Here is a 144,179-nt window from a genome sequence, read left to right as displayed (position 1 = left end):
TTCACTAATATACTTTTATGGATGAATTTATAATAAAATTGGCAAACTTAGTATAGTGTGAAATTAATTTACATCTTATTTCAAAAATATTTGTAACTGCAACAAAACTACTCACAATCTGGTCTATAAGTGGATTCATGCTTCCTTTTCACAAGCAAACTGAAATAAAAATTCACAGTTTAATGTTGGTAAACATCTTCTGAACTATCACGTTTAAACTGTTGGTTAAAAACATACACACGAAACCATATACTTTGCTATATGTTTTCCTGCAAAAGAGGAAGATAATAATGTGCATTTACACTGCTTGGAAAGAAGCCAACAGACATCATAATGTGGTGTCCTTTATACAAACAGCCATGGTGCCTACCTTAATAAGATGTAGGAGCTCCTTTCACTGCAATGAGTGCAGCAATCCTATGGGGCATACTTTCCACAAGCATATGATAACGAACAATGAGAATTTTGGACCATGCATGTAATGAGGTCTCAGACTGATGCTCCAGTTCATCCCACAGATGTTCAATAGGATTGAGATCAGGGCTCTGTGGAGGCTAATCAAGTGAGGTGATGTTTGTGTCTGCAAATGACACAGCAGCAGCAGCCTTATGGCAAGATACATTGTCTAGCTGAAAGAGACAATCATCACTGCCATAGAAATGCCACAAAGTAGGAAGCATTGCATTGTCCAAAATGTTCAGATACCTCTCGGAGTCCAATGTTCATGGTACCACAAACAGAGGTCCGTGGGCAAACCAGGAAAACTAAGACCATACCATCACATCACCACCACCACCTCCAAATTTCATTGCTGGGGTTACACACTCTAGTAAGAGACGTTCACCAGGTATCCATCACACTCACATCAGTCCATCTGCTCAGTTAAGAATGTAGCATGATTTGTCACTCCATAACACTGCTTTCCAAGTTTCCATGTCCCATTGTACATGCTCTTTGCACCACTGAAGATGACACTGCATTTGGTTCAGGTAATGTGAGGCTTGCATATTGTGATCCTACCATTGAAACCCATATTATGAGCCCCAAAACTCTGCATTCAATGTGTCTGCTGACAAATAGTGGTTTTATTACATATTATTCTTCATAGCATCCTACATCATGTTTGGTGAGTGTGGCAGGTCATCCACTGCAGGTAACATTTGCAGTTGACTCCTTGCACTTTCATCTCAGTATGGTGTCAACGATTTGACATGGGACAGCCCAACCTATGTCTCAATCATGCCCCCCCACTTCCTCCTTCCATCCACAAGACTGTGGTTTGCATTCCCTCAATCTGTTCTCATATTCAATATTTTCCAAACAGCATGCCTATTATAGTTGTAATAGGCCTGCAACATGGAATCCTATTACAACAACTGTTTCAAACTCTGTCAGTTCCTTTTTTGCAACCAGGAAACCAAAAAAAGTCTGAATGAAATGCCGATGTTATGGGATGCTACGTTTGAAATAGATTTCATTCCATCACGTAAGGATTTCATCTTACACATCTGGATGCATCATATTCCTCCAATTTACACCAACTACAAACACATGAGTCATGACATGGCACAATGTGCTTTGCCCATGGGGGGTGTTCATTGAATTCTTTCCAAGATGTGTATATGTTTACCCAAATCATTTATTCTCTACAAATTATTTTTCCTAATTAATGAACACTAGCCCAAAAAATATAAATAAATAAAATACAATAAAATAAAGCTTCTTTGTTTTTTTGTAACTGAAATCAGTTTGTGATTTTATAGCTACAAGGTGCTAAATTCAAATCTTCAATTAAACAAAAAGAAATAAAAAGAAATTCCATCATGTAAGGATTTCATCTTACACATCTGTATGCTTTTTATAATATTTTATTATGAATTAACAATAATAATCAGTAATAATACTAAATAAAATAAAAATACTAAGACAAGATAGATTTACTAAAATTTCAGACATTTTCAAACCATGGAGCCATGGTTTTAGAACATCTAAGACACTCATACATGAAGGAATTAGCTACTGGAATTCTCACTTATCCTCAGCTAACTTGGTATTCATTTCTTTAATTTTTTCATCATCAGACCCCCATTGAGTCAAGACTAATCATAGGAGGTCCCATTCTCTCTCTCACACACACATCTCATCATACCGTTACTTAAATGCATTCACTGTCTCTGCACTCATCACACTTTTAGGCAATGCATTCCACTCCCTAGCACACTCTCCATGCAGAAACCCTACTCTCATCCCTTGCTCATCCTCCTTATACAACTTACAGTGATGATCTCTTATTCTTCCTCTGTCTCCACTCATGCTATGAAAAATCTCATCCATATTAATCCAGTAATTATCCCTTACCAACTTATATGTCTCAATCATGTCCCCCCCCCACCTTCTCTTTCCATCCACAAGACTGCAGTTTGCATTCCCTCAATCTGTTCTCATACTCAATATTCCAGAAACCAAAAACCACCTTATTCAATGATCTCGGAACACTTTCCCAACATCTTGTTTTCCATATTTTTGAAAACCAGGTAATCAAATTTGTGCACAGTAATACATATGCAGATCATAACATCCTTACTTCTACAAGTCAGCATTCTGTACATCATTGCTATAATCTGCTGTGCTGCCCTCACAATTATAGTAATATGTCCTGAAATTCCAGGTCCCTATCCACTATCACACCTAGACCTTTTCATCTTCTCTAAGACGAAAAGGTCTAGGTGTGAAAAGGTCCATCTTTGCTTCCCAAATTTTAAAACCTTACACTTTATAACATTGAATTGGGTAACCCACTCATTTGCCCATTCATTGACTGTTTCCTCTTGCAAGGAAACTACCCTCTTCATCGCTCTCCCCAATTTTGCATCATCTGCAAAGAGAAGTGCATCTCCAGTTAAGCCTGCTCCAATATCATTAACATACAAGTTAAACAGCAATGGCCCTAAAACAGATCCTCGAGGTACACCAGTAGTGACTTTCCTCTTCTGGGACATCAAACCCTGATTATACAATTTGCTGATACCTATTCCAGTGCATTAATCTACTCTCCAACTCCATCTGTTCTAATTTAATTACCATATTTTCATGTGGCAATCTCTCAAAGGCTTTTGCAGAATCTAAATATATCACTGTGTATGCATCCCTTGTCCAATGCATTTTATAACCTCGTTATAATAAATAAACAGACTGCTAAAACAAAAATCTTTCTTTAGAAAACCCTATCAAAATCCTGTCTATCAAAGAGAATGTTACTGTTGCCAACCCATTTTTGAATCTTTGTCCTCACTAACCTTTCTAACACTCTAACCACAACTCCGGACAAACAGACGTGGCCCTAAAATTCAAAGTCTTGTCCTCTTTCTACTCCTTTGTAACTTGGCCTAGTTTAACACTCATATTAAAAAGGTACAGCAAAGCTGTGCCTTTTTAATATAAGTTAAACTCCTGGAACATTCCGTCAAGAAATGTGGTGATATACTATAAAGTCCTACAGTATTGTTGACATCATGTTTACTTAATTTCTCATACATGTACTAGTCTCTCACTATCAGTGGCTCCTCCCTTCTTACTGCTCTCAAGTTAACCCAATCATATAATCTATTCAAGTTCTCTTGTAAGGCCACAATATCTGGTAGATTCCTCATCACTTCTCCAGTTTTGCATCATCTGCAACAATTGTCTATATATCACCAATTAAACCCATCCCAATATCATTAATATATAAATTAATTGCTCACCAAAAAGTCTACAAAAAGTTAGATAGGGGTAAAATGGTCTAACCTACTCCCTATAAGGGGATAAAAGGTATTTATTAGCTGATTAAAAAAATAAATAAATAACAATGGCCTCAAAACAGACTCTGTGGCATACCACTAGTAACTTTCCTCTTTCAAGATAGTGCTCCCCATACAAAACTTAATGGTAGCTATCTAATATCCAGTCACTTATCCAGTTACCTAGTCTATCATCCAAACCCATCTATTTACCATAGTTATCAACTTGTGGTGTTGCAATCTATCAAAAGTCTTTGCAAAATCTAAGTATACCATTGTATATGCATCTCTCTTGTCCAATACATTTTTGTTTGTTATAGTACATAAACAAGTTGGTAAAACATGACCTCCCTTTAACAAACCCATGCTGAAAGCATAAAGAATACCACTGTTATCAACCCACTTTTGTATCCCCCCCATCTCTCACTAACCTCTCCAATACCTTAACTATAACTCCAGATATGCAGATTGGCATATAATTTGTTGCCTTAGCTTTATCACCACCTTTGTGAAGTTGAACAATTTTGCCTTCTTTCTAGTCCTTTGGGACTTGTACTGTTGCAAGACTCTTGTTAAACAGGTAGGCCAAGGCCGATGCTAACTCCTTGAAACATTCCCTTAAAAAAGTGTGGTGTTATGTCATCCAGTCCTATTGCCTTATTGACATTAAGCTTACTTAACTCCTCATATATTTTTTGCTTGCTCACCATCAAGTCTTCTTTCATTTCATTCTCTACAATTGAGCTTCTGATTTCACACTGAGGATGAAACAACCTGATGAACTGCTCAGTGAATTCCTCAACTATGTCCTCTGAAGCAGTTGCCAATTTCCCACCTTCATCCATTAACATCATCTTACCATAATCATTCTTCATTCTACTTGCCACATATTGAAGCTCATGGGGATTTTACTTGGCCTGATTTGATAATTTCTGCTCATGATGCACTTTTTTTGTCCTTACCTTACCAACTGAATCACTCTCCTGGCCTGCTCTTTATACTCTTTGTGCAACTGATTATTATCATTATTCATCTTGTGTCATCTCCAAAGTGCCTTCTTCTTCTTCCAGATTTCATGCTTAATACTCTCATTCATTTTCCATCTACCTTATTCAGCCTTTTGACCTGTGGAATACATTCACACATTGATACTGTTATGTATTTCTTTGTCACTTCCCAGGCAACAGTTATTTCCTTACCACTCGACTCCTCGTTCCATGCTATAGCTCCAAGCTGTCTCCTAAGCTTGTCATAATCACCAGCCTTGTACTTTCATATATATCCTTTTCTCACAGACATCTTCATATGGCTAGCCACAACCCAGGTGATCACTTCATGATCACTCTCGCCAACTGGAGAGAAGTGGGAAACCCAACTCACAATTACATCCTCCAATGAAATCAGATCCAAAATTCTCAATCCTTGCATGTCCTCCTTTACTTACTGCCTGAGATAGTTGTCTCTCAAGAATTCGAGAAACTAATTTTCTTTATTCCCAAATGCTATCTCTTCATTCTAATCTGTACTGACATAATTAAATCGTCCTTCCCTTGTTCACTAACCCAAGTTGCTTATACATTTCTTCATCACCACACCGCCACATTCCCTGGCCTATATCAACATCTCCACATTCCCTGGCCTATATCAACATCTAACTAAATATCTCTTTCTGTCAACCTCCACCTCACATCACACTGCCTCAAAATCTCTGTCAGTATTTCTCTTTTTCATGTCTACCTTATGTGGATATAATTCCCTAATTGCTATCATCAATGGCACTCCCCCCACCCACCTTCATTTTTGTCCTTTCTACCCACATAGAAAACACTGTACTATTCCAATTCTAATCCAGTTAGGATATCATCATTCAGTTATGTTTCACTTATTCCAATGATTTTGGGACAAATAAATTCAATTAGTGAAACCATTTCATCTCCCTTATTTTTAATACTCCTGGCATTTGTAAATAAATACAGCAGTTTTATTTTTACATCCACAACCAACCCAAGTCACTTGTTGGTTGTGATTCCCCCCCCCCACCTACCCTTGCCCAATAACCTTGATCACTGCTTACCATATATATTTGCTCGGTCTCAACTACCGTACTCACATCCCAACTGAGAAAGAATGGACAAGTCAAAATATGGACAAAATATGGGCTACTGTGCATAGTTCAATCACCTAATCTGTGTTTAGTGTTCCTTAATAATAATAGAAGTAGAATTACCCACCTTGCAACCTTTACAGATTTGGGGTTGTACTGCTCTAACATTTTCAGAAGGTTCTGAATAGTACATCCAGTATCTATAAGATCTTCTACTATAAGCACATTCTAAAAATTGATAATAAATATGTGTGAGCAAGAATGTCATAATAAATCAATACCTAAAACTAATAGGGAAAAAACACACACACACACATATATAGGGTCACCCATAAGTCACAAAGGGGTTTAAACGTTTAATCTTTTTTTTTCGAATATAACTTGCTCCCACGTATATCTTGCACCCCTGATTTTACTTTATGAAAAAATAAATTTTAATTTCTTTTTTCATAAAGTAAAAAAGTTTCGCATATAGTTCACACACGAAAAAACTTTAAGAAATAGATAGTGAATGCTGTTAGGGCAGTTTCCGATATTTTGGAATTCAGCTGAAGATTATCAGCATTTGACCTCAACAATCATCAGTTTGCCTTATTCTTTGAGTTGTGTGATCTTTTGTTATTACCATACCAATCATATTCATAGAGATGGAAACAACCAGTAGAGGAAATGTGGGAGTGAGAGCATTGACTTCTATTAGATCTTGGATTGCACAGAGGTGGATTAAGATTAAAAGACCATCATTAGAACTATTGTGCAACTGGATTTTGAGAGCTTGAGACATGATTTTGCCAGAAATAATTAATTTAATTGCAGAGGCATTGTTGCTAAAAAATTCAAATATATTATGTGATGAAGGCGAGTGGCTGAAAGCACAAATAATGTTAATTAAAATTTAAATGCATTAATTTTATAAATAATATGATTACTGAGAATTTAATGATAAATGTCAATTTCGTTTTTTCCTGAAAAACTTTAGATCCCTGCATATATCTTGCGCAATAATTTCTTAACTTTAATTTAGGGAAAAAAGTATGAGTTATATTCAAGTAAATATGGTAATGAAATACAGAACCTGGAGATTTTTTTTTATTAGTTATGAAAAACCATATCACATAAATGCCATCCATATTCTTGTTCACAAAGACGAGCGCTTTGTATGGCATATTCCATGACAACTGTTAATGTTTCTGGTTGTGGTGCCCTAATTTCTGCACAAATGTTCTCCTTCAGCAGTTGGATTGTCTGCTGCTTGTTCACATACACCTTTTCCTTCAAGTAAAACCATCCAGAAAAGTCAGGAGCCATCAGATCTGGAGAATGCTGAAATCGAATGCTGTTAATCTTCAAAATAAAATTGTATGATTTTGATTTGTTGTTGGGTTGTGAACTTTTCCATGATTAATTTTCCAAATGTTTCTTAGAATATCTGAAAAAAAATAAAATAAAAACTTAATAATCATAATAATTATTCACATTGTAAACCTCTTCACGACTTTTGGGCTGCCCTGTATATATATATATATATATAACTTTAGACACTTTTTGATACTAATAATCAAAATCACTCACCTTGTCATGTATAACAGTGAGACTCTCAAGACCAATGACTTGTACCTGACCTGTTGACTGGTCATCCTTCAACAAAAGAAACTTTTTGATATTAGAATTTTTAAAATTCAAGTTTATATCCAAATTATTTAAGCATTTCATACACTTTTTTTTTATTTGTTAAAAGTTGTTTTACTTGGTTATACTATAAATTAAAGATGCCAAGAAATTATATTCTTAGTTTCGTCCTTTATCCAAGTGTGAGCAAACAAAGTTTGCATGTGAAGTAACTTCACAGCTGGGCTACATGTATATAGAGACTAATGACTTTCACATCAATTGCCTTAGTATCCCATAATGCAATGCCACAATGAAGACCAGTTTTGATCTTTATTGAAGTCTGATTAGTGGAAGCCAAACCCAGAAGTGATACCAAAGTTGATGTAATGCAGAAGTTATATTTCCATATACAAAAAAAAAGTCATAAGGTGTCGCACTTTATTACTAAAATACTCTGGATCAGAGATGTGAAGACATTAGCCTCTTATATACAAGTAGCCCAGTTGTGAAGTTACTTCATGCACAAACTTTGTTTGCTTCCCCTTGGATAAAGAACGAAACCAAGAATTTGATTTTTTTGGCATCTTTAATTTTTTTTTATTTAGCTTCAATTTGTTTAAAAATTTCTCCAGCTACCAAAACAGTATCATGCAATCCAATTAAGCTAATTAAAGATAATTCAACTGATTACAGTAAACACAAAATGTATGAATAACAAATAGTATTACAAGTCAATCTAACGATTTTGTTATCATTATATGCTACGTTGCTTTTTTTTTTTTTTTACATTTTTTTTTATAGAAAGCCAAAGATTATTAGAAGGAACCCATATCAAGCTGAATATGATTGTGGATAGTGTTTCAAATGTATCAGACCTCTAAGGAGTCAAAAGACTCACTGCTGGAGGTTAATACTCACACAAAAAAATCATCATTAAACTGCCTTAAACCCATTCGCAATTTCTTCACTCACTATGCTCTCAGGAAATGCAGACTAGTTTTTTCTTATGGTGAGTGCTTGTGAATGACTGGAATGGGTTAACAGTGGAAGTGTTGAGCACATCAACAGTAACAAATTTAAAGAGTAGAATGACAGGTGCTGTGGAGTGAATGGACCTCTTGCAATGACAGCTACCAGTTTAACAGCAATCATAGATAATCCCAATCCATCCTCCATTAACATGTTAGATCCAAAGACCTGCCATGGACAAATAACCTGACTTGTCGCAAACCAAATTTAAAATTTGGTTCTCACTGTAGAAATCTGGTCATAAACAATGTTTCTACAATGGAAAAAAACAAATTTCACTTATAAAAAGTTACTTTTCTTTTTTTTAATAATTCATTGTTATTATTATATAGGAACCTCCATGGAGTCTGAAGATTCACTGCAGGAGATCAACACTAACCATTATTTGTAAATGCCTATCATATCTCTCCTTAAACTTATTCACTAACAAAGTACTCAACTGATTTTTGAAATCCATTCTACTCATCAAGTAAAAAAATTCAGTCCTCATATCCTTGCTAATCACATTCTTATGCAATTTCCCTTTTCCCTCCCTTCTTATTATGTATTGCAAAATTTCTTCTGCTTCAATCCTGTGAAGTTACTAAACTACTTTGGTAATTTATACGTTTTAACCATATCCCCCCCCCCACATTATGCCATCGAACTTGCACCATATGTGCAGATGAGGTGTCATAATAATATGTATCATATCATTGTTATTAGTAGCCAATTGTAATACATATATCTTTGGAGAGTGTTTAAAAGAGAGAGAGAGAGAGAGGGAATTTGCCTATGAACAGGTAGATTGCTCATAATCAGGTTTAATGGAAAAGAAAACAGCACAAAGAAATAATTAAACAAATATTTATTAATTCCAATATTTCATGTCTGTCCCAAAATCTTCTAGGATACAATATAAAAGTTTCAATAATACACACAAAAACGTGAACAATATTTGGACAAGGCTAGCTACCAGCACCCATAAAGAGGCTTCCCTCTATGGGTGCTGGTAGCTAGCCTTGGCTGCTTGCTGGGCAGGAGGTCTATAAATTAATGTTTTCCAAATTGGGAAGTTTAACACAATCATATTTATTTAGATTAGGTTGGGTTTTAAATTTGCTGCTAATTACAAAAAAAAGGTCTTTCAAGTTTGTATTTTCAGCAGTGAAGTATAGTAGATTTTCTATTTGATTCTGTATTTTCTGCAAACATAATTTCTTGTGTTGTTCAAGGAAGATGTTGGCAGATCTCCTTGAGAGTCCAAAATATTGACAACTTGCAAGAACAAAAAACCTTGTATACACCTTAAACAGAGAGGAGAGAATGTTGATCCTTAGGAAAGCAGATAGGACAACTAGCTTCATATGAGATTTGAAAGCGGTACAGACATATTTCTTTAACATTCTGGTTATTTTTTCAGAGATTCCCCTGATATGGAGACTAGTAATAGCATTAATATAATCTCCATGTTAAGAGGAATGTAAAGTGATGGGAGGATCAATATTCAGTTAATCTTTTTGGTATTGTAATCATTGTGTAGGAAGATATGATGAATAGAGGAGAGTTCAGCTGTAAGGGAAACCTGGTTGGAACAAAGATTGGAGGTACTGTTAACAAAGGTTTCAATGATAACATATTGTTGGTAGGGAAGATGATGGGAAGATTAGTATATGTATCTGCCCTTATGGGTAGGTTTTCTGTAAAGTCAGAAAGAGTGCCTTTGGGAAGATGTATGATCAGAGTGCCTAGAAAAGACATTATTGTTAATTTCTTTTTTTCTACATTGAACTGGATTCTGGGATGTTGGCTGTTGAGGTGGAGGAAGAAAGAATAATGTGTCTGTGTCATATGGCCAAATTATGAACACGTCATCAATGTCTCTTAGCCAGATAGATGGTTTGAGTTTTTTTTTTTTAAATGCTCTATGTAGAAACTGGCTAGAGAAGGAGAGAGCCCATGGCTGTACTCCTCTATTCTGTTTATATAATGCATTCTTCAAATGAAGTAACCAGTATGAATAGCAAAATTTAAGAGATCAACGATGTCAGAAAAGAAAATACTTTTCACTGCTGGCCTGGTTGGCTGAGTGATTAGAGTATCTGCTTTCCAACCAATAGGTTGTGGATTCAAAAACACCCAGTTCATTACACAGAAAAAGAAAATAACAATGTCCTGTCTTTCTATAAAATCTACTTGCATGTCTTCCCAACATCCCACATAGGTAGATACATCCACAAACTTTCCCATCATTCATTCTTCTAAAATTATCATACCATTAAAAGCCTTGTTAACAGAGTGTTCATCCTTTGTTGTAACCAGGCTTCATTCACATATGAAGTCTCCTTTATTTCTGTTCAATGGTTCACATTAAAAAAAAAGGCAGAACATTAAAGAAATATAATCTCTGCACTGCTTCTAAACCTTATACAAAACTTACTGCACTTATCCACTCTGTTATACACAATCTGGGAGATCTGGTAACAGCACCCCCTTGAAAAACACAAGAAATACATCTGCTGTCACAATCATGTTCGGTCAAGGCTAGCTAGCATGCTCTTGGATACCTTGTACAAAATCAAATGGGAGAAAAACTACTCTGCTTCACTGCAGCAAATACAAACGTGAAAGACTGTTTTTTTTTTCTTCTTAAATTTGCTACCAATTCCAAAAAACATCTAATCTAAATAGAATAGATATGATTGTGTTAAGCTTCCCAAGATTTGGGAAACAGCTATAAGTACCCATAGAGGGAACCCCTCTTAAGATTTAGGCTTCTAGTATATTGTTTGTGTCTTATTATAGTTTTCATATTGTATTTCAAAAGATGTCTCTGGCAGAGAAAATTTGGAGAAGATTTATGTTCTCTGAGCAAATGAGAGTGCCGTGTAGAGTTTCCAAGGTAGAAGGGGTAGCCTCATGTGAGTGATGGAAGTTTACATGGAATATCACACAGAGAAGAATCAGGAGTGAGAAGAGAAATTATAGATACTGGAATAATGAGAATACTAACAATTCACTTTTTTTAATATATGGGGAGTGGGCTGAAAAGTTCTGATTAAACACCTAGAACAAAAATGATAGCAACCACAAGAAAGAACATATCTTAAAACCCTTTAATCCCCATGTTTCATCAAATTGTAATCATTTTTTCTTTTAGGATATATAAAAGAAGACATAAATTCCTTCATAGTGATTATCACAGCTTTTCAGCACACTCTCGTGTATATGTATACACATATATATAAAAGCATGTAGACTTTGTCAGTTCCTGAATGTGTAAGTGCAAGTTTATAAGGCAGAACACCAGAATAAGATGATACAATTATTACCATCATTACACTTATTATCAATTATTAATAATTGCTACCATCTTATTCTGGTGTTCTGCCTTATAAACTCTTACTTGTATATACATATCTCAGAGTTGGCTGTCTGGTGTAATTGCAATATGCCCTATTTTGGTCAGATGGAGAAATCCACTGAGTTGCATATAGAAGAGCATGTGAGAGAGACATCTCGTATAGCAGCAATCGAGCCAGCACACTATCTAATCACGTTCTTAATTCTGCTCACCCTAACAGTGAAGATTTTATCACTTATCCAGACCACTGGATAAGTGATAGAAAACATTTTTAGATGCTATGATGAGCTTGAGAATCAATCTTAGAATTGGAATCTTAGAATTCCTGATCCTCAATCTGGTCCATCTTAATACTAACCTTAGCTATAACCTATCTGATTGTCACTCTTTGGTTGTCCAACTTTGACATACATGAGATCATGCCCTCGTGAACATACCCAACAATACTATGGTAACCAGAACATTTTCAAATGTCAGCAATATGTTTGCAAATTAATTTATAGCTGTTGTTCTCTTGTAATGGTTTTTTTTTTTTTTTTTTGCTCTTTACATGTTATGAACCTGATGAATTTTTTATTTTTTTTTATTTTGGTATCTCTCTGCTTCTAGTCATTAAATTTCTTCAATTAATATATATAGTCATTAAATTTCTTCAATTAATATATATATGTATAAATATTAATTTATACATATATATATATTTATACATTAATATATATATATATATATATATATATATATATATAAATGCAAAGAGTATTAGAAATAAGGCAATGAATTTAGGAGATTCAGTCTGTCTCTAAAGATTATTGGTATTAGTGAAATGTGGTTAACCAGATAATATTCTGGAAGGAACTGAAGTTGAAAGGGATAGCATATGACAAAGGAGGAAAGGGGGGGAGGGAATGTGATCCATAATGGAGATGAGTTCAGTCCTCAGGTTAAAAAACCACAAGAGAAATCACACTCATGGTTTTAAGATTGTATGGTATGAGGTAGAGATGATTATTATGATTAACATCAGACCTCCAAAGGTAAAAAGACATTGTAGAAGGTCCACACTCTCACACAGAAAGAGATTATCAAACCATGCCTTAAGTCCAGTCACAGTTTTTTCCACATTCACTACACTCTCAGCAATGCATTGGACTCGCCAACTACTTTCTAAGAAAAGGATATGCTCATAATGCTCTTTCTTACACCACCCTCCTTATACAACTTCTAGGGATGGCCTCTTGTTCTACCCTTATCATCCTCTACTTCATGAAAAATCTTCTCCACATTAATCCCAAAACAATCCCTCACCAACTTATCTGCCTCAATAATATCCTCCTCTTCTTCTGTTCACAAGACTCTGCAAAGTGCATTTCCTCAATCTGTCTTGATATCCTACATTCCATAGACTGGACAGTTCAGAAAGAATCCTATCTCTGAACCCTCTCTAAGAATTCTTATCCCCTTGAAAACCAGAAGACTAGATCACCTCTTTGCTAGTTCCTTCAAGGTTCTCATTACTGACATAATACATTGAGATGTTCTCACAATTTTTTGAATGTGACTCTTAAACTTCTAGTCCCTGTCCATCACTCCCAGATCTTGCATCTCCCTGTTTCAAAATTTGTATACTCTGCATCCCAAACTTGCCTTTAAAGACATTAAAGACATTTTGTAACATTAAATTGATGCTCCACTTACTTGCCCACTCAAACAGTATTGATATCCTCCTGTGAGGTCACAACACCTACTCTGCTTATAGTTCTTCCTAACTTGGCATCATCTACATTACAATTGCATATCTCCAGTTAAGCCTGTCCCAATATAAATAATATACAAATTAAACAATAATCACCCTAAAACACCCCTTCAGCACTTCCAGTAGTGACCTTTCTCTTTTGGGATACCACTTCCCCATACACAACCTGCTGATAGCTATCTGATAACCAATCAGCTATCTAACTCACTCTCTTATTCAATTTCTTATCCACTAGTAGGCCTTTATCCAGTGAATACATCACCTTGCTGCAATGTGTAAGCAGATTGCTAAAACAAGATCTCCCATTAATAAACCCATGCTGACTATCATAAAGAATAGTACTATTATCTACTGAATATCTCCCTTTAAGCCATTTCCTATATTATTTATGTACAAATTAAACAACAATGGCCCACGCACAGAGCCCTGAGGCACACCACTGGTCACCTGCCCCATCCTTTACTCTGCTCCTCCATACACCACTTTCTGGTCCCTGAGCCATTCTCCTATCCATTTTACCAGTTTAGTATCCATCCCCATCTGCTCCAATTTGCACAACAGTATTCCATGTGGTATCCTGTCAAAAGCCTTAACAAAATCCAGAAGTACCATTGTGTAGCCATTTCCTTTGTCCACCTCAGATGTCATCTATTATAAAAAGCTAATAAATTGCTAAGGCAGGATCGACCTTTAACAAAACCATGTTGGCCCCTATAGAGTATCATATCCTGATCCACACATTCTTGAATTTGTGGATCAGGATAAGCACCTCTGATTTCTTAACTTCAATTCTCACATTAGTTATTGCTACAGGTACAGAGATATTCTCACTTGAGTGATAGACTTTTGAAAAGTGATCACTCAATAACTCTACTATTACATATGAATTGGTCACCTTGATACCATCAGCACCCACTAAGGTTATCCTTCCGAAGTCATTCTTCCTTTTACTTGCCACACAGTGGAAAAAACTCTTTGGGATTACCCTTGATCTCTTTGGCTAAGGTCTTCTCATAATCTGATTTAGCTTTTCTTACTATGCTGGTAACCTTCCTAGCTTCAGCCTTGTTCATGGGTGTACTGATCGCCTTTCTCCTTGTAAATTCTCCATAACATTTTCTTTTTTTTGCAGATCAAGCTTGATACTACTACTACTACTTATCCATCTAACACCTACCTTGTGTGTCTTCCTGACCATAGGGACACAATCTGATATTGCCTTCCTCAGATACCCGCTGATTTTATCCCATGCACTACTACCATCTTTCCCCTGCAATATGTTCTGCCATGGGACTGCTGCAAGCTCACTCCGAAGCTTGTTATAATTGCCTAACCTGTAGTTCCATATATACTATCCCTTCTTAAGAGAGAAATCCACAAATTTTGCAACCTCCCAAGTCAATACCACATGATCGCTCTTACCAATTGGAGGTAACGAGGACACCTTACTCATGCATATGTCCTCTGAACCAATGATCAGGTCCAACACTCTCACACCACGTGTCCCTTCAGTTATGTGCTGTTTCAAGTAATTATCTCGTAGAAGATGTAGGAATTCCATTTCCTTTTTGCCATGTGATATTTCCTCCTTCCAACTGATATCATCATAATTATGAGGCTCAGATCTGAAAAACCTTGGAATACTATACTTACATTTGGGGTAGTACACCCAAAACCTTTCTTAGCATTTTTCATAATATACAGAAGAGGGCAATCTGCTAAATAGGCAATCCCTCTCTCAGAGATTCTTTTCAATCACTTTCCCAATAGGCACCTTTTTCACATCATGTCTTTTCTATAAGTACTTTGCACTTTTGTGAGCATTGTGCTGGTCAAGTGGCCACTACCATTCATCCACTTTTTTTCTTATCATGTAAGAATTACAGCAGCCACAGTCCAACATTCCTAACATCCTCAACTCCAAACATACTGAACAAACTTATCATCTTTCTTCATTCCATCCATCTCTGTTCTTCAGAATAATCTCCTCGATACTGTATTTTTCCCAACGAATGCAATTTCAACTCTTCCAAGAAACATTAATAGATTGCTTCTTTCTACTAAATCACTTGCCCATGTATGGCACTGTTGTGTTATATGTTTTGTGACCTTACATCGTCTGTGGGGTGATTATTAAAAAAAAAACATTCATTACTGCTTCTGGAATCCACTCTCCTTTACATTGTATATCCCCCCCCCCACCATTTCCCCATGCAGCTTGCTTTTCTGTTCTTACATTCTCATCTCACAGACTACTCTCCTCTCCATTCACAAACATTTAAGACTCACCTGATCCACTCTTCTGCTTGTTTATATTGCTTCTGTCTTCCTCTGATCTCTTCTTTGCATCATTCATTACCCTTCCTTCTATCAATAGTCTCTCTCTCCAATAGATTCACACCAAATCTAATAACTGCATCAACATCTACAAAAGCATCAACAAACTACATCCTTTTCTCTTCATACTGCTCTGTTAGCATACCATTCTTGATTTTTGTTCATTGTCTCAACTCATCATTGTCCTACCTGGGTAACACACCAACTACACTTCTTACCACAGTGTTATCTTTCACTCTCCTCAATAATCTCCTGATATCCATCCTCACATTCTCCTTAAGTCCAACCAATTCATTTGTTACTACCACCACCATTAACTCCCTTGGTCCATTTTCCTCCTGAAGGGGGTGAAGCAACCTCTCCAAGGTTTCTTCATCCCCTTCATAATCCCAATCACCAGATCTGAGCATAATAATTCTGATGTGATCTGATCAGGACTTTATACAATGGAACCACAATCCCTTTATCTCTTCTGGCCAATGTGCTTCTCAATACTACAGCAAATAATCTGGGTTGTCTTCACAACCTTTGCAATATGTCCTCTAAACTATCATCACCACAAGATTTTTTTGATTCTTTCACTTTTTCCTGTATAACTCCAGCCTACCAAGGAGTATGAAGCATCCTTGCTTCAAACTCGTGACATCCCAATAATGTGCCTACTTTTCTAGCTTATTCAAATCCTCTTGAAGAGCCATAGCACAACACTATTAATAATAATCTTCATCATCTTCATCAAGCAAATGAATCCCTGTAATCCAGTGAACGAAGATTGAACAGGCAGTCTCAATACTGAACTCTGCCTGTAACCTTACTGCTGCCCAATACTGTCACCCCTCACATATACAACTCTCAGATGTCTATCAGAAAGTCCTAGTTTTCAGTCCACTAACCTGATATCTAAATCAGGTTAGTGGACTGAAATTTTATACTTAAATATCAACTTGTCATGTGAAACCCTATCAAATGTCTTTTCAACAAGTTTTCTTTTCTTCTTAACACAGTAATTTTTTGTGGATGTTGCAAAGTAAAAAAAAAAAAGAAACAGCAGAAAAGTCAAGAAATATCTGTTAACACAAGAATATCTGGAGAGAAGTAGGATGATTAATGATCAGTTTATTAGGATATTTTATCCTTGGGAAATACATTTTATCCCTGGTGTGATGAGAAGTATTGAAAAATTTGAAGTCAATGAAATAGATGCATTATTAGTACTTGGAACATCAACAAGAACCAGGAGCAAAATTTGGCTGGATAAGATTTTGCCACATATATTTAATGAAATGTGCTAAGAAACTGCCAATACTATTGATCTGGTTGTTTCATGCAAGTCTTACAAATAGAAGAATCACTAAGGAGTGGATAGAGAATAAGATAGTGTCATTGCATAACAGTGATAAAATGAAGTTACCAAAGTATAAATTTTATTTTTCTCTGGTGGTTTAAGATTTTGAAAAAATTAGTATGAACTCCTATAAGAACTAGAATAATGAAAATACTATTAATGTAAGTCAGTATGGATTTTTTTTTAAGAGAGACTTCTTCCTGCAATCTAGTCACCTTTCATAATAAAGTAACAAGAGAGTCGATAATAAGAATGCATATAATGTAATTTTTATGAAGCACAAGCACTTAATATTTTTTATTATTATTTCATGACACTTCCAAGGAGTCCAAGGACTCATCGAGAGAGGGCACCTACTCTACAACTCTCCATCTCCACCAACTACACCTAACCTTTACTATTATCATCAACATCAATGCCATCTACTGCCCACCACCACAACTAGTATTTTTTTTTCTGTTCGATTCTCGTCACGACAAGAATCAGACTTAAATCAAAGGGCACAATGTAAAGGCGTTCTTCCAATTGCGCTATGGAGGCAGTTATGTATGCTAATATATGGTGCTGCCTGACCAGTTGATATATACAAGGAGGTGCAAAAACTGTTTAGATAAATGACTATTGGATCAGATTGCATTTGCTATCCAATGGATATCAGAGTTGCATATAGGAATCAACTCTGATATCAGGCAAAGAAAGCTTACAAGTATGAGTTCCCAGCACTGGAACCATTACTATTCAGCCTTTGTGTCAACAATATCGTCACTAAGTTGCAGAGAACTGCTCAGCTATATCCATATGATAGTCATGATATTAGTAATAGTACCAAATGTTGGATCTTTTTAGGAGGATTTGAATAAGGCGAAAGGTTAGGTGAGTTAAGATATCAGTTTAACGCAGCATCATTATATGTGTCATTTAATTACATCATCACTATACTGAGTAAGTGGAGATAACAAGGGATCTTGGTGTGATCGTGGATATAAATTTGCATTTTGGGCTGGGGGGGGAAGACATGATGATGATGGGGACAACTCAAAGCACTGAGGATGCTGACCAGCAGAGAGTGCAGTGATTCTGTGATCAGAATACACCTGCATAACTATGCATAGATCTGCTTGCCATGATTTCATGAAGCTTTTAAAAAGAAAATGTAAAAAATAGGTAAAAAAAAATTACACTTGGACTGTAGAATGCTGACTATGATGATAAACTGAGAGCATGTAATCTTCAGAGTTTGTGGATAGAAAGTGGAGGGTTGATATGAACGAGGCATAAAGAGATAGTGAATACATAGATATCATCAGTGATATTTTTTGCATGGAATAAAAACATTTTATATTGTCTGAGAGAATGCAAACAGTGAACATCTTTAAAGAGAAGTATAACATATTGTGATTTTAAAACTCCTGCAAAAGAGTCTCACAACTCCCTAAAACAATAGTCGCCAGATTTGAAATTTGCTGCATATTTTCATTCTCTCATGATTATATTTCATAAAAAATAGCCTCTTGATTTTTTAATTTTTTTTTTAATCTGATCCACACACAAACCCACAAGACCTATAGCCCATTAGTGCATGTATGGACAAGAGTAATCGAAGAGAGGAAGAGTCTGCTCACATTTTGCTTGAACAGCTGAGGATTGTAATCTTTGGGGAAGGCAGAGTGGGGAAGACTGTTCCAAAGGACAGAAGTAGATGGAATGAAAGAGGAGCCAGTGAAGTTGATTCAGTGAGTTTCAAGATGGACTATAAAAGGGTGTTGGTTAGCAGTGGCTCTTGTTTTAATGATTTTGGAGGAGAGTGTGGATGCATAATAATGGTCAATTCAGCTGAGCACTGTCCATGAATGTATCTGTAGAAGAGGCACAAGACAGAAACTGAACATCTATGAGAGAAGGGGATCATTAATTAGCCAGACTGCCCTCTTCTGGATAGAATCGAGCAATCTCTTAGAGAGGATTTTGGTGCACCACCCCAAATATGGGAGCAATATTCCATCGCTGGGCAGATTTGGGCTTTGTGTAGAGTTTTAGCACCTGTGAAGTAGTGGTAGATCTTGAGGATTGTAATACTTGAGCATTACAAGGTTTGTTGAGTGAAAAAGAGCAATGGAATGTCATCAGAAAAGCTACAGATAGCATTGGAAGTCTGTGAGAGCAGGTCATTTATATACAAGAGGAGGAGAGTGGGTGAAAGAACAGAACCCTGGGGGTACTCCTGCATTGGTGTTAGGTTGTTGACCTTTTCCATAATTTTTGAGAGAACAGACATGAGAACCAATGAACTACTATCCAATTGATGACTTTTATCACCTTTCTTTGGGATGGGTTGGATGATGACCTGTTTTCATGTTGTAGGGAAATCTGAGGAGAGTAAACTGTCCACCATTACGTGTAGTGAGTGACTAGTGATAAAGTTGGTGATCCAGTTGCAGAGTGAAGGCTGACAGACTGCCACAGGATGGCAGTTTGGTGAGTAGGCCAAACCTAATCAAATGCCTTTGAAATGTCGAGGACAACCATGTGAGTTTCTTCAAATTTCTCCATGGCCACCTGAGTCCATAGAATGGTGGTGAAAGCAAGATCAGCTGTAGATCGCGAGGGGCAAAATCCATACTGTTGGTCACTGATTAGTTGATATGTCTCTAGGTGTTTCAAGAGAGAGAGAGTTGGTTGTTGACGACCTTCTCCTGAGAAAACCAATGAACTACTATCCAATTGCTGACTTTTATCACCTTTCTTTGAGATGGGCTGGATGTTGACCTGTTTTCATGTTGTAGGGTAGATGCCAGTTAAATAGAATAGATTGAAGAAGAGATACAGGTAGGGGTTAGTTCTGGGGCACTATTTGTTAATAAAATAGGTTGGGATGCCATCAGGACCAGATGCCTTATTTGTGTTCAAGTTATTAAGTCTTCTTCAGATTTCTTTTTGTCAGAAGACTATGGAGACATGAAGGGAGCCATTCTTTATGGAGTGTAGAGAACTTTTCCCAGGTCATCACTGCAGGAATTGGAAGAGAAGAGTGATGCCAGTAAGTTGGCCTTGTCTTTTGGTAAAGTGACTACAATCAGGATGTGAGAGTGGTGGAAACCTTGGTTTGCAGAAGTTGTGTCAAATGGCCTTCCCAAGGGACCAGAAGGAGTGACTGCCATTTGGGCAGGAGAAAGAAACTTTTGAAAGGGAGCAAGATTTTGGGCAGAATTTTGAGCAAAATTTTGGGCAGGAGCAAGAAACTTTTGAAAGGGCCAAATGCTGCAAACTTGCAGCATTTGGCCCTTTCAAAAGTCTGACTTGGTGATGATTCTTTTACAACTGTTGCGAGTTGCAGTATAGGCAGAGAAGCCAGCTGGAGTTTTGGTCTTGAGCTAATTGTTGTAAGCAGAGGTTTTTTCTTTTACAGCATTAGCATACTTTTTTGAGAATCAAGACTTGGATGGTGGCTGAGAATTTGGAGTGAAATAAGGGATGAAAGCATTCGTTCATGTGAGGATGATTTCCATTATTCAGTCTGAGCAGGTGTTTGGATCAGAAGAACTGAAGCAGTAATTGGACAATGGGAAGGAGGAATAGAAGTCATAGAGCCCAGTTGAAAACTCTTGTAGTGCCAAAGGACACAAAACTGTGGACTGGTTGGTGAAAGTTGTTCTATGTGACAAAAAAGACTTGTATGAGGTTGTGGTCTGAGTTTCCAAGAGTAGAACTGACAACCACAGTATACCTGGAAGGGGAGCTTGTTAGGAAGAGGGCAAGTGTGTTGACAGATTGGAGGGGGTGGGGGGTTATCTGATATTCTGGTAGTATTCTTAGCAAAACTTTTATTTTGCTAAGGCTTTTGACAGAATACAGCATGGAAGACTGTTTCATAAATTGGAAAATATTGTATGGATTATAAAATATTAGCAAGGATAACATGATGGCTGACTGACAGATATGAAAAAGATGAATGTGGGGGATGTGGTGTATCACAAGGATCAGTCCTTCATTCATTGTTATTCAATCTATACATTAATGACATTGGGAAGGATTTGACAGGTGAAATATGGTTATTTGTTGATCATGCAAAAACAGATATGGTAATCAGGAATGTGGCTGGTATGCAGTACTTGCAGAATGATTTGAACAGGTTGGAAAAATGACTGTCAGTTCAATATTAATAAATATAAAGTCATGCACTTTGGTGTAATTAGATATCCAATGTCATATTATATTGATGAGATTATGCTAGAAGAAACTGATCAAGCTAGGGATCTTGGAGTTTTATTAGACAGGAAGTTGAAATTCAAGGGCCATATATCAAAGATTGCAAATACAACTCAGAGGATAATTGCAATGCTGAAACAAACCTTGACATGTAATGAGTAAATCATTTTGCCTCTTTACAAGACCTTGATGAGATATCTTTTGGTCTCCTAGTTTCTGTGGTGATTCTGATACAGTGGAGAGAGAGTGTTATAGATGAAAATTTTCATTTTATGGGGAGTGGGGAAAAGGAAAGACATGAAAGGATCCCTAGAAGTTGAGAATGAATGAATGCTATCAAGAAGGGGATGAGAGCTAGATTTTTCCTCTCACAGAGTGGTGCGTGATTGGAATGGCTTGCAATTTGTGGATGTTGTGTGTGTAAGTTGTGTGAATGAATTCAAGAAAAGGTATGGTGCAGGTAGTATGTTGCCTCCTTTAATAAGTCTCTGACTCCTGGGAAGTCTCTCTCTTAATAATAATAATATCTATGATTTCTGGTTGAAAATCATCTACTCCAGCTGCCTTTCCATATTTCAGGTTTTTAATGGCTTTTGTCTACCTCAAGTATTGTTATGTACTTGTGATCACTCCTCCTGAATGTTTCTACTACCATGCTGTCACTGCTGCTTTCATTTAGCAATCTTTCAAAGTAATTATTCCATTCATCTAAAATATCTTCAACTTCAGTTTTCATGTCACCCTCATCATCTCTGATTTCTTTTATAGTACTTTCCTTCATTTCTAGGTTTTTTTGATATCTTCTGGAATATTTTGATGCCTCTCTGATATTTATTTTCTATGTCCTTACCACAGTTCTGCTTATCTACTTTGACACAGTTCTCATTTGTACATTGTCCTCTATATTTTCTCAGAGCATAAGCTGGATCTGCTAAGAAAGTCAGCAGATTTAGCATTATAACAACTTTTATAATTTGTTATAACGCTAAATAAAAGAACATCTTAAATTTATATTTATAATATTTATATCTCTATCACAGTTTAATCATGGTATACCTACACATGCATACCATCAAGATAGTGCACACTATCTTGTCTTTTTATTTTCAGTTTAGTCTGCATCTTTAATTATGTTTCTCATCCATTTCTGATTTGTGACTTTACTTTTTCTATCTTAATTACCATCATGTTCTCATACCAATTCAAAATTTTGAGAAGAAGATTCATATTGAACCTTATCTTAACAAGATAATGTAGTAAGCTATATATACACAGTCTTATGTCATTTTAATGCATATTATTATTATTACTATTATATTATATAGTTATCTCCATGGAGTCAGAAAACTCATTGCAGGAGATCCATTATTCACACGATACCTCTCCTTAAACTCGTTCATGGACAAAGCACTCACAACATCTCTGGCAAACCTATTCCACCCATTCACCACCTTCCAAGCAAAAAAATCTACTCCTAATCTTTACTAACACATTCTTATGCAATTACCATGAGTGATCCCCCTTTCTTTCTCTTCCTGCCATGTACTTAAGTCGTCAGTGTCAGTCCTACAAAATCACCTTAATAACATATACTTCTATCATGTCTCCTATTTTTTGCCTATCAGCTAGTTTTTGAAGCAAACAGACATTCAATTTATTCTCATAGGGAGCATTCCATAGACATGCTACAATCTTCGTCACACCTCTGAACTTTCTTCAACTGCACAGAATCTGGGTGACCAGATCTGCATGTACTTTTTACAAAGTGTGTAGTAGTAGTCTAGATGTTGCCTTATTAAAACCTTAAAAAGGGGAACAATAACTTCTCTATCCCTGCTTTTTAGTGCTTCTTCAACAACCACATAATCTGATATACTGTTTTGGCTACCTTTGAAATATGCTCTCTAAACTTCAACTTGTGATCTCTCTTCCCAAAGTGCATCATTTTACAATTAAATTGGCACCCATTTACCTTTGCTGATACTGGTAGTCTATTTAAGAGCTTAATCTCTACATCACCATCATTATGCATTCTCGAAAGAGGCTGGAGTTTGGATAGATAATGATAGTGGTGGGAGACTGTGCCGAAAGTGTAAGGAAAGTGAAGAATTGAAGTGGGAGTCAGGTTGTGAGATAGTTGTAGAACAAAGTCAGAATGTGAGAGAAAACAGTAGTTTGACAGTAAATTGTGATGTTGTACAAGATAGCAATGAGACCGGTGATGAAAGAGAGAGTGGAAGTAATTATACTGAGAGAGAAAATGGTTTGAATGATGAAAAAAATGAGAAATTAGCTGTAATGAGTGAGATCACATGGTTATGCGGAGTAATACATAGGGCGAAGCGGCAGTTGGAGCGAATGCAAAACTCTTTCCCGAGTGCCCCTCCAAACGGAAATAAACAAGTGTATGAAAGGAATAATAAGCATATGATTGGGAGTGTTTCAGAAATGAAGGAAAGAGTGTTGTATGGTGACTCGTTAGTAAGAGGTGTGGTAGATGAGAATTTGACTAAATCGTACTTACTGGGTGCAAAAATTAAGGATGTAAATGAGAGTGTTAGAGTGCAAAAGCAGAGGGTGAAAGAAATGATAATCATGGCAGGAACGAATGATTTTAAAGGAGATAAATTTGATATGAGAGAGGACTTGAAAGAATTATTAGAGGTAGTGAAAGAAAAGAGTGACAGAGTTAAGATAGTGAGTCTGTTTCCACGGTATGACAGAGATGAGGTTAGAAGGGCCATAATCACAAATTACTTTATGTGCAGGTTATGCAGATAGTGTGATGTGGAGTTTGTGGATGTGTGGAGTGAGGTTGATGGACAAAAGGATATGTACAAGATGGATGTCTTACATTTGAATGGATTTGGTGTGCGAAGACTGGAAAAAGTGTTGCTGAGTGAAGTGAGAGTGGATGTGCAAAATCAGGGAAACCAGAACTATTAAGGAGAGGAGGAAGTGGATATGCAGACATAAGTGAGGCAGTTGAGTGTAAGAATGTTTATAATGTGCCCGAGACAGTACGAAGGACAAGAAATCAGAATGGGATAGTTAGTATAACGCATAAAAATATCACACCAGGGGGTGGGACAAATGGACATCTGCATTTCATGTATACTAATGCCAGGAGTATTAGGAACAAGAAGGAAGAATTTTTGGCCTTGGTTGGCTCTTCCTGGCCACAGGTTATTGGAATTAGTGAAACATGACTGACAGAAGATGATATAGTTAGTGGGATAGCATGTGTATGGTATAGTGTGTTCAGGAGGGACGGAGAGAATAAAATGGAGGGAGGGGGAGGAGTGTTATTTATGACTGATCAACTGCAGCCAAGGAGAATAGAAGTTGTATTGCAGGATAGTGAAAAGAACTCATTTGAGGCTATTTGGTGTCAGATTGAGACTAGCAGAATAAAATATACAGTTGGGTGCTGCTGTAGACCAGGTGATGCAATAGATGATGGAAATAGTATGTATAAACAAATTGATGAAATGAGTGGAAGGAGAGTAATTATTATGGGGGATTTCAACTATAGTAACATTGATTGGAAGGAGGAGAGGACACGTGAGGAAGGAACTGGATTTTATTCAGTTACTGAGGGATGACTATCTGAGACAGCATGTAATGGAAAATACTAGGGGTTCGAGGGTGCTTGACCTAGTAATAGCATCTGAGAATTTGATTGTAATGAATATGACCCCGTGTTGCCACCTATTGGTGAGAGTGATCATAGGGTCTAAACCTGGGAGGTGGCTAAATATGCGAAATTTTCAGTTAAGACAGGGTACATGTGGAATTACCATGCTGGCAAGTATGACAAGCTTAGGAGACTGCTTGGTTCAGTGCCGTGGAATGTAAAACTGCAAGGGTTGGATGTTGATAGGGCATGGGAAGTGGTCAAGGAGCATTTGTAGGAGGTTATGGCAGACTGTATACCTAGAGTCCAAATAGTAAATCAAGTAGGGGTTAAATGGATGAATAACACCATTAAACTTGAGTTGCAAAAAAAGAAACAACTGTGGAAGGAATTTAAGGAGAAAGGTGACCTGCAGGCACACGAACGGTATAAAGCGCAGGCCAGAAGGGTAACGAGTGTGGTGAGAAAGGCAAAAATGGATTATGAAAGGAAATTAGCCATGCAAGCTAAAGAGAATCCCAAACAGTTTCTTCAATATGCTGCTAGTAAAAGAAAAACTGTACATGGCAGAATGATTTTAATGAACGCCGATGCTAGGGAGGTAACTGAATCGGTCGATATAGCAGAATTACTGAGTCAGCACTTTGTAAGAGTATATCATCCAGGTGGTGATGTTGAAGGAACCGTTAGTTTATATGGGAATTGTGGTGTATGAAGTGGAGGTGAATAGTATATTACAGAACCTTAATGTGAATACATCTGTGGGATTGGATGGTATATCAGCACAGGTATTATGTGAATTGGCTAAAGAATTGTCAGTGCCCTCGACCTTATTATTTAATCTGAGTCTCGGGTCCAGTTTAATCCCGAAGGGGTGGAAAGAGGGGAAAATAGTTCCACTGCATAAAGGAGGATCCAAGACTACTGATGCAAATTACCGACCGATCAGCATATCAGGAGTCATTGTCAAGGTCTTGGAGAAAATAGTCAAGGGTAAAATACAGGAATGGATTGATGAAAATGAGATACTATATGGGAGACAGCATGGTTTTGTGAAGGGATAATGCCTCAATAACTTGCTCAGGTTTTATAACACAGTGACGGCACTGGATAAGGGTAATGGGTTTACAGTGATACCACATGGAATTCTAATCCGTAAACTGCAACATATGGGAATGGATATAGCGTTGGTGAGATGGTGGTTGATGGAGAGATACCAGAGAGTAGTTTACTCAGGAGTAGAGTCCAAAAGACGGCCTGTGACTAGTGGTGTGCTGCAGGGTTCTGTTCTTGGACCACTGCTGTTTAATTTGTTCATTAACGATATAGGAAAGGATCTGAGAGGAACGGTTCATTTGTTCCCTGATGATGCAAAGTTGGGTAGGGCAATAGTGAATGCAGAAGATGTCAAAATTTTGCAGGATGATTTGGATAGATTGGAGGTATGATCTGAGGAGAATGGATGTCAATTTTATGTGGCAAAATGGAAGGTTATGCATTTTGGGGTGAAAAGGTTAGCAGCAGTATATCATATTGGTGGAACTGTACTCCAGGAGATTGATGAGGCCAGGGACTTGGGAGTGTTGGTGGATAGGGAGTTGAAGTTTAGGGGTACATTGCAAAAGTGGTTAAATCAGCTCATCAAATCACTTGGATGCTGAAGAATACTTTGACAAGCAGAGATATGCAAGTTATTGTTTATCTCTGCCATCAGTAATCAAGATGGGGTCTTATGAAGGCTCTGTATTGAGCCTTGATAAGACCCCATCTTGATTACTGTGCCCAGATCTGGTCACCTAGGTTTATTCTTGATGGGGAGGAGGTTGAGAGGATCCAGATGCGAGTAACCAAGATGATAGCAGGTCTATGGAATGAACCTTATGAGAACAGGTTAAAGATTTGTGGGTTGCAGAAATTGGTTGATAGGCCAAAAAGGGGAGATATGATTGAGACATTCAAATTGCTGAAAGGTTTCTATAGGATTAATTCAGAGGATATTTTTGAGCACAGGACTGGTGGTGGGATTAGGGGACATCCATGGAAGCTGGGCAAGAGTGTGGTTTAGTAAGGGAGTTAGAGCTGGGTTTTTTACTTTTAGAGTGGTGAATGAGTGGAATAAGCTGCCATAGTCTGTTGTGGGTGCTATGACAGTGAATGAGTTCAAGGCAAAGTATGATAGATACTGCGTGAATATCGAATAGTTGTGATGGACATGATGTTTAGGGCCTCCCTCGATGAGTCTAAGGACTCCTTGGAGTCGCCCGTAATAATTAGAAATTAGAAATTAATAATAATTTTTTTTTTAAACATTTTATTATGTCTCAGATAAATTAAATACATAATACACAAAGCAAACAAAGTTTGCACCTGAAAATATCTTCAGGAATGAGGTAAGGTAGTACAACACCGGGCAACTCGCAGGAAAGGTGGATCAAGCTCTCAACTCCTTATCTCAGTATCTCCCATAATGCACAGCACATCTCCTTGTGGACATGTATACTGCTATGCATTAACGAGGGGGGGGGGCACTACCCATACTGGTTTCGACCTTTATTGAGGTCTTGTCAGTGGGAGCCAGGCCCAGAGTGGAGATACTAAGGCAGAAGCAATAGGAGAGGTCATCCTTACCTATAAGATTTGCCAAAAGGTGTGCCACCTTATTATTAAATTACTCTGGATTTAGAGAAAGATGTTGAAAGTTTATTTTTCACTTGGTTAGACTATAATAAATTTAGTTTAATCCTTTATCCAAGTGTGAGCAACCAAAGTTTGCGCCTGAAAAAACTTTGTTTTCTCACACTTGGATAAAGGATTAAACTAAATTTATTATAGTCTAACCATTGAAAAATAAACTTTCGTTATCTGAGGAAGATAATAGATGGCAGTGGTTTCATGGTGATATTTCTATACTGGTTTCAAGCCAGGTGTTGATTTTACTGTTTGTTGGTATGTGCTTGGAAGACCTCAACTGCTATTACAGTTTAATTTTTTTTTCTTCTTCATTTTTTTGCAAGTAGGGTTGGATTTAGACGTGGTGTGTTTGTGTTCTTGTAGTGATGGTTTTTGAGAGGGGTTTGTCATAGGTTGTGTGTGTGTGAGAGAGAGAGAGAGAGAGAGAGAAACAGGAATTTCTCTAATTTTCATTCTTGCTATAATATTTATATAGCGCCTGTTTCAGCTCTCTGTATGTTCCTAGGTTTCTGTACGTTCCTAGGTTTCTGACATGATAAACAAACTGCCGTTTGTTTATCATGTCAGGTATGTAGAAGTTTCGGGTGGTTTTGCTGTACTTGTATGTTATGTTGTACTTATTTGTTATGTAGTTTGTTGACTGTGGTCTTGTTATGTGATATGTTGTTCTGGTTACTCTATAGGTTGGGCTATAGTAATGTTTCAACATGACTGTGTAGTGGCATGAGTGTTTCACCTTAAATATTATGTGTTGTCTCGGTGCTTCCTGCATAAGTGTGGGTTGTTCCCAGAATATCAGTTTTACCATTTTATCTTGCAACCATTGTAACCTGTTAAGTCTGTAGTCTGCGCAGAATGCATATGATGTGATTGCATATCTTAAAATGTTTTCACATAATGCTTTATAAATTAGTATTTTTATGTGGGTTGGGGCAATGTCTTTTAATCTGTATAGTTTGCTTGCTATTCCAACTTTGATCAGCATCGAAGTGAAGTCTGAGACAGCGTGTTGTTTTCACCTGTGTGATGGTTGTGGTTTTAGGTTCTGCGCTTTGTGTATAGGAGGATGAATGTCTGAGATATTTAGTTTCTGTGGGCAGGGTTTGGGGATTTTTGAATATAATTAGCTTTGTTTTTCCAGGGTTTATATATATATTCCATTTTCAGTTAACCAGTTAGTGATTTGATTGATGTTGTGTTCCATATTTGTGTAAGCGATATTTGCGTTGTTGTGAATGGATACTATGGCCGTGTCGTCTGCGTACTGGAAGATTTTACTTTTTAGGGGAAGGTGGCTTATGTCGTGTGTGTGTGTGTATATGTTAAATAGAATGGGAGATAGGACAGCTCCTTGCGGTCCTCCACAGGTTACCTGTACCTCTTTGCTGTATGCAGATCCTATACGTGTGGAGTGCTTTCTGTTTTTCATGTATGCTTTAAACCACTGGAGTAGACAACCTCCAATTCCGATATGTGTTAGTTTCGTTAACAAGGTTTTGTGTGTTAGTGTGTCAAATGCTTTTGTTAGGTCAATGAATACCACTAATGTTATTCTGTTTTTATCCAATGCAGTGTTTATTAGGTCTGTGAAATCTTCCAGGAGTGTTGCTGTTCCTTTATTTTTTTGAAAGCCATGTTGTGTTTTGGGTATGATTTGAAATTTTTCAACATATGTAGAGAGTTTGTGATGCACGATGCACTCCATGATTTGGTTGATTACAGACAACCTGGCAATGGGTCCGTAATTATATTAATAATAATAATAATAATTTTCATGGCAGTCAGTTTTCCTGCTCAACAGGAGAAAAAATCCTGCCATCAATGTCTAAGAGTAAATAATTTATTCTCATAGGGAGCATTCCATAGATCTAATAAAATTCTTGTCATATGGGAAAAAGCCACTCAACTACAATCAAAAGCAATTAATGAGATAAACTGTGAAATACATTAAATAATTTCAAATATGCATACCTCATAGCTCTTAAGGCGAATAAAATCAACAGAAATGGGAAGAGAGTTTTCTGAAGCAAAACTATGATACAGCTTAACCTTTTCTATAAGTTCTGTAAAAAACTTATAACCTCCTTTAAGAACACAGAGGGCAATTAAGGATTCTTTTCCTAAATCTTTAGCAATATTTATGGCAATTCGATCTACTCTGTAAAAAAAAAAATAATAATAATAATAAATAAATAAAAACTCAATTTAATTTATTCAGTTTAAAGTATTTTTTTTTAAATGCACCTTCATAATTTTACTTTGATTCAATATATAAAGTTTACTCAGTTTTCTGTATCCAATGTAATTATCTTACTCTTTAAAACTATCCTTAGACTATATCTGGACTCCTCTACACAGATTAGGGATTAAATTTATTTTGGGTGCAGTAACTGTTAAGAGGTAATAAAGATGTAGTGTCTTGTGAGTAAGCTTATATGTTGACTGTCAGTCATACTGGAATTTTTAGAAAGGAGATGACTTCATAGAAAGTAATAATTAAATTATTTTAGTTATTATATTTCCTGTAGCTTGACAAAGTCAAATTGACATCGTCAGGGATTGAGACAGTTCTTTAAGGAAGATTCTACAAAGAGTCTTTCATACTTATATTTAATTCCATAAAGTGGATTAATCCAATGGATTCTCTGATGGGTATTCAAAGTGTGAGCAACCACAGTGGTGGAAATAGATGTAGACTTTATAGTGTTTAACAAAGACTACTTCTGGTTCCAACACTGTGGCTACTCAGATCTTTGCTGACCATGCTACAAATACCCAACATAAAAACTATTAAAAAAAAATTACTTTGCAAAGTACTCCTCTTTCAAAGAACTATCCCAACCTATATAGATTTGGATGCATAAAACTAGTACATCTGTCAAACTTCCATCCTTAGATCCTTGGTCCAAAGTCTATTTAAGTGCTTAATCATCACCATCATTTGCTATCTGTGTCTTCATTTATTATCATATTTTCATGGCAGTCAGTTTTCCTGCTCAACAGGAGAAAAAATCCTGCCATCAATGTCTAAGAGTAAATAATTTATTCTCATTGGGAGCATTCCATAGACCTAATAAAGACCATATAGGAAAAAGCCACTCAACTACAATCAAAAGCAATCAATGAGATAAACTGTAAAATACATTAAATAATTTCAAATCTGCATACCTCGTAGATCTTAAGGCAAATAAAATCAACAGAAATGGGAAGAGAGTTTTCTGAAGCAAAACTATGATATAGCTTAGATCCTTGGCCCAAGGATGGTTGTAATGCACATGGCTCATCAAATTGTGCCTTAAACTTAATCACTGTTTCCACATTTACCATACTCTGGCACTTCTACTCACTAATCACTCTCCATGAATAAAACCATTACCTCACTCCTCTTCTCACACCCTCCTCATAGAGCTTCCAGTGATAGCCTTCTACCCCTGTCCACAGTAATCCCGTAACAATTCCTTATCAAATTAATATGTCTCAATCACATCTCTGCTTCCCCACCTCCTCCTATCCATGAAGCTCTACAAACTGCATTCTCTCAATTTTTCTTCATACCCAACATTCCAGAGATGTAAGACTACTTTAGCCAGTTGTCAGTATAAATGATAGGCTTAGATATTGGTTATTCATAACAGTGTTTCATGGTATAAACAAAATCAGAAAAACAAAATAATAAATAATTTATCGAGTTACTAATATTTTAATGGAATTCAAACCACATCCTTCACATCACAAATTACAACTGTGGTAAAAACACACAGCACTCAATTAAACTGTTGCAGAAACAATTCAAAGTGTGACTGAAAAAGAACTGTCCTATCAAGGCACCCTCTAGAGGTCTTAGAGGCTACTTTTAGAATCAGCTGTGAAACACTGCCCTAATCTCAATAAGTATGGCTACATTCAACTGCTAAAGATCTGGGAGACAGTTATTATGAGACTACATTTTGCTTGACCTCTCTGAATTCACTTCGTTTTAATCCAGCCCCCCCCCCCCGAGAGGACACATTAATCATTAACAAAATATTTATAACTTAGTTATTTATGTATTTTGTTCTTTTGGTGATGTTTATGCTGTGAAATACCATTATCAATTAGCCAATCATCTCTGAATCCTTTCCAATATATATATGTATCCTCATACAGTGACATATGAGATTCTGGTGGATGTGCTTGGTAAGGTAATGTTATTAAAAATTCATTAAAAACCATTCTATTTATACATCAGTTTAATCCTTTGTTTCCAAGATGTAAATGCTATGGCAACTTAGAACAGGTGGATGTGGTCTACCATCTTTAAAAATTTTCACTTGATCTCATATTCCTGATTTGAAAAAAGGTGTATACAAAATATCCTCACAGCTGTTTTGCATTGCTGAGAAGGATAAACCTCAGTTAAAAAAATACACAGTTATCTAACAGGAAACCACAAGGAATGTGTCTTCACTTGTCAACTGCAGGTAATCTACCAAGTAGAACTAAGCTACTTGTACTGTTGACAGTCCACACACCTTTAATTTTCACGCAAATTTCATTCAGTGGTAATATGCCAGCATGTGTGCTGCATTATATATATATATATATACTCATGTTTACCCTTTAAAAATTATGTAGATACCTTGTTGCAGACTTTGTGTAGGAAATCACGTTACTCTTTCTTCATATATAACTAGTCAAATGTATGCTTTGATGGCAACATACCTTATCTGATTTATAGTCACACTGAATGTCTTAATATTTACAACACTTCATGACTATTCATTTTAAATAAATAGCTGCTCAAAAATTATTTCTTCATGATATGCCCCTGTCCTTATATGACTTCTAAAAAAACCAGGTAACCAAATCTGATAATCCATATACAGAATGATCAAGGAATATGAAGGAAACCATAACTTCTTCAGTTCTATGTGTCAATATTCTCTACATCATCTTCTTTACATTCAAGTAATTGTTCATCATTATTCCCTGATCCCTTATCTTCTCTGCTTCCTGCAAGATATCCCACCAACTGTACCTTGCATCCTATCATCTTTACTTTCCAAAGTTTAAAACCTTATGCTTTGAAATGCTTAACATAAACTCCAATCACCTGCACCACTAAACCAGTCTATTGAAATCCTTCTGTAAAGTCACAACATTGGCTCCACAACACACAGGTCTCTCCAACTAACACCCATCAATTCCAATTTACTTATCAACCTGTCAGTGGTAATCTATCAAAGGCCTCTGCAAAATCTAAATATAACACTGTCTCCCTTGTCCAACATGTGTGTGTGTGTTACTTCATCGTAATATTGAGTAGACTGTTAAAACATGGTCTCCCTTTAACAAATTCATTCTGACCACACAGAGAATGATGCTATTATTAAACCAATTCTGAATCCTAGTACTCACTAACCTCCCCAACATCTTAACCATAACTACACACACACACACATACACACACACACACAGTCCTATAATTTTGAAGCATTAGTCTTATCAGAGTTGTCTTATCACCACCTTGAAGCATAAAGGAGGTGATAAGACAACTCTCTCTCTGCTAAGACTCTCTCTCGCTCTGCATGATGTTACACTTACAAGAATGAAATACTTTGAACTGTTCATTAAATACCTCAAATATATCCTCCAAGTGCTTATTACTGAATTTTTTTCACCAACTAATATCATCTTTCCATAATCATTCTTTTTCAACTTGGTCACATATCAAGACAGCTCTGGATGCTTCTTGACTGGCTAATGGCTTATCAACTGATATGAAGTCAACAGCCTCTATATACAAGAAGACTAGTTGTGAAGTTACTTCATGGTTAGACTGTCCGTGAGGTTAGACTAGTGGCTGTGCACTTCGCAACCATATGACTGGGGAAGGAGTGTCCCAGGTTCGATTCCTGTCGAAGATTGAGGAATTTGCTTCCTCAGCCATAGGCACGGACAGTAGGGTTTTTTCCGCCAATTTATCTGGGTTTTTCATCCCATACCGGCCCCATGAACACACATGGATCTACAGCCATAAATACTTAACCCCCCATGAGGGAGCTCAACTCACCCCAATAGGGATGGGGGGAAAAAGGGAGGAAACTCCATATGAATAAATAAATGGTTAGACTTGGGTATAGGATTAAAAACAAGAATATAAATCTTGTCAAGCATAATATGCTTTGTAATCAAGCAGAGAATCTTTCCACAACTATCTCTCATCCAGAGCATTTAATAATGTTTAATAATAATAATATTTAATAATTATTTAATATTTAATTATTATTTATTATCAATATTTATTATTTAATTATTTAATAAATATTTAATAATAATATTGATATAACCCTAGTATCTTCTTATGTCTGGCTCCCACTAACGAGACTTCAATAAAGGTTGAAGCCAATCTAGGTAATGATCCCTTCTCATACTGTTTATAGCATACTAAGGTAATTGATGTGAAGTCAACAACCTCTATAAACAAGTAGACTAGTCATGAAGTTACAATAATATAATTGTTATTATTTGGTAATAATAACGCTTATAATAATAATTGTTATTATTTGGTAACCTCCATGGAATCAACAGACTCTTTGTGGGAGTCCCACTCAACCAGCAACATCTATCATAATGAGTTTTGAAGTTATTTACACTACCTGCACTTGGGCAATTCATTCCACTCACAACTCTCCACATAAAACATCTACTCCTCACACCCTTCTTCACCACATTTTTATATAACTTCCAGGGATGACTTCTTGTTCTTCCCATCTTAACATCCACTCTTTTTATAATTTCTTTTGTATTAATCTGATAGAATCCCTTAACTAACTTGAAGGTCTCTATCATATCTCCTCTTTTCCTCCTATCCACCAACCTCTGTAATCTACATTCTCTCAAACGCTCTTCATAACTAACACTCCAGAGTTCTGATATTATTATTTTAATGTTCCATGTTGTTGTAATTTTTTTTTATTATTATTATTATGTAGCACCTCCAGGGAGTCCGAAGCCTTCGAAGGAGGGCACCTACTCTACAACTCTCTGTCTTCACCACTCCAGTAACCCCAACTACCTTCATCATCTACACCAACTCCATCTACTGCCGACCATCACCACTAGTATTTTCACAGACAATCAAAGATTTTCACAGATATCACTTTGGTTATTCATCTCCACTCCAGTGTTTCCACATCACAATGAAAACTAGGTGACCAAATCCGAGCACAATAGTCCATATGTGGTCTGACTAATGCCTTATATAGAGCACCACCACTTCCTTATCCCTACATGTCCATGTGCTTTTTATCATAGCAGTATGATGTGCAGTCTTTGCAACATGCATGTGCCCCTGGAACTTCAGTCCACTGTCTACCATCACTCCAAGATCCCGAATCTCTTCCACTTCCTGAAGTACAACTCCACCAATACAGTATGTAACCTTATATCTCTGTATCCTAAAGTGTAACGCCTTGCATCTATTAATATTAAAACTACAACCTCCATTCATTTGTCCAAGCTAAAAGTCTATTCAAATCTTCCTTAGGAACATTCCCCACTGCAAGAACTTTCATTAAATAACCAGGACAAGGGCATAGCTAACTCTTTTGCATATTCTTTAAAAATACATGGTAATACGTTCCATTCCCACAGCCTTTTAACCCAAGCAACACTTGACACGCCTCTGATTCTTTCATCTTTAATTCTCCTAATTCTTGCCTCCCTTCTACACATAGCACAGTCATTCACACCATTACGATATATACTGATGAAGTGTTCATTAAATAATTCCACTATATCATTTGCTATGGTTACTCTGCTGCCATAACTATCCACATCAATCTGCCATAATTATTTTTTCTCTTGGTTGCCACGTAGCAGAAAAATTCCCTTGGATTAGCTTTGACCTGACTGGCCAATCTACTCTCATATTCTACTTTTTCTTTTTCTTTATATTCTTCATGCATCTGTTCACTATGAACTCTCTTGTACTTCCTCCATAACTTCTTTTGTAGCACTGCTTGCTTTATTTTACCATTCATCCATCTCACTCCTGCTCTATTTATTCGCTTAACTCTTGGTATGCAGTTATGCATTACTTTATTAAATGCTACTTTATCATCTCTCACGCACTGTCAACATCTTTTCTACACAATTCATCAACCTATTGTATTGATGCTAGTTGACCATGGAGCTTCTGATAATCATCCACCTATAAGTTCCATATATAGACCTTGATAGCAACTTTTTCCTTTTTGACTACCTTCCAAACAAATACCTCATGATCACTTTCACCTGTTGGTGAAAGTGATCACAACCACATCCTGAGGATAACACCAATAAACCTTGTGATGCTTCCATCACGTGCTTTTTTAGATAGTTATCCCACAGAAACTTAACAAATTCACTCTCCTTTCCAATCCACATTCCTATAATTAAAATCTTCCATAACATCACCTTCCTTTTACTTGCCCAACTAATTTGTCTAAATGTTTCACAATCAATACTTTTCACATTCCATGGCCTATAACAGCATCCTATTAGATATACTATTCTACTGATCTCAACTTCACGCCAAACAGCTTCAAAATCTTCACACGTACTACTATTTTCCACTTCGACTCTGGAAGGACACAATCCCTCTGCTATCATTAACAATACTCCCCCCCCCCTCTCTTCATCTTCCTATCCTTTCAGAAAATTCTATTTCCTATCATTTCAAGTCCTGACAGTATATCATCCTCAGTCAACCAAGTTTCAGTAATGCCAATTATCTTTGGGCATACTGATTCAATCAATGCTACAAACTTAGCACCTTTATTTCTGATACTCCATACATTAGTATACAACAATTCTTCACTCTTTGAGGCCATCCCATCAACACAATCACTCTTTATTCTCTCTCTCTCTCTCTCTCTCTGCTATAGTGCACCTCTCTCTTCGTTCTGACCATCCCCATTTCCCTGATTCTGACTCTGATTTTTCATTTATATTCTTATCATCCCCACCATTTTGCATTGCATCACTTTTCTTGTTATAATCACTTACTCACCTTTGTATCTATCATCTTCCTGTCATTCCACAACCTGCATCTCAACCTGTCTCAGACTCTTAGTGGTACTAATTCCATGGGAACTCTGTGCACTCTTATTAAACAACAATCACTCCAAATGACCAAGACCAAACCCATTCAAATACATCTCATCAGCTTTGAACCATTCTAACTTCCCTTTGAATTGATTCCATACATTCACAAATTAAACACTCTCCATCTGACTCAATTCAGCCATCTTGTCATTTGGTATCATTGCTCTCCTTCTCAGTTCACTACTGTCATATCTGGGCAAAAAATTAACTACTTTCCCAATGACACTATTATCCTTCACTTCCTGCAACAACTTCTTCAAATCCCTTTCCACATTCTTCGTCAAGTCATTTGTGCCTACCACTATCACTAATTCTGATTCCCATTCCTTCCTTCTATGCAAAGAATCTGATATTCGTTTTATTGTACCACCTGTAAAACATGTCTTATGCACTTAAGTATAAAGAGCCAACAGGCTTCATTTCGGCGATATAAACATTAATTAAATTAAGGGGATATTAGATCCCACATTGTTTTAAAACTGAATAAGAAACTCAAAGATTGGAATCAGAGAGTTTCATGACAAATATAGTATAAAAAAACTATAAAAGTATCGGCGAATACTAGCGTGAGCTGAATGCAAGTAGTCCCAGAACGCAGTACAAACACGGGCAACTCATTGCAAAGGTGGGGAAAGTTCTGATCACTATTCTTTGGTATTTACCATAATGTAAAAACACATTTCCTAGGAAATGTATGCTGTTATTACATTATGGTAGGGAGGTCACTACCCATACCGGTTTCATCCTTTATTGAGGCTTCATCAGTGAGTAGCTAGACCAAATTATTAATACCTCCATGATGCATCTTCTTCTGCTTCCAGACTGCATGCTTAATATCTTCATCCATTTCACACCTACCTTATTTGACCATGGGAATACATTCAGACAGTGTGGCTGTTAAGTAGTTCTTGACTAGTGTCCAACATCGATATCCTTTCTATCCAACTCCTCATGCTATAGTTCCAAGATGTCTACTATTTTTTTCATCATCAGCTTTATAGTCTCTCTCTCTCTCTCACATACACACACACACATTCTTTCCTTTCCTCACAAAATTTCTAGATCATTTACATCATTTATGCAGGTAGATTTGACATCCCCTACAATAATCTTCTCTGATGAAGTGATCATATCCAAGCCTTGATCCTACTGTGCCCTCTATTACATACTGCCTAACATAGTTGTTCTCAAATCTCAAAAAATTCATTCTCTTAGTCCCTAAGATGCCATCTCTTCTTTCCAATCTATATTACCATTATGGGTGATTTCAATGCCAAAGTCACTGACCTTGTTCATGCTGGGTAAAGATAAGGACAGCCAGGCTTGTATACATGACTGGGGAGAACTGACTTTTGAAGTTGTTATGCTTACTGTAACATTGACACTACACAGTTTTTTTGGAGTCAAGCCAGTGACTGTCTGTTTCTTGAAACATCAAAACGGTATAACAGCATCTGAATCTTAACTACTCTGATTGCATGCCAGTTTCAAACTTCGAGAATTATTACTATTCATAATTACAAATAATTATGTATTACATATAACTTTGAATTTGAATTACAAAAGTTACCCACTATTTCCCTTTGAAATCCATTTGTTCCTTCTGATAATGTAGTCACCTGTTAACTCAGATGTGACTGAGACATGACATGATACAAGACTCGATGTTTTGAATTCTGTTAACGATCCTCTCTACTCTCCTGGCGTCCTTGTAAAATAGGAATGAAATATACTTAAGTTAAATAAATTTTAATTTTCTGTAGATGTGTCAGCTGTTATAAAAATATGTCTGCTACACATACAAGGCATGTTCAAAAAAAAAGGCTGAACTTCTGCTATAAAGACTTCATTGCTTATTTTACAACATTTTAAGCACTGTTCCCCCATCAAAGTGGTTCCCCTCTACTGGAGACACACCATTCCCAACATTTCTTCCATTGATGGAATGCTTCCTGGAACGCACTTTCTGTGACGGCATGCAGTTCTCTTATCGCATTTTCCTGAAACTCCTCTATGGCTTGGAAACAATGTCCTTTCAAAGTGGTTTTAAGTTCGGGAAACAGGAAAAAGTCTGCTGGGGCTAAGTCTGGAGAATAGGGTGGATGAGGCACAATGGATGTCTAATGTTTTGCCATACAGATGCCTGCAAATTGTCATGGTGCAACATCCAAGTCTGGATTTCCCACAACTCGGGCATCTTCCTGCACACAGCATCCCTGAAATGCACTAAAACTTTCTGGTACAACTCTTTGTTTACCATCTGACCATGTGGTACAAATTCATAATGGACAATGCCTTTCAAATCAAAAAACACAACCAACATCACCTTGATCCTTGACCAAGTCATCCATCGACGCTTAAACCACTCACAGCACTGTGTTTGGCTCATACACTACTCCCCGTAAGCTTGGTTAAGCAATTTAAATGTCTGTAAAATTTTTACCAAGTTTGCAGCAAAATTTCACACAAACACACATTGTTCTTCAACCTCTTTCATTGTCACTTTGTTACTAATCTGACGAATGGCTTGTGCATGTGCTTACTTTAGCGGATGTAACTCAATGACTAATGCTCATAGCAGAATGGGGCAAATGGCAGTTTGCTGTCAAACCCTGCTGCTAGGTGTGCTCAGTAGCCACAGTGCACTCTCTATGCGATTGGTGCACTATTTAAAAAGTTCGGTCTTTTTTTTTTTTTTTAACATGCCTCGTGTTCCTTAAAAATATATGGCTACAATTGGTATCATCCAGTACAAGCTTATAATTTCTGACCAAATAATTAAAAGGGCATCTGCTAAGCACAACTGCAGCAGGTTTGTGATGTGTTAATACAAAATAGCCTGCACTAGTTAACCACAAAGGCATTATTTTGCAGGTTAACCTGAAGCCTCATTGGCATAAGTGACCTGGGACAAGCACTGCCTTTAAGTAGAGATTTCTATCCCATATTGAGGAGTTATTAATGTAGAAACTGATCTTAATATGGTTGTTATCCCAAAGTAAACAGTCTTACATCTGTTGATCATGAGCCAGTTCATGATCAACAGATGTAAGATATTTTGTGGTCCTCATACAAAAACTAGCTCAAATTGTTTTTGTGGGAGGACCCCCCCTTACACACACACACACACACACACACACACACACACACACACACACACACACACACACACACACACACACACACACACACACATTATTCCTCAACTGGATGCACTGGCACTGCATCCAGTAAGGTATTATTATTATTATTATGGGCGACTCCAAGTAGTCCTTAGACTCATTGAGGGAGGCCCTAAACATCATGTCCATCACAACTATTCGACATTCACACAGTATCTATCATACTAGCATCCAAGTGATTTGATAAATGCCTTGAACTCATTCACTGTCATAGCACCCACAACAGACTCTGGCAGCTTATTCCACTCATTCACCACTCTAAAAGCAAAAACCTAGCTCTAACACTCTTACTAACCACACTCTTCCCCAGCTTTCATGGATGTTCCCCTAGTCCTCCCACCACCAGTCATGTTCTCAAAAATATCCTCTGAATTAATCCTATAGAAACCCTTCAGCAATTTGAATGTCTCAATCAGATCTCCCCTTTTCGGCCTATCAACCAATTTCTACACAACCACAAATCTTCAACCTGTTCTCATAAGGTTCATTCCATAGATATTCTGTATTGAGCCTTGATAAGATGGGGTCTTATCAAGGCTCAATACAGAGGAACAATAACTTGCTTATCTCTGCTCGTCAAAGTATTCTTCAGCATCCAAGTGATTTGATAAGCTGAGTTAGCCAATTTTGTGATGTACCCCCTCAACTTCAACTCCCTATCCACCAATACTCCCAAGTCCCTGGCCTCATCAATCTCCTGGAGTACAGTTCCACCAATATGATATACTGCTGCTAATCTTTTCACCCCAAAATGCATAACCTTCCATTTTGCCACATAAAATTGACATCCATTCTCCTCAGCTCATACCTCCAATCTATCCAAATCATCCTGCAAAATTTTGACATCTTCTGCATTCACTATTGCCCTACCCAACTTTGCATTATCAGGGAACAAATGAACCGTTCCTCTCAGATCCTTCCCTATATTGTTAATGAACAAAATAAACAGCAGTGGTCCAAGAACAGAACCCTGCAGCACACCACTAGTCACAGGCCATCTTTTGGACTCTGCTCCTGAGTAAACTACTCTCTGATATCTCTCCATTAACTACCCTTCTATCTATCTCACCAACCCTATATCCATTTTCATATGTTGCAGTTTACGGATTAGAATTCCATGTGGTATCCTGTGTCAAAGGCCTTAGCCAGGTCCAGCAGTATCACTGTAAACCCATTACCCTTATCCAATTCAACCATCACTGTGTTATAAAACCTGAGCAAGTTACTGAGGCATGATCTACCCTTCACAAAACCATGCTATCTCCATGCAGTATCTCATTTTCATCAATCCATTCCTGTATTTTTCTCTTGACTACTTTCTCCAAGACCTTGACAATGACTCCTGATATGCTGATCGGTCGGTAATTTGCAACAGTAATCTTGGGTCCTCCTTTATGCAGTGGAACTATTTTCCCCTCTTTCCACCCCTTCAGGACTAAACCAGACCCAAGACTCAGATTAAACAATATGGTCAAGGATACTGGCAATTCTTTAGCCGCTTCACATAAGATCCGTGCTGGTATACTATCGAATCCCACAGATGTATTCACATTAAGGTTCTGTAATAGATTATTCACCTCCACTTCATTCAATGCAATTCCTGTATAAACTAATGGTTCCTTCATTCCTTCATTGTCACCACCTGGATGATATACTCTTGCAAAGTGCTCACTCAGTAATTCCACTATATCGACTGATTCAGTGACCTCCCTACCATCGGCATTCCTCAAAATCATTCTGTCGTGTACAGTTTTTCTTTTGATTGCAGCATATTGAAAGAATTGTTTGGGATTCTCTTTAGCTTGCATGGCTAATTTCCTCTCATAATCCATTTTTGCCTTTCTCACCACACTCGTTACCCTTCTGGCCTGCGCTTTATACCGTTCGTGTGCCTGCAGGTCACCTTTCTCCTTAAATTCCCTCCACGGTTGTTTCTTTTTTTGCAACTCAAACTTAATGGTGGTATTCATCCATTTAACCCCTACTTGATTTACTATTCGGACTCTAGGTATACAGTCAGCCATAATCTCCTGCAAATTCTCCTTGACCACTTCCCATGTACTATCAACATCCAGCCCTTGCAGTTTTACATGCCATAGCACTGAACCAAGCAATCTTATAAATAAGCAATCTCCTAAGCTTGTCATACTTGCCAGCACGATAATTCCATATGTACATTGTCTTAATCGAAAATTTCACACATTTAGCCACCTCCCAGGTCATATTCATATTCAACATGGTCGTATTCATTACAGTCAAATTCTCAGATGCTATTACTAGGTCAAGCACCTAGTATTTTCCATTACATGCTACCTCAGATAGTTATCCCTTAATACTGAATAAAATCCAGTTCCTTCCTCACATGTGTCCTCTCCTCCTTCCAATCAATGTTACCATAGTTGAAATCTCCCATAATAATTACTCTCCTTCCACTCATTTCATCAATTTGTTTATGCATACTATTTCCGCCATCTATTGTATCACCTGGTCTATAGCAGCACCCAACTGTATATTTTGTTCTGCTAGTCTCAATCTGACACCAAATAGCCTCAAATGAGCTATTTTCACTATCCTGCAATACAACTTCTATTTTCCTTGGCTGCAGTTGATCAGCAATCATCAATAACACTCCCCCCCCCCATTTTATTCTCTCTATCCCTCCTGAACACACTATACCCTACACATTCTATCCCACTAACTATATCACCTTCTATCAGCCATGTTTCACTAATGCCAATAATCTGTGACCAGGAAGAGCCAACCAAGGCCAAAAATTCTTCCTTCTTGTTCCTAATACTCCTGGCATTAGTATACATGAAATGCAGAGGTCCATTTGTCCCACCCCTGTCTTGATGCATTATACTAACTATTCCATTCTGATTTCTTGTCCTTCGTACTGGCTCGGGCACATTACATACATTCTTACACTCAACTGCCTCACTGATGTCTGCATATCCACTTCCCCCCCCCCTCCTTAATAGTTCTAGTTTCCCTGATTTTGCACATCCACTTTCACTTTATTCAGCAACACTTTTTCCAGTCTTTGCACACCAAATCCATTCAAATGCAAGCCATCCATCTTGTACAAATCCTTTCGCCCATCAAACTCACTCCACATGTCCACAAACTCCACACCACACCGTCTACATAACCTGCGCATAAAGTAATTTGCGATTATGGCCCTCCTTGTAAACTCTTCTCTGTCATACTGCGGCAACAGACTCACTATCCTAACTCTGTCACTCTTTTCTTTTGCTACCTCTAATAATTCCTTCAAGTCCTTTCTCATATCAAATTTATCTCCTTTCAAAACGTTTGTTCCTGCCATGACTATCATTTCTTTCACCCTCTGCTTTTGCACTCTAATACTCTCACTTACATCCTTAATTTTCGCACCCGGTAAGTACGATTAAGTCAAACTCTCATCTATCACACCTCTTACTAATGAGTAACCGTACAACACTCTTTCCATCATTTCTGAAACACTCCCAATCATACACTTATTTTTCCTTTCATACACTTGCTTATTTGCATTAGCCGAGGCGCTCGGGAAAGAGTTTTGCAGTCACTCCAACTGCCGCTTCGCCCTATGTATTACTCCGTGTAACTGTAAGATCTTACTGATTACAACTACTTCCTCATTTTTTTTTCATCATTCAAACCATTTTCTCTCTCTGCATAATTACTTTCACAACCAAAGGTATTACAGGAGACTTCAACAATGGGAACATTAAATAGACAAGGAAAGGACACATGGCAAGATGGAAATGAAATTTAGACAGCTACTAAGGTGAAACCCTTAGCAGTGTATAATGGCATTTGAATGGCTTGCATTTGAATAATACCTACCATGTTAATCACTCTGCCTCCAACCAGGGAAAGTGACAGTGTAGTCTTTGTCGAGAAGGTTGCTAAACATATGGAATTCTCATACAAGTTTATGTGGAATTACAAAGTTGGTGATTACAACAAACTTAGGAGATAAACTGGATCGGTGCCACAATATAAGAAGCTATATGGAAAGAGTGTCATAGTACTACTCCAGACCATGACATTCTTTTCTTTGTGTAAGATAGTGGTAACAATGATGTTAAAAAATTTTAGACGGAATGCTATTTAATGCTGAAATTTTACACTTACAAAAGGCAGTTTTCCAGGAACAAATTCTCTTACCTGTCTTGGACCATGCCACCAGGAATAAGAATGCATTCCAAGGCACCTTCATAATGTTTTGGAACAGAAAAGAAGTCAGTGTTAAATCCTTGATATTCATCTGGAAGCTAAAATAAGAGAAATAAGATGTTGTTTATTACTAGGAGTTACCTTAAAGGAAAACTTTTTTTTTTTTTTTGGTGGGAAAAGAAAGGCCAGATTTACTACCTTCTTAAAGCTATGCTACATTTTTTTAAAAAAAATATGTAGATGTAGTCATTATGATTGGAGTATCAGAGTCAGTGAAGGTTGTGTGCAGAAATGTCTTTGAAGGCAAGAAAAAAATTTTGAAAGGAATTACAGGAACAGAGATAACATGGCTTGCCAGCTAAATTGTGTGAGACGAGGTATGCAATCTGCAAATGTATGAAGTGAATTCAAAGGGAAGTGATGCTATTTTAAAGTAGATGAACTGCATTTGAACCTTTTATCAGAAAGACCTGGGTACAAATCCCATCTTGGATGCAAAGAACCTTTAAGGAGTAAAGGTTCTTTGAACCTTTGGTCAGAAAGACAGATTCTTTGCATCCCATCTAGGATGCAAAGAACCTTTATGAAGTAAACTGAAAGGGAAGTTGGAGTGGTCCAAGTAGATGGATTTCAACTGAATTATTAGCTGGAAAGACTTGGGTTCTTTGTAATTTGGATAGGTTTATTATTATTATGTAACACCTCCAGGGAGTTGTCCAAAGACTCATCGAGGGAGAGTTTGCCAACAGTATCGAACGATTGATCCCCTTCCAACTACTAACCTATCAAGGTTGCAAAGCACTTTTCTAATGTTTTTTTTTTTCAGCTGAAGGTGAGTGGAATATGGAAATGATCGTTTTTCCCAGAAAAACTTGGATTTTTCAGCCTGAAAAAACTCATTCCTCAATTTCAGAAATTTTTCCCCCTGCAAAAGAATGCATGCAACTTATAGATATTATTATTATTATTTATGGCATCTCCATGGAGTCCAGAGACTCATTGCAGGAGATCCAAATTAACCATCATACATACAAATTTTATCATACTTCTCCTTGAATCCATCACCATCAGGGAACTCACAACTAATTCTGCCAACCCATTCCACTCACCCAGCACTCTACACGCAAAATATCTGGACACCCCTACTAACCACATCCTTACACAACTTCCATGGATGGCCGCTAGTTCTCTGACTGTTTGTCATATATTGAAAATTTTCACTTGAATCAATTTTATAAAACCCCTTTAATATCTTAAAAGTTTCTATCATGTCCCCCCCCCCTCTTTTCCACCTGTCAACTAAACTTTGTAACCCACAAACCTATCCTTGTAGGGAGCATTCCACAGACCTGTCACTATCTTGGTCACTCATCTCGAAATCTTTTTGCCCACCTCCTGGTCCACAAGAAACCCAGGTGACCAAATCTGTGCTCAATAGTCAAGATGTTTCCAAATCATAGCCTTATAAAGAGGGATAATAACTTCCTTATCTTTAATAAATACACTAACATTACTTGTTAGTGTATTTTTCAACATTCAAGTAAGTCATTGAACTATTTTACCAACTTTTGCAATATGCCCTCTGAACTTTAACTCTGTCCACCACTATCCCCATATCCCTAGCCTCATCAGTTTGGTATTGATGGTATTGGTTCAATTTCCTGTGAACCAATACCATCAATATGATGCACTATATGCAACCTTTTCAACCCAAGTGCATAACCTTACATTTTATAACATTAAATTGACAATCATTAACCTTTGTCCATAATGCCAATTTATGCAGGATATATACATCATCACCTTTTATCAACTATTGCTCTTCCTAGTTTTGGATCATCAACAAACAACTGAATATTTGGCAGTAGTACCAAACCCTGAGGTACTCCACTAGTCACCATCATTCTCCTAGACTCTGCTCCACTATACTACTCTCTGGTGTCTGTCTGCCAGCCATCCTCCTATCCATGCAGGCTACTAGCCTCATATCAATACCCATCCTATCCAGTTTTTTTTTTTTTTTTTTGTAATAGTTTTCCATGTGGTATTCTGGCAAAAGCCTTTGCAAAGTCGAGCAGTATCAGTATATAGCCATTACCTTTATCCATTTCTGCTGTCACTTTATTATAAAATGTGAATAAGTTACTAAGACAGGATCTACCCTTTAAAAAACCATGCTGCCCACTATAGAACATCGGATCCCTATCAACACTGATGTATTTTACATTTCACCAACTTTTCCAATATTTTAACAACCACTCCCGATATATTAATTGGTTTGTAGTTTGCAATCTCTGTCTCAGAGCTACCTTCAGGAACCCTGCCAGTGCTGAGACTTAGATTGAACTTAGATGAGGGAAAGGCATATACTGCCATTTTCTTGGACTTGGCGAAGGCATTTGACAGGGTGCCACATGATAAACTGGTATTTAAGTTGCAGCACATGGTTCTGGATGTCAGATTGGTCAACTGGATTCAGGATTGGCTGTCCGATAGGTATCAGAGAGTTGTATATGGTGCGACAGTTTCAGGGAAGCAGAGGGTTTCAAGTGGGGTCCCACAGGGCTCTGTGGGACCCCACTTGAAACCCTCTGGGACCTATATGAAACCCTCTGGGACCTATATTGTTTAACCTTTATATCAATGACATTGTCAGTGGATTGCAAGGGGATATTCAGTTGTTTGCAGATGATCCGAAGCTGGGAAGGATTATTAGTAATAGTGCAGATGCGGCAGCCCTGCAAGAGGATTTGAATAAGCTAGATAGATGGGCAAATGAATGGGGGTTCGGTTTGGTGCAGCAAAATGTAGGGTCTTGAGGTTTGGGAAACATCGATGGGACACTGCATACTCTGTGGGAGGAGTTATACTGGAGGAAGTAGGGGAGACAAGGGATCTGGGGTTGATGGTTGGTGGAGGCTTGGGGTTTGGGGGACATATTGCAAAGGTGGTGAAGGTAACGCAGAGGATTGTTGCAATAATGAGAAGGACGCTGACCTGAAGAGATAAAACAGCTATCATTCCGTTGTATAAGACCTTGATCAGACCACACTTGGACTACTGTTCTCAGATTTGGTCTCCAGGATTTGAAGGGGATAAATTAACTGTGGAAAGGGTACAAAAGGCAGATAACAAAGATGGTTTCAGGACTGTACAATGATAGTTATGAGGATCAGCTGAGGGAATGTAGGCTGCAGAGTTTGGTGGATAGAAGGAGAGGTGATATGATCGAGACTTTTAAACTGTTGAGAGGTGGTTACAGGGTTGACACTGTGGAGTTCTTTCACTTGGTTGAACAGCGGGAAGGAGTGATGACAAGAGGCCATCCCTGGAAGTTTCACTTATTCCAATGATTTTAGGACGAATAAACTCAATCACTGAAACCATTTCATCCCCTTTATTTCTGATACTTCTGGTATTTGTAAACAAACACAATAGTTCATTTTTAGGTCTATAGCCAGTCCTATCCAAGCCATATGTTGGTTGCGATTTCCCCACTACACCTGCCAAATCACCTTTATCACTGCTTACCACATATACCTCCTCAGTCTCCACTTCTCCACTCACATTGCAATATACTCCATCTTCATATACACACATTCACTGCCACTTTCAATATTCACTCTCTCTCTCTATGCCACGTCTCCCTGTACATCCAAGCTCCTCCCCCCCCCCCATTTCCCTGTTCCTCTTGTATTCCTGTTCTCTCTTCCTCTCTCACACCACTACTGTTTCCACTGCCAAGCACTGCTGTCTCTTCAGTACCACTCTCCTGATTTTTCTCTTCATCTCTTCCTTCTTGCCACATATCTAAAAAACTCTGTAGTGTTTTACTTAGCCTGATTTGCCAATTTCTGCTCATACTCTACTTCTGTTTTCCTTACTAACTAAGTCACTCTCCTGGCTTGTTCTTATACAACAAAACATCTGCATTATATGCAAAACATCTTTTCACAATTCATTATTTTATGAAAATTATAATTATTAACAATCATTAGGTAGCTAGGTTAGTCAAGTAGTTAGCATATCTGCTTGCCAATCAACAGGCTGTGGGTATGAATCCTGCTGTAGGCATGTTTGTGATTGTCTTTAGGTAGGCAGCAAATTTCATCAGCCAGCATGAGACCACCATCCTGCTTAGTGGAGGCTTGAAGTGGCAGAAAAAGTTCCATATTTGGTTTCAGATTATGTGAAAAAAATATTTTTAAAACTACAAAAATAAACAAATAAATAATAGTAAAAATAATAAAATAGAAAAAAATTATTCGCCCACCCACAATATGAATGTATTATGGGTTTACATTTAAAAAAAAAAAAATTGTGGGAACCACATGAAAGGTTATGTACTTTAATTAGTCACTGCTCTAATAAAATCCTTTTGATTAGAGTGCTGATTTCATTAATAACAATAATAGAAGTTCTGCCTACAGTCATGTATTATTTAAATAAAATGTACATATGTATATGTAAATTTAAATAATATATCTGGTAATGGGTAAAAATGGGACTTTATCAAATCAAAGGTCTCAGTTAATGGTGCATTATTTCGAAGTAATAGTCAAGTTAATCATTATGTCTGAACTCTTTAGAATATGGTTTTTTAGTATACATTTTAAGTGAGTGGAATTTTTTTTTACAAAGGAGGAAGAATTACCTGTGAGAAGCAATGTAGGTCTGTTTATACTATCAAGAATTTGGCATTCCACATATTCCGGTGTGGCTTTACATGAAAAGACGAGTTTGTTAGTGCATTTTTCAGTAAGTTTCGAACTTTATTCTTTTGTGTATTAGTACGATCGTGATATATGATTTTGTATGTAGAATGATATCTTATAGAAGATTTGTGCATTTTGTTATCCTATTCTATTTGTTTTTACGACAAAGCGTGACCTCCTTGACGACTTCTTCCATTAGGACTACGGATAATAATTTTACAAAGATGTGATCCTGATGTAACGGTGGTCGCACCGTTGCAATACGAAGCTGGAGAATTTCAAATTTCTTCTAGTACAGGCTTTTGAAATTCCTTGTCTAATTTCGGAGATGTTGAGAAGGACTTCCACAGTTTGGGGTTTAAAATATAACACAGGTCGTCGCGTAGAGCGTTGATAGCTATGTTTATTTTTGACAGCACCACACGAGTAACGCTAATTTGTTCACGTATGCAGTGCTAGACTAGCTCATTTGTAAATACGTTGAGCCTTGGTCGAATGAAACTTAGTTTTAATTTTGACACAGTTCGGGATGGTATTAGTGTTTTGGCAGCTTTTTAAAAAGGTTAACCTGTTTAGCTGCCGTGCCAATTTCAACTTCCACTTGCTGAATTGTCAGTGGCGCACCCAGAGGGAGGGGCCCTGTCTCCACCCCCAAAGAAAAAGGAAAAAAAAAACACTAGAAAAATTTCCAAAAATCTTTCTCTAATTAAAATTCTTTTTTTTTTTAATTTATTTGTGTCGTGTCTTCTATTTCTATATTACTTATGAATTAGCGATCATTGCAGATGCTTAGTCATAGGTCGTATGCGATGCGTAGTGTGTATTCTCAAATCGTCTACTCAACTCGCCTCCCCTCCCCCCTCAAGATTAAATCCTGAGTGCGCTACTGGCCGTTGTTGTGTTTTACGTACAATATCATCTCCGTATAGAATCCTCAATCGAGTGGCAATTCATGTTGGCAGTTCGGTAGTCAGTAGACTATCAATCAGAGCATTCACCACTGAAGAGGTTTATATCAAACTGTACATACCCCATAGTCTCATTTTCCAAGGAGGGGCTTTAGCATACCAGAGTATGGCAACCACTGACTGTAATGCCAGTGAAAATGAACATGAGAACGCTATACTGGCATTCAGGAAAATTTCGTGTTGCCTCTGCTTTGGTGGCTCTACGAAAATAATCCAAGTGAGTATCAGCATGTTATTGCACAAATGTCTGCGCGGTTAGCCTAGTGGCTATGCGCTTCGCAACCATATGCCTGGGGAAGGAGTGTCCTGGGTTCGATTCCCGTCGCCGACGTGAGGAGCTTAAGGATCTTCCTCAGCCATAGCCAAGTTAGCTGGTCTTGAGAGCAGGGTTTTTCCCCAGTTTATCTGGGGTTTTTCATCCCGCAAGCAGGCAAACGGGCCCCGTGAAGACATGGATCTACAGCCATAAATACTTAACCCCCAGGAGGGAGTTCTACTTACCCCAATAGGGACGGGGGAGAAAAGGGAAGAAATTCCATATGAATAAATTGCACAAATCATACTGTTATGGTTTGAAGAAGTAGGAATATAAAAGATGAGATAGGCCACAGAGTGCTAAACTGAACATCCTATAAATCACCTTTAGGAGGAGTTAAAGAGTGAGCCGAACATGTCTTACTTCTCTGGAAAGCGGCGATTTTGGTTTAAGATGAGGAAATTCTATCCAGAAGAGTGGTGAGCTTGGCCAATGGTAGCTAAGCTCCCTAGTGACTTTGAAACAGATTGGTTTTGCAGAAGTTGTCTGTGAAACATTCAGGTGTCTATATATATTTTTTGTATGTGGGAAAATATTATTATTACATGATACCCCCAGGGAGTCCAAGGACTCATCGTGGGAGGGCACACCACTCTACTTCGCTAAATACATCTCATCCTCTTCACTACTACTTAATCCTCCAACTACGACACTATCGCCAATCACCACCAACAACAGTATTTTTTGTCTGTAAATTGCGTGTGTTCTGAATGCTAATTTGTCTGTAAGCGGGATGAAAAGCCCGAGTTTCCGGGAGAAAAACCTGCTACTACCGTATGAGATCGGCTAACTCACCTTCAACTGAGAAGCCCATATAAGGATTCCACTTGTCACGACGAGAATCGAACTCAGGTCTTTTCCAATCGAAGGGCACAATTGTTCCGCTATTCCTCCCATTGCGCTACAGCGGCTATAAATTAAATATTTAATCTATTTCTCTCGATCAAGAATTCAGAAAAATCCATTACAACAAAAACTTCACCTGACATGTCTCCTGAACTATTTTCTCATCAAAGAATCAGGAAAGTTCTCAACAGCTTGATTATTAACAATCCTTTAGTCCTAACCATAAAGCATCTAAGTTAAATAATCTCACTGCCAACCTACTGTCTTTAGCTCTGTCCTTTCCAAGATAATGGAAAAATACATCAACCATCAACTTTTTCACGAACAGAATCTTCCTACCAAAACAGCAATTGCTAATATGAATTCCACCAGAGCAAATCTCGGCTCTATCACCCACTTTGTGACATTGAACTAATGCTATGCAGAGATTTGAAATACAGGTATCTATATATCCAGAGTAGTATGGTATCATGTTTGACACAAAAGCCACTTGAGTAACCGACCGTTATATGGTCGTCTGAATATTAACTACACATAACTACTGCATTAGAAACGTTTATTTAAAACCATGTTGGACCTCTGTTAACTTGAATTACAGCACATATGTGATTTGAAATAGATTCCACAAAGTGTTGGATTGCATCTATCTATCTACAACATACCAAGCGTTCACCAGAAAGTTCTTTAACTGACTTAGATTTGACAGAAGAGGACTTTGCTTGCTGATCAGTTTTTCTGACATGTCCCATACATTCTCAGTGGGGTTTAGATCTGGGTTTTGTAGTTGCCACGGAAGATAGTGAAAGTCGTTGTCATGCTCACTGAACCACTGCTGGACAATTCTTGCGCGATGGACAGTACCATTATCGTCCATGAAATAACCGCCACCTGCTGTATAAAAAGTCAACATTCCGGGATGAACTTGATAGGCAACAATGTTCAGATATTCATTCCTTGGAGGATACCTGACCTTCCAGTAATATCAAGGAACCTGTTCCGTACTAGGAGAATATGCCCTACACCACCTTGAGTTGTATTTACAAGGCAAACTGGGTTCGTTGCTTCATGGATCTTCCAAACTCTCCACCTACCGTCGGTACAGAACAAAGTATATTGTGACTCGTCGGACCACATGACTTTTTTCCAATGTCTAGTCACAATGTTCCTGCCATCACTCTAGCTGAACTTTCGGTTCTTCGCCGAAATCAGTGGTTTCCGTATAGGCACTGTTTCTAATACTGATCCTCTTCAATTCCCTGCCTACAGATCGGCGAGATATGGATCGGGAATAGTCTTCATTCAATGCTTCGGTCAATTGCTGCATACAGGAAGTTCTGTTTGTCCGTATAAGTCCTCTCAGACGACAACGATCTCGTTCCCTGCAGGCTGTGTTATGGCCACAAAGTTACACCTCTTAGAGAAGCAATGTGGGTTATTTTACTTCTGATTAAACACCTGGGGTATCTTATCTTTTGAGAAACCAGTCAGCTCTGCTGTTTTCAAAATCGTGGCTCTGCCAGATAGGCACCCACAATTAGCCCTTTATCGAACTGTGAAAGCATCCTTTGTTTTTCCCATTGTGATCAACACTATTGACAATTACTGACCAGCAGTATTCTTAAATAATTGTCTAGAACACGTGCTGACGCACTTGACCAAGTATTTTGCATATACGGTGAGTAAGTGACGTTTACGTACATCTGGATGAAGGTTTCTAATTCAGTGGTCGGCACAATGCCGAGAAATACTGTCAGTGGGAGAAATGAGAGATGGCTAATGGGGATCTATAAAATTCTGGAGATCCATCTAAAGTTGTCAATGATTTCTTCAAATTTACATGGGACGAAAAATCAACATCGCTGGGTCTTTCTCCTTCAACTAAGTAGGTTGTTGATTGTGTGCAAGACTTTTTTTTTTATTTTTTATTTTCTGTGTTCTCTAGCAGTATCCTAAGATACTCGCTAATACTCTTCTATACTACAACTCTATCGACGTCATTCTAAATTTTTTTTTTTCCAGAAACTATACCGCGTGTAAATAAGCAATGTCTCAATAATATCTAACAACAAATTTTGTAAATATTTCTTTCTGATAGAAAAAAAAAAAAATCTAGTATAATTCAACTAGTTCAAACTCAGTCTCCTATTTTCCACTAAAAGAATGCAATCCATCTTATCTTACTACTTTTGATATAATCTCAGTCAAGAAAAATTTACATTTTTTGAAACCTCTCATGGATATGGATAAACGTATAATAGCTACAGTTGTCTGAACATCTGAACTTTTCTTGAGTTTACCTGTTCTAAATCCTCACTCATAGTATGAATTACTAATCTCTTGTTTATGGAGACCCCCCCCCTCGTAACTTTTTAAAAATTTCATATTTTTTTCAAAAATGCAGCCAAACAGATTATTAACCCCTTCCTCACTCTCCCGAGTACACAAATTCTCACTGTCTGTCTGGCCTGAACTTCTTCCTGATATCTTTAACAACAAAGTAGTATTTATTCAAGACTGTCTCTATAATTTCACTGTTCCTCAAAACATTTAATATTTAGTAATAGCTCAGTATCAATTTTCACTGATCCTCTTTATTTATCATTACAACTTATGTGCAATGCCAATGCATTTCCAAGAAGCTATATCTACAGACATTAAAATAAAATAAAATAAGGTCAGATAACCTTTCTATGAGGCCATTCAAAGCATGGTGCGTGCATAGTCACTGAAACATTGGTTTATTTATTTATTATTATTGCTGAAATATAACTGCTTGCTTTCCAAATTATGAAAGGCACCCAATATCTGTTTTTTTTTAACATAACGTTCTATTTTAAAATTTTTCGTTTAATATAATTTTCATTTGTGTTAATAATATTAGGCTGCCTGAAGAAAGACTGAAGAAGAAAGAGGGAATTTTTCTAATCCTTTATTCTACCGTTCCTGAGTTAATTATCTTTGGCATGGCTAGTAGAATCGTTTTTCTTCTCTCCAAGGTACTCCAGTTTTTTTTTAATTCCCAATCTAAAATCGACTGTAGAACTCACTCTTATAAACAATAACATGAATGTTATTTTTTGTTACTCTCTCTCTCTCTCTTTTAAAAGGCTTTGATATTTTTGGAATATCAAAGTACACATTCAAGGATGTGTACTGGCTGCCCTTCTGTCTTCATGGGTGAAATGGTTGCAGAGTTTGAAAGAGAAATTGTTAAACAATGTCATTGTGCAGGCGTGTCTGTTTGGCAAAGTGTGCACAAATTTGGCCATCCCAGGTCAATAATCAGTAATACAATACTGAGATGGAAGCGCAGGGACTCACCTGCAGATGACCACCACACTCATAAACGTGACCGTAGCGTGCTACGAAAGATACTATGTAAAACCACAGCCGATACGTTGAATGCGGAGTTCTGGGCATCGACTGGAACACGAATCTGCACAAAAACATTTAGAACCGAGGCTCACAACATGGGTTTCCATGGTGGAACCGCAATATGCAAGCCCTACATTACACGAACCAACATGCATTGTTGTCATTGCAAAGAGCGTGTGCAGCGGAACGGTGAATCTTTAAAAAGCTGTTATGGACAGACGAATGACGCTAGACCCTCTACTGAGCAGGTGTGAGTGTGGCAGATGCCCGGTGAACATCTCCTATCAGAGTGCGTAACTCCAATTTTGAAATTAGGAGGTGGCAGTGTGATGGTATGGTCCTATTTTTCCTGGTTTGGCCTCGGATCTCTGTTTGTGGTGCGATCAGGGACGGCGTTACCATTTAGGCAAACTTGGCAACCGCCTAGGGCGCAAGCCATGAAGGGGCGCAAAACTTTCAACATTTTGCAATGTTGAAGGCAAGAAAAATTAAAATTTGACTTTCATATATTATACATATTGTATATTATTTTGTATATTATTAATAAAGCATGCCAAAATAATTTTTATTTTTTTTATATTTAAAATTTCATTTTAAAAAATATCCAACTTGTGAAATAAGGGGCGCACTTGTAAACTTTGCCTAGGGCGCAGAATAACCTGGCACCGACAGTGGGTGCGACGAACATTCTGGACAATGCAATGCTTCCTACTTGTGGCGTTTCTTCGGGATTAACCATTGTCTCTTTCAGCAAGACAATGTACCGTGTCATAAGTCTACTGCTGTAACTGCGGGTTTTGTGGACATGCACGTCACCATACTTGACTGGCTTCCATAAAACCCTAATCTCAACCCTATTGAACATCTGTGGAATGAACTGGAAAGATGAATCACGCTACACCTTCTACCTTCCTACGTCGGGTGGGGTCAAGGAACGTCTACCTCTCAACAGTTCAGGACATCATTACATGCTTATAGAAAGAAATTGTCCAAATATCCCATTGATCGTTATCGTACGCTTGTGGAAAGTATGCCCCATAGGATTGCTACAATCATTGCAGCAAAAGGATGTCCTGCATCTTATTAAGGTGGGCGCAGTGGCTGTTTGTTCCTATGGTATCTGTTGATTTCTTTCCAAGCAGTGTACTAAAAATGTGTTAAAAAAGTTTTTCTACATGTATGTGAGCAATGTGGCACTTCGCGGTCTAGTCAGCCTAAGTATTGCTACGGATGTGGCTTACTATTGATGACCCTTGAATTAACGTCAAAACAGTTACCCAATATCCAGGGCAACTTCTTGTAAAGTCAACTGCCCTTGTTATTCGAATAGTGAGCCATGAAGTTGTCCGACCACAGATTCGAGACCTTCAGCTGGCAATGTGCCAAGAAGAGGCAATGCATGTTGAAGAGGAGAAAGTAATAAGGCGATGTACGAATTCGTTACCAACACGTGAAATCATGTGCATAAACGTACAATTTTCCAACTGTTATACAAGCAAAATAGTTACCACTTTAAAAAAACTTAAATGTTCATAAAAGAAAGGTTAATTGTTCCACGTGTATAATAAACAACTCATCCCATAAGATGGATTGATTACCCGATTATCGGAATGGATTCTCCTTCTTCTGACATGCCAGAAGTGTCGAAGGGTCTCGCATCTGTGTGCGTACCATGAACTTTTTCTTCATTTATTCTTGGGTAAAATATGGATAAAAATAATAATATAATTTCTTTCAAGTATAATATTCTGGCCTGGTTGTTTGTCCGTGTGTCCTACTCCTGTAGACAATTGTTTTAATTATCCCATACAGACTCAGCACATTGTTCTGTTATTGCAAAACTGTTGTCATGTTCAACAAAAGTATGATTTCGAATATGCTTACAACATGCTATATTATATCCTACTTCTTGAACAGTCTTCGTATCATTTCACCCTCAGTTCACCCATAGTAAGGTAATTTCCATACGAAGGTGAAGATTTTTCCTTCCCAGAAACTTCAGTATTTCATTCCACTAAACAGGCCATAACAACACACGCAGTTTATAGATAAAACACGCATTGCCTAGTTATTTCTTACACAAATCGAAATAACATCGCCCAAAGTACTCTATGTATGTATGTGCTACTGAACTTCTTTGATATACAATATATGCAAGATGGTAAATCGAAATGTCTTAGCCAATATTTTTATTTCACACAAGCTTAATGTTATAAACAAACATTTTAAAACATGCACACACAATCTTTAATGAGTGTTTAATTTCTCCGACAGGTAGCGATACTGCACTGGCTGTTATGGCATTCCTAACATGCCGTAGCTCATGTTCCATGCCAGAGAACAACGAGGTGTCCAACGCTTTTTTTTTTTTTTTTTTTTTTGGTTTTAGAATGCCGCATCAAGCAGCATTTATCAGCAGATCACCTTGTGTAAAAAAAAAAAAAAAAAAAAAAAATACAATACTGTATATATTTTTCACTCAAGTGATCAGCATTGAAGCTTTTCTCTTCTCACCAAGGCATGCTACGGAACTGTGATTTTCATCTAATAATGCCGATCGTTTAACTGCTATCCCTCCCTGAATATATCATACATAGTTTCGTCACTCATGTCTCTTACATAAGCTTTCATCCATCGTTCATAAAGAAATTAATTAAACCTTATAATTAAACTTATTAAAAACTTCAGCTGTGTTGCAGATATATAAAAACTGTTAAAATATTTGAAAAGAAATTATTTATGGGTAAAGGTCTGTATAATAATTTCTTAAGTGACACAATAACTGATTACCTTATAATAACCTTATAATAAATAATAACAACTCCTCCTCCAATCCAAAATTAACTGTCTAGAACCCTACCAACATTTAATTCATTCTTTAAATTATGTACAAGTTGCATTAACACTGAATTAGCCAATACTGCAATATTGACTTACCACAATGTACTGCGGAATATTAGATATTTCATTCATCGTCACTGGTTTCATACGAAGAGAAAATAAGGAAGTAGACTAGCATCACGTACGGTGGACATGAAATTCAGATTACGCCGCCTATCACGTGCTTATCGAATGTAATGCTGCCTTGCTATTCGTGTTTAATTAGCTATATTTCTTAGTACACGCATTATCCAGAATAATTTCGCTTTAGAAAATGAATAAAAATGATTGTAAGCAATTAAAGTATGTTACAATGGTTCGCTTATGTAATAAATAATATGAGTACGTTAATTTGCCCTTCTATAAACGAATAAACTGTTGCGCCATTATCAAAGGCAACTTAACAGTTGAAAGCGCCTCCGTAGCGCAATTGGAAGAACGACAGTACATTGCGCTCTTCGATTGGAATAGGCCTAAGTTCGATTCTCGTCGCAAGGGAGGAATCTTTATCTAGACGATTTCAATCGAGGGTGAGTTAGCCGATCTCATGCGGAGGGCGCAGGGTGTTTTCTCCCGGAAACTCGGGTTTTTCATCCCGCATACAGACAAATAGGCCCTTCAGAACACACGCAATTTACAGACAAAAATACTAGTTGTTGTTGTGGTGGAGGTGGGCGGTAGATGGCGTTGATGGAGATGATTCGTAGTAGAGGTTCGGTGTAGTGGTTGAGACAGTTGTAAGTGTCCTACCGCGATGAGTCTTCGGACTCCTTGGAGGTATCAGGAATAATAATAATAATAATAAAAGCGCCAAACCATTATGTCTCCTCTGCTTTACCACTACAGAAAGAATTCGAAAGTATCACCTTCAGATTCTTTAATTTTTTTTTGATTTTATATATATATATATATATATATATTTAAATTTATGTATTTAAATGTATGTATTGGCTGTGTTAGCTCTGATATATCAATATGTGAACTCAAAGTTGTATGTGAAAAATATATATGTTTAATTAAGAAGAAAAGCCAAACAGCTATTTTTTTCTGGCGAAGTTGATAAATCACGCTTGGATTCGCCGATAGTTCGTCGGCATGAAACGCTTAGATCGTAGTTTTCGATCTTAGAGTTTCGCATACTGGCTGAAAAACAATAAGGGATTTTTATCCCCTTAATTAATTTAATATATATGTTTGTTAATTTATCTTAAATATATTTGATAACTAGTGTTAAGTAAGCTGCATTTTGTCACGATTTAATTATCGAATATAAGCAGCGTAACAAGCGCTGTTGATTATCTTGGTAAATGGTGTCGTTAATTATTATTAATCTACAGTATAGCATAGTGCAATACAGTCTCAGTTTTATAGTGCCGCTAGCATCTTCTTTATCAGAGACATAATGACTAAAACTCAACGGCCCTTGTGGGAACCAACCCTGACAATAATCTCACACAGTGATATTTTATGTCTATAGGAGACACACAAAGGACCTCAACAAGTCAGACCTAAAATTGCTGGAATGAAGCTCATAAAAGGAATACCACATGAAAAGTATGGAAGTGCTATCTTCACTCGGTAGGAACTCCAGGATGCAGGATGCTAATCACAAACCGAAATAACATAGAAATCCTTGGAATATATTTGGATAACATCATTGTTTTCTCAGTATATAAACCACCTAGTATAACCTTTGCTTTTGAAATGTCCCAGTACTTGACACAAAGGAAATCTGCTATTGTTATAGGTGACTTTAACAGTCATAGCACACAGTGGGGTTATAGTGAAACAAATGAGGATGGAGAGTTAGTTGAACAGTGGGCTGAAAGTAATCAAATGAATCTTATACACGATCCTAAACAGCCATCATCATTTAACAGTGGAAGATGGAAAAGAGATTATAACCCAGACCTTGGATTTGCTAGTAATAGAATATCTAATCTGTGCACTAAACAGGTACTTGCACCAATCCCAAGTTCACAACATAGACCAATAATACTGCAAACAACATAGACCAATAATACTGCAAATTTTCCCACCAGTCCGACTTAAGGAGATCCTACTTAGAAGACGCTTTAATTTAAAAAAAAAAGCTAACTGGGACAGTTCTCAATAGAATTAGACATAAACTTGACCAACATTTCACCCAGACCAGAAAATTATGGAAAGCTCATCAAAGTTATTAGACGGTCTGCTACCAGGCACATCCGAAGAGGTTGTAGAATATGTCACATTCCAGGTTTTACAGAGCACAACGTGGAAATATATGAAAGATATTGTGACCTATATGATAAAGATTCATTTTCACCAGAAAGAATTGATGCAGGAGAGGAACTTATAGCAGCATTGTCTGAAAAAAAGAAGTCAACAATGGTCAGAGAAAATCAAAAGCTTAGATATGAAGCACAGTAACAGGAAAGTCTGGCTTTTACTCAAAACATTATCTGGTGACTCCCACAACAGCAGCATCCGAAGTTAATAGGAATGCAAACCAAATTGCAGCTCAGCGATCTCTGAATGGCAAACCAAGTACCCAAGGAAAAATATCTAAAGATTATATTTAAAAAGTTAGAGATTCAGAAAATAATCTCTTCAAAGCACCATTTACTAAAGAGGAACTAGAAAATGCCCTAAAAGCTTTAAAACCAAGAAAAGCTGCCGGTATAGATGATGTCAAAAATGAGATACTAAGGAATCTGGGAGAAAAGGCAACAGAGTGGGTGTTAGATTTTTTTCAACTTTTGTTGGAAATTTGCTAAAATACCCAGCATATGGATGCAAACGAAAGTAATACCTATCCTGAAATCTGCTGAGGATCCAAAGAGCTACAGGCTTATAGCTCTTCTATGCACAATACTGAAGTTGTATGAGAGGTTAATCTTAAACAGACTAAGTCCAGAAATAGATAAAGTGCTGATAAAAGAACAGGCAGGATTTAGACCAAGAAGATCATGCACTGGACAAGTATTAAACTTAATACAGTTTATTGAGGATGGCTTTGAAAGGGGGGGGGGGTAGCAACAGGAGCTGTATTTATAGATCTGACAGCAGCATATGACACACTAAATCTTAGAAAGCTTATACAAAATTTATATCAAAATTTACAGCATGACAAACAGCTATCGGTTAGTGGAGTTATTTAGGTCGCTGCTGTTCAGCAGGAGATTCTTTGTTGATTTTCAAGGAAAAACAAGCAGATGTCGTATCCAGAAAAATGGTCTACCTCGGGGAAGTGTGCTATCTCCCCTTCTCTTCAATATATATACTAATGACCAACCTATAAACCCTCGTCAAGAGCCTTCTTATATGCAGATGACCGGCCAATAGCTTATCAAGCAAAATCCTTTGATGACATTGAGAAGCAGCTCACACAAGAGCTAGAAACCCTTACAGTTTACTATAAGGAAAACCAACTGAAACCAAATCCCAGTGAAACCCAAATGTGTCTTTTCCATCTCAGTAATAGGGAGACGAGGAGAGAGTTGAATATAGAATGGAATGGTGTGAAACTGGTTAATTATCCAAATCCAACTTACCTAGGTGTTACACTAGATAGGACCCTAAATTATAAGCGACACATAGAGAACACAGTAGCTGAAACTCAAACACGTAATAATATTCTGCGCCGATGTTAATCGGAGCAGAATATTATTACGTGGGGTGCAAATCCACAAGTACTGCACGCCTCTGCACTTGTACTCTGCTTTTCGACAGCCGAGTATGCTAACTCTGTTTGGTAAAGATCATCACATGTAAAAATTATTGATAAGGTGTCAAAATTATAATCTTAATGAAACATGTCGGCACATTACCGGCTGCCTTAAGCCTACAAAAAATGACCGTCTATACCAGTGATGGCGAATCTTTTTACCCAGGTGTGTCAAACTTTTTTTTTTTAAATATTGACGTTGTTGTGTTGATGTGCCACTTGCATACATGCATTATAAATGTAACTACATAATCATAGATGGTGACTTATACATATCGTATTAGGCTATTTATTTAATAGGACATTGATATCAAATCTATGAATTCATATTATACAATTAATTTAATAAACTGAAATTACAAACTTACGTTACATTTAATGACTTTTCTGTTGCTGCCTACTGGTAGAAAGTTCTTTCAATGAACAAACCTACCTTCATCTTAACTAAGAGCGATCTTACACGATTTATCGCAGTTTTTTCATCAGAATACCAATGTTTTTCAACATCCAAGGTGTGTCACCTGAAACCCTCAAGTGCGTCAGTGCTGACACGCGTGTCATAGGTTCGCCATCACTGATCTATACTCACCGATCTGGTATTGCACCTCCTCATATCAGAAGGACTACACAGAGTAGATATGAAAACAACTAAATGATAAACGGCATCCTTTGTATGGACATGTTGCAATACATAATAGGCTAAGATCAATGAAAAGTTTTATTCACTCAGTGGAACCGTTGGTTGATTCCATAAAAGCTACAAGGTTAACAATGTGGAAAGAACAATCTCCAGAGGCTCTGAACTTAAACGAATCTCTTCCTTCCGGCTTACATCTTGACTGGCAAAGGTGGAAGACATTGAATAGACTTCGTTTTGGAATGGGCGGATCAAAGCAGAATATGGCCAGATGGGGCTACACAGACAATGACAGCTGCTCATGTGGTGAAACACAAACCATGGATCATCTTCTGCAATGCTGCTTAATAGACATTAATTGTATATGTATCCGAGAAGATTTAATGCAGTGTAATGAAACAGCTTTAAAGTATGTAGTCACTGGAGTGAAATTTGAAAATTTATGTTTTTACTTAATATTTCATGCAAGTGGCATTTTTGTCTGCATTAATGTATGCGTTTAATCATTTCTATGTATAATCTTACATTTTCTGTAGTTCGCATACGAAATGAATAAATAAATTATTTATTGGTATTTAATTCAGTGTTTCTCAACGTGGGGCGTACGCCCCACAGGGGGAAATTTGAATATTTTGGGGGCAATTAGAAAATATACAATAAGGAATCTGGGATTTATATTATGCTTTTTCCGAACTTGGCTGACTATTATGCTAAAGGGGGGGGGGGCATCAAAATCTTTGAGACATTGAGGTGGGGAATTAAGATCTTTGAGACGTTGAGGTGGGGGTATGTTCCAAAAAAGGTTGAGAAACACCTCGACGTCTCAAATATCTTGATGCCCCACCTTAACGTCTCAAAGATTTTGATGCCCCCTCTAGCATAATAGTCAGCCAAGTTCGGAAAAAGTATAATATAAATATGTACATGTACATTCTCTAATTTCCCCCTGTGGGGCGTACGCCCCACGTTGAGAAACACTGTATTAAATGCCAATAAATAATTTATTTATTTATTTCGTATGCGAACTACAGAAAATGTAAGATTATACATATAAATGATTAAACGCATACATTAAAAGACAAAAATGCCATTTGCATTTTTGCCTTTTAATGGACATTAATAATATATATTAAATTATTAATATAATTTAATAATTATATTAAATTTTAATATAATTATTTTATATTAAAAGATTTGTTAGTTTGATATATAATTACTACTGTTGAGCTTGCTATTGTTGTTTTAGTACATAAATTAAAATACAGAAAAAAGTTTTGAGAGTTAAGCAAACCGACATGAACTGGTCAAGTGAAGAGACAGAAATTCGTAGTAGGTATCGGTTTTTATGTAGCACGGTAGTTACAACCAGTACATGACTCACCTGCTGCTGCAGATATTTTTTTATATCTGCAGCACCGAGGTAATCGATTTCAAACTACATACATTGGCTTTACTCCTGCTTTTGTTTCTCCTCAAAAACATAAAACCTCTCTCTCTCTCCACACACAGGGTGATTAAAGTATCCCTGTTTAAGGTCTTGTGGAGGGCCATCCAGTGATCCAAATGCTGCGGAACTTTACAGGAATACACTGTGCGTCATGTGGAAGCGACATCTGAGAGAAAAAAATAAAAGTAGTTCCAAAATTCACCACCAGAGCACGTTGTAAACACTAAATACATGGAATTTCTATATCAGGCAACTCAGCAGGTGACAGGAGGGTTTAAAAAGATGGACACGGGATTTCTCCCTTCAAAGTCACAGAGTGACCTTGCCCCAACGTGCGTTGCTCGTGAAGCTGTATTTCCTAAACAATTGCAATGCTATTGCTGCACTCCGCGAATTTCGTCCCCTGAATAAATGTTGAGGAGGTCAACTATCTCCATGTGTTCTGCGACGAATGATTAGTCGTTTGGAAGAAACGACTTACACAACTGTCTGGAAGATTCTTTATTTCTACCCATTCAATATAACCGTGACACAGGAGTAGCGCCTGCAGGACTTTGAAAGACGACTGACAATCGCTTTAATATTCCTTACTCGAGTGGAGTTGGACGCTGCGTAGCCGTGGATGATTTTATAGGGAGATAAGCCTGGTGCGGGTTTACAGCTTTGTTTATCATTGGACCATTCTTCTTTGGGGATATTCGCCAGTCGGGTCCAGTGAACTACTCAGTTACTTCCGAGAGATATCATGATATGATAAACAGTTTTGTTGTGCCGCAGCTACAGCAGTGCCTATGCATGGATTCAGTCATTTTCATGCAGGATGGGGCCGTCCATACATAGTCGATCCGTACAGGAGGAGGTTCGAGAAATTTCACGGAAGTCACAGAGTGATCAGCCTTGCGTTCCCCGTTGCATGGCTGCCTGGTTCATCTGATCTGACCTCCTGTGACTTCTGGTTCTGTGGATTTCTCAAAGATATGGTTTATCGGGATCATCCTCATAACTTGCCAGCTCTTAAAGACAGCATAACGCAGCATGTGCGCAACATCGGTCCCGACCAGCTGCGTTCTGCCGCTGAATACACTGTGCAAAGGATTCAGTTTGTGGCATTCCGGGAAAGCAGCACATTGATTAGTACGGCCTAATGCATGATAGAAGTGAATAAACATGTGTTATTTATGCTTGCGTTGTTTTTCTTATTTTTAAAGAAGTCAGCGAACACCTCTCATGTGCAATTGCATCGTGTAACGAATCTTGTATTTGTAGCCAGTGTAAATTGGAGGAATATGATGCTCCCAAGGCAGTACAATTGTGTGCGGGTCTGGTGGCTTGGACAATTTCATGCTTCCGACGCTGTGGAAGTATTCGTCAGTGACCCTTGCATGTTTCAGCAGTACAATGCTTCATGTCATGCTGCACAGCATGTTTGACACTTGTTTCCACAAAACAACGTTGAGGTGTTGGACTGGCTGGCTCGGAGTCCAGATCTCAACCCCATCGAACATCTTTGAGACGAATTAGAACGCCGAATTCGCTCTAGACCACAACGGGCGTTATCAGCATCAGATCAACAATGCGGTTTAGCTTTTCCCGAGGAATGGAGGAATATTCTTGTTGCTACGTATCAGAAATTGGTTAAAATCACATCCCGAAGTCTAGTTGCTGTCATTCAGACCAATGGTGGTCCCACTCGGCACTAGAAATGTAATTAGAATGCATTATTTTTTCCACAACTAGATACTTTTGTCAACATAGTGATGCCATCTCTGCTATTAAACTACTTAAGTAAAGCGAAAATTTTCCAATAAATAGAGAAATAAGAAATAAGACCATGCCTTACTTCATGTAATATATATCTGTTATATTATTCTGTAGACTGGTCCCTCCTCTTCTTTCTTTGCTTCTTTCTCCTCTCCTTGCTCCTTCCCCCTGATGCTATTAGAGTATTCGAGGGCTAGGGGTGAGTCTTTCCTATCTTGCTAAGTCATTTCGTCTTATGCAGCCACCGAAGGAGGCAAGCTAGCCTCAATAGGTGCCGGTCCCAAGCCCGGATAAATGCGAGGGTTGATGATCAGGAAGGGCATCCGGTCGGAAAACTTCAGTGCCAACTCAAACTATGATTATGAGTCGAAGAGAAAATGATATAAGGGCTAGGGCGTACCCCTTAAGCGACGCGCAGCCACATCGCCCTACAGCTGTGAGAAGTGGACGAGGGCTACCGCATCAAGGGCGGGTGCGGTTAAAGAAGCGAGCCCAGCAGGTGGAGAGGATGTTGCGAGTGGGAACACTGAATGTTGGAAGCATGACTGGAAGGGAAAGAGAGGTGGCAGACATGATGAGGAAGAGGAAGTTGGACATTTTATGTGTGCAGGAGACAAGGTGGAAAGGGGGAAAGGCAAAGGAACTGGGAGATGGATATAAATTGTTCTACTCTGGAGCGAATAACGAGGGAAGAAATGGTGTAGGAATTGTGGTGTGTGGCAGAATGAAGGGTGAAGTACTGGACGTGGGTAGAAGGAACGAAAGGATCATGCGAATGAAATTGGGTCTTGGAGAAGAGCGGGTGGTCGTATTATGTGTATATGCCCCGCAAGTTAGTTGTACAGCAGAGGAAAAAGATGAGTTCTGGAACGCGTTAGATGAAGAAATGAGGGAATTGGAAGAAAATGAGATGGGGATTGTCGGAGGAGACTTGAACGGGCACATAGGAAGACAGAATAGAGACTGTGAAAGAGTGCATGGTGGCCATGGAGTGGGAATGATGAACCAGGAAGGAGAGAGGGTTGTGGACTTTGCAGTAGCGTTTGATCTGGCAATTGTGAACTCGTTTTTCTTCAAGAGGGAAGAACATTTGATAACATTTAGAAGTGGTAACAACAGCTCACAAATTGACTACATTTTGACTAGAAGAAAACATCTTGAGGTTGTGACAAATTGTAAAGTAATTCCAACAGATCAAGTAGCACAACAACACCGACTGCTATGCGCAGACGTTAAAATAAGATCGAAGATAAGAACTTCTGGTTGCCATGGGATGAAGACAGTTAAGTGGTTTCGCTTAAAAGAGGAGAGTGTGAGGAATCGTTTTAGGGAGAGAGTGTTAGAGAGGATTTCGGATGGACTGGAAAGTGTACAAGATTGGTGGAAACATAATTCAAAAGTAATCCTGAGCTGTGTAATCGAGGTGCTTGGTGAGACATCTGGAAAGATTAGAGAGCAGAAGGAGGGTTGGTGGTGGAATAATAATGTACAAGTGGCAGTGACAGCTAAGAGGAAGGCAAAGCAGAAGTGGGATGAGTCAAGAGTGGAAGAGGACAGAGAGGTGTACAAAGAGAGAAAGCAAGAAGCCAAGAGAGTTGTGGCACAGGCGAAGGCCATGACATATCAAGATCTGTATGATCAATTAGAAACAAAGGAAGGACAGAGGAAAATTTACCAACTAGCGAAATGTAGAAATAAAGCAGCTAAGGACATCTTACATGTGAGGCAGATCAAAGATGCTGAAGGAAGAGTATTATGGAGGGATGTGGACATAAGAAACAGATGGAAAATATACTTTGAGGGACTTTTGAATGAGGAAAATGCAAGGACTCACAGAGGAGATGGGCAGCCTTCTGAGGGGATGGTGCAGAACATCAGTAGAATGGAAGTGACGGAGGCCATGAAGAGGATGAGGAATGGAAAAGCGGTGGGCCCCGACAGAATTCGAGTGGAGGCATGGAAGGCACTGGGGGAAGAGGGAATTGACCTGCTGTGGGACCTGTTCATGAAAGTTTGCCAACAGGAAAATATACCCGAGGAATGGAGGGAGAGTACTCTTGTTCCCATCTACAAGGGTAAATGGGATGCACAAGACTGTAAAAATTACAGAGGAATAAAGTTGATGTCCCACACAATGAAGATCCTAGAAAGGGTTCTTGATGGTAGATTGAGGGAGGAGGAGGTGGAGATTGCAAAGGAACAATTTGGCTTCATGCCTAGTAGATCAACAACAGATGCTATCTTTGGGTTACGACAGATGATGGAAAAATATCGAGAGAAACAAAGGGAGCTACATCTGGTATTTATTGATCTGGAGAAAGCATACGATAGAGTGCCAAGGCAAAAAGTCTGGAGGTGTTTGAGGGAGAAGAAGGTGCCGGAGAAATATGTCAGGTTGGTGCTGGAAATGTACAGAAATGTGAAGACAAGTGTTCGGACCTGTTTGGGACAGACAGAAAGTTTTCAACTAACAGTTGGCTTGCATCAAGGGTCAGCATTAAGTCCATTTCTGTTTAATATTGTGATGGAGGTGGTAACAGAGGAGGTGAGAGAAGATGCACCTTGGACAATGTTGTATGCAGATGACATCTTGCTGTGTGTAGATTCAAGAGAAGAAGCGGAAACTAAACTGGAAAGATGGAGAAAAGTACTGGAAGAGAGAGGTATGAGACTGAGCAGAAGTAAGACAGAGTATATGTGTTGCGCAGTGGGCGGTGGCCAGGAGACAGATCTGGAGCTGGAAGGAAATGTCATCAGGAAGGTGAGAGACTTTAGATACTTAGGTTCAACAGTGGAAGAAGATGGAGGAGCTGAGAAGGAAGTGGGATGCAGGATACAAGCGGGTTGGAGGAACTGGAGGGAGATAGCTGGAGTGTTATGCGATAAGAGGGTGCCGATCAATCTGAAAGGCAAAATTTATAGGACAGTAGTGAGGCCAGCTATGACATATGCTATAGAAACTGTGGCCCTGAGGAAAAATAACATCAGCAGGATGGAAGTAGCAGAGATGAGAATGCTTAGGTGGATGTGCGGTGTGACCAGAAAGGATCATCTGAGAAATGACTATGTCAGGGGAACAGTGAAAGTTACGAACTTAGGAGCGAAAATACAGGAGGCAAGGTTGAGATGGTTTGGTCATGTGATGAGGAGGGAGGACGAATATGTGGGAAGAAGGGTCATGCAGATGGATGTGCAAGGAAGGCGGAAGCATGGGCGGCCAAAGAAGAGATGGAGGGAACTGGTAGAAGAGGACTTGAAGATGAAGAACTTGGATGTGGTGACAGCCCAAGACAGGAAGGTGTGGAGGAGACTCATAACAAACAGTGACCCCACTTAAGTGGGAGAAGCTGTAGAAGGAGAAGAAGAAGAGAAATAAGATAGGGAGATATACTCTCTCAAAAACTCTTTACATCCAGAAGCATTTCATGAACTGAACTGGAAGAATGGAAGAATTAAAACAAAATTAAATTATTACTATCAGCATATTATTAATATATTATTATTATACGGGCTATTCTAGGAAATCAAGGACTCATCGAAGGGGGGTCGCTTTGTAATCACACAGTGCCTGAATACCAATTATATCTCTTTTTGAAACATTTACTGAAGATGTAGTGACAACATCCATTGATGATCCATTCCACACATACACACTCACCAAAAGCCATGAGGAGAATCTAGATCGCACATGGTTCCTAACACAATTACGTAGTTTCCAGAAATTGAACTGGAATGTTATCATTGATTTCACAAATTTTGTTTATTTCTAATTGCTGCAACGAAACAAAAAAAGATTCACGTGTCTGTTTAAAAATATTTCTTCGTGTGTAATCATGTCTGTTTAAAAATGAAGGACGCAATACACTAATATACATTTCATCAGCTATAAGGTCCTTTTACCAACTTACATGCTTCTATCATGTCTTCCTCTCTTCCTTTTATGACCTCAAACTTTTGAGGTTTTTTTCAGTTTTTCATATACACAGTTGCATAGTCCTAATATCATTTCCGTTACCTGCTGCTGAATTTTTATCAAATGTCTCCTAGTTTCATCTAATCCCAGATGACTATATCTGAGACTCATAGTGGAGATCTATTTTACCAAAACGTCAATACCTCATCTAACTCCGTTAGAAGATGTGGTCTTATCAAATATCTTCTTACTGCATCACTCTATTAGAAATCCAGTTTGAGGTTCTCACTATTGAAGTTGTCAAGAAAGATGACCACTATTTGAGTAGTTGGATAGAAATCAAGCTTCAAGTCGAAGAAGTCATAGTGATTTTCAAAATTTGTGCAGCAATAGAGATAGGGACAAGGAAACATTAAGACAGAGAAGGTCGAAAAGAAGGTATTCGCGATTTGGTATTATTCTCCGGTATCAGGGGCGAATTCTCCATGCCTGCTATGCTTGCTGCGCAAGCTCATTAATTGAGAAAGAAGTAATATTTATTTGTTAATAAATGTATGCATTTATAAGCATTCCATTTAGGCTTTTATTTTAGACAGAAGGCGTCTTAAGCTTGCGCGGCAATAATTGAGCTTTGCGTTGTGTATCGAAGTTGTGTACCGATGCTTGGTCTAGTCAAAGCTACCTTGGCTTGCTCGGTTGTAGGAGCTTCCAGGTCCTCGCAGCAGCACTGTGATTTCATGCGCGCGCATAGCCATTTCACGTCGTCTAACTCTGTTGCTTAAACACAGGCCATACGCAGTCAAAGTTGCTCTAGCCAGTGAGCTTCAGCCAGCCTTTACAAGTGTGCGTGTTGCTTGGGAAAATTAAGTTACAACCAACTTTTTATGACGATGTTATTGACCAGTTCATAAAGAAGAACCGTAGGGTAGAATTTGTATTCAAGTGGCTAAATTGAAAAAGATAGAATATCATTTGTAAAATAAATGTTGTATTTGTATGATTAAATGTACATAAATGGTCAGTAATTTATTATTCTGCCACTCAGACTTCAGATACCTCTCACTCCTTGAATGATAACAAGAGCAAGCGTGAATTTCAAGATCAGCATTCGCCCCTGTCCGGTATTGATACCAGATAATAATAGACCAAAGGAAGAATACGAAATGTGATTTGGACAATCATCTCCACAAACGTTGTTTTGACTGCTATTTGAGACTCAGTGATAAATAGGATTTCAGAGTACATATCTTTTATGTTCGGAGATGGATTTTGTTGACAGAGTGAATGAAAGCAGATTTTTCCCTCACTTGATCAGAGAGCTCTCTGAGTTGTTTCTTAACTAGAGAAAAACCTTCAAAATTCTTCCAAAATTGTGGTACTTGAACATTATTTTAAAATCCCTACTGCAAGAAACTATAATAATAGTAATAAAGTATAAGGAATCATATCATATCATATTCAGGGACCCCAAGGAAAGATAGATATACTTGAAATTGATTTATAATGTTAACATAATGGAACAAATACGATAGTGACAACAGGGTTTTTAAAGATAATAGGGCAAAAAATTGATATCGAAAGGTGCTTCAAGTAATGACGGAAATACAATGACAACATTCAGAAATCGTTTGTTTTAAGGAGTTGAACTCTTAAAACAGTTTGGTTATCACCTTTTGATTCTCGGTAATTCCTGATAAGACTTCGTATATGTACAGCATATTCGAAAGAAATCATATGTTTGAAATTCGAAAACAGAATTGTGTGTATGCATGTGATGAGTCTGGACAGAACATATAATTCAATATAAATATTTTAAAAAATTAAGCTTAGGCGTTATTAAATAGATCAACTATGTATTCAAAATTTTTTTTTTTTTTTAAATTTCGCTTGCGTTGAAAAGTGGAGTGTGTAATGCTTCTTTGTGTTTGTTTGGGTTATCGTACTAATGAGATAGAGAATATCAGTTTATTTACAAAGTAGTACTGTAACTGGCAAGGCCATACTTTATCACAAATAAATCGTGAAGATGTCATGTGAGTAAAAAGAAAATCATCCAAGAGAGAGAGAGAGTGACAGAGATTTGTTGGTTGTATATTAAACCTGGAACTAAGGTTAGAAATGAAATTTATTAGGTTCGTAATTGCGCGGGTTCTTCGACCTGTTTTTGTGAGAAAAATAGCTTAGAGTTTCAGGTTTTAAAGAAGGCAAACCCACTCATCTCTGAACATATTTAAGTGTTGTAAACGGTAAAAATATGTTCAGAGTTAACAGTTAAATATGTAACCTCATGGTACCGATTCCATAGTGGTGTCAACCAGAAGAAAGATCATTACAAGTTCGATTATAGTCACCGCCTATATGAACTTTTCTTTAAATCCTTTTTTCGAGTAAGGTGATTTTTGGTATAGTAAGTAGATTCCCCCACCCCTTCCCTGGAAATTGAAGATTTAAAGCTACGACTTAGAATAACAGTAGAATTCACACTATTTCAAATAGAGAGAGGACTACTGTTTTTCTAAAATGCAAAACACTCAAAGAATCAGCACACGAAAATGTGTTATTCATGAAACAGTTATGGGAAATAATCAGTGCCGACCCTAGGAATTTTGTCGCCCCGTGCAATAGCATATTTTGTCGTCCCTTTCCCCTAAAAAAACTATTTTAATTACGTCTTAAAAGCCACGATGTTAAGCTAGACTTCAACATGTCTGATCATAAATTCTAAATAGTAACATTAGCTAATGAAAATTCTTAAGTTAATGAAAAATAATCATAAACTATATTTCTTTACAGAAAGAGAGAGAGATAATTAACCCTTTAACGGTGGAATTTTGTTCTGAAAATGTGCGTCTGCATGGATAATTAAAATCGATTGCTACTAATATCGACATTACTGAGATGATAAGTACTTGCCATGAGCTCAGAATTTTTGGTTTCGGTCCTTTCGCTTATTTTCTCTTGTACTACATTAGCTGTTTCAGTTTTGTTTTTAGATATTTATGCAAAGCCCCGCTTTGTTTCTGAATATCGCGTTCTTTTTCCGATTTTCGTTTGCGATATTCTGCGCCTGATAGTTTTTTTTTTTTTAAATCAAAGGATCTCTTCAGTATGATTTTAAAAAGTTTATACCGAATTTTATCAGACATATTGGAATGTTAAAATTATTTTCAAAGCCAAATCCTAATAACTATATCAAAAAGTATTATTAACAATCACTGCACAACTGTATTATCAAAATACATAAATACAGTCTGCATTTATGTGTATTGATTCTATTTCTTTAACTGGTTTACTCTTAACCAATTATCTCAATATGATCGTTTGGTCTCATTGGTTAAATGAGATTTACCCTCAGTCAAGGTCAACTCACGGCCAACAATGGAATCGGAAATAAATGCAAAATAGGTGTTCTGCTATAGTCACGTCGTCTGATATTAACACCGACAGTGCGATATTAAACGCAACATAATACTACATTATTATGATTATGATTTTTTTAAAAAAAAATATGCAGTACAATGAAGTTTTATTATATAAAAATTTAACTAACGACTTCCTGAAGTCTGGTTTCAACAGAGAAGGAATAAATGACTTTTTTTTATGATTTAATTTTCGTATACTTTAAGCCGATTCTGCCGCTCCCAAAAACGTGTCGTCCTGTGCAAATGCACGTGTTGCACCGTCGGTAGAGTCGGCCCTGGAAATGATGCGATGTTATTTTCAACAAAAACTGATTTACATCGATGTTGTCCTCGATGAATTGGTTGTCACGCTTAAAATAGCGAAGATTAGTAACAATTAATTTATATGTTCAATAAAAAATGATAATATAAGTAATATAAGTTAACTCGAGCCTCCATAGCTCAGTCGATATAGACGAAACCCTTTGGCCGGAAAGACCTGCGTTCGTTTCCCGTCAGTGACTTGAGGAGCCTTTATCTGGTCTCCTTCGACGAAAGGTGAGTTACCCGCTCTCATACGAATATAGGGTAGGGGATTTTTTTCACCCGGAAACGCGAGTTTTTCGTCCCCCCAGAACAGACAAACCGGCCCAGTGAATACAGGCATAGGGCTAACCACCTTATCCTCGGGAAAGGTACGGTTTGGAAAGGATAAAGACAGCTCACTAAGCCAAATACGTAAAAAAGGAAGAAGTTAACTCACGAAATATCGATCTTTATTTAGCGTCAGGTTTAATATGACTAGTACTTCTTGTTAAATATGTAATTAACGTTTTCGGTTATACAGATAACAAGTAAATTTTAAGACATTTCTGAAAATATATATCCCCATATTTTAATATGAGGACAACTGTGTTAACGACCCATATACATTAATATGTACTTACTTGTTTATTCTTTATGTTCATTATATATCGCCGGCATGGATGTTTGTGATTGTCCTACAAACTTTGTTTGGAAAGGGACTCTGCGCTCCTACCACTTATTCTAGCAGAAGGCATCATTGCCAAAACCATTTTCAGCAGCTGTTCAACATTCAATCTTGCACTACCAATTCGTATTTATTGCATATTGTAAGATAATCCAAGACGTTTTGCACTCATACCTGCACTTATCAAGAGAGAGAGAGAGAGAGTATCCAGAAAACTAGGTATCTCCATCCACTAGAATTTCTGATATCAAAATTGAACAAGTTAAAATACTTTTATGTTACACGCCCATACAGCAGAAAGTGTAAATAAATAAAATAAATTCTATAATTTCTTTAATCCCCAATGAGAGTAGACGGAGCTCTTTAGTTTTAACTAACTTTTGAAAATCGTGAAGTGGCCGGTCTCCTCCCTTAGTTGTCAACTAAAGCTGACTATGGCTATTGATGATTTTAGAGGCATTGAGAGAGATCACGGTAGACAACTGCCGCCATAGCGTGATTATATATATTAGAATTCGTACTGTTGATGTAATAGTGTGAATTCTTCGGTTGATTTTTCTCAGCTACAGGGTTTTAAAAAAAGACCTAGAAACGGCCTCTAGTCAGAAATTAGAATAGAACTTATAATGGTCTTTTTTCTGGCAATCTAGCATTATGGTAGAATAAACGTTGCCACAAGGATATTCTGGTACCTCACTGACATTATTTGCGTCAATTTGTTTTTAGCAGAGAAATAAAAGAGAAAATAATACATGTTTAGCTGTTCATTTCTCTATAGAACGTCTGTAAAGAATGCAAAAAAAAAAAGAAAGATTATAAGTAAAATTTCTGATAGAAGAGAAGGAGGTAATGGTTTAGAATTACTCTTTTCTGTTTAATAATTTATTTATGGCTTGAGCACTTTTGATGTAATAAGTAGCTCTACCAGACTAGTAATGAAGGACTCTCCCCCCCCCCCACGAAACATACACGAAAATGGTATTACCTTATCATTTCACCGTCCTATTATTTATTTTCGTTGGTTATTAATCTATATATGAAATAATTTCAGCTGATATACTAACATTAAAATGAATTACACCTGATTTGTCCTCGCTAATTTCAACTGTAAATCACAGCTAATGTCAGTGGGATATCTTAATTGGATTCTTGAATGGTGCTGATAATGACCAAAGATTATTGAAACCATCACGTTCAACGAAAATAGGTTGTAATTTATGTACCTGTATTCAAGTTTTTGTAACCTTCTTCAGTTTGAGATTATATAATAAAATTACTGTCACATTTTACAGTAATAGTCTCAGCAGAAAAATAGACTGGCAGTACCGTTGAATAATTTCTTTCGAGAAAGTATCTTAAAAATATTTAGGGAAGATGCTTTTTAAGCAAAGTAAACTACTAATCTAAGGAAAAGAAAGTTTCTCAAATCTATAGTACTGGTAGTTTACGGGACTTGGTAGGGTTGTTTCGGTATTGTTCTATTTAAGAGAGAGAGAGAGAAAGAGAGAATTTGAACCATCTTCTCCTTTTCTAGACTTGGCAAATATATAACACGCTTTGTCTTTGAAACAGTATAGGCGAACTTAGTTATTATCGGACATTTTGTGGTTGAATAGTATGTTAATTAGTGATTTATTATAATGTTTCGTGGTGTGGCTTATGATGTCTTAGTTTTGTTTCATAGTGTCTGATGCCTTGGTCTTGTTTTTAGTACCATCTGGTTTAGTTTTGTTTCTTGTGTACCATGGTGATGTCAAACGAAATCATTGACAAAATACGTCGATATCTTTCTTTTCATTATTATTTAAAGAAATATATGCCAGCATAAACAATATAATAGTGTGTTTCCTATGATTTGCTAGATCTTTCTATTCATTTTCCTTACAGATTATATCACTAAGAATTTTAAAGCCTAGTTATGTTTTAAATTTGTTATTTTTAGTAAGCATATCTTTAAAATCCATAGAGATGTTTCATGATAATCATCGTGATGATTATAATCTTAGATAACGTCTTTTCAACAATAAGTGTAATCTTACGGACTTTTTTTTTATTTGTGTGTGGTCTGTGGGTCCTGTTTCTAATCTTAATGTAATTTCAGACTGCAACTGGAAACTCAATGTCATAGATGGAGACTGGCTGCCCACCAATTTTCAAAACGTTTGGAATAAAAGACTAGCTCCCTTGTAGGATTGAACAGTCATTACAAAATTTATTTGTCTATTTATGAGGCACTCAGTATATTAAAAAAATATATCAGTGTGAATACAGCAGTGGCCCTAAACGGTATGCCTGCTCGTGTGCTACGAGAATGTGCAAGTAAACGGACAGTGCTCTGACGAAGTTGTTTAATCTAAGTCTCAGCTCTGGCAAGATTCCAAGGGACTGGAAAGAGGGTAAGATAGTTCCATTACATAACGATGGTGGTTCCAAAACAGAAGTAGAAAATTACAGACCAATCAGTATCTCTGGAGTAATGATTCAAGTATTGGAAAAGTGGGTTAAAAGTAAAATTCAGGAATGGGCGGATAGGAATATGATACTTTATAGGGGCAGTATGGATTGGTAAAAGGTAGTTCCTGCCTCACTGATTTATTCCATTTTATAATAAGGTGACAGCAGAATTAGATAAAGGAAATGGATACACCTCGATACTGCTGAACTTTGCAAAGGCATTTAACAGAATATCGCATGGAAAACTATTACATCAGTTGGATCAAATGGAAATGGAAATGAGACTAGTGGCACGGATGGAATGTGGCTAAGAGACATCAGAGGGTGGTGTATGGTCGAATGGAATCGAGGGGGAATGAGGATGACTAGTGGAGTGTACAAGGATCTGTACTAGAATCACTACTCTTTAATTTGTATATTAATGATATAACATAATATTGGAAGGGGCACATTCAGTTGTTTGCTGATGACGCAGAACTAGGGAGGACAATAGTTGATAATATAATTTAAATAAATTGGCAGTGGGGACAAAGGATGATGGTTGTCAATTCAATGTTGTAAAATATAAGGTAATGCACTTCGGAATGACGCACTTCATATTGTATTGATGGTACTAGTTTACAGGAAATTGATGAGGCTAAGGATCTGGGGGGGTGATGGCGGATAGAGATTTGAAATTGTAGAGCACATTGACAAGAAAAAATAGGGAGGTTATTATCCCTCTTTATAAGGTTATAATTTGGTCATATGATATGTTGACTACTTTGCACAGATTTAGTCACCTGCGTTTCTTGTGGGGGATCGGGATGTGGTGTAGAGGATTCAGAGACGCGTGACCAAGCTGGTAACAAGTCTATGGAATGTTCCTTATGAAGATAGATTGATGGTAGCAATTTAAAACTTATAAGTTACTAAAGGGATACTATAAGATTGACACAGAAGAAATTTTTCAATACGGGGAAGCAAGAGGAAAACAATAGGTCACACTTGGAAGTTGTTTAAGAGTGTGGTCGGTAAGAGTGTGCGGACTAGGTTCTTTTCTTGGAGAGTGGTGAATAAGTGGAATGAATTGCTAGAGGTGGTTGTGAGCGCCCCGACAGTGAATAGGTTTAAGGAGATGTATGTATGTGTTAATGGATAGAGTGGGACTCGCGCGATGATTCTTTTGACTCCATGGAGTGCCAGTATAAATAATAATAAGAATAAGAATTTATAAAATAAATTTTAAAATACACATCAATAAAATAAAATAAATCATGTAACGTGTTTGGTTCTCCAAAGGAAGTAAATAGAACCTCCATTAATCAAAAATAACTTTTGGAAATTCGTTAGCAGCCCAGGCACTCTATCTTGGACACCGATAGTTGAGTTCATGACTAATAATGATTTTAGATGAATAGGAATGAAAGTACAGCAGACAACTGTCATCTTGTGCTCTTAAACTAATACTAGTATTATTGTCTGATATAGTATATGTTCCACAGTCATTTTTGAGTTGCGTGTTTAAAAATCCGAGTTTATGGGAGAAAAGTTCAACTTGCTTACGCCAAAGATTGACTGATTCGAGAAGTGACTGAAAAAAATATCCTAGTAAGAGTTCCTCTAGGATCGAAATTATAACCTTATCGAAGTGGCAGTTCGATTATGGAACCAGTTACATTGACATAGGGTTATACGGAACCTATGAAATTTGTTGTCTATGTAATTTGTGGCAACGCTTATGATTCCATAATGCTAGAGTGAAGAAAGCCTGTTATAAGTTCGATTCAGATCGCTTTATAAACTTTTTTATAAGTTTATAAATCCTGTAACAAATTGCATTCCGCAAATGGGAGAAGGCAGAGCTCGTTTAGGGCTAACGTTTTGAAAGCAGGTGTGCAGCCAGTCTCCACTCGTCTTCACTGATAGCGAGTCCAAGCCATCAATTATATTAATTCCTGCAGAGAGAGAGAGAGAGAGAATGATAGACAGCTGAAGTCAATTTTAGATGTGAGGGCAAAACCGAAGTAAAAGCCATTTTTTTGCTAGTTAGTTAATCTCTGACACAAGGAAGTGTTTTTTTTTTCTGTTAGAAACACAGGTTCTCAATCCTACAACTTAAAAAAATGACCTTAGAACTCGCACTGTTTCTAAGGTCATTTTTTTTTAAGTTGTAGGATTGAGAACCTGTGTTTCTAGCAGAAAAAAAAAATCTTGTTTTTTGTTTTTAATGAGATAATAACTGCCACCATTTTGTCATCCTAAAAGTTCGGATTTAGGATGACAAAATGGTGACAAAATTTAGTGAAGGCTAAACGAGATTCGCTTAATGCTTTCGGGGGGGGGGAAAAAAAGGTTTAGAGGAGTTAATGTTTTTTTTTTAATTTATTATAACATTTATTTCGTAATGATATTTTAATGCGTCTTAATTATAATCATTTCAAAGATAAAATAATAGTAATAATAATGATAAATAATAATAACTTACCAAAGAATTTAACTATTTTCATTATCTCTAAATATTGATGTAAATTTCAGTTTCTTATTTATAGGTGGTGTAAAGGTTCCTAACTCTTTAAGTTGTGTCACCGTAGCTGTGTGCAGTCGTCTGCTTATTTCTTTAGTTAGTTTTCTCTTGAATCTTTTATACAGTGAACTTTTTTTCTTCGGTTGTAGTGAGTCGTTTTGTATTTTCCGGTTGAGTTTAAACGGTATTTGAGTATATTTTAAGTTGTTCATTAATTTAGTTAATGTGTTTGGTATTCTGATATGATATTTGATATATAATGACGTTTGGTTTAATGAAATATAGGATATTCAAGATTAATTATCTTACGCATACACACACACACACACATATATATATATATATATATATATATATATATATATATATATATATATATATATATATATATATATCCCACATAGCACAGCAGTATCGTATGTAAGCACTGAAGTATGTATACGTTTCAAATTAAAAAATAACATCATACTTCAGGGGAGGATAGGTAGCGTTAGAATGATGTGACGCCATTAAAAACTCCAATAATGTTGAAGTTGGAAACACAGCAGTGTAATATCTTTTAAACATTTAATATATTTTAAAAATGACTAAAAAACTGGAGTTTTATTTGGTTCGTTAATGTACAAAAGATATAAAATAAATAAACTAGTTTCACCACAAACTTCGCGTGCATCTTCCGGTGGGGAGGGGGGGAAGGAATAAATGTATGGCTAGCAAATGTAAAATATAAATTACCAGCTTTTCTTGTTGATGGTTCTAAAAGCTTTGCTTCTTAACTTATATTTTACATTTGCTAGCCATACAAGCAAAGCTTTCAGACCCGTTAACAAGAAAAGCTGATTATATTTTACATTTGCTAGCTTTTATATTTTTTTTTCATCCTGAAGAAGCCACACGTAGTTTTTGGCGAAAAAAGTTGATTTATTTTATATCTTTTGTATATTAACCACCAAATAAAATCACAAATTTTTAACCATTAAGTGGCTGAAAGTTCACCTTCAAACATATTTTAAAAACAATTTAAAATAATCAAAAAAAATTTTTTTTGGTTCTCATGCTCATTGAAATGCAACTAGATTTCAATTGTTGATTTATTTCATGCTTTCAAAATATGCTAATGTCGTTATTATTATTATTACATAATCGATATAAATATAAATCAATTAAACAAAATAATAATAATCGATAAGAAATATTATTTAAGAATAAATATGAATCCCTTTAAATAAATTATTGTGATAGTATTGCTGCTATGATAACAAGGTATTTAAGTTATTTTCTCAAACAAGGAAAACAAAGTCTGGGAATCTGAACCGATGTGTGTGTGTGTATATATATCTATACACACACACACACAATATATATATATATATATATATAGATATAGATTTAGGGAGATGGGAGATAAAAATGATATCGGGAACCCTGAAAACTTACTGTGAACGCAGTATTGGTGTAATGCATGGCCTTGTGTAGTGGCAATAATGCCATATTGACGAAAATAGATGTATATATCAGACATGGATTAATAAAAGCGATCTGGGCTATAAGATAAATAATAAATACAAGAGAAAACGAAATCATCAATGAAAGTTGCGTTTATATATATACTAGGGGGCTCTTCTCCCCCCCCCCTGGCGCCTACGGCGCCCAATCCCCCGAGTTCCGGGCTGGTAAGCCAGTAAACCGGAGACAAAAAACGTGACATAAAAACGTTTCAAATTTCTGCTTATCTTTGAGTGGATTGAGAGCTGTAGAGTAGGTGTTCTACTGCCCTCTACCGCCACTAGTATTTTCACAGACAATCACAAACATCCATGTCCACGGCGATTCGAACCCGCAGCCTTTTGGCTGGAGAGCGGGTACGCTAACCACCGGCCAACCAGGCCTGCGATATCGTCAGGGAGCACAAAATGAGACTTGTAACACACATACAAAGGCAGCACAAAACTAACTGAAACTCGTTGATGAAAGACTAGAATCATAATTAAGAAGGCGGAGGCGCCCTCTATGAACACCTGAGGTAAACTGGGATCTCGAAGTACTAGTGTTTCCTATATATATATATACACACACACTGGGAAGTTTTATACAACTGTATTTATTTAAATTAGGCTGATTTTTTAAGTATTTTTCTTCTAAATTTACTTGATAGAGCATGATGGTCTTTTTCCAGTGGATTCTGTGAACTTCATCCAAAGCATGGTCTGCAAGGCCAGATTGACCGTAGTCATGACTGAGTGCAGATGTATTTTTGTATGTTCTTCCATTCGGATGGTAGCTGATTTTCCTGTTTTTCCATAGTAGGCCAATTTGCAGGAACAAGGAACTCTGTATACACCCGAACTGAGAGGGGAGGGTATTTGTCTTTAGTGGAGCAGATAAGGGTAGCTAGTTTTAAGTGGGGCTTGAAATTGGTGCAATGATTATTTCTTCAAGGTTCTGGATATTTTTTCTGATGTGCCTCAGACATAGGTGATGATGATAGCATTACTGAAATTAAAATCTTTCTAAAGAGAAAGTTGTGAATTGGAGGAGTGATTGATTTTATATATATATATAATCAATTTTTTTTGTGTGATATGGGAACTGTAACCATTAGATAGAAAAGTGTAGTGCATATGATTGAGTTCTGTTGCAAGAGAGGGCTCATTGAAACATAGGTTGTGAGCTCTATGGGCAAGTGTTTTTATGAACCATATTGTCGAGAGGGGTGATGGGAAAGTTTGTGAATGGATTTCCTATATACTCAAAAGGACAAGTTATCATTGAGTAGGAGGGTGACCAAAGTGTCTAGAGAGGCCTGATTTCACTAAGGGATCTACCTTTTTTTTAAAAAAACAATTTTTCCACTATATTAATGCGAATCCAAGCGGCTGGAACGAGGTTCCTTCGAGGGGTTGTGGGCTGGTAAGACTCGACAGAATCAGAAGCTCTGCAATTCGGGAAACCCTCAATACTCAACCGAGGATCGTGACCATTGGAAGTTCCTCTTGCAGCTGCTGCCCCCCCACCACCACCCAGTTAGGAAAGGTGGGCTTTGAAGATGAATGAATAAATGATTAATACGCTATTAACTGTTTTCAAAAATTCATCAGACTAATGAAAGTATTTAAATTGGCTGTAAAATCAATATGTTGATGTACTTTCTTCGACAGGGATTAAGGAAAATGTATAAGCATCGAACTCATGCGTACGTGGAAAAACTATTCTTATGTTTTTGTATCCGCCATCTCATATTTTTCGTACAAAGTATTAATTCCATTCATATATTTCAATCTTGTTGCAGCTAGATAATCATCTGAAATTTTTCAGTTCAAAATACCTGATACTCTAATAACATCATAATTTTTATAGATTTTATAAATTTGCCATTTGCTCATGAAAACGTATATTAGTTTAAGCATGATACATTATTAGTGTGAGTGCTATTAGTGTGTTTGTAAAATAAACAAATACAGGTAATGGGAGTAAAAAAACATGACGTCATAATATTTTTTCCTGCTTAGCTTTGGCTAATTTACAGTGCGCCAAGAGTTGGATAAGCAGGAAGAAAAAAACTACGGAAGTTCTTTCCTCTTGCAGATTGTAATTGCTGAGAAAACTAATGCGATAAACCACAAAATAAAGATAGTAAGGATGTTCTTTTACAGCGCAATTAAAAGGGATATGTCTTATGGGTGGAAAAGAACCAAGTTGGATTTTGAACCGAAGCCTTAATCTCAGACTGAAGCGGATTTTTTTTTTTAGAAAAACTAGAATTTTTGGCTTACATGAGATCATGACTACACTCCATTAACAACAAAAAATAAAAAATAGGGGAGGATGGTTGTTGCTCAAGGTTTTAAGAGTGGAAGTATAGATGAAGAGATGAATAGATCCAGATAAACGATGCCAAAACGTGATTTCATAAAAAAGCAAAGTTAAGTTGGATTGATTGAAATTACGGACGAAACAACCAAGGCTATGAGGCCAGGATATTATGTCTGTTAATTGTGTATATTCGCCTACCTGTTTTGTAAGATAAAAACCAGAGTTTTCGGGAAAGAAAACCTTGTTACCTCCATTTGCAGAATCCTTATAAAGATTCCTCGTGTCCTAGACAAGACAGGCCTTTTTAACCGAATGAGAACGCAGTACGGAGACACTGCAGAAAGAAGGGACTGACATGAGCATTTTTTTCGAAGTATGATAAGCCCCCATCTCAAATTTTTCTCAGTTATAAAGCAGAGCAAGTATGCATGCAGACATTTAGCTGATACCAACTGCAGTTATCCGGAAGGGAGAAAAAAAACAAAGTGTGAATTTCTGTGTGACATATTTTCCATGTGCACAATAAAAAAACTTTAGTCGTTAGATGATGGATTCCTTGATTAGTGGTTGGATACGTACGTATTCAACAAATTAATCGACGACAAAAATATCTGAGTTCTAACGAAGGACAATATTTAAAATTCTGTTATAAATTTTTTTCAAGAATCCTATCAGGTGTGCGTTGCATGCTCCACTAACATTAATTGTTCGTATACATTTTATTATAATAAACGATTGCATCTTCATCATTATTACAGTTCTATTTAGAGAGATAACAAATAGAACAACCTTTATTCGATGTTCGGTTGTCAACGTTTCACAAATGGAGTTAATGCATCGTAATTTTGTAAATAGTATATGGACCTAAATAGAACAGTAAAAATATTGCTAACTGTATATGTCATTTTATTGTGGTACATTTATCTGGAATATTTTTAACTTCATGTTGATACTTCTAGACAGTTAAAGAAAATATAATTCCATAGCTGTAAACTTTACATCCGAAGATGCTGCAGTTCAATAAGTATATCAGTACACCGCTAAAGCTGCATGTTAAAGTTGCCTTTCCACGACGTTTTCCAGAGTAATTTTAGCATACAATTTCAAAATTCATCCTCAGCAGAAATTCAGTTTGGCATTTTTTGCAGATATCTACAGTCTGCATTCCCAAAATTTTCTATGCAAATAATACTTAATTCAGTAACTGACCAAATTTTGGATGATATTTAGTCTCCATCTCTCAATTGAGTCTTCAATCTGAGATAAAACAATATTGAAGATATCTTTGGAGTGACTGTGTGTAAAGAGTAGTCAGTAGAAGACGAAAACATTATTCAGGTGAGGTCTAGTTGTGAATTAAAGTTGGTTTGAATTACATACAAGACAAATACGGTCAAAGAACGAATGTATTATGTTTGCTCATTTATTAACCCCATGTTAAATGGCCGGTCTGTTTGTTTATTGATAGGAGAAAAAAAAACTACATTTCCTTGAAGAAAATCATTGTCACTCCATACGAGACCTATTAACTCATCACCAGTTGAAAAGCTCTTATAAATGTTCTTCCTTGCAGTTTAGACGGATTTCGAGCCGACGTTGGTCTTTGCAACGAAACAATACAATCCTGTTACATTATGAAGAGGGTATATAATATCTGAAAGAGAAGAGAAATTCCAGTTGTTTGAAATGCTGAAGCAAATATAGATGTGTTTGTTATGAGAAAATTGCCTTTATTATACTGTTCCAAGAAAGGAAATCTCTTCTTAAGGATGTGGACAGTATCAAAAGTTTAATCAAATGGAGTGGATTACATTTTTGTGTGAAAATTAAGCTGGAGTTTTGGTGGGGTTAATGTTCGTAGATTATCTTGTTACCATTGGAAAATGATATAAAAATTGGCATTTAGCAGTCGAAAGCTATAACTTACGTTTCAAAGACCGAAGTCGTTTTTGAAACGCAGACCGCAAGAAATCCAGAAACTAACAAGAAAACTACCTATTCAAATCGTTAGTATCAATACGGATCTTGGAATCTAGGCATTGTTTTAACAATATCATTTGAAGGCGAAGTGTTCATATAACACGAGTTTTAGTCAATTCAGAAGAGAGAACTCCACACCAGCCTAACTATAGAAGAGGCCACTTAAAATTAATTTTTACACAGTTGTTTTCGCATCTCCTCACTAGTTTTCAAATTAGACATACTTACTCAATACGAACAATACAATCATTTGCCCACTGGAACTAAAGCATCGCTCATTGAAGTATACTAAATGTATACAGCATTCTCTATTCAAAATGGACAATTCAGTTTGTCCTAAATAAGAAGAGAGGACTAAACATAAGAAAGATATAGAATATGAAAGAATGAATGCTATCATACTCTCCAAACACATACTGCCTTTCTCAGAGAATAATTATACAATACAGAAACGAGAACGTCGGAGATATTAAGACGCATTTTGAACAAACATATCCAAAGAAATTCTGAAAAGTACTCGTACAAAGAATATAATCATTAGCCATAGTTTACTCTCCCAAAAGGTTAATCAAACAACAATTGGAGAACAACAGTTATGACCGGTAGAAAAACTTAACATCCAGTTATAAAATGCAGCAGGAAGACTAACTTACAAAAATTTGTCGAGATAACTTAATGTTTGTTTCAGTGAGTGCAACATTTGGTAAAATGTTTCGAATAGCAATAACTCTGGCTAAAAAGGTGCCAATTCAACTCAATTTAGTTTGAGAGTAGAGAGAGAGAGAGAGAGATCGGCATACTCGCGTGCAATTGAAGGTGAGTATGCCGATCTTATACTGCCTGTCGGGTTTTTCATACCCCAAACAAACAAACTAGGAGTGCGCGCGGTTTACATACAAAAATATATTTAGGCATAAGACTAAACCCCTTATCCAGTCACTACGATTACGACAACCCAAGTACATGGAAAGTCACGGGCTATAAGGACTTGTGATTTTATTATTATTTATTACTGCATTTCATAGCATATAATAAAAACCAGATCCGAGTAGTTAATGTACCCGCTCTTAAGGTGTTAGATGATTTTCATCGCCTGGTAGGAAACCTCCATCCCGCTTATTTGAAGCATGAAGTGGCTTTAAAAAAAAAAGTTCCATATTTTGTCTCAAGAACAGGATTCTTAGCTCGCCCACGATACTAATGTACTGAAGATTTACAGTCTTTCATGGGTAGCAGTCATATGAAAAAAAGTGTTTCATTGTAAACCAATCTTCACGGTTACTTTTTAAAATCGCTTTTTTGTGATACAATTAGCTGATATCACCACATACTAAAACATATAGATCTGAATGTTTTCACTTTGACTCCTTCACATCCTTCCTAGTGTAGTCACGAATACCTCTTGTCTTTTGCCTTTCAGTTAGAAACATCTGAATTCAAATCTCCTTATAGGACACTGAGAATTTTGTTTAAAATTGTAAGATAATTTGGCTGGTCTGGTGCGAATAAAGTATGGTTTTTCATCTCCAAAACAAGACAACTAGCAAGAAACTACAAGTAATTAAAATACATAATGACCTTAGAGCCTTAATTGCTGTAATTCAAATGAAACCTCCTTACCTCTTTCCATGTGATTGTCAAATATCTTAGAGTACGACATCATGAATTTTAATACTCACCAGAGTGTGTACTAATAGTTTCAACCTTTTTTTTGGGGGGGCATGAATACTATGAAATTTCAAGCAACTGAGTAATCCAGGGCTGTATTTTTGTATTCAAAATTGAGGCAGGGGGGGGGGCGCATATTCAAAGAAAACTGGCAATAAAATGCTAATGCACACAGATATAGAAAAATACTTTTTTTTTTTACTGAAAGATGTCATTTTAAATGTCAGAATTACGCATTGCTACTGTGTTACAAAAAATATGCATATTGATGAGTTGCTCAAAACTTGGGCAATTCATATTAATTAGTGGAGTTTAGTGTTTGATATATTTCTAGTTTTAGACTTTTTCAATTTATATGAGAGAAAAGCTTCCTCCTAAATATAAGATTACGATGCAATAAAAATAAAGGTGAAGTCAGATGTAACATTTTGGCATCTGCCCAATGATCATGTTTATCACTCTTGTGATAATGTTAATTATATTTATTCATGCAAGTACACTCATGGTATGATTGTATAAACAATTATTTCTCTCTATATTCTCGTGGACTGCATTAAAATTGTTAGTGAGCTATAGGATGTACATCCTTGCCCCAAAGAAACAAAGTCAAATTCTCATCCCCTTTATATACATATTCAAATTTTCGAACTAAATATACTTTTGAGTTATAGCGTTCGCTCACCAATGAATTTCGTTCTTCTCGCCAGAATTAAAATTTCCGTTTTGCTTCGGGTGCTGAGAAAAACCTTGAGGTGAAGATCAGGGTTCCTCTTTCTGAACCTTTTGACAATACTTAGCTCAAGTCTCTCTCTCTCTCTCTCTCTTTTTCTCTCCGACATTTATCTCATTTCTTGGCACAAACACATCACTTCTACGATCCTCAGCCTTAAAAAAAATATATATATAATAAAAAGCATCACTTTTCGTTCAAACTTTTATACATGTCTAATTTAAATATGTGCAACTCCTAAATCCGACCGATCTTCCAATACAGTAATCCCTCGATTAATGCGCCCCCGATTAGTGCGTCATTTTTTTTCGATACCCAAATTCGATTAGTGCGCCTATATACATCTTAAAAAATAAATGTTACAGATTTTAAAAATTTTCTATCTATACATTTTTATGGCTAACTATTTTAAAAAATCACTCACCAGAATGAAATAATTTAGTTACCGATTTAAAATATTTTACAAAGTTATTTTTAATGGCATACTACACTACTTCCATGTACACTATGTATATTATGTTCCAAATTTTTACCGCCAAAATTTATATCGTCTGCTATAGTACACCCACAGATTCGAGACTCTTCGACACTTCTGCGCATGTCATAAAAAGGAGAATCCATTCCGATAATAAGGTAATCAATCCGTCTTCTGGGATGAGTTGTTTATTATTACACGTCGGAAAATTAACTTCTCTTTTATGATCATTGTAGTTTTTAAAGTGGTAACTATTTTACTTGTATAACAGTTGGGAAATGTTATTTATAAAGCACGTGATTTAGCTTGTTGGCGACCAATTCGTACGTCCTTCATTTCTTTCTCCCCCTCAATGATAACGTCCAAGAGTTAATTAAATCTCATTCTGAAGAATTAAGTGATTCCGACCTGCTAAATTTAGATGCACAGCGGGAAGATCCCGAAGAATATGAATAAAATTGAACCACTGATAGTCAGCCAGAAGAGATTTCACTGAAACAATTTGAAAATATTTTTCGTACAATCGAAGGTTTTAAGCAGCAATGCTTAGAGACTGACCCTGATGAAGAGAGAAGCAGTAAAATTTTCAGAAGAGTAGAAGAGGCAATAGGGCCATACCGTCGGTTGTATGAAAAAAAGAAACAAAATGCCCGTGCGAAACTACGTTAGCTCAATTCTTCGTTAAGAAGTAGAATAATAAATTTATATTCTGAATATCTTTTATTGTCTTTCAGCTTCATGGTTTTCCTTTAACTAGACCCAGAGACATACCTTAATTCTTTTATAAAAAAAAATTAAGGGTCAAAAAAGAAATCTGAGGAACGAATTATACATTTTCCCATATAATATTCGATTAGTGCGTTTTCGATTAATGCGCCTGTTTTAAAGAGCGTATTAATCGAGGGATTACTGTACTGCTCTAACATTTGGGTTGGTTCACCGCCATCTTCTCTGAAAATTCTTGCTGCTGTCCAAAAACTGGCAGTTCGACTAATTGATGATCCTTCTCTCACAAATTCTCTCCAATTACTGTCTCACAGATGATCAGTTTCTTCTTTGTCTTTTCTACAGATATTTCCTTGGATGCTTCTCCGTTTTACTGGCATCTATCATCACTTTCCAATTTTTTTCTAACTGCTAAGCCATTGAATATACTATTCCCATTCATCTTTCGTTCTATCTCTTTCTCTCTGTAACTTTATTCTGAAATATTCTCCAAGAACTCCAATATCCAACTCTTCATAAAAACATCAAACATATGGGTTCTGCAACCTCGTGTGTGGGGAGGAGTGATATAAAAATAAGAAATTAACCACTACCCAAAGTTATTATATAAAATACTAATATCGTCGTTATGCAAGAAACAGAAGCGATGCTATTTCCATTATATATGATATTTCATAGCCAATTATGAACGATAAAATACAAAACAATTAACAGTGATCATATTAGTTTATATTATTATCCTCGGTGCTGTGAGCACTACACGCATTGGATCAAAGAAAGCTATGTTAAGTGGGTCACATGATTAGCAGCGAAAGATTGTTTGATTTTACAAAAAGTAAACCAAATATCAGATACCTCCAAATGAAAAATAATCCATTCTCATAAGATTTATGCGAGTTAAGTTTATTTCTGTTTATGGTTAGTTTACAAAATTAATGCCATTTTATTAGGCAATGTATATTAACCCTTTTCATATAATATGCATTGTCAGCTAATGATGAGAGTTCATTAGCTATATATATTTTAGCAGCTATCATTTTAATAAGTTCACAGATAAAGACAACTATGAAAATGAATTATGTTCATCTAAATATAAGCATAAAATTACTGAAAAATTGTTCCATTAATATGATTACCTCTCCTCAGAGTTCATTTCTCAGAGAGAGAGAGAGAGACCGGTTAAATTTATTAGAAAATGTGGTCTGTTTTGTGAAAATCATCATCCCATTCCAATCATCCTGTTTTTTGCTTTCAAATGAAAAGAGGTACTGCATTCTCGATCTGTCTCTCCACTTTATTCTACACTACAGAAATAATTCTCATTCCTTAAACTCACGGTAATTAGAAGCCAATTATTTACACAGTTTACGGATGTTATATAATATTCGCTTCATAACTTTATCAGCGAGGTAATCTAACCAGTAATCTCTCTTATGTGTGTGATCAAATAACAATTGAAGTTAAGAATCATCCGAACTTCGTCGGCTGAAACTGCGATTTGATCGGTATTCTCGTTTCGAAGACGGCCGAGTAGATACTGTAAATCTTCTGGTGAGTGTGTGAGTAAGAAAGAGATCCGAATAAATGCCTTTTGTATAAAATTTTGGACCTTAATGGAAGGGAATTGTTCATGATGAGTTGCTAATCATCAGAAGTGACCATTAAATCGAAATTTTTATGCCGAGGTTCTATAATTTATGCTCCTCAGTATCAGACCACAGTACTCCCATTTTGCGAATTGTTTGCATGACGTTCCCGTCTTTCCTCGCTGTGGCCTCTATTGATTTTCTAAAATCAAATATATATAAAATACTGTTTTATTATAGATATTAAAAGCAGTAACAGACATTTAAAGTGTAAAAATTGCTTTAAAAGATTACGGACTAAATGAAAGAAATATATCCTTAACATTAGGTTAGTTTTTATTAATTTCATCCACAAATGAGATTCAAATACAAATGATTTTTTCGAATCACATTAGAGTCGTGAGTGAGGGATGAATAATTGAACCCTACAAGTTGTAGGTTGGAAAGCGGAGATGTTATGTTATCCACTCGGCTAAGCAAATGATGGTTGAAGACTTCTCTGATTACTGTCTGTTTTTTTTTTTAAGTAATGGACACGGTGTTTGACCGCATTCAATTTATTTGAACTATTCATCTAGTTTCGCAGATATTATTCATCTTCTTAGGAATCGACACAAAATTAAGTTTAATAACAGATATAAAAATACCTACGTTAGAATTTGGTTACGGATAAACATAAAGAATACTCTTTTACGGTTTTAGCTGTTTTCTGCTTCCAACGTATATTACATACGCTATTTAAAGTACCATTTTTGTTGGGTTGGGTTGAGTATATATCATCACTTCTGCTTCTCTGAGTTTAGAACGTAGCAGCTAGGATATATGGAAGTTTTTGTCTCAGTACAAATTTTAAAATTAAAAAATTTAAATTTCCAATTTTTGTAATTTTGAAAATTACAAAAATTGGACTCTTCAATATATAAAATGTGTTATAGACGGAATATAACACAGTATCAAAGCACTTTTAGTCCACTCATCGAAAAACTGAGCCTGTACAAAATATGATGTGCACGTGGTTCGCTATACACGTCACACAAGCCAGTCGAGAGAAATCAGAAATTAAAAGATGACGAAACACGGATGAGTGCGTAAGTCTGGCTTAACCTCCCATGCTACGAAAGAAAACCATCATATTATTTGGACCGAGACAAGACTGCTATACATCAACATTTTAGAGAAGCCACATAGATTATATGCATTACATCCCAATGCAATAAAAACCAAGGCGCGATTCTCGACCACATGTGGTCAACTGTGAAAAAATTCTTCGATAAAAACGCCAAGTCAATTATGCTACATGGACAATATCTGTAGAGCAATTGAACCAGAGAACTGTAACTAATATTCAGTGGTGGATTACCCATTAAGGCAATGAGGCACGTGCCTAGGGGCCTCTAGCTTTGGGGGCCCCAAGCCAAGACATTTTCCTATAGTGTTTTAAAACAGATTAATGTTTTCAGTAAACATCATAAAAATCTTGATTACTTCAAGCGAAAATTTTTTCAAAACAATTATTACGTTTTAATACGTATTTTGAACAGCGCGCTCTATCTACGCTTTAAATAATGCCGCAATACCAATGTTCGGCGCTAGTTGACAAGCTTCGTATTTTGAACAGCGTACGCTATCTACGCTTTAAAGTAAACCGCATTACCAATGTCGGCGCACGGTGCTGTTGACAGCTTCGAGGTCACGAAAACTGATTACATTGTTGAGATAGGAAGTTTCGCCTGGTTGCTCCTTAACTTCGTTTGTTATTGAATCGTGTAAGAGTGAGGTGTTTGTTTCAAAAATAACTTTTTAGTGTGACTTTTCGTGTTTTCATTATTTGAGTGTAGTGGAAGTAAAATAAAAACTTTGTAAAATTGTAAAAAAACTGATTAAAAAATGTTTTTAAAAAAATAAAAGTTTTATTATTTATCATCCTTTAACAGGCAGAAAAATCCAGAAGTTCAAAAAATTCAGAAGTACAAAATTTCATTTATTTGTCACCTAACTTTTTTTATTCTTTTTATTATTATTATTTTTTTTTTTGGTGGACCCAAATATAATTTGCCTAGGGGCCCCAACTATCCTTAATCCACTGCTACTAATATTCTTTATTTTTGTTAACTAACGTTTGTAATTCATGATTAGTGATAATCTAACTCTGTAGATGATTCCTGAAGGTGATTGGTGGATGAGCAAAACTAATGAAATGGTAAAAATAAATTGCATGTGGTCATACATTTTCCTTGGATCTCTGAATAAGATTAAAGGAACAAAAAATATACAAACTAAATGATGCATTGTTATGCGATATATAGATAGTAGTAAACAAAAATTAAATTGATTATTGATGCATGTTGTTGTTGTTGCGTGTGTGAATACAACAGAAATATTTTCTTAATTTTTAATGAACGGCGTTTTTGACATAAATACAATGAACGGATTTACAGCGTTCAGAAGAACGGAAGTACGTTTTTGATGCGTACAATATAGAGAGGGCTGCCGGACACCATCTTGAGCAAAGTGTTATTCGGGTGACGCAGAATTAGAGACTTGGCTAGTCCAGGTCTTACAATGTGAGGAAAGTTGAAAAATAGCAGCTATTACACCAGAAAAGTAGTTAGTTATAAACAACAGTCTGAAGAAAATCTTCTTTCCGCACTTTCTTTGTTAAGGTGTCTTCTTTTCTCTTTCTATCTGATACAGAATTAGACTGGTAATCTCTGCACTAGTTTCCTCATAGCAAAGGAGCTTGATTTTAGAAGCAAAATTTGTGAAATTACTACAATTAATTACGAAAGAATAAAGAAACATTTGTTCGATTTTCAATGTTCAAAAAAGATAAATGACTGAATGTATGAAATTCATAATAACACCCGACTGATTTCGGAGAAATTGAGGATGGAATTGGTAGTTATCTGATTAACCAGCCTTGGAGCTGTTAATTATACCCATGGATAGGATGGTTCGAACCTAAAGGGGGAAAGAGAATGAATTTTATTCTTAAGCTTCTGGAAAATATCATCAAAATACAAAGTAGATTAACTTCAAAAGATTCATGCAAAAATGAAACATGCATAAAATTATTAGTATAGGATTCGTTATTCTTCCTACAATAATTTTTTATTCATTCATTGTTTATTATTAATAAAAAAAGAGTAATAAAAAGATTAGCTTTTTGATTCCTCATCAGTTATTTTATTTTTCAACCAGCTCATTAACTCAAAGTGATATATAGTATACAAAAATTTCAGGAGAATAAATAGTTATTTACTTGTCCATGATTTTGTATTCATTTAGTTTTAACCAAATAAAATTTTTATTTAGTTTATTCGGTTAAATGCAGTGTTTTGAGAATAAACAACACACTTTTGGGGGATCAGGAAAGGTTTAACTTTCATTAAATAACTGAAGTGCACTGTGTGAAAAACGAGAAAGTACTTTTCCATATAGTATATATAAAGATAATTCACAAACTATCACAGACATTTTATATATATTTATAATAAAATTCTTAAAATAGAATCTTTATTTTATTATGGAATTATCTAGCTTGTTTGTGATAAAGAACATTTTAAACTTAACAAAAATTAAAAACTATAAGTAGTATACGTTGTTCTGTTGGAATGCATCATTTCTGTTTTTATTTTGTATATCTAATTTTCACTGATGCATTATACCAGCAAGAATCTGCTTAGTAATTCTGGCAATTTTAGTTATACACGTGGTAAACTGTTCATGAAAATCTGATTGGAAAACATTACAGAATTTTTCATGAAAATAGTAGGGTTTTTCTCCCGGAAACCCGGCTTTTTCATCTCGCATACAGCAAATCGGCCGTGAGAACACACAAATTTAACAGACAAAAATACAGTTGGTGTGGGGGGGAGGGGGGATGGCCTTGTGTGTTGAAGGTAGTAGTGGTGGCGTTGTATAGTTGGAGGGTTAAGTATAGGAGAGGTAAGTTGTGTGCTATTGTGTGCCCTCCCACGATGAATCTTTGGACTCCTAGGTGTCACGTAATAATAATGATAAAAAATTGAAATGTGAAAAATTCTTACAATATTCAGTAACAGGCAGTGTTAACTTTGGCCGGTTATTTCACACGTAATTTCCTAGACAGAACAACGTACTAATAGTTATTCGTACAATACCATGTGCGCGCGCGCGCGCACACACACACACAAAAAAAAAAACTGTGCCAAAGACACGAACAGATAACGCTTAAAACGATTTTGTGCCATGCTGATGCAACCCATCGAGTTTTGTTGTACATAAACAAAGAGCTCTTTCTCTCTGAAGGAGGAGGAAGATGAGTTGACATCCACGCTAACTTTATCAACATATAAAAAGTCGTTGTTTCCTGTTGCGTGGTAAATGCGATACATTTCCCATTTCAGTGAGGAAATGAAATCGGTTTTCTTTTTTTTTCGGAAATCGGAAATCTTTTTTTTTTTTTCTTTCTAACTCTGTTTATGTAGAAACTATCATATAATGCAATCCCTTGATAAATATTGACATAACATGTGTTTTTATGACCTATAATATATTTAAACTAGTGTTAATGTGTTCTATTAGACCTTGTTAACAGCACAACACTATTAAGCCTGCTGGACTGGAAGGAGTTGCCACATGCATTTGATTGAAAACAAATTTAAAATTATCTACGCTATAATAACTCTGTAGACGAATTATTGCTTGCATTAAACAAATTAGTACTGTAGAACAATTTTATAAAATATTTATAGAATTCAGCATTTTTTTTAAATATAAACCTAATTTTAAAAATATGAAAGGTGACTTTGATTTCTGAATATCGTAATGTACGTATCTTCAGTGGTATAGTCTGTGCTACTGCTCAGTATGGCAAAGAACTCCACTTTCAATTTGAATAAATAATTGAAACCTTTCGCAATCTGCTTTGTGATATTCTAAATGAAATTGCGCTGAAAGCTATAGAAAATAACACAGTCCTATAGTGTGTTTGTGCTCCGAAAAGGTTTAGCTGTAATTTAAGCACAAAGTAGGGCTTTAAATTAAAATTACCAATATTTGTTCCTATCAAATACAGATTCTGAACAAGTTTTGTTTAAACTATATTATATATTTGTTGATTTTTATGACGGTCTCATCTAACGAAAATTCGGAACCGTGCCCTAATAATTAAGTAGTTGGAAAGCTATAGAAACCAAACATGATACTGTTCCTTAATAAGCATAGCATTGTGGTGGTCTCGCACGGAAGGATAAAACTCGTCTACCACTCATTATACATTAGAATAAAGTCACAAAAATTATCTTTTTGTGTTAGAAAAGCGTATGTTTGTGATATAAGAACATTTTAGATTTAACCGAAAGGAAAAACGATAGGTGCCCTCAGTCGGAACATACGGGATTTGCCACATAAATTATTATTATGAAGAGAGACCTCCAGGAGAGACTCGTCGAGCGAGGCACATACTACACACACACCAGCTATCGTACTTATTTTGAATTCGTTCACACTGCTTGCACTCACAACATCCAGTGGCAATCTATTCGAATTACGCACTACCCTATGAGAGAAAAATCTACCCCTTGCCCCCTTCTTAGCAGCATTTGTTCTCAGCTTCCAAGGATGTCCTCTTGTCCTTTCCCCACCCTCCATAAATTGAAAAATTCCATCAACTGAAATCCTGTATGATCCTTTCAGAAGTTTGTAAGTCTTTCTCTTGTTTACTAGTGTCTGCAGCCTACAAATTTGCAGTCTCTCTTCATAATCAGTATTCCATAATTCTGATATCATTTTTAACATTCTCCTTTGCGCGCACACTCTTTCTACTATATCAGAATCACAAAGGAGACCAGACCTTCGCACAACAGTCCAAGTGAGGTCCTATCAAGGCCTTCTAAAGAGGCAAAATGTCATCCTTATCTTTATATGTGAACGTTCGTTTCAGCATTGCAATTATATTTTGAGTTGTATCTGCAATCTTTGCTACATGGGCCCTGAACTTCAACTTCCTATCTACTAACACTCCAAGATTCTTAGCCTGATCAGTTTCTTCTAGCATAATCCCACCAATATAATACGACATTGGATATCTAATTACGCCAAAGTGAATGACTTTACATTTACTAACATTGAACTGACATCCATTTTCCCATGCCCACAGTTGCAATCTATTCAAATCATTTTGCAAGTACTGCATATCAGTAGCATTCCCTGATTACCCTCCCTATCTTTGCATAATCAGCAAATAGCTGTATGTCACATGTCAAATCCTTCCCAATATCATTAATGTACAGATTGAATAACAGTAGACCAAGCATTGATCCTTGTGGTACACCACTTTTTACCTTGAATCTTGCAGACTCGCTTCCCCCTTATACCACTTTTTGATATGTCAGTCAGCTGAACATATTTTTTTATATTTATATCATGTACGTAACTGAAAATTAGTCGATTTTCAGTTATACATATCTTTAAGAACTTATGCAAATAGTCTACGTACATTTTGAAAAAGATTGCAATCCTTCAAAAAAAAAAAAAAAGAAAAGAAAAAGAAATGCGTGCGTATTATACATGGAGTTTGTGAAAAGAATTCTTTCGTTGTTTTGTTCCAAAAAAATAGAGATTATGCTTTAAATCAGAGTTGCACATTTTAGACATAGTAATTATTTGAACGTAAATTACTTTCGATAAGTTTCGATTATGAGGCCTCTATAAACGAAGAAATCATTAGCATTAAGATACTTTTTTAAATTATTTTAAGCTTAAAAGTTATGTACAGGTTTTCAACTCCACGTCCTTTTTTATATTTAACAAGGATGTGGAATGAGAACTGACAGTATTTTCAATTGCATAATAGAAAGAAATTTTTAAAAAAATATGTCGCATTTGTAAATGCCTTTTTAAAATATAAGTAGTCCTATATAATGCTTTCAGTATATTTTGTAATAATAATTACAATTGTGTTTGTTTTCCTCGAAACTAATTATTACAGAATGTTATTTTACAATATTAAAAGTACCTTATATACGAAGCTTACATTACTAACAATATAACCTGGTAAGTTAAAGAACATTGGATATTTCTGTATCAGCAGTAACATTTTAACGGGTCTCTCGGATATTGATATCGGCTTCGTGGAAATGCTACCAGCTGTATTTGTAAGTCCATCCTTGTTTAATGTCAGAAAGAAATGAACGCATATTTCTTATTACGCCTGAAGCCCATAATCTCTGTCACACAAACGAATAGTGTGTCGATGGCAATACATTATTTTGAGTTTGAATGATAATAAAAACGGACTACGTATTTTTATATCAGGTAAGTGCAACTAATATTATCTGCAGGCATTTTATAAAAATCAGTCCTCTTTTCTACTACTGTTCATGTGCGATATTTTAACAAAGCAAAACATTTATTAATTTGATATGTTTAATTATTTTTCCTAGGTTAAAGAAGAATTCCATTCATAAAAATTTTATGAAAATACTTTCAATAAAAAATGACAATATTATAAATAAAATTTAAAAGAGTTATATTTCCTGCTAAATGTGAAACGCAGCTGTAGCGCAATTTTATTGGAAATTTATTATAAATATTCCAGAAACGGGACGTTTGTAATGGTTTTTGAAATTCAATCCTGAACGAACACGGTGTCCTTCATTAAATATACGATTTGCAAATATTAAATTTTTCATTTTATGTTTTGGTTTATATATCTGTTTTCTACCTATTTCACCACCTAGATTTTTGCGAAATCGTATTCAAATAAAACTTGTTTCCAGCTATTCTACTAGGATTATTTCCAAGCCATGGTTCCAACAGGGGCCATGGCTGTTTGCTAATACATCATTTCGTGTCGCATTTGTAGTTTCAAGTTTGTAGTTGTGACATGCAGCTTTGCTTACGTCTCGTCGTTTGTTGATTTTGCTTCAGGTTTTGTCAAAGAAACCATGCATATTAAAATAGCTAAAGGTCGATAATTACTCTCGAGTACCGAAGGCTACAAGTTGGTCGTAATAACTGCTAGTGCTCGCTCATATACTGATTTGTTTTCAGATAGAGAAACTGGAATTTTCAAAAATTGTTCATCAGATAGCAAAAACTGAATCTGTGAGAAAGAAATTGTGTGAAATCCTGGTTTTTTTGAAGAGGCACTATTTGTGATATATTTATCGCAAAATGGAATGCCATATTTATATTATTGAAGTAAAAATGTCTGTATTATTGAAGATAAAAAAGGGGAAAGTCATTTCATTTAATACTCTGGAAACAAGTTTGAAGATTTAGTGAAGCCGTTTCTTGGTGTGTTTTTTGTCTAAATTAACTATAAAAAAAATCTCTTACAGAAAAAATTCTTCCGACCTACCTCTGAGGCCAGCTAAATTAGGATTGAATGTTTCAATAATAGGGTGGGGGAGAAGTCCAAAATATGCTTCTAATCAGAATTTCAAATATTTATTCTAGCTTCCGAGAAGCGGAAAACTCTTGGAAAATATTTCATAAGATTACAAGCTATTTTTTTAGAGATCATTTATGAAAGACAGAGCCTAAAATGTAATCTTTTATCATAAAACTGTCGTAAGCTAGACTTTTTTTGTGTGCAGGCCTTCGAAGGTAATCAATTTGAAGAGCCCTTAAAAGTAATATAACGAGAAAAAACTGTGATAACTACAAAATTCGCTCTGATTTTTCATATCCTGGGATCGGCCATTATAACAAGGATGAACTTTAAGGGATTCGCGTGACAGCTTCTCTTTGAAGAAGCGGAATATTCATGAAATTTTAACAGGTTTGTCCGCGCGCGGGTGGGTTGCACATCAAAATACTTAAAAATAAAGTTTTTCTTGAATAAAACTTACCTTTAAAATACAAGAGGAAGACGTGGAAATTGAAGGGAAAATATCTTGAATGATTTTGATATACAAAATTTATTTGGCACATATCGTTGACAGATAATAGGAGTAGTGTTTGCTTCGAAACCGTTGTCATGGAAAATTCTCATGATAACCATTGTCCTTTGGAATTGATCAGTGGCCCACCAAAATATCTTTGCCAGTCAGCATTTGCTGTGCAGTACAAATTTTTGCAATTGCATCATCTTTAATATTCTTTGTCTAACATTAAGCATTCAGAATAAATATGAGCGCTGGTAGAGGCCGTAATGTATGAACGTAATCAAAGACACATTCATCAGTAGTTACTGAAATGAAGGAAATTCAACATGATTCAACATCAAAAAGCCATCTTAACATTTTTTGCGAAAGCCGAGCATATAAATTATCTGTTTCTTGTTTCCCCTTCTTTGGTTGTTACATAGATACACATAACACAATGCTAATCAAGTCTCCAAAGGAAACATCCTCACAAATGCGAAATTAAGAAATATTGCAACTTCTGATGGTTTGGCTACAAAAAAGCGACACCTGATGGGAGAAATTATTGCGTTTATTTTATTTTCGACGAAATCGCTTCAGCAATGATGGAGTACGAAACGGGTATAACCGCACCAAAGAGGACCATGGGCTCACTTTATTTTTTCCACCCTCTTTTGAAGCTAATGGAATACCAATTGGAATGTCATCAGCAGGATTCGATTTCAATTTATATTGAGCAGACTTATCAGCGCAGAGGTGAGGTGAAACTGATCTTACCGACTGTACCAATTCTAATTCTTCCATTTCTGGGATGGGTAAGAGTGGAGTAGTGCGGGAACGGGCCCTAGGACGGCGCCAGTGAGGTGTCTTCAGTATCACTTTGGCACAAGGAAAACCAACCTGTTGGAGATTCTGATCTTCAGCGGTTCCAAGGGTGGCATCTTTCCTCAGAGTAGACAGACATGAAGATGATCCTCTGGCCAAACTTGAAAACACAAGATGTTCAGCAACTACGTGGGGTGGAAGAGATGACCTGCATGATAAAACGGACGGAAAGGAAGCACTCCCTACTGTTTCGGCGGCAGCGTGGGCGGACTGTTTCAGTCGGAGTATCTTGGCGCGGCATATAACACAACGAAGCGGCAGCATCCTTTGGGATACCGCCATCTGGATGGTCTTAACGAAGCATTTCCGACATACGACTTTATGCCCACAGGGAAAGGTCTGCATGGTTGCCTTGGCACTGATGCAAATGGCACACTGGAACAAACAACAACATAAGAACGATGAACTAAAACTATGAATAAACAAAATTAGCAAGTTAATTTTCACATATTCTTCCCGAAATGAAATAATTTAATAAACACAATGTTAATTCTTTTTGGTGATTCGAAGTTCAGTAGTTAGATAAAGTTAATGTGAGACAAAGAAAAGAATGCTCTTTTGCATTTATAGGGTTAAGCCACATTTACTATATTCGGAAAGCAGCAGAGCACAAAATTAATCAGCAAGAAAAATCAACAGTAAAGAAATGTGTAAGTGTAATTTCATAAATAAAATGCTTCGCAAACATAACGTTCAAAACATTTAACCTAAGTTTGATTGAACTTCCCAAATAAGGATATGTTGCATGAGAAATTTGCTAAAAAATCATTGAAACTAATTGTTTATAAAAACGCATTGTGAGGTATGCAGTTGTTCTTTGTATTACTTCTTTCAGAAATAGCAATCTTTACGCAAAAAAAACATTTGAATGTAGCAGTATTATCTCTTTTACCAGTTAAAACTTAATTCTTACATAACCAACTGAACAAACGCTTTCAAAGCCGTCACAGTGTCTTTTATTATTTATAGTTTTTAAATAAAATGCATTCAAATAAACTTTTTACTGCATTTTTAACAAGATGTTTATATTTTTTATTTGAGGATGGTGTCTAATTAAAACTTACAGAAAATAAATCTCGGAAAATCAAATTATTGTTCTCAGTCAGAGTAGGGAGAAACGAAATTACTCCATAGTAGGCCTCTTTTTCATGTGTACTCGTTCCACTCTCTTGTCCCATATGCATTTTCAGTATTGTAGCTAAAAACTATCGTCTCATAGATCTTACTTTTAAGGTTCTCTTTAGACTGAAAAAAAATGAAAGGTCACACGGATCCATATAAATTTTCTCGGTGACAACTGGATGGGTGGAAGAGGGTAAAATCAGTAATTGACCAACAATTGCAGCACAAACTAGGCTGAAAGTGCAGGAGCATCATAATGGTCACGTTTCCGTTCGCGTCGAATATCTACTTTTTGGGAATTGTTTTCAATACTGCATTGATGTACTCAATGGTAATTAATTTACTGTCACTTACTAAACTATTCACTTCAGCTACATTTTTTTCTCATTTCTAGCAGTTGAATGACACTGGACTTGCGTCAGTTTTCAGTTTCGACAAATATCAGAAGCAAAACTGAGTGTGCACCTAATATTACATATGAGAATTTTACTACCGTATCTATAATAAATACGTATTACTGACCTCTTCTTCTTGAGATACTGCCAGTTCGGGTTCATTTTCCTCTAATCTACTCAGCAGTTTATCCTAGAAAAAGTAAAAGGTGGGGGAAAACAATTACTCGTTATATTTTCTATGAGTTTTAAGCATAATATCTGCTATCATTATATTGCTAATATCAATGTATCAGTAATTTTTATTACAGTGTTATCTAATATGTTAGTAATATTTTTTTCAAAATTTAATATAATATCTAATACATAAATCGATACATATTTAACAAATAATAATGTTATTCGATCGCGGTATATGAAGAAGAGAATAAGAAGAAATAGCAACAGTAATATTTATACTCTAAACTACAAACAAACTCTTGTTTCAGCCGCAATCGTCTCATTATTTTTGTATGAAATCCATCACGGATGTAAATCTATAGTAGAATAACACTCTCTGACTACTATGGATTTCTTTGTCAAGTATATTGCCCGCAAGCGTCGTTTTGCAGCCTACTGTTAAGTTTTGAATTTTATTATTATTACTTGGTATCTTCATGAAATCCCAAGACTTACTGTGAGAGGCATCGGCATCAATCCATCACTACTTTGGTAATTATGTATGTATGTTCTCTGGAGAATATTTGCGTCTATTTTTTTTAAGTTAAAATCTTGCTCACTGAGTGCAAATCTAGGTAACTCACCTGTGAATGAAAAGTTCTCATAAAGGTTCCTGAGATTTGAACCCGTGATTTCTACCAAAAGGACGTATGTCGCGCCATCTTTCCGTTTGTATTCTCTTTCTAGCAGAGCTGCGTTACTTTTTAATTCTTCCGTTTTATAAAGATATACGAATGCTGACTCATCTTAACTGGAAAAGTCTAAATCACAAGGGCTCGTTGATGTCCCTAATTAGACTCCATATAAAGCTGAACTGGTGAAACCAACTCAAAAGAACTGCAACTTCCATTCCAACTACATGTCAATCCTAAACTTTTAGACCGGTATCTGTACGTTAATGTGTGATACCGCAACTTAAATTTGGCACTCCCTGCTGTTCTCATGACGTATTCCGAAACGTACCTCAAAAGAAAAAAAAAAAAAACTGCATACTTTCAGTTAAAAGCTACAGAATGCATTATGATAGCTTTTCTTGATATTCGTAAATTTATTACCATCGAATGTGTAATTCCATGGACTACTTTGATACTGATATAAAAGTTATAGTTATTAATGATGCATAACCTATCAGCTCGAAATTAATCTGGTACATTATACTTTACAAATATATCAAATACATTCTGATTTTTAACGATAATAAAACCAATACAACGAAGTATTCCCTTTCAAACAACACTTAAATAAATGAAAGGGTTACTTCAGATCAGTTAGTTATTTTTGATTTTTATGGTGCAAATACATCAAAGGTCATACTGCGCCAGGACACAGGTTACTACAGCACATATGGTAAAGGGGTAGTAGGACAATCACAAACATCCAAGCCCCTGGCGGGATTCGAACCCGCAGCTTCTTGACTGGAAAGCTGATATGCTAACCACTTGGCCAACCAGGCTGTCCTTCACATGTGCTGATGATTTACACATCAGCACATGAGATATTTACTTATAGATGAAGTAAATATGAAGACGATGGTGCACATTTCAAAAGAGAATGTTTGTGATAAATATCTGTATGAAGAAATTTCAATGAAGAAATCGATCTTTCTTTCTTTGTAACTGTAAATTTGTTACAAATCCACATGAAAAGAGCTGATTGCTGTCTTTTGGCTTGAGCAGAATTCAGATTCATAGCTAGGCAAAACTTTGCATCAAGAATAAGTTCCATCTCTCAATATTTCATCCTTCTCTATCACGAGATGAGACTAAGCACAATAATCCGTTCTACATAGGAATATCGCTATTCTTTGAAATATGAGCCGTGACATTTCCCTATTTCCCAGAACGCGAGTATGCAGAATCCATTGCCACAGTTTGTTCGGCGATGGATTCTGCATACTGATGCCAAGAAATTGTCCATCTGGATCTGTTTTTGAAACAGCTCTGTGCTCACTCATCTCTCTATTAATGCAGTCAAACTAAGTTTTGAAATAAAAATTTATTTCGAAGAGGAGTATGAAGTTCAGAAAATGATGTTACTATGTGAATACAGTTGTATATAATCAAACAGTGACACCGCTCATTGATTATAAGGAAGTTTAAATTCCTTCCAGGATACAATGAACCATTATAAGAGCTTTACAATAAATAAGGTGAGAAAAAGCTCACCATCTTATGAGGAGGTTAAGCGGGAGGTGTCCCTTCCGGAAGCTTTATCTCCTCAACCAGAAACTGCTTTCTCATCTAAATGCTCAATGACAATAAACAGCCATCCATCTCACATGATTTGGAGGTCAAGAATAGTCATTTGTTTGTGTCTGTTTATTCATCTATTTCAGCATAACCAAATTATAGTCCATTTTGGCTTATGTATTTCTGTTTACACTGAAATAATATTGACTTATAATCACCTGCCTAAATATCACGGAGATAATTATTCCACTAGATATCAGTGTGGATCAGTAGGCATCATATTTGTAAGACATGGGACAGTCCTTGAACAAAAACATATAGACGCTGTCTATATGTTTCACATCAGGTTTTAGAACATTCCGTATCTGTTTGACTGGTTTGAGATTCTTGGAATTCATCAGCCTTCCAAGATACACAGACGAATACATTCGATCTACGGACAATACACTGGCCCCATAGCCATAGTTGCTTCGGCCATAAATCCAAAACAAAAGCAATCCACCTCCTCTTTGAAAGCGCTAGTTCAGTCGGCTTCTATCCGTTTTGTGTAAGCTTTTGGTATTATTAGCTTTTTTAAGTTTTCACGAATTTTACAAGATATTGAATGAACTCATTTTCACATGTGCTGCAAGTCTGCTGTATTATTATTTATTCTCACAGTATTAATAAGTTACTCGAATCTTTTACCCCCATAACTGAGTAGATATGATACATGCAGCTCGGGTATCCTATACCCAGGATCGATTTCCGTTTTCATTCAGGAAGTATATTAGTCTGTCTTTGAAGAAGTGACAGTTTTCTCCTGCTGAACATTCCGGTTTTGTTCTGTTATACAGATTGTTAATAGAAATAGTTACAATTCTGTCCGAAGATTTTTAACAAATGGTATCGCATCGTTACATTTCAGAATACACGGTAAAATTGTTGATGAAACTGACAAATCCGTTTCTTCCACTTGAATATTATTCATGTGAATGCCATCATTTATGTTTCTCTATCCAACTGGATATAGTTCATATTCACAAAAATAGTTCATAATTCTGTTTGTCAATAAATTTCGTTCTTTCTATTTACTTTTCGCAAACAAATGTGTGTCGCTTTTAGGTTTCTTTCCTTTTTTTAATTACTTGACGTTCACTGCTGAACACTTCTGCTCTACAGTGTTCTCGAATACTAAAGCAAAAAAACCATAAGTCGATTTTGTTATCTACAATATATTATAATGATAAAATATTTAGCAGGTGACCTTTAGATTCATTTAACATATCGTTTAAGTTTAAATTTGTCATTCTGAAATTAGAAAAATACCGATTAATAGTAGTAATAAGAGTTAATTGTGCGCTTTCTGTGTAATTGAGTTTCTATTTCCTCGTTTCAAACACTAGCTAACTGTTATCGGAAAACAGTAAGTTTATAGATAAAGAGAGAAGCATTCAACAATGGGATAAAATTGGTTTTTACCTAAGCAAGCACACTTTAGGAAGACGTCTACATGTAACATACTTGAGGTATAAATAGCAATCCATATATAAGTATCCAAGTTATAAAGCCAGTGTCTGATGTCCCTTGCTTCAAGTTATCTGTTCAGTGATAAGGGGTCTCATTTCTTTACACATGCTTTTTTTCCGGCTCGGATGACGTTAGTCTAGTGACGTCAGACTCTCACCCACGCATTCATTTGCTGTTTAGATAACAGCATTTGTTACTTAGCAACGGGAAACCTGGAGAATTCGTTACCTAGACAACCGCCTCTCGCAATATGTGAAAGCAACTTGGTACGAATACAACTGCTGTTATTTAGAAGCGACTGTGTCTTGCATAGACAGCTAAAGATGAAATCAATGTTTCACAGATTGAAAATATGAGACCCGTGAACCTGCCATGTTGCTATTTGGTAGAAAGATGAAGCATCTCAAAAAAAAAAAAAAAAGAATACTTGCGGATGGCAGATGCAGTCATGAGGATGCACTTCAATTCGATCTCAGCTTCCTGGATTCTGAAATTCACTTAATTTCCTGTTCATATAAAAAGTTTCTCAAAAATATATTCAAATTCTTCATAATGATATCAAATTGAAATTGATTTTACTAATTTCAAACAATTAAGAAGCCGTCTGAAGCAATGCTGTTACAAAAATGGACTTATTCCCCCAAAAAATTGACTTATTCCCCAGAATTAAAGCCAGAAACTGTCGAGAATATATTTGTTCCATTTACATTTCTAGTTACAGTGCTATCAGTCTTTAGCTTACTGGATCATGAAGAAAAAGCGGATCTCATATGCCCAATAAAAATGTCATGCATCGTAGTGGTGAAATTACGAATTTCTATGTAAATGTAGTTAAAATAGCTTTCTCCTCCTCCTTTAAAACAACAACAAATCCTTTCGTGCACTATCCTAAGATAAATTACAACTTCCAAAATTTTATGCATTATAATCTTCTATACCAATACTACACACAAGCGATATGGTCTATTTTTATTATCTCATCTCTGCGACTCTGACAGATGTTTACCAGAACACCATTAGAGAAAGCCAGTTTGCTATATATATATATATATATATATATATATATATATATATATATATATATATATATATATATATATATATATATACAGAGCACCGCTGCAAGTTTATTGCCACCACAGAAAACTTTTTCCGCTATACTGAACATTTCTTAATGAAGAATAAATGGAAGGAGTGCAGCAACTATTTGGACGAGAACCGATAGTGTAATTATCATACGAACCCAACTCAAATGAGAAACAATGCTGTAAGCATAAAGGATATATTGAGAAAATGAGCCAATTAGCTATAAAATCAGCAGAAGGTCCCAGAAGAATGAAACTATGCTTACTTCCTTATTTGCGTCTGAAGTTATAACCAATTAAGTTGGATTTTTAGCAAACTTAAAATAACCGCTGATACGTAGGAACAACTGCGCACAGTCGACAGGTGCCCTCCTTGTGCACTTCACTGCAGAGACCCATAATTAAGTTTATTGATCTGGTTTCCAGTTCTGGGGAGCCGTTGCGTGAAATGTTGCGCGAGCAAATTCCACGAGGCTGATTTCCAATTTATTCAGAAGAGTTTTCTATTTATTACTAGTAAAAAGGAAAGTCAAGAGTTCGAATCCCATTACTGAGCTTGAAAGATTTTTATGGATTCTTCAGTAGGAAACATGGTTTCCAGATGCGTACAGAGTCAAGCTATTGTGTTTCGCCTTTCACAAGATAGACAAAAAAAAAAAAAAAAAAACCTTCGGGATGCATCCATCTTACAGAAAAAAAAAAATCATGCCTCTCTTCTTGAATTTGAGCTTTCCTGGATCTTTTTTGAAATGTAGCTGTTAGCCGATCTCAGATCAGAATAGGAGGATAGACAGATGATCAGAAAACGCTTATTTGATGCACATCTACACCTATTTAATAAAAACAAGATACGGGCATCTCTTGGCCTTAGCTGCATCTACTTTAATTCAGCCACTAGCTAAAACTCTTTCCAAATATATAAATGCAATCAAGGATTTTATAAATCTAATTAAACTTTTAACTGAATTGTTTGTAAATGTTAACAGTATTAATAAACATGTATTATACTTCACAAGAAATTATGTTCTTATTTTAATCCTGTACCCAAGCGAATGCACGAAATAACTTCACTACCAGACTAGTCTACTTGTATATGGGAAGGCGTCTTCCGATGTTGATTTCACATCAGTTGCCTCGGTATCCCATAATACCAAAATATTGTCAGAAGGGTCACTACCCAAACCAATTTCGACCTTTACTGAGTCCTTATCAGTGAAAACCAGATACAAGATTATACTAAGATTAAATTAGTGCAGAAATCATATTTTCCATATACAAATAAAAAAGATGTATAACTGTATTATTACATACTCCGAATGAGAGATAGTTGTGGAAAGTTCCTCTTATCAAGAATATTTAATAATAAGTTGATGCACCTTTTCAGTTTGAAGTAAATTATACTTAGCAATAATCTAATTTCTTGTCAAATATAATACGCATCGTAACCAAGCAAGAAAAATTTTCACAAATATTAATAAACGTTTCGCAAAATTCGTATAAGAGCGATTTTTCAGTTTGTCTGGATACTCAAGCTTTTTGTGATTTTGTTGAAAAATTATATTTCGAATCCTTACTAAAATGTATAGCCATTCCAGCTTTTTTTGTTTCACTCTGATCATTTAGGCATGCAAATGATAAAACGTGAGGAAGTTACATACACCATAAGTCAATATGGCTAAGTGGAATTTAATAAAATATGGATTTTGGCTGTATACATAAAGTTCAATTTTTATTTCCATCGGTGTATTTTACTGACAATATCTATTAAACAAAATCGAACTGATATTGATAATTCCGTACCACTGTTTGGAATGCAATGACATTTGGTATTTAGAATCACTATTAAACCTTAAACTTTAAGGATCAAGGCTGGATAACTGGGAGGAGACTCTATATAGACTTTTGATGAATGCGAAAACCGATCAAGGCTTCTAACCTGATGTCCAGTCATCACCTTCTCGTGGTGCACTCTGTTGGATATCTACCTGGATACTGAACGAATAACTGAACGAATTTGGTTGGCTTTAGCCAACCAAATTGTATTCTTATTGACTTAAACCATAATTCAAAATGGTAGTATAACATGATGGAATTTCGTGACGGCTGGAGCGTCGGCCATTCAAACAAGGGCCCCCACTGTTTTCCTCAGGGAACCAGGGTGAAAAGTCAGCTACTGGAACAAACCCCCAACTCAACATCAGCAGAGATCAAGATTGACACCATCAACATAAGAAGCATCAATGGAAAAGAAATGGAACTAGTAGAAGAATTGAATAAGTACCAGATCGACATAATAGGTGTTACTGAAACAAAGAAGACAAAAACGGGTGATCTTTCTAAGCAACAAATACAAGATGTTATGTATATATACAGGCAATAGCAATCAGGGAAAAGAAGGAGTTGAAGCTATAGTACTAAACACTAAATATGAGGATAATCTTCTTGAATGGCAGGCAATATCAAGTAGAGGAATGTGAGCTAATATCAGAATAGATAACTGGATAGTGAGACTTGTTTGTGCTTATGGTGATCCCACAGAAGGTTTTCTACTAAAGAAGAAGTGGAGGAATTGTTCAAGGCATTAGAGAAGGCAGCTGACAAAACGAAAAAGGAAAAGTTACCCTTGTTGGAGATCTAAACAGCAGAGTAGGAAATGATTACCAGACATGTAAGAATGTTTGAGGAAAATTTGAGAAAAGAACAGAGCTAATAATAATGATAATTACCTGCTAGATTTCTGCTCAGGACATGGAATAGTTATTACTAACACCATATTCGGACATGTAAATGTGCACAAATTCACATGAGAAGATGCAATGCATAAGAAAACTCTCATTGACTATGTTATTGTCAACAGCGATGTTTTTTCACTGGTTTAGGACAAAAGTATACATAGGATTTGAAGTTTTAGCCTAAAATAAGACGTAAAAGGTTGAGAACATGTATATACTGAATGAAAAAAAAAGTGCACTTACATTAAAAGTTTGCATGTGTTTTCATAAATTTATTTACATGAGCCAAAGCATACTGCGGTGATAATACATACTAGTAATGTTTTAGTTGTTTTGATGCGATATTATTTTTAAGTGGGCCTTCGTAGCTAGTTGGTATTGACGAAGCCCTTTGCTCGGAAAGACTTAGGTTCGAATCCCGCTAGAACACGAAGAACGGGACTTTTCAGCTAAAGGTGAGTTAGCTGTCTCATACGGAGGTGAAGGTGTTTTTATTTGGACTTCTAATTTATTCTAACCGAATTTATTCGGTTTCTAGAAATGAATAAAAGGAACCCTTTTATTCTAGAAACTCGCTTCTCCCCCCCCCCTCCGCAAAGCAGGAAACCGTCCCCCATAAAAATACTCTTGGAGAGATATAGAGAGGAATGCCAAGCCCTTTGCATTACATCGCCTAAATACCTACTCAAGATTACTCAGCTTGTCTTGTACGGATGAATAATAATAGATGAATTATTTTTAACTCAGTAGACGTACTTTTTGTGGTGTTTTTTTTTTATTATTCATGAATTTATCTCGCGGACCGCACAGGATTTCCTTCACTGAATAAGCCTCATGCCTTGTAACATGGTGGTGTTTTTTTCCCTTTCAGTTTCCCACCGTAGGTGACTTGGTAGTCATTGCCCACAAAGTGTTCCCGGTGAGATTTTTACAGGGTGGTTAACCATTGCTTCCCCCCACCACCAATTTTATTCGGGATCGGCATATGGCTGGTGAAACCCCCATCACCTCCGTATGAGACCGGCTAACTTACCTTTCGTCGAAAGAGACCAGATAAAGGTTCCTTACGTCACTGACGGGAATCGAACCCACGTCCTTCCGACCAAAGGGCTTCGTCTATACCGACTGAGCTGCGGAAGTTCCTTCTGACATGAGCATTACTAAATAAAATGGCAGTAGACCTTTACTATTTTATTATATTAAGCACATAATCTGATATTGTTTCACTTAAGTGTTTATTTTTTTTTCTCGACGATTGGCTTGAATAATTTCAAAAGGCAAAGAATTACCCATCCCACGAATGTTGCGTCCTAATATCAAAACAATGACCAACAAATTTAAACTATTTTTGCAAATCAAATTAATTTAAGAGATTCTAATGTATCTCGTGGTTCTACAATCCCAAAAAAACGTCCATCACGTAAGGAATTTTTAACTGATGTGCGCTTTAAGATTTTAAAAGATTTTATCATGAATTATTCAAGTGATAATACTCAAACTTTAAATTATTGTCGCTTAATTATCCTTCGGTAGATGAGAACTCTTAAGCAGGTAATTGATAAATGAATAGAGAGATGATTTGAATATGTTACATCAAGTAACTAATACAAATTCAGTCTCTCTGAGTTCTGTTCTCACTTGTGCCCAGATGTATTTGAATTTGATTTATCACAGTCACATTTAAAAGCTGCGCTATGAAACAAGAGCGAACTACTTTTATGTATGGTTCGTTTCAAGTATTAAGTAGCAACAAAACATCACTCATGCAGTAAAGAATGCATCCTTTCATAATTGTGGTCGTGAAATAAGTGAGTAGGATTTTTTTTAAAAAAGTTCTCCTCTTTGCTGATGCCTATTGTGTAAAGTTCATTTTTCTCGGCGAATTAAGGGAAAAAAGTCAGTCTATGATTTCTGTAATACCAATGATTTGAAGAGAATCAAAAATACCACGTAAATGATTATTACCAAAGTATGTGGATTTTCTCGGAAAACAAATATTTGATAAAATTTATCCAATACTTAGAAACTGTGTTAAGACCAATTCCTCACTGTCTAATACCTTCTCCATCATCACAAGATATTTCAGTATTGACGGATAATAAATCTTCTGCTTCTGGCTCAGATAAGGAAGTCATTGTCATCAGATGAAAGCATTTATGAAACTGTTGACGAATGTCATCTGGCTGCCTAAAAGGAATTAAACGTTCTTGTTATAGATTTGAATTTATGTAAGTAGCAATCTAGACTGCATGGATCCCATCTTCAACAACAATAATGAAGGTTGGTTCTCGAAAGGGAAAACTTCTGTTTTCAGAAGTATAAACAATTTTTTTAGATTCGTGATTTTGATCGTAGTTACAAATCTTTAATCAACGTTGCCCAGTTTTTTTAATGTGACTCTTACCCACGAAAGGTTCTTAAATCTCTATTATAGTGTGCTAAAGTTTTTATTCTATTTATTTTTACATAATCTGGAAACACTGTTTTAAAGAACCAAATATGAATTTTTCAAGCCACTTCGGGTTCTCCATAAATCTGGTATGATCTCGCATTAATCTCAAATTAGGTGTGAGAGGAATTTCATCTCACACCTAAAGATAATAATAAACTTCCACGACCATGGCGGGATGTGAACCCGCAGCCTATTGTCAGGAGAGCAAATATACTAACCACTCGGCCAACCAGGCCGCATAGCGTGGATACAAATCGAAGTAAGGACTTTCTATTTTCTTCCACAGCGATGATCGCAAAAATTAGTTTCATTCAATGCAGTATAGCAAATTTGAATACTATGCAGTATTTAAATGAGGTATACTTTGTGTGTGGCAATTTGAATATGTTAAAAAAATGGGGGGGGGTACTCTCAATATATAAAATATTATACACCAATGTTTAACAAACACTTAAAATTTAGAATTTTCTATACTTTCGATCTTTATGATTTCGTTCATTTTTTTCCACTGTATTGCAACACAGTATCTATGTAGATCGAAAGAAATGAATTCTCATTTTTCATGTACTAGAAATGAAATTCCTTTATCTACAAATATCTTCGTGACAGACATACTTTTATAGACCCTGAACGTCAGTGATAAGTAGCTGGCTGAGGCTTAGTTACTCCTGGTAACACAATGTGGTTGGAAAGAGTCGATATTTTGCCAAATCCGTTTTCAGTAGAACGTGGCGTATTCTTCACGGTATTGACAAATGTATCCTCTGCTTTACGCAGTCGTATATACGTGAAACCTGTTCTTTAAAATAAATCGTCAAGAATTTTCATGTCCTTATTATATCTAAAGAGATTTATCTGCAAACTCTGAATATCTTGAGACTAAAAATCAATAGGTCATCTGTCTAATCTCATGGATGAAAAGAAAAAGCACTTTTTGTATTAAATCATATAGTGTCAGTTGTATCAATGGGTCTGTTGGGGCATTTTACTGTTTCTGTAATATCATCTCCTTTTGTATGTGAGTGGAGGAAATAAAATAAAAAAAAAAAGAAAGTACCAGTATAGTAGTCTGTCACCATAGACACGAAAAGTTTTATTTAGTTTTTGTGCTCATGGAAAGGAGTTTTGCAATATAAAAAGAATCGCTAATGCTCTTTCACTGAGTTATTTTACTATATAGAACATTTTCCTGTAATAATAAAATAAAAATTCTCCCTGTAATAATAAAATAGTCTTTATGGAACAAAAATGCAAGAGAAGAGTTTGATTTAGTTTATACAAATGACTGAAGATCTAGGGCATAAAGCTTACTGGATAACGTGTTTTCTAATGTACTTGCTAAGTGAGACAGGCTGCTGAGGTCATCGCCTCTAACATTATTTGCATATCATTCTGTAGTTTTGCCATACACCCTAAGTAAGGTTAGCGACCTGGTAATATGTTGGTAAATCACATAAACATACTGGGAACTCAAACTCAGGTTAAATTACTAACGGAACCGCACACCAGTGTAGCTAGGAAGAAGGAAGGACAATGCACTTTGATTCAAACATGAATATTTTTCTTCGTATAATGAGTGTGTAATAATAGTGCGATTTCAGCTTTTACTGCGTGGTTTGATAGTTTAAAAAAATCGAGCTAAAATTTTATTTTCCAATCGGAAAATGTTTAGGATAGCCATTCTCAAGTTTTCATGAGGGGAAAGGTATCCGGTCACAGATTTTATGTCTTCAAAAAGTCTCCATTGCTGCACAAACTAGCCATTTTTGTTCCAGGTGTTTATCGCAACTTTTCATCTCCCCCCCCCCCCCGTGTGTGTGTAGGACTCATTTTTCAGACTGAAGGTGTTGTCTCCATAAAGTATATTTTAAACCAACTGAATTACTGTCTAATCTTAAGAAAATGAAATAAAGTCTATATACAATGTGAAATGAAAAAATTATTCACTAGTAAATCATTCTGTGTCCAAAAGTTGAGAAAAGTTAGTCTGGTAAATATAAATTTGGGATAATGAGAGAGGATTAATGGGTCTTTTTTTGCCAAGAACTGAGTTTGTTTGTCATAAAGTAATGGACCATGCAAAATACAAGGAACTACGTTTAGAAAACAGTTCTGTAGAGAGTACGCAACTAAATTCTCTTCTCTATAGTCCCTTTTATAAGAAATTATATTTGGTGAATTCAGACATTTTAAAAATAGCGTCTTTTTCACTTTCTAATCCGAATTGAAAAATAATTTTGTTTATAATAAAAGTTTTTTCCCCTCAGTCTTTTTTCACTTTTACAGAGAATTTGATTTTTTTAAATCGACAGCACATAAAAATATTAATAAATATATAAATAAAATCATTGGGTGTGGTTCAGAAAACCAATTTGACTCTTTTCGGAGATTGAATTTTTAGAAAAAATATTTCAAATATTGTTTCCGCTAAATTCAAAAAACGTTCAAATCATTACAAGGAAGCTTGTTGCATTATGTGTATTATCTGTTATCATTAATTAAACTAAATGACAGCGATCTTTGTCATTATTATTTAGTGAGTCAATTAACGTTAACTGTATTAACTTTAGTTAATAGAACAGCTAAATGTTAACTATACTTAAACTTATGTTAATAGAACATAATTAAATTGCAGTTAATTAATGCAGTACTATATTATTTATTAATACGATACTTTTTTATTAATGAGGAGAGACTGACTTTTGACACGATTGTTGCAATATTTATGTTGACATTGGAATTAAATGACGGTTTCGGCTGTACTTTTTTGATGCTTATTAGCCGAAAAAACATGAAATATTTCCTGTGACATTACGGCATTTACTGATATTCAATGCAGTCCTCTTCCAAGCAGATCCCTTGCAACTTAATAAGGCAAATGCTACTTTCGTTTTTTTTTTTGTGAGTTTTAGAAAAATTAAAAAAAAATATCGCAGGGTGCCGATAAATAGTATGTAACAGCATTCATGCAACTTGAACAGAGATTTTGCTCTGCTTTAACTCTGCGGCAAAAGCAAAGCACATCCAGAAAACCAAATCTTTGATTTGGCTGGTATTAGTCTGATCTTTAAATGTATTCCATGACGTTTCAGATGAACAACAATTATTTAATCAGATCATATGATACCTGTACTGTACATAAATATATATAAGATGCAAATGCATGAATTAGATAATTACATCATAAAACTAACAAATGAAATCTCAAATTCAACATATTTTTCCCGACTTATGATTGACGTGCAGGTCTGATGACCTGTTACAGCCAAGTTGCTTGACTTTTTTTTTCATGATTTCAGGGGAATATTCGGTTGTTTGCTAATTATGCAAAACTGGGGAGGCCAATAATTGATAAAGGCGATAGACTGGCAGTATGGGTGAATGGTAGTGGTTGTCAATTTAATGTTGCAAAATGTAAGGTGGTTATGCATTTCCCGATGAAAAGATTGCATGCTGATTACATTGATGGTACTTGATTGCAAGAAATTGAGGCCAGGGACTTCGGGGTAATGATAAACAGAGAGTTGAAGTTCAGGGGATATATTGAAGAAGTTGGGAAAATAGCTCAGTGGGATTACTTGGATGTTGAAGAACATTGACAAGTAAAGATAAGGATATTATTATCCCTATTTATAGGAATACAATTCGGCCACATGTTTACTATTGTGCACATATTTGGTCACTTGGATTACTTGCGAATCAGAAGGTAGTGGAAAGGATCCAAAGATGAGTGACTAAGCAGGTGACCGGACAGGTGTATGGAATACCCCTATGAGAATAGACTGAAGGTGTGTGAGTTGAAAAGTCTAGTTGACAGACGGAAAAAGAGGGGACATGATAGAAAGTTATAAGTTGTTACAAGGAGTTGTATAAGATTGACACTAATGAAAATTTTCACATAGCGAGTAGACAGAGAACCAGGGATCATCCCTGAAAGTTGTGCAAGGGTATGGTTAGTGTTCAGACTAGATTTTTTGCTTAGAGAGTGGTGAATAACTGGAATGAATTGCTAGAGGAGGTTGTGAGTGCTTTGAAATGAATTATGTAAGAGGTATAACAGATATTGTGTGAATAATGGTTAGTATAGGTTTCCCACAAAGTTTTCGGATTCCTTCTAGAGATTCCCGTATAATAATAATAATAAATACTGTTGATAGAAACGTCACAATCTGCTATTCCTGTCAGTGCGCTGACTCGCATAGAAAAAAAATCATACAGAAAACGTCGCACTATATTCGATTATAAGACTGGCGTCACGCTTTCAGTTGGGAAGCTCTTGTAAATGATCCTCGGGTTTTGACAGGATTCGAAGATGGACGTTCCAACCATAGGGCATCATCGGTAGTGAAACAAAGCAATTTTAAACAAACAATTTTTTTAGTTTCTAAGATTCCTGTGTTTATTTTGAAATTCTTGATAATTTCGGTATAAAGACCACATAATTCTACATTTCTCTATTAGTTTCGTATACCTCTTTTTATACACTTTTTCGAACATGTTTGTTCGATATATATCAGTTAAACGACAAGAAACTTCTACCGTATCAAACTGGATTGTCAGTGGTTGAAAACCTTGGTTTGACAATTGGATGCGTAATTGCATAGTACTTTCTGAAATGCTACGAACACCTCGGTGTAGTTAAAACCAAAGCATCATCGTTCATCAAAAACCTCGCACATGAAGGACTTGAGATATAATACACATGATGTTTTGAAACATGATCATTGCAGCTAAGTGCATATACCATCATGCATCCAGTCTTAAACCAGTTTTCAAATTGATTCTATTCAAGCTTCAATACAATGAAGATCTCCTGTCTGACAAACTCTCCAGAAGAAGTGTACAAAAAAAGTATACGAAATGCAGTAAAGAATAAAACTAATAAAGTTTTATCTTAGAATTGTGTGCTCTTTATACCTGAACGCTCAAGAAAGACAAATTTGGTATATGCTCACATCTTGAAGCCTAAGAGAAAAACGAGAGTATTTCTCTTACTAATGTAATGGAACTATGTAAGATTGAGATAAAATTTGACCATTGCCGAAACTGGAAATATTTCACAGCAGCTGGGTTTTGATGTCAGCTTCATAGCGAGGTGTTAAAAACTAATATCTTAACTAATTACATCATAAAACTAACAAATTAAATCCCAAATCATCTTTCATTAACTGTTGGGTTTAGTGGCCTGTCAAGGCAAAGTAACTTGACTTTCTATTCAAGAGCGAACGTTGCAATCCTTCCTTCCGCTTGTAAAGGATATTTTAAACACAAGCTGGCTTACTCACGCTAGGAAATGTTTTTGTTTTGATATTCACAAAGCGCTCTTCAAACTTGAGATTCATTTTGTAAAATGCATATAATGATACGTTGAAACAATATATTTGAATCTCTAATACAAATATTTAAAACTGGAAGTTGAATGGCATTTTAAATAACACTGAATAAATAGCTTTAGGAATAACGCTCCTATTAATTCAAATACTTAAGTTTTCATTCGGTAATGAAACTGAGGCTCTTTCCTGCTGGATATTAATAATAATAACAATTTATTGATTATTAGAAAATTAACTTAACTGAATAACAGAAACACATTAGAAAGGCTCGAGTTATTTCCATAAGATTAAACCCCCAACCTATAGTGCAATTTTGATTAAAATTAGCTGGCCTCAGCCTTCGATATATCTAAATAAAGATTCGCAATTTCTTTTGATTCTCAGTTTTTATGAGACTAAAACAGGGACTCTATTCAGGATAACTGAACACGAAAGATAGCGAAATGTAATTTTTACATAGTACAAACATTTGTAATGCGATGAACATTAAAAAAAAAAAATCGCCAAGTGAGAGTAGCCTTTACCTCTCCGAGCAATTCTAACAATCGTAAACAGCTTTATAAGCCATTTATACCCCTTGAAAGACTCTGCGTATTTTTGAAATCAACATGTAAAATCCTTTAAAGCACATGAGGTCCTGTTCATAAACATGAGTTTGTACATTATATAATGTATAAAATCCCTCCTAGGGTAACCCCCCCCAACATGATTTCTGATTTTTAACTGTTTGGCACTGCAACTGGATAATATATCTGGAATTGGATTCAAACATGTTAAGCAATGTAAACTTTTTTTCTTATTGATTTTTGTTTATCTATTGATATAAAATATATAATTCCTGAAACAGAGTGAGTATAATTCCACTAGTATGTTACTTACGTTCTCTGAACCCCCCCCCCATGTTCTTTAAATATTCACAAGCCATCATTTGCGAACTATCACGTTCTGTTTCTGCAGTTCACAGAAAAGCAGCTTTGAAATAATTTATTCAGAGATGCGGTGTTGTGAAATGGCTTCCACCATAAATTCGAATGTCGTAACCATTTCGTCTCCTCTTGCCATAAGGACCAGGAAGCTAAAAAAAGCAACCAATTTTTCGCGAAGCGAATTCGAGTTGTGTGCACGCTACGATTATAAACTTGCGTGCTAGAGTTTTGTGATGTCATATTTCCTGTAAATTATTGAACCGCTAAGAACGCACAAGCATGTCACGTCTGTATGTTGCAACTGACCACACTGACGTATGATTTGTTGGCGTGTGAAAATCGAGATTAAATTTTGGGGATGAGATGCAGTCCTGCGTAAATATGTACATAAATAAAAATTCATTACATTGGGGATTACTTTCGATATTTTAATTTTTCTTCCTTTATTTACTGCATTTAGATTTTTCTGCCTTGTTAAATATTGCTTTATTTGTTCTCAATATGTACTGTATGTATTATAATGAAACTGAATTCTTGATAGCTGCCGGTTATTATAAAATGGCAGTCAACTGTGCTATATCTTCAATATAGTGGAAGAATGCCCCCAGAATAGGTGACTATATTAACAACATATCTTGTAGATATTTAAAATACTGCTTGGCAGATGGAACTTCCAAGTCATCGTTCGAGAATTATTCATTAGTCAAATTGATACTACCGGCTTGAAAGGCTGATCAAATAACCGAAAAGAATTCTATCTCGTTATGTTGCAAGTAAAAGAAAGGAACAATGATTGTGAAAGAATAACTCTCCTAAATGCGAATGGCAGATACAGAACAGATTGTTAACCTAGTGTATGACACAGAATTCAATACTACCTCTACACTGGAGGAAGAAACTCGAATGTTTGAGGACGTACTAGAGCTGCTGCATAAACAGAATATGAATTTAGCAATAGGGACTGATAGGACATCGTCATAGATGTTAAAGGGAACAATGACTGTTCCTTTGACTTGGTTGTATAATTTAAGTCTAAGCACAGGGAAGATTGAAACATTCCACAGGAGTAGAAAGAATATATGATAATCCCATTGCACAAAAGTAGTGCAAAGATTGATGTATCTATTGACTTATCAGTAGTTTTGGCGTGGTGGTGAAGATTTTTGAAAAGTTGGTAACAGATATCCGAACTGTGGAATGTAGATTGTGAGGAGAGACTAATAATTTGTGGATGAGCAGACAGAAGAAGGGTGATATGAAAGACCTACAAATTTCTGAAAGGGCCATACATACAAAATACATGGAAATTTTTCATTTTTATGAAAAGTCGGGAGAGGGCAGCCATGGAAATTGAGAATGAATGCAATCAAGAAAAGGATGAGAGTTAGATTTTTCTCTCTTAGAGCGGTGTGCGATTGGAATGGCTTATCTTTAGAGGTTGTGAGTGCAGATATTGTGAATGAATTCATGAGAAGGTATGAAAGAGGTGTGAGTGATGTCCTACCTCAGTGAGTTCCTGACTCAATGGAGGTCTCTTGTAGTAATTGTAAAGCCAGTCATTTCAAAAACATGTAGATGCAAATTTATTTCATAATACACTATAAACAGTAAATCAAAATATGTAATAATATAATACAAACGACATAGAAAATTTGCTCCAGAGCTCCAAAACAAAGGGAATACTAAGTGACCAAGATCTAATACTAAAAATATTAGCCTCTCTCTCTCTCTACACATGATACAATACAATACAAATACATGATATTGAATTATATTTGAATTTTGAGAAGATAGTTATTACACAGGCCTGCAAAATTTCAGACTATTAATCAGAAACAGTTAATAGTCTGGAAACTATTAACTGTTTCTGATTTATTTTTGACCGCTGATTTCAAATATCTCTTCCATTTTTCTCTAATCACGTAAGGATTTTTCAATCTTCTCAAAATTCAAATATAATTCAATATCATGTATTTGTATTGTATTGTATCATGTGTAGAGAGAGAGAGAGAGGCTAATATTTTTAGTATTAGATCTTGGTCACTTAGTATTCCCTTTGTTTTGGAGCTCTGGAGCAAATTTTCTATGTCGTTTGTATTATATTATTACATATTTTGATTTACTGTTTATAGTGTATTATGAAATAAATTTGCATCTACATGTTTTTGAAATGACTGGCTTTACAATTACTACAAGAGACCTCCATTGAGTCAGGAACTCACTGAGGTAGGACATCACTCACACCTCTTTCATACCTTCTCATGAATTCATTCACAATATCTGCACTCACAACCTCTAAAGATAAGCCATTCCAATCGCACACCGCTCTAAGAGAGAAAAATCTAACTCTCATCCTTTTCTTGATTGCATTCATTCTCAATTTCCATGGCTGCCCTCTCCCGACTTTTCATAAAAATGAAAAATTTCCATGTATTTTGTATGTATGGCCCTTTCAGAAATTTGTAGGTCTTTCATAAAATGGATATCAATATTACAGTAAAAGAGCTTTAAAACGCATTATATTAAGTAAAATAACAGTATTTAAAATTTTCCGTAAACATTTTTGGAATGAAAGTATCGGGGAAAAAAATTTTAATTAAAGATTAATCTTTAATTAAAATTTTTAATGTCTGATTTTTTTTTTAATTTTGCATTCTACTTACGTTTCTTTAAGACTTCAGTACACACACACACACACACACACACACACATATATATATATATATATATATATATATATATATATATATATATTAAAAATACCAAGCAATTTTAAACCTGGTTTTACTCCATTTCCCAAGTAAGCAAACAGACAAATAAGTCAAGTTTGCGCCTGCAAGTGATGCAAGTCTAGCTGATCCTACAGGTAGTGCAAGACCAAGGCAACTCGTGGTAAAGGTGGTATAAGCTCTGATCACTAATCTTAATATTTACCCTTAATTCCAAAACACATCTCCAAAAAGGGGATGCATGATGTTTTGTATTAAAGGCAAGGGGTCACTACCCAGACCGGTTTCGACCTTTATTGAGGTCTCGTCAGTGGGAACTAGGCTAGAAATACCAAGATTTAGAAATACAGAGCTTATAAGTATTTTACCTATAAGTCTTTAAAATACTTATGTCTTATAAGCTTATACTTATTTTATATATACCTATAAGCTTATACTTATTTTACTTGCAGGCACAAACTTGACTAATTTTCTGTTTGCTTACTTGGGAAATGGAGTAAAACCAGGTTTAAAATTGCTTGGTATTTTTAACATTTATTATACCCAAGGTAAAATACCTTCTACATTTATATCTCCTCCGGAGATTTTTATTTAATAAGGTTAAAACACCTTATGGCAACTTGTTCTGGTAAAATACTTATATAAGCTCTGTATTTCTAAATCTTGGTATTTCTAGCCTAGCTCCCACTGACTCGGATTACAAAATATTTGCAAAAATTATCTGCAGCCGCATCAAATGCGGTGTAGAAAGAATCATAACAAGCACCCAGGTTTACGGAATACCGGGTAGATCGATGGAATTAAATCTCTTTTTCTTAAGAGATCTAATCCGTCTGGCCAAAAATAAAAATTACCCTTTGGCACTTCTCTCTACGGATCTGGAAAAAGCGTTCGACAGCGTCAGACACACGTGCTTGCAGGACATCCTTCAGAAAATAGGTGTGGGCTGGAGGCTTAGGCAAACAATCAAAAACATCTACGCAAAGGCCTCTACCCAAATAGCTATCAACGGGTTCCTCTTGGAACCAGTTCCTATTAAAAAGGGGGTAAGACAGGGCTGCCCCCTAAGCCCTCTCCTCTTCTCACTCGCGTTAGAACCCCTCATAAGAAAAATTGATAACTCCCCTGCAGTTAGAGGAATACCGCTACCTCTAGTCTCCAGACAGAGCAAAATTGTAGCATATGCCGATGATGTAGTGGCGACGCTCAGAGATTCTGAGTCCATCTACATTTATTTCTGCATTTTGCAAAAATTCAGCATGGCCAGTGGTCTTCGCGTTAATACTTCGAAGACCAAAATTAAAATTTTTGGAAATTTCCATAGAAATAACCTTCCTTGTGGTTTAGTCCCGCAAACTCAGCCGCTAACAGTACTAGGCGTCACATTCACGGCGGGCCCGGTACTGCCTGTTAAGAAATTGCGGGAAGAGTGCGAAAAGAAAATAAAACCTTTTAAACCCAATTATTTCTCCTTCTACGGAAGAACAGTAATAATAAAAACAGTAATAATCCCCATGCTAATGCATACAATAAATATTACTAATATAAAAAAAACCCAAGAAGGACAACTTTACAAAATACTAATAGATTTTTTTTGGAACGGAAGAAAGCATGAGGTTAAAAAAGAATATCTAAAACTCAAAATCAATCAAGGGGGTTTCTCACTTCCGAAAAAAAAAACTACCTATTCTATGCAAACACTCTCAAAACCATAGGGAAGGCCTTAAAATCTATCCATATTTCAAGATCCCTTATTAAATACTTTCTAGGGCATTTTCTCCCCTACTTCGGGACCACGGGACATGCTGATCCCAGCGCAAAGGCTGTGCCAGAATGTATTATCCATTATGCCAACAGCTTAAAAAATTTAAAACCGAACGGATGGAAATCCTAAAATTAAAGCCACAAGCAAGATATTGGGAGTTCTTTCGACTTTCCGGATGTGATAAGCCAAATATAGAAAATGGAAACGCTATTTCAAAATATCAGAAATAGCTGGGGACAGCCATTTCACCGGGATCTGGCATGGCGAATAGCCTATGGTCAGCTACCGGTGAAACTGGTTATGTCCCGATGCAATTCAAGACCATGCGACACCTTCTGCGACGTCTGCCAGAGCATTGAAACGGTGGGACATTTCTTTTACTCATGCCCCCCCCGCCCGATATGTCTGGCAAAGATTAAGCGCAGTACTGGGAATCCAGCCGCTTACACTAGAGGAGGTCTTGTACCTTCAATTTCCCCCACCAGTCAAGAAAATTCAGAAATTTACAATTTTTCTCATCAATGTAATCAAGTATCACATCTGGAAAGTGCGGAACAAATCAACGATGAAAACAGTATACAAGCCAAAATATTCAGCGGGATCTATTTCTACCTACCTAGGTTTTTCTCACAAGAAAGACATATACTAGGGGATGGGAGGTTTGTAAATAAATGGTGCAAACCTCCTATCCTCTGTGTCCTGAGACAGGGCTTAATCATACCGTGTCTCTTCCTTTAAAAAGAAATATGTTTGTCTATTTTTTTTCTCGCTTCTCTTTTTTCTCTCTTCACGAGTTCTTACAGTTCATATAGGAGGGGGCAGATCTGAGAACCCGGGCTGCGAAGGCTTACAGCGAGGCGGTGCTGCTCCTTGTGAGCGGCATCTCTCGGGCCAGATTCTTCCCCCAAATCTTGCTCTTCCCGTGGTGTAAGGTTGGCCAGTTCTTTTACTGTTTATATATATATACAGTATATTAAAAAAAAAAAAAAAAACTCCTACCATAATCTTTATATCTAAGTAAAAAAAAAAAAAAATCTGTTATTTTTCAATAAAATTAAATGAAGTTTTAAAAGAAACTTAGGCATTCTTATTTTCCGAAAAAAAAAAAAATCCGGATTTTTTATACTAAAGTTTTATACTAAAACAGGTGTTAGAAGATGACCTCCAAAGACACCTGGTCAGTTAAATTGCTAATTTAAAAGTATTTTACGAGCGCATATAAGAAAAGTTTATTTCAAAGTTTTTTTTTAGAACAGGTGTAAGGAGATGATGTTTTACAGACCTTTTAGCCACAACCTCTGGGTTATACAGCTAAACGGTTTGACTGAGGCCTCTTTTTACCTACTACTATCCTACTCTACCTTTCTTTAATCTCCCCTATTACTACCTGCTGACCCTCAGCAATCTTTATACTCCAAAGGCCGATGATGAAAGACATTAACTCCCATTCTAGCTCCCACTGACGAGACCTCAATAAAGGTCGAAACCGGTCTGGATAGTGGCCCCTTGCCTTTAATACAAAACATCATGCATCCCCTTCTTGGAGATGTGTTTTGACATTAAGGGTAAATATTAAGATTAGTGATCAGAACTTATGCCACCTTTACCACGAGTTGCCTTGGTCTTGCACTATCTGTAGGATCAGCTAGACTTGCATCACTTGCATGCGCAAACTTGACTTGTTTGTCTGTTTGCTTACTTGGGAAATGGAGTAAAACCAGGTTTAAAATTGCTTGGTATTTTTAACATTTATTATACCCAAGGTAAAATACCTTCTACATAGTAATATATATATATATATATTACTAACTATGTGAAATACATGGTAGAAAGTCATTATTTATTCTGTTCACGGTGGCTTTGTTTCCAATGAGGTGACACATTTCTAAGAAGTTGTTTTATGCTAAGTTTTAAATAATTAGACTCAAGTTTTCTGAAAACATTTATTTCTACTGAGCGTTAACATGAAAGTATGCTAATTGAAGAGTGAGACGAATATAGCTCACATTGCTAACGAATATTTCACAAGAACGAAACATGTTTAATTTCTTTTTCACGTTTTAGCGTTTTATTAAAACAGTGAAAGAAAAATTCCTAGTAATTAATTCTAGTAAATGTAATCCGATTACTATACAATTCCAGAAATTGTTGTCGATGGAAAAAAAAATCATTAAATCGTGCTCGGGATACGCTTATGAAACCAGGAATTTCTGATGAATCAGAAAAACATGCATGCGCAATATAGTATAGACTGTAGGTGTATGAATTTAGAGGAGGGGGGGGGGATATTACGTTATTCCGACAGTGTTCGCCTTGTAATCAGTGCCTACAATGTAATGGTGCCTGTTCAATTTTTTATTAACAATTAATCACTTTTATTCGTCTCCAAGTTGAAGTTCGAACCATCGCTTTCCCTTTCCAATAATGATTCGCTAAACTTCAAGACGTCGCGCCGTTCCACTTAAGCTAACCTGTAATCAATTAATCTCCCTTCCCTACACACCACTACCACCTCATGCTCACACACACATATCAATTTATTGCTTCATACTGAACAGTTGGTGTTTCCCAAAGGCCAAATGAAAGGTGATGGCTATAGATTGCAGACGCCTTCACTGTGCGTTCAGCTATTTCCTGCATATATCTAGAGGTGACTAAGTGGGTCAGATGAGTAATTCGCCTAGTGACCTTATCAATGGTCGCTATATTTGGAAAGAGTTACACAGGTGACTCATAGATTATTTCTAGCAACTGGCTAAAATAATTCCAAATAGGTAAGGGTATAATCATTGAGGTGATCCAGAAAAGTATTTAAGAAACATTTGAAAGAAAGAATAAAGTAATCAAACTTTCATGCGAAGAGCCACTTTCACTATTAATGATACAATTTCACAGAAAATTGTATCATTAATAGTATTAAATCCGTTAAAAGGAAACAAAGCTTATATAGAATTGACATCAGAACACTAACAGAATTCTTGAGAGCAGAATGTCCTTGTGACATAAAGGATTAAATTAAAACATTGAACAGGCACCATTACATTGTGCATACCAATTATCCTAATAAGGTCTTCAATCTTGAATACAATACTCTGGAGGTCTAATCATTATTTTATATAAGGAAGTTATTACATCTTCTTGTCCCTTATACCAAAATCCCTGCGAATTAATGAGAGAATTGAAATTTTCAGGTCTAGTCATCTTTACAATTTTAGCAAAGTTAAAGTTGAACTGCATTGCTATTCCTAGGTCCTTTTTTGGTCTTCTGCTGTTCAGAGTTTATTTTTACTCATATAGTACTCTATCCGTTGGATTTTTCTACATAAATGGAGAACTTTATATTTTAAGCACATCGCTATTTCTTGGACGAATGAAATGATTTAAGTTAGCCAAAGTAATAGCCCTTGTTCTTTATCGTTAAAGTAGAAAGAGTATATCCTTTTTTACTTGAATATTGTCTAAAAATTTAGACAGTAAACTTTTAATTCTATGATCAATGTCATTCATAAAAATTAATAACATCAATGAATCCAACACTAATCCAGAGGAAACCAACGTGGAATCCAGAATAGTAGGAGGAATAATCATTCATTACCATTTTCTTCCTTCTCCTTTAACCGCTCTCTCCTATCACTGCAGCGCCTTTCCTTTTATGCCATGTGTCCCCATTTCATAAAAAAAAAGCCACTTACATACAGATAATGGACCAAAAATGGAAACAGTAACACGTTTCGATTAATAAGACGTTGATCCGCCGTGAGCATCTGATACAGCCTATATGAAATGTTCTCTGTCAGTGCTTGGAACCCAACAGGAGGAATTTTACACCATTCGTCCGACAGAAACTGGATCAATTCGTCTTTGGAGGTATGAAAAGTTGTCTGAGAGCTTGCTCCAAAATGTCCCTTAAATGTTCTATAGGATTTAAGTCTGGCGATTGGGATGGCCATGGCAGACAGGACACCTCACCATCTTGTTCCACAAACCACTGGGTGACCACATTAGCACGATGAATGGGAGCGTTATCCTGTTGAAACGTGGCTGGTTGCTTATGAGGAATGTGTCAACATGGAATGAAGATGATCACTTGTGATTGAAGGATAACGTGCAGCAACCATTTTGCGTTCCAATACAACAAGTGGATCCAAACCATGCCATGACAATATGTCCCTAGATCATTACAGAACCAAAACCTTTCACGGTTGCAAACAAGCACTCTGGCTGGTAAGCTTCCTTCAGCTGATGCTACACATGTATTCGTCCGTTTGCAGCAAAAAAGTGTGAACGTGGATTCATCGGACTATACAAGATCCCTTCAATGTTGTATAGTCCGCTGCCTGTGATCTTTGCACGCGAGGACGTGCGTTATCAAAGGCTTGTGTATGACAACTCGACCGTGATATCCAACTCTGTGTAGTTCCCGGCGCAAAGTTTTTGTTGAATTTTTCACACAATTGCTCAGCAGTAATCCATCTATTTTTCGTGGTATAGCGCACTAATGCTCGAACGTCTCTCTCTCTCGCAGTAAACGCTTTCGTTCACTATTGCATTTCGCTGATGATGTTTGTCCTGTCGACTGCCATACTGACATAACCTTTGAGACTGTTCCTTGACTAATATGTGCAATATCAGATGTTCTCGTCACAGAACATTTGAAACCTGCATCTAGCTCCAACAATCATGCCCCTTTCAAAGTCACCGAGGGAATAATCCTCTCTAGATTCCATTCTAACATGCAATAAACGGTGGTAGGCCTCCGTTTGTCTTTATACACACGTCCTAAAAATGTCTGGAGTACATTTGCATATCAACATCTGTGTTTGGTGCATCGTAGACACAGCATTAAGCAACTACCGATAGCTCGGTGTTTCCATTTTTTGTCCATTACTAAACTTTCACTATCATATATACGGATTTCTGTGATCTAATCGGTAAGTAATAGTATCACAGTAAAAACTGTTCTATAAACAGGAATTTTCCTAAATAAAACAGTGTTGTGATTCACTTTTTGATAAGCGAATCGTAATATTGTTTTATAAGGTTTTTGATACGTAAACGTAGGATTCCCATAACATCTCATTTTTCCTGGCACGGATGTTAAACTTAACAGTATCTTGAATGATCATTTCAGAAGTTTCTAAGTCTCAATCACACCAATCCCTCTTCATCTGTTTGCTATTGTCTGCAGTTCACAAATTCTCAATTTGTTTTCGTAATCTGCATTCCATACTCCCGGTATCATCTTACCACTCTCCTTTGAAACCTCTTCAGAGTATCTACATCACCTCAGAAACCAGGAGACTGCACAATAGGCCAGGTGAGATCGTATTAAGGCCGTGTAAAGAAACAAAATGATGACTTCCTTATCCTTACATCTTTTCAGCATTGCAATTATCCCGTGAATTGTGTTTGCAATATGACCCTGAGCTTCCACTTGCTATCTCTACTTAAACTCCAAGATTTCTAGCTTGATTAGTTTCTTTTAGCCTAATCCTGCCAATATAATACGTCATTGGATATCTTATCACATCCAACTACAGTACATAACTTTACATTTACTAACTTGGAACCGATAGCTATTTTCGCATGTTAATAGTTCCAACCTGTTCAAATTATTTTCCGAATTCTACATACCAGTCGCATTCGTATCTGCCTATCTTGGCATCATCAACAAAGAGTCTGTATGTTTCCTATTAAATTCTTCCCAATGTCATTAATGTAAATATTAATTAACAGTGAGCCAAGAACTGATCCCTTGGATACACCACTAGTCACCTTAAATCTTGTAGACTCATATTCTCCATATACCACCTTTTGATATTTATAAATCAGCCATCCTTTTATACAAGCCTCTAATTAATCACATATCCTACAACTTATGTAACAACCTCCATTGCTAAATCCAGCCAAAAGTCTTAGTATACTCCAAACACGCCACGGTGTATATATATCCCCGCGTCTAGATTAACTGTCACATTATTATAAAATGTGAGCAATTAACTCAAAGGTAACCTTCACTTACTAAACTCACATACTGTTCATTGCAGAGAATGAATTTTCTGTCAACCTTTTTCTGAATGCGAGCTCATACCGATCTTTACGAAATATTCATCGCCACGCCAGAAATACTGATAGGTCGGTAGTTAGACACATCAGTCTTTATACAATGGGATTATCGCACATCCTTTCCGCTCCTGTGAAATCTTCTCTGTGTTGAGATTCAAAATATATAGTCAGGTCAAAGGCATAGCTAGTTCGGATGAACACTCTTTTAGCATTCATGCTAATATTCCATCAGCTGTTTTGCCGAATTCTTATTTAGTTTACGCAACAGCAGTCTTTACCTTCTCCTCATATACCTGTGTTTCTTTATCCAGTGTAGAGATAGCATTGAGCTCCAAGTTTCATACACCATAGCTTTTAGCAAAATGAGTACTCATTAGTTGGATAATCTCTTCTACATCTATCACTTGCATACCATCCACATTCAGTAGAGTTTTACTTCCAGCATAGCGATAAAATTCTTTTGGGTTGTCTTTGGCGCAGAGAGCCAGTTTATTTTCATACTCAGAAGTATCTTTTCATACAATATTTCTAACTCTTCTGGCCTGCTCCTTATAATTTTCATAACTGACATCGTCATTATCACATTCCCCATCACATTTTATTGCCAATTTTTTCAAAACCCCTTAATAAGACTGCATATCTATTTCACTCCTGATCTATTTGTTATTTGAATTCCAGGAATACATTCGGATATTGCATTGTTTAAGTATTTTTTTTTTAATTATTTCTATTCAGTACTGATATCTTTCCATTTTACAACCCATATCATGGGGCGAACCTAATATTCTTCTCGGTTGTAGCCTGTTTTGAATGAAATATTAATATACTTAGCAGGTAAGTAAAGCATAATCGCTGTCACCAAATGAAGGCAGAATAATCATGTCTGTAACGTTCTCAATTTAAAAATCCCCCTCCCTCCATTGCCAACACTCTAATCAAGTTTGTCATTCTTTTTTCTCAAGCTCATTTAAGTAGCACAGACGGCTGCTGTGTGAAGCGGAGTGCTGCTCTATCACAATGAATCTTCGAATTCCTTCGCGGTATCATGTAATAAAAAATGATAAGAAGAATAACAGCTCAATGAATTCGGCTTCATTCGTCTCATGAGATTTCACCGCTACCCAATCAATGTTCGGATAACTGAAGACGCCCACAATTATCGTTTAATGTTCATTAGGTTGGTTTTCATTGTCATCAGCAATCATTACGTGATGTAAATTATCAGCTTCATTAACAGCTAGTATGTCTTCTTTCATGAATGCAAAATTATTATTATGCACTGGCTGGGTTGGATTGTGTTGTTTTTTGAATTATGATCAAATAATTCAAAAAACTTTATGATCATAAAGCATAGCTTTAGCTGCTTCGACGATGCTATTATGTATGAGTATTTTTTGTCTGTTAATTATGTATGAAGAAAACGGAGTTTCACGAAGAAAAATTCGTTGGACCGAACCTAATATTCTTCTCAGTTGTAGCCTATTCTCAGTTGTAATATTTCCTACAAGGACCTGTAAAAGATCAATACCGAGCTACTATTCCTTTGGGGGATACATACAGTGCTTTATTTCTCTTCTTGGCACTCTTGGGCAAAATATTTTTTTCATATTCTGCTTTTGAAAGTCATAAAATATTTGTATATTCTCATTACAAGCGATGTCCTAATTACCATAGCTAAGGAATCGATACAATACTATAGTTATCCAAAGCCTAAATTTTCTTTTTTTCTTAAGTGGTTTATTAAATGACTTGCTAATATTTTTAGAACCTATACATAGGTTATCAGAATAAGTAAAGCAAAAATAACCATAAAGAAATCATATTATTTATCAACAAATTTTTGATATAATTCATTATACTGAAATTTGTTGCAACAGATAGCACTGATTCGTAATTTAAAAAAAAAAAAAAATCTGCGAGAAATTTGTTTCTTTATACCGACTGCCTCAGATGATGTAATGAATAGCAATACACCGCCTACGTATTTAATAAGTAGTTCTGCATTTCATTCAGACCAAAGTTCGATAGATGAGCCCAATAATTATAGCCGTAACACGTATAGCGGTATACGTGTTAACTAGACAATTGTGATACTAGTTTAATCATGACAACTCTTATTAGCGTTCTAACATTATGGTTACAGGAAATGCGGTGGCGGCAGATCAAATAGCTAATATATATATTTTTTTTATGTGAGTTTCCGGGGATGCTAATAAGCTCCATACGCATGAAGACAAGTCTGCTTATTCTCTACTTTTCGTCTCTCTCTCTCTCTGGTTTTAGGAGATCAGAAAGAATACAATGATTAAAAACAAACAAACTGTAGGCTTCATGCTTATGATATGATATATATATATTTCGTTCATAATTAATATACAACGCAATAAATAGATTAAATGAGAACAAATTTCAGAAAGCAGAAAATTATATCTTTTTGGATTCAAAGTTTTGATAAGCGAAAATGCATTTTGAAAACTGTCATAATGCTTAGTGGACTTGACGATATATATTTTATAACTATACTCTTTAAAAAATGGAAAATGTAGTAGTTTTACTCTCATTTCCAGGAGTTTCTGGCGGTTTGGAACTGTTGTTCCCATTAATACGAAGTGCGCATGTGTGGAGGATGATGATTTCAGAATCAATATGCGAGATGCGAGTCCTTTGCTAATCAGCGCAGGGACAAGGATGCTGCAGTGGATGAACAACAGGGAGCAGTCTCTCTCTCCCAGCTAGGGCCAACTGACCTTTGGCATATAAGAGAAAATATCTCCATATGGTTAGCTAGAAATGTCGCAGTTTCTGGTGAGTTCTCAAGGCTGGCATTTCTCCAAGTATTCGCGCTTGGAATCCATTCCTGGAACAGAGATAGACGAGGCCGATCAGATAAACGTTGAACAAATGGTATATTTATGTGTCATTTATTTCAAATTGAATGCAACTTACAGATCTGGAACTTTGGCAGTAACTAACTCGTCATATCACCAAAAGCGAAAGTACGGGAACCTTAGCGGTCTTGGTTTTATTTGCTTCCTTAGGAGATTTCTTTAAAGCAATTTGATAACGAAATAGGACATGAATGAAAAATTCTGAATAAAAATAGAAAAATACTGATAACTTCTCTTTCGTTTAAGTTCTCTCTCTTTCTGTTCTGAAATAGTTTCTGAAATATAAATGATTTCAAAAACTTCGTCTTTCCCAATTTGCTGAGATGTTTTCCCTATGCAGAAATATTAACATAGATTTTATGCTTTTAAAATATAGACATAAGAAAGGAACACTTGAAAGTAGTTGAAGTTATCAAGTAAAGATGGGGTAGGCACAGTAACGGAGACACTATTTCTGTAATTTTCCCTCACTTATAAGTTGTTTATAAGTTGGAAACATATAATCTGCGAACAACTTCTGAACATCATTCAGTACACTCTTCTTAGAAACAAAACTAATATTATTTTTTAAATTCTTTTCGTTTGATATTACTCCACCAAGTATATTATGACTATGAATTTACGTGTATACTCAAATGTAGTGTCCAGGAGGGAAACCCTGGCACTTCCCGTATGAAACCGTAGTTAACTTACTTTCAGCTAAAAATTCTTCTCATATCCTAAATAACAGGATTCATATTCGGCTTTCTTCAACGATAGGGTACATGTCCTTTATATAGGCTAAATTATGACACTAGGAACAGTTGCTTATTTATACAATTCAGATATTCAAATTTAACTCTGAATTCATCTTTATTTAAATGTTTGTTTCCGTATTGCTTTTGTAGCTGTTTAAAAACAGAGCGTGTCAGGAATGATATCAGTATTGTTCTGTTCTGGGGTGCGAAAAACCTGGAAACTCGGGTTTTTCGTGCCCCAGAACAGGCAAACCGGCCCCGTGAACACGCGTGGATTACAGTCAGGAATACTTGAGATTCAGCTATGCCGGTCCCGAGCCCGGATAAAATTAGGGATGATTGAAATGGTGCCGTACTTCCCTGTAAAAAGGGCTTCACGACCATTATATCATCATACGCTAAATAAAAAAACTGTTTAAAATGTATCGAGTGACTTTACAACAGATATGAAAACATTTGACCTGCAAATATTTTTAAATATTCAATACACTCCCTGACTTTCAAATGTGGAACGTTTCGTCATATTTATAAATTGTGCTTATTGAATTAACAGAATCAAAGACTAAAAAAATTTACTTCAAGTGAACATGCATAGAGAAATAGTTGTATTAGTAATACAACTATTTCTCTATGCATGTATTCAATGCTTACATTTTGGAAAAGAATAAGATTCACCTCTAAAAATATAATTCGCATATTTCCTTAAGGGAAGGGGAGTCGTAGATATTCGTTAAATGTATCTGATATTGAATTTTTTCATCGTGAACGATTGTTTTAATTAGTTATGCTTAATTAAAAAGTATAAAATCCTCCTTTAGTTTATAAACTAGCACTGTTTTAATTAAATACTGATAACCTTGTAAACATTTTTCTAATATTATTTTTAAATTCATGCCGCAGTATTTATACATTCATACCCACAATTTGAATTTTGAGCGAGCCGGAATAATAATAATAATAGATTTTCTTGCATCTGCACTTAACAAGGTAATTGTCCATTCGGAAACCAGAAAAAAAAAAATTGATGGGCTTGTTTACAAAGCAGGGTTCGAATCTCAGTGTGGCTTGTCTTTAAGGAAGTAAATGAATTTCATGAGCAGGTGGACAAGTTTGAAACAATCGTCACCCCTATTATTCAAAACCTAGCGACAGTGTTCGGTAGATATATAACTGTCAGTGACAGCTTGGTGACCATTACGCACACTCACTGTTATGCCATAGCTTTTTAATAGAACTTGGTGGATTTTCTGAGAAATTAGATTGCTTTGCGCCCCTGCTGTTCTAGGATAGTGTATGCAGTCCGCAAAATCTACACCCAACTGGTTAAGAAATAATAACTTATTAAATTACATTGAATAGTTATTATCCTTTTAGAAACAAGCAACTTTTACAATGTAAAAATTTCTACATAATTGAAAGAACAGACTCATTCAAAAAACCGGCTTTCGATCTATTTCGTTGTTGGTGTGGGTTAATGAAAATTTGAGTTTATGCATTGACTACGCTCACATTCTAGAGCTGTAGCATTTGTTGGTACTGTCACTATCATAATAGCCTTATTAAATCAGAGTGTATTGGATTTAAGTAGTAGAAGCATCCACGCTAGGTAAGTGGGAAGGGGAACTTTTCCTTTCATTAACAAGCTTACGCTGGGTAAGTGCGAGGGGAGGGGGGGGGAGAATGAAAGGAAAAGCAAAAGTTTTTTTTTCTTTAACAAGCAGCACCCGCATAGCGTGAGCCACGAGGAAAACGAGGCATTTATCCATCTGAAAAGACAGGTACAAACTTGTGTGGGATATGAAGAGTTGTATAAGGTTCCTCGGCTGAAGGTGAGTTAGCAGTTGGGATTAAGGCTGAAGGTCATAGAGCTAGTGTATTATTGTCAGTTAACAGCTATTCTCTGGGATATGAAGTTTTTCGATATGAAAAAAAAAAATCCTGTCACCTCTTTTTGAGAGTAGTTATTTCACCTTGACTTATGAGTAGCACTTATAAAGAGCCTTCGCGGTAAAGCATAATCGGTATTAGTGGAAGTGAGCTCAGTTTCGCACGAAGTGGCAGGAATTTTAGCTCCGATAATTCAAATTATGTAGGGGAAGAATACAAACAATTAACTAATATACTAGCCATGTAGCTTAGTTGCTTCGACTGTAATTCTAATCGACCCAACTCTCATTGGCAAGCCTTACGATCTGATCGATTGATGAAAAACATGCTTTTAAAGCACTTCTTATATTTCTTCGCTTACTTTATTTATCGGAGTTTGTCTTTGTTCTATTAAATTTAAAAAAAAAATAACATCAGTATTGGTTGACCGAGTGGGTAGTGTCTCCACTAGCCACTCGGTCAACAGGCCGGAACCCATGTATGTACAGTACTCGTATTTTTGTCATCAAAATAATCGTATAACAAAAATTACAGTCAGAAGAACTGTGTTTTTCCGCATAACAATCTGAAAATAATAATAAAATAACTTCTTTATATGTTTCCATACGGAATCAAAGCATCAATCCCAAGCAATGTTTCAAGAACTGCGACTCGATATGGTGAATAGATAGCATTCAGGAACTTTATATTTCAGAGAGGAATCCGAAACATCGTTTATTTATAGCTAACAAACTGGACTTTAGAAGTGTAAATATGTGATATGGTTTAAAAAATTCCAGGTTCTTTTCCCTGCTATACTAAGATACTAGAATAAATGTATTGTATCTTCGGTCTGAATCCACTGATACTTCATATCTCATGAAAGCAGTCCTGGGCAATGATTTGTGTGGAAGTGATTAATTATATCTTAAATCACCCTTGAGAGGGCTAAATATCACAATCTATCTGAGCATTGCATCGAGTTAAACTATGCTAGTTACTCTCCATATTTAATATTATTGAAAACGATCATACATGAAAAGTCAGAATAGTTTCAGCAGTATTGTCGTGCAGAAACAGAAGAGGTATCATGGGTTTAGATAGTTTACACTCAACTCTCTACCCGTTTATAATCGCGAAAGGCATTTGCCAAGAATGATCATTTGTATAGATTCATTTACAGTTTCAATCATAAGTAGTAACCTCAGTTTCAATAATCCATCCCGCAAAAATCTGATTGCAGGATGGATTCCTTACAACTGTGATAGCTATCAGTTATTTTAACCAGGTTGGCAGAACCGCAATTAGACTTTAGTACACAAATCCTACATATGGCCAGCTATCCTACGCTATTATTATTGATAGCTGATTATTTGATTTAAATAGACCAATTTGGATGCAATTCTTTAATTATATTCCGTTATTTTATAAACTGTTGCTCTATTAAATCTAATTTATTGGTGTTTTAACGTTTTAGAAAATGACCACAGGTACAATTGATATAAGAATATTGTTACTAAAGTGAATACTTAATATAATTTGTCTATCAGAGTATTAAGGAATGTTCCAGGATAATATAGCCATTTCATATAAAGGCCTAAAGAGTGCTACATGAATTCGAAAGCAGTCTTCCTTGGCTAGCTCACTTCTCTCCGACTTATCTCAGAAAGTTTTCTGTTGCAGAAACCGAATTGATATAATCTTCCAAATATATGCACAGTAGTACTGGACGAATGGTAATGCACAAATGATTGTATTCATCTTGTGAATTCGACGCATCGACGTGCAGAAGCTATGATTACAGTGAGAAAATTATTCCTGACCGTGGAATTAATGTGACGTCTCCTACCTAGGAGGTTGATTACCATGATGCGACGCATGGTAAACTACGTGCGTAACGATATGTGGTGAGGATCCTATCTCTTCCACATATTAATGTGGAAAAGATTCATGTAAGTATTCATGACTATAAATCTGTGTTTGTGCTCACTGGGCCGGTTTGCCTGTTCTCAGGGACGAAAAACCCGGGTGAGAAAACCCTCTACCTCCCCAATGAAACGGCTAACTCACCTTTAGTCGAAAGAGTGAGTTTTAAATCCACACGTCATAGACGGGAATCGAACCCAGATCTTTCTGACCAAAGGGCTTCGTCTGTACCAAATGAGCTACGGAGGCTCCTTATAAGGGTATAAGATGATGTAAAAATATTTTCTGTGTAGTAAGGCAGTGATTTATTTATATAGGGAATATTATTCATTATGTTGTTTAACGCGGCTGTTGTGACCACTCAAATATTCAAGCTATACTTTTTACCTTTCCTAATTTGTAAGAAATTATTTGAAAGAGAGCTTGGAATAATAATCATTATAAAGCGGGACTACTTATTTGGGACAGAGACATAATCGGACTCACGAAGTGCTGTAATTGTTTAAGTAATGTCAGTACTTTTTAGTATCTAAAACCAATAAGTGCCTAAAGACTCACTTTACTTGGTTTTCCAATACATTCTACTGATTGAATGGTAATTATTTCTTATTTTACACTGAAGAAACTGATTCTATGATAAAGCCTTAGTTTCTTCAGTGGAATCGTTCTTCAGTAGCTCAATTAGTTTATTTTATTTATTTTGTGTGTGTGTGCGCGCGCGCGCGCTGTTGGTCTCTAGCCAGTTTAGGAGTTATGCAGCATGAAAAACCCTATTTCTAATAGCAACGCTGCAGCATTCACATAAGATTAGCTAACATATCTTTAGTTGTAAAGCCCTTATAAAGATTTCTCATATATGATGGGAAACAAACACAGAAAAGGACATCGTTTCCTACTTTAATAGACCATGTTACTGATTTTTTTTTATACTTGAATCTTATATCTCGAAAGGATGTTAGCCTATAGTGAATTACTATTAGTACTGTAGACTGGATAAGACTTAGATATTCCACGAGTCTTATTCTAAGTTCCATGTTACTCTAGAGACCAACATGGAACTTGTTAAGCCACTTCAGGTCCCTATTAATCAGGGTGGCTGCCTTACATCCAAGGATAAAATTCGTTTACTACATTGACAGATCGGCGATCTTGCTTTTATAAAGTGATACATTAGCTTTAGTCTTTGAACAGTATATAAATGTTACATGACATATTTATTTATTCACTTTATATGTTCTAATGTGGCAGTAAAATCATAAAGGGGCGCAATATTACGTCCTTTTTATGCGATCTGTCTGTATACATAAAAATCTGCCAATGTATTTACATTGCTTTATTATGAGATGAAGACTTTTAAATCATTTTTGACTTAATAAATTTGAAAAGTATTCAGATTAAAATTGTTTTTGCTAAAAATTTTAAACTTTATATTTTTGCTTGTATAAACTATACTATGTTTAGCTCTATAAACGAAGCCTGTACCTCAGTCTGTATTCCATCTTGGAGAAGAACTTTTATTTCTTTTTTAACCTGAAGGCGAGTTGGTTGGTTTTATATTGAGGTAGCAGACTTTTCGTTCAGCAAACTGCAACTCGCAGATTACGTCATTTATATCTGTGATATATATGACAAAGATGAGTCATAAGTCAAAGATGAGTCACTAGTAACATTCCATGCATACCATCCGTTTCAATTTGAAAAATTGTTACTTGAAGTCAGATTTTTAACGTATATAATTGATGCATCACTAAATCATCAATAAATAATAAATTTGATGTTTAATTTATTCCTTGATGGGAAATAATAATGGAAATATTGTTAACCATAGAATTTAAATAAATAAAAAAAAACAGTTTTATGTTAATTTTAGTATCACAATGATTACAATTGAAAAGTATGAACTTTTAATTTTCTGTTTTATACAGATTTCTAATGTCTCATTGCCTTCTCCGGATGAGAATTTTTACTAATATCGAAGTGTTGTAATTTCGAGGCGTCACTGCCTTGTGTCGTTGCTGAGGCATTTAACTGTAGAGGGGGGGGGGGGGACTGCTAAGCTATTAACATTATCATATGCATTAATAAGCATATATATTGAGTTTTTGAAGGCATTTTCTACTTGACTTAATACATTACGGGGTATCCATTTAAAGTTTAAATTCCAAGCCTTCAGTATTCAAAATATGCGAAAATATAGGAAGGCGAAAACTTTTCCCACAACAGCTTATTAACTTGTGTAGGCCATTTCATATGACCAATGAAATGTGCTATGTAATAGGTAGAACAGATTATCCAATGTGTCTAAAAAACTAATAAATATATTCCTAATAAAATTTCATGAAAATCCATCGAGTTGCAAACGGTTTAATACGAGAAATGTCGCTAAAGATACAGACAAACAGAATAAGAATGTTTATTACTGCTTCTTTTTTTAGAATGTTTTACCATAATATTGCAATGTACTCCAAGAGGCTGATGAGGCTAGGGATTTGTGGGTGTTAGTGGGTAGAAAGTTGAAGTGCAGAGAGCATACTGCTAAGATGTCCAAGATAGCTCTTAGGATTACTTGACTATTGAAGAACACACTAACATGCAGAGATAAGGAAGTTATTATTCCTCTTTAAGAGGGGTTGATACGTCCACATCTGGACTACTGTACTCAAATTTTGTCGCCTGGATTCCTTGGAGATGAGGAAGTGACAGAAAGGATTCAGAGGCGAGTGGTGTAAGGAATTCTCCCTATTGATATATTGAGAATTTGTGTGTTACAGAAGTTGGCGGAGAAGAGGGAATATGATAGAAAAGTTACTAAAAGGTTTTTATAAGATTGATGCAGGGGAAATATTTCAGCAGTGAGATATTGATGGAAGAATAAGAAGGCATCCCTGGAAATTTAAGTAAGAGTGTGGTTAATAAGGATGCGAGGACTGGATTTTTCTCTTGGAGAGCGGCGAATGAAATGAATGTGTTGCCTGAAAACTCATTTGTGAGCGCTTCGTCTGTCAATGAGTTCAAGAAGAGGTATGATAGATATTGTGTGGATAGTGTTTGGGTCTCCCGCGATGAGTATACTGATTCCATGGAGATGCCCGTGTAATAATAATGTTTTCATTAATTTCCAGCTGTTACTTTCTTACAGTTCTTGGACATTGTGGAATTACGTTTAGAGTTCTGTTTACTATGGTTATCAGTTACTACTCTTTGTTAGGAGTGGTTCAAATTTTGGTTTAAAAAAAAAAATCTTAACTTAAATCATTTAACCTTTATTAACTTGGTTGAATATTTTTTCACTTATCCTTTATGTAAAATAAATTTAATCAGTATAGAGTTAATATTAAAAGACAATTTAAAATAAGAAATAACTAGTTTTACTTTATTTCTTCTTACACATTTCTGGTTTGTGTTTAATAATGGTTACATATTTCTCTCGGTTTTTTTTTTTTTTTTTTTTTGTCGCTAACCAAAGCCTGCAAATTAAATTACTTTAGACCAGAATTACAAGTATTATCATTCATCAACACGCGAATTACGCATAAAATATTCATATTAACAGACTATTAACCTTCAGCGTTTTGAGAAACACACAACAGCTATTAAAATCCAAAGTATTTTTACTGTAAAAATAAGAGCATTTTCATAATAGAAAACGTGTACGCAGTGTTATTTAAGATAGAGGGATATTCCTTTGGATTTATTGATCTCATGAGAGTAAAGAACATTAATAAAGACTGATTTGAAGCACATAAATAGTTTGAATGTCATAAATTCACTTCTTTTCCTATTTTTGTTATAATCATAATGAATCTTTGGTTTTAAATAAAAAAAGGCACATTGGTTCGAATCCCATATAATTCCGAAAACCTTAATTAGGACTTCAGGTTTGACAGCTAAATAGTATAGTAAAAATAGCAGAGCTTTCTTCCGTAGAATAAAACACAAGCAGTTGTCAGACCGTATATACGTATAACCCTACTCCGACTTAATGCGAAACAATAACAACCCAAACAATGCAATGAAAGTTTGTGTGCAGCTATGATGTGTGTCGTAAACCATACTCTTACTGCAACTTCAAAATATACACAGTATACAAATTATATTGTAACTGCATAAACACCTGGGTGGAAAAAACTGGCAATCATAGAAATCTGTACTGAATAATACATTAAGGATGCGAACACCGGTGATCACTAGGGGACTTGCAACATGCGCATCCACAGAAGGCCATGAAATAGACTAGGGGAATATCTACATTCCATTCGGAACAGCTTACTATTGTCTTCAGAGAATCTGTAATGGTCATCCTACTACTGTACAGTAAGGATCAGAACCAAGGAATCAAATTAAGAAAAAAAGATGCTGCAAGCTAGGGAAAAGTCTTTGTACAAACCACAAGAATTAAATCTCAAAGCTAATTATGCGAGTTATATGCGTATATGCGATGATATCCAAATGTGGATATCATAAGTTTGAAAATAGCGTTGCTAAGAAGGAAGAATTCTTTCTTCAGCAAAACGTCGATTTGAATTTAATTATTACTTGCTTCTCATAAATACTTTAAGAAATTAATTTGCGTCTGTTCTGATAGCAAAAATTGATATCCCCTAAATTTTCCATTTCTTTCGATAATTACTTCAATTTCTGCTAGATATTTCAGCACAACTAATAAAATACCTCTAGCAGTATTCATTTCAAATCCTCTTTATATGTACGTATTCGTTCTGCATATCTTCACTTACTTGCAGAGAAGCCACTTTCAGAGATTAAAATAACCCATTATAAAGCAGTTGACAACCCGTTTCAGTGTTCGCAGAAATGGAGGAACGTAATAAATGACTCATTTTTACTCTAGGGTGAAAGGTGCACAGTACCTATTGTTATCAAAAGTCAGTCAATGCATTTTTTTGCTTGTCAGAAAAAAATCAGTGTGATGAGCAGTTCGCATAAATCGCAAACGATTCATTCAGTGTCGAATAGCAGCAGACGAAATTCAATACACTATTCGTCTGTCGAAATAACTGGAATGTGTACAGTTCAGGTTCCAGTTATTTTCGAACGAACGCTGCTCAATTTAATGTGTGAAAATTTTACAGTTTATTTAAAATTGAATACTAAAAATACTGTAATCAAATAATTTGCAAATTAATTAGATCACTAATTTCTTTTTTTAAGTCACTCACTAGAATTGAATACTTGAAGGTTTCAGATATGGGTCAGTTTCATGGTATAATAGATATGGCTACTTCGTAAAGTACTTGCCATTATATTGATCCTTTCCATTTTGGGACACACTGATTGATATACGACATATTATCATATATACATCAAACAACGAATAAATTAAGGCAGCACACTAAAACTTGTAAATACTTTTTGGTTAGAAAAGAAATCTCCAAAATAACTTACAATCTTATGGTTGAGATGAGCCAGTTCTCTTTCGGTAACTTTTCGCCGGTTTTGCTCCTGTTGCTGTCGCTTCAACTCGTTGATCTTGTCAACCAAATGCATGCCAGGTATGGCCAATGCTACGAAAGGCCGCGTCAGAAAAGAGCGGGGCATCCTTATGAAGTGGTTGTATCTGAAATCCGAGGGTTTCGCTGGGGAATGTTTTAGGGTTAACAGACTTATTGATAAAGGGAAAGAGCCGACGAGCGGCAGTGGGCTGACGCCACCAGCGTCGATTGGTTTAACTGGGAATGGCTGCAGCTGCAGCAGCTTCGGAAAACACGAAAGACTTTATGGAGCAATGACGTCATTAGCCCGCAGATCACGAGACATATCAGACGTCACTGTCTATCGATTGATGTGAGCGGGTTGTAGGAAGTGGAACGAAATCTATTGTGTGAATGTCGGAGAGCTAGGAATTAAGGAAAATCTCTACTCTAAAACAATGCATTCACTCCCTTTATTATAATTTGGAGGAGATCAAACTATAATTCAGAGAATTTCTAAACAGGGATTTCATCATTGAAACATATTGCATGAGCTTTTATTCAATGCTGGATGCAGAAACTACATTTGATGCAGTTATAGATATTCATATAACCATTTATCGTAGCTGCACTGCTTGGTTTCTGTATTTAATTTTTGTCCCCCTCAAAAATGCATCGCATTACAATGTGAACATTTAATTTTTTTTTTTTTTTTGATAATTGATACTCTGCCACAGCAGTTTAGCTGCTGTGTTTGAAAAGCATTCTTGTGAATTAAGAATGAAACTAAACAAAATTATTTGCCTAAATAAGAACTTGGAGTGTAGAAATTCTGAAGCTTCAGCAAATTTTTTCTGTTATGAAAAGAAAATCTCGCCATGACCTTTAGTAAATATAGATAGATTGCGTGCACTAAGATAACATTGCAATATAAGTAGAAAAAATGTTTACTAAGGAGCATATTGTTGTAGTGACATGTCTTGTACTCTGGATATATTCCCGTTGCCGCCCTATCTTGATCGAGCACCTCAATATCGCGAGACTGTTTGCGCAAGCCATTTCAAAAATTTTCAGCGAAGTTGGTGAACATGCTGAGGAAAAATCCATTTATCACTACGCCTTAATGGGAAGTTTGCTGTCTTGGTTCATCTCGTTCTGAGTTTTTTTAGATAAAATCTGCATCTCAGAAGCTTGCAATGCAGCAAATAAGAAATTATTAGGAGTATAAAAGGAGTGTTTTAAAAAATTAGGCGCCAGAAAAAAAATACCTCGCCCTTGAAAATGTTCGTCCGTGAAAGAATTAAGTAGGCGAAGAGAGTATTTGAATACGACTCATTTGTGTTTACATATATCTCACATGACTACGAAATGGCATCGCATTGGTGTCTTACAACTATGTGATGCCAATAAGTTGATAAATGACACGAGGACAGGAAACATGACCTACGCTGAAATGATCAGCATGATCCCAACTCTACATAAAGATACTGCACTGGTCAGATGGTAGGAGCAAATTTCATGTCTTAGAAACAGGTTTGGTGTAATGTCTTTATGAGGTCTGCACACACACACACACACACACTACTGCCAGTTACACATGCAAATTTGTTATAGCGCTACAGCTGGAAAATTTGAACCACTGCTGTACGTCGTCCTGTTCTTAGGGACGCTGATGTCCGTCTCTTTGGACCACTGAAGGAGCAGAAAGATTAGTTGGCAAGAGAAACTGTAACCGACGTGATGTTGCAATACCGATTTCTTTTGAGTCAGAATTTCTTAGTGGCGCGGTAAGACAAATGCATAAAGATATTGGGTGACAATACGGAAAAGTGATGTGCATGAAAGTCGAGTTACTTATTATACTGTACATGCATCTGTCAGAATAATTTCTTTCACTTAAGAGTGCTTGATACGTTATTTTTTGAAAACACCCTTGTATTTAAATATAGTCTGATATTTGGTTCTCTGGTGTTTGGAAGATTATTGCAATAAAAATCGGGTTATTTGATCATTTGAATTTTTGGATGATGTTGATCTAAGCATTGATGAAAATATTAAACAGTACACAGTTTACACACACACACACACACACACACACACACACACACACACACACACACACAAAAACGACTACGGATATTTAAGCATTAAATGGGAAATTAATTTTTAACTTCTACTTTATTAATATACCATAGAGTAGGGAAAACGTTCTTATTCTTGCAATAAATAATAAGAAAAAAAACGTATTTGCTTACGCTTGGAATCGCCGAACTTTATATAGTTTCTACTATATTCGGCATGAAACTCTTTGAGTTTCTTATTCGGCTAAGAAACTATATGGGATGTAATATCCCTTAACTTAAACAAGTTATATGTAGCCGAATTGAAGCCTTTGGCTCTTCACATATCTAATAATCTGTCTTACTTTTTTTTGGATAAATTTATATAAAATAAGTAAAATAAGAATGAGATTCGCCAAACCACTACTTAATGAATCTGAGAGTTTAGTTAGAGTAACAAAATGATGAAAGAACACAGATTTGAGAGAGCACTAATGTGAACAGATGACATTAGTGTAGAAGAAATATTAAAATGAACTAGACATCATTAGGCTAAATGGGCTATAGCCCAGGGGCGCCATTGATCCAAGGACGCTTAAAAACAGTCTGTTGGATTTTAATTCGACAATATTTATAATATTGTTGAATTAAAATTCACCATACGCATTCAACAAATTCAAAAGACGGCCCTTGACATCATTAGTATTCAAGAACCCTGTGAGGAGATCTCGCACATTCTTGAAGGGTAGACAGTCACTTATACAGTGGAAGACGAAGAGCTAGCAAAATAAGTGTTTGATTCCAGCATGGCAGAAAAGAAACCCATACCTAGATAGTAGATAGAAACCCATACCTTAGAGGACCAGAATATATTATAAGTTCATGATTTTTTCCAGATATACATATGAATTCCACCTTTCCTCCTCCATCTTCCAGTATAATTCTTTTTGGTGTTAAATAGGAATTCATGATTACTTTCGTTTTGGTTTAAATTCATCTTGAACCAAATTTTACTGAAGATTTGAGCTAATTCCCTTGATTTTATTTCTATATCTTCTACGAAGAGAACTAATTTTATCACGAAAACACAAATGAGTCGCATTCTTTTCGTTAATTTGAACTCCAGCATTCTTCCAATTCAGCTCATGAAAAAATTCCTCTAAGATAGATCGCGAGATGTAAAGAGTTTGCAGATATTGTATTTCCCTTATTTATTGGAAATTTTGCACTTATTGCTGTTGTTTTTATTATTATTATGTTAGATGCCTAGACATTATAATATTTCAAGCAGTTCATACTGGGTAAAAGATTGCCTACGCCTCTTATAAAGTATCTAATAGAGTGGTTGATTTGATTGCAAAAGATCTAATAATGGTTCCTCGTGTCATAGACGGGATTCGAACCCGGATCTTTCTAACTAAAGGGCTCGTTTAACCAACGAGCTACGGAGGTTCTAATTTTATATTAGCATTGGAAATGTTTTGCCAATGAATTTTGGAGATGTGACAAACATGGAGCGCTGTTCCCTCCCGATATTTAAGCGGTAGGGAAACCACAACATAAGTAGAAAAGAACAGTTCTTTTAAATAAGTCAAAAGTCATTGCGAAAGCTTAGGTTAAGCAAATTAGTAATGTCTTCACGGAAATATAAACCTCGGTTTTTCCGGACTTTGTCTGAGGAGTCAAAGACAGTAAGTGATGTAAATTTCCACAAATAACGGGCTCTGCATACATAACAAAGTAGCTATCGGTAAGCAAGATTATAACAGAGTGGGGAAATGCTCCTCTT

At 36.1% G+C, this 144,179-nt stretch overlaps 2 protein-coding genes across 2 annotated transcripts in view; both read right to left on the bottom strand.

Annotated features, from left to right (window-relative positions):
• LOC150105667 (hypoxanthine-guanine phosphoribosyltransferase-like) overlaps positions 1–57,668 on the bottom strand; it is a 79,781-nt gene extending 22,113 nt beyond the window's left edge. Inside the window, exons 1-6 of the mRNA XM_090394987.1 lie at positions 57,486–57,668; positions 44,320–44,426; positions 29,807–29,993; positions 7,456–7,521; positions 6,011–6,111; positions 116–159 (exon numbers count right to left, since the gene is read on the bottom strand). Coding sequence (XP_090251113.1) covers positions 116–159; positions 6,011–6,111; positions 7,456–7,521; positions 29,807–29,993; positions 44,320–44,426; positions 57,486–57,536 — 556 coding nt within the window. The 5' untranslated portion in view covers positions 57,537–57,668. The remainder of the gene's footprint in view (positions 1–115; positions 160–6,010; positions 6,112–7,455; positions 7,522–29,806; positions 29,994–44,319; positions 44,427–57,485) is intronic.
• Positions 57,669–91,603: 33,935 nt separating this feature from the next.
• Positions 91,604–140,583, bottom strand: LOC150105666 (uncharacterized). The gene is made up of 4 exons (XM_090394986.1): positions 140,305–140,583; positions 100,610–100,672; positions 98,066–99,340; positions 91,604–92,186 (listed from the first exon to the last, which is right to left on the bottom strand). Exons 1-3 carry the CDS (start codon positions 140,455–140,457, stop codon positions 98,657–98,659), a joined length of 900 nt encoding a protein of 299 aa, XP_090251112.1. The 5' UTR covers positions 140,458–140,583; the 3' UTR covers positions 91,604–92,186; positions 98,066–98,656.
• Positions 140,584–144,179: the final 3,596 nt, after the last annotated feature.

This window comes from Typopeltis vanoorti, chromosome 6, assembly GCF_054136105.1.
Source record: "Typopeltis vanoorti isolate ZY-2024b chromosome 6, IOZ_Tvanoo_1.0, whole genome shotgun sequence".
Lineage (NCBI taxonomy): Eukaryota > Metazoa > Arthropoda > Arachnida > Uropygi > Thelyphonidae > Typopeltis > Typopeltis vanoorti.
Note: the sequence above shows the minus strand (reverse complement) of the source record. Positions and strands in the feature narration are given on the sequence as shown.

Coding starts and splice junctions, on each gene's coding strand:
- LOC150105666 (XM_090394986.1), bottom strand. CDS start 140,457: ATGCCCCGCTCTTTTCTGACGCGGCCTTTCGTAGCATTGGCCATACCT. Junction 100,673..140,304: donor CTCATCTCAACCATAAGATT/GTAAGTTATTTT, acceptor TACTTTTTCTAG/GATAAACTGCTGAGTAGATT. Junction 99,341..100,609: donor CAGTATCTCAAGAAGAAGAG/GTCAGTAATACG, acceptor TGTTTGTTCCAG/TGTGCCATTTGCATCAGTGC.